Source organism: Pristiophorus japonicus, chromosome 8, assembly GCF_044704955.1.
Source record: "Pristiophorus japonicus isolate sPriJap1 chromosome 8, sPriJap1.hap1, whole genome shotgun sequence".
In the NCBI taxonomy this organism is placed as follows: Eukaryota; Metazoa; Chordata; class Chondrichthyes; family Pristiophoridae; genus Pristiophorus; species Pristiophorus japonicus.
The window spans coordinates 168482311-168626489 of NC_091984.1; the positions used below are offsets into that span (position 1 = coordinate 168482311).

The following is a 144179-nucleotide window of genomic DNA, read 5'->3' on the forward strand; positions in this document are numbered from 1 at the left end:
AGTGGACAAAGGAGAACCAGTTGATGTGGTATATTTGGACTTTCAGAAGGCTTTCGACAAGGTCCCACACAAGAGATTAATGTGCAAAGTTAAAGCACATGGGATTGGGGGTAGTGTGCTGACGTGGATTGAGAACTGGTTGTCAGACAGGAAGCAAAGAGTAGGAGTAAACGGGTACTTTTCAGAATGGCAGGCAGTGACTAGTGGAGTGCCGCAAGGTTCTGTGCTGGGGCCCCAGCTGTTTACATTGTACATTAATGATTTAGACGAGGGGATTAAATGCAGTATCTCCAAATTTGCGGATGATACTAAGTTGGGTGGCAGTGTGAGCTGCGAGGAGGATGCTATTAGGCTGCAGAGTGACTTGGATAGGTTAGGTGAGTGGGCAAATGCATGGCAGATGAAGTATAATGTGGATAAATGTGAGGTTATCCACTTTGGTGGTAAAAACAGAGAGACAGACTATTATCTGAATGGTGACAGATTAGGAAAAGGGAAGGTGCAACGAGACCTGGGTGTCATGGTACATCAGTCATTGAAGGTTGGCATGCAGGTACAGCAGGCGGTTAAGAAAGCAAATGGCATGTTGGCCTTCATAGCGAGGGGATTTGAATACAGGGGCAGGGAGGTGTTGCTACAGTTGTACAGGGCCTTGGTGAGGCCACACCTGGAGTATTGTGTACAGTTTTGGTCTCCTAACTTGAGGAAGGACATTCTTGCTATTGAGGGAGTGCAGCGAAGGTTCACCAGACTGATTCCCGGGATGGCGGGACTGACCTATCAAGAAAGATTGGATCAATTGGGCTTGTATTCACTGGAGTTCAGAAGAATGAGAGGGGACCTCATAGAAACGTTTAAAATTCTGACGGGTTTAGACAGGTTAGATGCAGAAAGAATGTTCCCAATGTTGGGGAAGTCCAGAACCAGGGGTCACAGTCTGAGGATAAGGGGTAAGCCATTTAGGACCGAGATGAGGAGAAACTTCTTCACCCAGAGAGTGGTGAACCTGTGGAATTCTCTACCACAGAAAGTAGTTGAGGCCAATTCACTAAATATATTCAAAAGGGAGTTAGATGAAGTCCTTACTACTCGGGGGATCAAGGGTTATGGCGAGAAAGCAGGTAGGGGGTACTGAAGTTTCATGTTCAGCCATGAACTCATTGAATGGCGGTGCAGGCTAGAAGGGCTGAATGGCCTGCTCCTGCACCTATTTTCTATGTTTCTATGTTTCTATGTCTATTCTTAGGATGTGAGTGTCACTGGCAAGGCTCCAAATTTAAAAGCTCTTTATCTGAACACACGCAGCATTCGTAACAAAATAGATGAGTTGACGGCACATTTAAATACAAATGGGTATGATCTGATAGCCATTACAGAGACGTGGTTACAAGGTGACCAAGACTGGGAACGAAATATTCACATGTATTTGACAATTCGGAATGACAGACAGAAAGGAAAAAGAGGTGGGGTAGCACCGTTACCAAAAGGATGAGATCAGTGGGTTAGAGAGAAATGATAATGGCTCAGAAGATCAAAATATTGAATCAGTTTGGGTGGAGATAAGGAATAATAAGGGGAAAAAGTCGCTGGTGGGCATAGTCTATAGTTTCCTAGCAGTAGCTACACTGTTGGACGGAGTATAAATCAAGAAATAATGGAGGCTTGTAATAAAGGAACGGCAATAATCATGGGTGATTTTAACCTTCATATTGATTGGACAAAGCAAATTGGCCAGGATAGCCTTGAGGAAGTGTTCATTAAGTGTTCATTAAGTGTATCCGGGATAGTTTCCTTGAACAGTACGTTGTGGAACCAACCAGGGAGCAGGCTATCTTAGATCTAGAACTGTGTAAGGAGGCAGGATTAATAAACAATCTCCTAGAAAAGATCCTCTAGGAATGAGTGACCGTAACATGGTTGAATTTCAAATTCAGTTGGGGGGCGAGAAAGTTGGATCTCAAACCAATGTCCTCAGCTTAAATAAAGGAGACTACAAAGGTATGAAGGCAGAGTTGGCTAAAGTGGACTGGGTAAATAGATTAAAGTATGGGATGGTTGATGAGAAGTGGCAGACATTTAAGGAGATATTTCATAACTCGCAACAAAAATATATCCCAATGAGAAGGAAAGACTATAAGAGAAGGGGTAACCACCCGTGGCTAACTAAGTAAATAAGGGATGGTATCAAATTGAAAACAAGGGCATACAATGTGACCAAGACTAGTGGGAGGCCAGAGGATCTGGAAACTTTTAAAAGCCAGCAAAGAACGACTAAAAAAAAAATGACGAGAGGGAAAATAGATGATGAAAGTAAACTAACACAAAATATAAAAACAGATAGTAAGAGTTTCTACAGGTACATAAAAAGGAAAAGAGCGGCTAAAGTAAATGTTGGTCTCCTAGAGGAGACTGGGGAATTAATAATGGGAAACAGGGAAATGGCAGAGACGTTGAACAAATATTTTGTATCGGTCTTCAAGGTAGAAAACACTAAAAACATCCTAATAGTGGATAATCAAGGGGCTATAGGGAGGGAGGAACTTAATACTATCACGAAAGAAGTAGTACTGGGTAAAATAATGGGACTAAAGGCAGACAAGTCCCCTGGACCTGATGGCTTACATCCAGGGTCTTAAAAGTGCCTGTAGAGATAGTGGATGCATTGGTTGTAATCTACCAAAATTCCCTGGATTTTGGAGAGGTCCCAGTGGATTAAAAAACCGCAAATGTAATGCTCCTATTTAAAAAAGGCAGACAAAAAGCAGGAAACTATAGACCAGTTAGCCTAACATCTGTTGTTGGGAAAATACTGGAGTCCATTATTAAGGAAGCAATAGCGGGGCATTTGGAAAAGCATAATTCAATCAAGCAGAGTCAGCATGGTTTTATGAAAGGGAAATCATGTTTGACAAATTTGCTGGAGTTCTTTTGAGGATGTAACGAGTGAGGTGGACAAGGGGGAACCAGTGGATGTGGTGTATTTGGATTTCCAGAAGACATTCGATAAGATTCCACATAAAAGGTTACTGCACAAGATAAAAGTTTACAGGGTTGGGGGTAATATATTAGCATGGATAGAGGATTGGCTAACTAACAGAAAACAGAGATTCGGGATAAAAGGGCCATTTTCCGGTTGGCAAACATTAACTAGTGATGTGCCCCAGACAAAAAGTGTCTTGCCAGAGACGCTAACAGGCCTCTCAAAAAGGAGTAAATTCGCCTCCTTACCTTTTCATTGCCGTTCCTGATCCAGTTTCTTGGCCGTGATCGCTCAGCCTGGTACTCTGCTGGAGTGGTGTGTGATTGCACGGAAATCACGCTCCATGGTGGTCCAGGTAGTTCACTTTTTCTTCTGCAGAGTTGGCTTTTCCCTTTAAGTGAGGGATGGGCCCCTCGGACATGGCAGCGCTGCGCAGTCCAGTGCGTAGCGCTGCTGAGGCGTCCGCCATGCTGCCTTCTGGGGGCGACATCCAAATTTCTCCAGGGGGCAAGACTTCAGCACCTGTCGCAAGGTCTCACGCCTCCCAACTGTTACAGCCCCCCTCATCAGTGAGATACTGAATTTCTCCCCCGAGGGCTTTAATGCTGCCGTGCCACTGCCTCCTCAGGAATTCTCACACTTAACTGACCATCTGAATATTTCCACAAGGAGAGCAAAGATACATCCTGATAATCTACTCATTACTATGGTGCTGTATTTTATCGACTTTTCCAAATTTACAGATTTCCTGGGAAAGTATTTGATTAAAAATGTATTTTCTTCAACAAAATTCTCTGCAGACATGAGTAGTGAAATAACCAAAAACAGCTAATAGTGGACAAGTTAGGTGTGGGGATAGTAAGAACATACGAACATAAGAATTAGGAACAGGAGTAGGCCAACTAGCCCCTCGAGCCTGCTCCGCCATTCAACAAGATCATGGCTGATCTGGCCGTGGACTCAGCTCCACTTACCCGCCCGCTCCCCGTAACCCTTAATTCCCTTATTAATTAAAAATCTATCTATCTGTGACTTGAATACATTCAATGAGCGAGCCTCAACTGCTTCCTTGGGCAGAGAATTCCACAGATTCACAACTCTCTGGGAGAAGAAATTCCTTCTCAACTCGGTTTTAAATTGGCTCCCCCGTATTTTGAGGCTGTGCTCCCTAGTTCTAGTCTCCCCGACCAGTGGAAACAACCTCTCTGCCTCTATCTTGTCTATCCCTTTCATTATTTTAAATGTTTCTATAAGATCACCCCTCATCCTTCTGAACTCCAACGAGTAAAGACCCAGTCTACTCAATCTATCATCATAAGGTAACGCCCTCATCTCCGGAATCAGCCTAGTGAATCGTCTCTGTACCCCCTCCAAAGCCAGTATATCCTTCCTTAAGTAAGGTGACCAAAACTGCACGCAGTACTCCAGGTGCAGCAGGACCTCCCTGCTTTTGTTCTCCATCCCTCTCGCAATGAAGGCCAACATTCCATTCGCCTTCCTAATTACCTGCTGCATCTGCAAACTAACTTTTTGGGATTCATGCACAAGGACCCCCAGGTCCCTCTGCACCGCAGCATGTTGTAATTTCTCCCCATTCAAATAATATTCCCTTTTACTGTTTTTTTTCCCCCAAGGTGGATGACCTCACACTTTCCGACATTGTATTCCATCTGCCAAACCTTAGCCCATTCGCTTAACCTATCTAAATCTCCTTGCAGCCTCTCTGAGTCCTCTACACAACCCGCTTTCCCACTAATCTTTGTGTCATCTGCAAATTTTGTTACACTACACTCTGTCCCCTCTTAAGATATACCTTAGAGCAGTGTGAAAAGTGGTGAAGAAGCCATAAAGAAAGACTTGCATTTATATAGCAGCTTTCACAACCACCAGACGTCCAAAAGTGCTTTACAGCCAATGAAGAACTTTTGGAGTGTAGTCACTTGTAATGTGATAATGACCAGATAATCTGTTTGTGATGTTGGTTGAGGGACAAATGTTGGCTTGACACCGGGGATAGCTCCACTGCTGTTCTTCGAAATAGTGCCATGGAATCTTATGTCCACCTATGGTTAGCAACAGCAACAAGAGAAGCTTCTCGGCCTTTTGGCTAAGATCAAGCGTAGTACCTGTCCTTGTGTTAATTGATCTTGAGTTGCGATACTTGTTTTTTCCAGTTTGGGTGTGTCTCCATAGGTGTTTCGGCCAAATGCCAATCACAGAAGAGGGAAAGGTTTAAACAAAGGCGACCAACACAGCAGCAAGCCAGGGGGTCCGGAATACCGTCCGAGAAACAGTAACAAAGGTGGAAGGACAAGCGTCGATAGACCGCCAGGTCTTCCGAAAAGGATTCTAATTGCGTGCTGGAGATTTAAAGCCACGGACAGCTTCACTCTGCACTTTGATGTAACCTTCAGAAAAATCTTGCAAAACAAATGCAATGTAGCTCAGTGGGTAGCACACTCACCTCGGAATCAGAAGGTCATGGGTTCAAATGCCACTCCAGGAATTGGATCAAAAAAAATCTAGGCTGACATTCCAGTAAGTGCTGGACGAGTGCTGCACTGTCGGACATTAAACTGAGGCCCCGTCTGCCCCCTCAGGTGGACACAAGAGTTCCCATGGCACTATTTCAAAGAAGAGCAGGGGAGTTATCCCTGATGTCCTGGCCAATATTTATCACTAAATCCCATAACAAAAAACAGATTATCTGGTCATTATCACATTGCTGTTTGTGGGAGCTTGCTGTGCACAAATTGGCTGCTGCATTTCCCACATTACAAGTGACTACACTTCAAAAGTACTTAATTAGCTGTAAAGTGCTTTGAGACGTCCGGTGGTCATGAAAGGCACTATATAAATGCAAGTCTTACTTTCTTTCAGGCAGTCAAAGAAATGGGAATGAAGCGCTGCTTTCAGTTGTGACTGCAGAGCAGCTGTTCACCCGCCCATCGCAAAGAAATCGGATTGTCTCTACACATTTACAACACCCTCACCCCGGTCATCGATGCACTGATGTTCCTTAGCAGACACGTTGTTGATCTGCACGAGTAAGTGGCAGATCAAGGTCACAATGAAAGTGAACAGTAAAGGAGCCATCCCACACCAGCCCCCCAGCTTTGCCATCGGAGGAAGTCGGGGCTACATGTATATGCCGGGAAACCCTGGGTATGTCGGGAAATCCAGGCACGTGGCAGCCAACTGCACGGTCATCATCTGCAGCAACTGCAAGAACAGAGGCCACCAGGCAGAGGAGAGTAAGTTCTGCAACCTTTGTGGTGAGGCTGCTCATCTCTACAAGGCCTGCCCCAAGTGCAGCTTCACCTACAAGCATGCGGCAAAGAACAATGTGGTGCACGAGGAAGAGACTGCAAAAGTCGTCTCAAAGGAGACCAACACCAAGCCCCTCAGTGGAAATGCTATATGGACGACACGGGGGAAACAAGGAAAAGGATGTTGCAACAAATAGCCACACCTCAGAAACCAGCCCTCAGCCTCCTCCCCAGCAGAGAGTCTACAGAAGAGGAAACAGCGGAGGAACAACAGGGAGACTGGCAGGTGGTGAGGGAAAAAAACCACCAAGAAAAGACGCCCAACCCCACAAGAAAAGAACAAGATGCCGCAAAGACACAGCATAGTGGATAAAGGTGGCTCATGAAGCAACCAGACAATAGCAGCTGCTTCTCATCTGACGAGGAAGGGCAGGAAAGGAACAGCTGCCACCAACAAAAAAAGTGGTAAAACGCAAAGAACGAAAAGGAAACAGGAAAGACGCCACAGCTCCGGAACACCGGGAGCAGCCAAGCGCCCAACATACCCCAGCTCCACAAGCAGTTAAGTGTCCAGCTCACCCCAGCTCCAGGACACCAGGAACAGCCAAGCACCCAGCGCACTTCAGCTCCGGGACACCGGGAGCGACAAAGCACCCAGCACCGGGAGCAGCAACACGACAGGTGGAGAGAAGAGCCACCACTGACTAAGGACAGCCCAGGCTGCAATGGTGACCCCCACACAACACTGCTGTTGTCACCCTGTTGCAACCCCCCACCACCCTCAAGAAATCGGAACTGGTTTCTCAGCCCCGGGGCAGTACAGCAGTTCTCACATATCATGGGTACGCAAGAACAGGCCCAAGGGCTGAGAACAGCAAAACGGACTGTTTTATGTTGATGGGACTTTGGACTTTATTCACTATTTTCAATGGGCATAAAAGATCACATCAATTAACATGTGATCTCAAAAGCACAACATAATGTGTTACCACCTTGGGATACCTCGCCAAGGTCCAGGGTGACCTGTTGTTCTTGCAGGAGACCCCAGCAACTACCAGGAACGGTGGTCCCAAGGGTCATCGATCTGGTCAGAAGGCAACAATTGTCGTGCTTCCGGCCTGGGTATTCTGCTGCAGGGAGGCAGTTTCACCATCACCGAAATAAACATGGTGGCGGGCAGCCGCCTCCTCGTAATGTATAAAAACGCTGCACTCCAGCTAATCAAATGTGTACCCGGCCTCTCAGCGGCTTGCTGTCTTCCAGCATTTCCCACTGTTGCTAGCGACATCCAGGCCGGTCATTCTGGGTGGCGACTTCAACTGCATCATTGATGCGGCTGGAAGATCCGCCAGAGACAACAAACTGGACACCTCGACCAGACTCCTTATGGAAATTGTTAAAGACGCCAAGCCGTGCAACGTCTTCAGCAACCTTGCAGACGGAGCACCGCGTAGATACATCTGGTCGAGACGAGACGGGTCCGTCCATTCCAGAATAGACCTGTGTCCCAAACACTCACTGTCAGATCCACCAACATTACTTCTCTGACCACTGCCTCCTATTGGCCGACTGTCACCCACAGGAAAACTAGAAAGTTGGCAGGGGGATATGGAAGCTGAACGTGAAACTGTTGACTGCCAGAAAACATTGAAGAACTCAAAAGTTTGGAGAACCATGAAACCCCTCTTTGATTCCCTGACTCACTGGTGGGAAACGATCAAGATGAACATGAAGAGGTTCTTCATGCTCAAAAGGTGTTCAGAAGGTGAAAAACAAAGGGAAATATCCCGACTCAAGAAAAGCATGCAGAATCTGCTCCTGCTTGCTGCAGTCAATGGGGGTCGATGTCGCAGAGGAACTCCAAGGGGTTAAGGACCAGCTCTTTGCCTCAGAGTCCTCCAAGATCATCTTCCACTTTGATGTAGGATGAGACGCGCTTGCGTTTCTTCTTATAAAAAGGTAGAGAGAGAGAGAGCTCTGTCATCAACAGCTGAAGGTAGACAACGGTTCTGTGACACCCTTGCAGCCTGACATACTAAGGATCAGCAAATCCTTTTATGCCAGGCTGTACTACGTGAAGCCCACAGACAATGCGGCCTCCCAGTCCTTCCTGTCTATGTTGGAGGTTTTAGACAAAAGCAAGTGGAAGCGTCTGGATCACCCGTTAATTCTGGACAAGCTGACAAAGGCCGCCCGGTCCTTCGAGACGAGTCAAACTCCCGGAAGCGAGGGCTTACCGGTCGAGTTGTATTGGGCTGTGGGACTGGATTGGCCCAGACCTGCTGGGAATGTACGGGGTTATGCTTCTGGCTGGCAGCATGTCAGAATCCACAAGGAAAGACATTATCACCCTCATCTACAAGCAGAAGGAGGAGAGGGAAGAGATCAGAACTTGACAGCCCATTTCCCTGCGTAATGTGGATTATCAGATTTTGTCCACGCTCACTGCCAACAGGGTCAAGTTTGCTCTGGAGCTGGTGATCCACCCGGATCAGACCTGCGCTGTCCCCAGCAGGAAGATCTCTGATAGCCTCGCGCTGCTCAGGGATACAATCACCTATGTGCAGGACAGGAGGGTGAATACCTACTTAATCAGCTTGGACCAGAAGGCCTTTGACAGAATATCACACACGTACATGATGGACGTGCTCTCCAAAATGGGGTTTGGGGGGAGGGAATCCGCAATTGGATCCAATTGCCCTACACCGACATCAGTAGCGCAGTTCTCCTTAACGGGTGGGAATTGAAAAGCTTTCCGATCAAATCTGGAGTCAGGCAAAGCTGTCCTCTGTCTTGTTCATGTGTTGTACGGAACCCTTTGCCAAGTCCATCAGGAAGGATGCGGGCATAAGAGGGGCGACGATCCCAGGCAGCGAAGGCACTCAGGTCAAGGCCTCCCTGTACATGGACGATCTCGTCATCTTTTGTTCGGATCCGCTGTCAGTTCGCAGATTGCTAAGCATCTGCAACCAGTTCGAACTGGCTTCAGTAGCGAAAGTTAATCGCAGCAAAAGCAAGGCCATGTTCTTTGGGAACTGGGCCGACCGATCCTTTGTCCCCTTCACCATCAGGTCCGATTACCTGAAGGTGCCGGGAATATGGTTCGAAGCGGCCAGGGCACGCACCAAAAACTGGAAGGAGCGTATCGCTAAGGTCAGGCAAAAATTGGGATCGTGGGAGCAGTGCTCACGATCGATTGCGGGCAAGACCCTGGTCATAAGGTGCGAGGTGCTCTCGGTGTTGCTGTACGTGGCGCAGGTCTGGTCCATATCGCGCTCCTGCGCCGCCAGTCACCCGAGCCTTCTTCCACTTTATCTGGAGATAGAAAATGGACCATGTCCGCAGTGACACAATGTACAAATCTCCGGATAAAAGGGAAAGAATTTACCCAACGTCACCCTGATGGCCACCTTTGTGTGCAGCTGCATCAAGCTGTGCATAGACCCTCAGTACGCAAACATCAAGTGTCACTATGTGCTGAGGTTCTATCCGTGTCCGGTGTTGCGAAGGATGGGTCTGGCCGCGCTGACGGGGAACGCTCCATTCAGTTGGACCGTGCCAGACCACCTGTCCTTCGTAGAAAAGTTTCCGCAGGAATACACCTTTGACCACAAGTCCATAAAGCAGTGGTCTGCACATAGCACCCTTGAGGCCCTACGGAAAAAGGAGACGGTGATCCTGTCGGATGGTTCCCCAAGCAGACTGTCATTTGGCAGAATGCCTCATCACCGGAACTTAACAAGCACCAAGAAATAGCTTGGCCTTCCCTGCTAGATCCTTCATGCACAGCAAGCACCACCTCACGCTGTCTTTGAGTAGGCTGCAGTGGGGACGAGACCCTCCTTCTGCAATGTGCCTTTGCAAAGAAGGACTGGAAAGAGGTGCAGTGGTTTCTGTCGAGGTTCATCCCGAGCAGCTCCATAACAGAGGACTCGGTGCTCTATGTCTGTTCCTAGGGTCGCACACCGAGACAGATATCAACTGCTGCTGGAAGACAATCAACTTGGTGAAAGACACCCGTCGATCTGCCCGAAACTTGCTTGTCTTCCAGTGCAAGGAGTTGTCCACGACTGAGCATTGCAGACTGGCACATTCCAAGGTCCAGACTGTGTGCGGAGGGATGCAGTGAAGCTTGGTGCAAAGGCACGGTGGGGAAGGGCAACAGTTTGAGGCCCTCCTGCCACTGTACACCCAGGGGCTGGAATCAGTGTAAACAAAACCTGACTGTATGCATCAGAAAATGTTTCAATGAAAATGCATCAGTAATCTTTTCTGTAGAGTACCGTATACTGCATTTAATTTGCAGTGTTATATGTAATGTGAGTTGTGGATTGTATCGCAATGTATTTAGACAAGTATTGAAATGTATTTTGACAAATGTTATGAATGAAAAATATTTTTGAAATTTAAAAAAAAGAGAAGCGCCAATACGATAAGGATAAGGGATAAAACTGAAGAACTAGAAGTAACAATTGCAGTAAAAAAGTGACATCATTGCTGAAACCCGGCTTCACCCATTGTATGAGATGAGCTAAATATTCCAGGTTTAGAAGATGAAAGCAGAGAGATGAAAGATGGATCAGCCTGGATAAGCTAGAGGGAGAAGTTAATGAGTAGAACAGGTGTAGAGTGCCGTGGTTCTGGGGCCGAACAGAAGGTTGTAAGTTCAAATCCCACATGACAAGTTGTGAAAGTAAATTCAGTATAAAATTTGTATCCAAAAAACCACCTTGAAAGCTGCCAGATTAACATTAATAAAACCTACACACGATGCTTTCTACACTCGCAAGTGGCCAAGCAAACCATTCAGTTGTACAAAGGAGGCGGCCAGTGTTGGCCATGTCCCCAGAACAAGCTTGGGGGCGGAGCAGTCTAGGAATATTCCATTGAGGAAACAAAGGCTAAAAGAAGAAACTGCAGCTTGTGGCAGAAAGGAGCTGAGAGAAATAGCAGAATCTACAAATAGAAACAACACAAGAGGGGTTTGGAGAGTTAGAGTACGTAATAAAGACCCGCGGCCAACAGAAAGGGAAATAGAGGTTTCATAAAGTCATTAGGAAATATTAAAAGAGAGGTGGGACCACTGAATAACAAGCATGGTGCGATCACAGTGGTAGATAAGGAAATGGCAGAGTTGCTTAATGCATATTTTCCTTCAGTATTTGAAAGATGTCTTCAGAAGCTTGGGGATGAAGAACTGGAGGGAAACATTTTATATATCTACTCTAAAAATAAAAACAACTGCAAATGCAGCAGGCCAGTCAACATCTGTAATGAGATTCTATTGTGTGTGTTAAAGGAAGGAGCTAAGGGTGCTAAAAATTGATAAACATTGCGCTTCAGATGATATGCACCCCAGAGTACTGAAGGTTATTGAAGGATTATAATTTTCCAGAATTCATTAGGGAAAAAAGACTTGCATTCACAAAGCATCTTTCATAATCTCAGGACCACTCAAAAGCTTTAACAGCCAATGAAATACGTATCCACTGTTATAATGTGGTAAGCATGGCAGCCAATCTGCACACAGCAAGTCCCACAAACAGCAATTAAATTAATTACCATATCACCTGGTTTAGTGATGTTGGTTGAGGGATAGATATTAGCCAGAACTCCCCTGCTCTTTGAATAGTGCCATGGGATCTTTTAGGTCGACCCAAGAGAGCATACAGGGCCTCGGTTTAACGTTTCATTCAAAAGACGACACCGACAGCGCAGCACTCCCTCAGTAATGCACTGGAGTGTCAGCCTAGATTTTGTGCTCAAGTCTCTGGAATGGGACTTGAACCCATGATCTTCTGACTCAGAGGAACTACCCACTAAGCCACGCTGACAGGGGATACAGATATTCTTCCGCAATTCCACAAGAGCAGCAGAAACAGGAAAATGGGGGTGGTAAGGCCTACCGCTGCTTCCCTGTTCTGACCTTAACCCTGCGATCCCCGAAGGAACAGATGGATGTTCCTTTCCTGAATGCCACGTGTAGCTTACACCATTGAGGTGAGCCCACGCTAGCTGTCCCGTTTCCCGGTCTTCCACTATGCCACTGCGGTCCCAGGTGGTGATCCATGGGGCAGAAGGCACTTCCCCCTTTGGGGGAAAGAGGATGGCAGGGTAGGTACCTCTACCTCTTCAGTTGTGTTCCCTTATCTTATCCATCCCGCTCTCTAGCTGCTGTTGAAGGCTGAACCAGACTGTTCACAACCTCCGCATTTTATATGGCCCAGACCGGAGATTCTGACCACATATCCTCTCCATCACCAAGACTGCTTACTTCCACCTCCTTAATATCACCCGTCTCTGGCTCTGCCACAGCTCATTTGCTGCTGAAACCTTCATCCAAGCTGTTGTTACCTCCAGACTCGATGATTCCAATGCTCTCCTGGTCTGCCTCCCACATTCCGTAAACTTGAGCTCTGCTGCCCGTATCCTAACTTGCACCAAGTCCCGTTCACCCCTCAGCCTTTTGTTCGCTGACCTCCGTTAGCTCCTGACCCAAGATCCAGGTCGGTGATTGGAGCGTGAACAGGAGCAGAGAGGACAGGGCAAAGGAGCAGCGAGGTCGGGACGAAGGAGCGGCGAGAGATTGTAGAGGGATGTGATCGGGGCCCCAGGAGAGGCACGAGTTTGGGGCCAGAAGAGGCGAGGGCCCAGGGGCAGCACGGGCCAGCCCACACTACGATATGTGTGCGCAGTAGGTCTGTGCAGCAGAGCTGGTCTCCAGTCGTCTTGGTTAATCCTTGCCACTGGACCAAGACCTCGCTCCGTCAAGCCCGTATGGTGTGCAACAGCCAGCACACGTTAAAAAAATCCACGCACAAGCATCTTCCACCCTTCAAGATTTTGTTTGGGACCTGGAATATTAGGTCCTTCGTTGAAACATCTGTGAACTTTTTGGCGTGGAAGCAAGTCATCCTCAATTCGAGGGACTGCCTATGATGAATTCCTCAAATTTAAAATTCTCATCCTGGTGTTCAAATCCCTCCATGGCCTTATCCCTCTTGGGTCTGTAACCTCCTCCAGCCCTACAAACCTCCAAGAACTCTGTGTTCCTCCAACTCTAGCCTTGTGCATCCCCCACTTCCTTCGCTCAACCATTGGCAGCTGTACCTTCAGCTGTCTGCCCTGAGCTCTTGAATTCCCTCCCTAAACCTTTCATAGAATGATACAGCACAGTAGGCCATTCGTCCCATGGTGCCTGTGCCAGTTCTTCGAAAGAGCTGTCCAATTAGTCTCTCCCCTGCTCTTTCCCCATAGCCCTGCAAATTTTCTCCCTTCAAATATTATCCAGTTCCCTTTTGCAAGAGCATTCCAGTTCAGAACAGCTAGCTGCGTTAAAAAAGTCCTCACGTTATCCCTGGTTCTTTTGCCAATTGCCTTAAATCTGCTGTGTCCGCCGGTTACCAACCCTTCTGCCACTGGAAAGTTTCTCCTTATTTACTCCATCAAAATCTTTCATGATTTTGAACACCTGTATTAAATCTCCCCTTAAGCTTTTCTGCTCCAAACAGAACAATCCCAGTTGCTCTAGTCTCTCCACGTAATTGAAGTCTTTCGAGTAAATCTCTGCACCCTCTCTAAGACAAACTTCAATATTATGCCTTGTATACCAAAGTCCAGGTCATTAATAAACATCAAAAAGAACAGTGTTCCTAGTACCGGCCCCCAGGGGACTGCATACCACTGAAAAACAGCTCACCACTACTCTGCTTTCTATCCCTTAGCCAATTAGGCATCCACGTAGCCACATCTCTGTGCCTCTGCACCTCTCTTTCCTCCTTTAAGATGCTCCTTCAAACTTACCATTGACCAAACTTTTGGTTACCTGTCCTAATGTCTCCTTTGGCTGTGAATCAATTTTTACAACAACTTGTATTTATATAGCGCCTTTAACATAGTAAAACATCCCAAGGCACTTCATAGGAATGTCATAAAACATATTTTGACACCAAGGCACATAAGGAGGTGACCAAAACCTTGGTCAAAGAGATAGGTTTTAAGGAGAGTCTTAAAGGAGGAAAGATAAGTAGAGAGGCGGAGAGGTTTAGGGAGGGAGTTCCAGAGCTTGGGGCCCAGGCAGCTTAAGGTATGGCCGCCAATGGTTGAGCGTTTAAAATCAGGGATGCTCAAGAGGCCAGAATTAGAGGAGCGCCGATATCTGAGGAAGGTTGTGGGGCTGGAGGAGGTTAGAGATAGGGAGGAGCGAGGCCATGGAGGGATTGGAAAACAATGATAAGAATTTTGTAATTGAGGCATTATTTAACTGGGAGCCAATATAGGTCAGCGAGCACAGGTGAACGGGACTTGGTGCAAATTAAGACACAGGCAGCTGAGTTTTGGAGAACCTCTAGTTTACATAGGGTCGAATGTGAGAGGTCAGCCAGGAGTAGTCAAGTCTAGAAGTAACAACGGCATGATGAGAATTTCAGCAGATGAGCTGAGGCAAGTTGATGTCGACTTACACCCCTGTGATCTGGGGTGAACATAAGGGGTCATTCTTTATTCCAATATCTAGGTAAATGAGTGTAACACCCACGGAACATAGCAGAAAATCCTTACTCTGCACTGGCTACTGCAGTGTGTCAATGATTCTCTTCTCTTTGAATGATGGACTGAATACACACCTTTATGAAATAGAGACAAAAGCTTTGGTCCAACAAGTGGTTTTATTTGCATAAAATAGGTAAGTGAACAGTAAACAATATAATGCAGTGAAATATACATTTCTCTACACGCAGTACAGACCAATTATAAAGATTCTACTCGCTTACTCCTAAGCACTCAAAAACAGTCCCACTTCTTACCCTGTAGAACAGGCTGCTGTTTGAAATCCTGCTGGCTAGCCCTGGAACTTTTATAACTCACAGCCTTGCAGTTACTGGCTGCGAGATTCACACAGACTGTAGGCGGGCTCCCAATATAACAAACTCTGACAAGAAGCTGTGCATTATGAGTCGTCGAGCAGTCAACTAGCCAGTCCCCTTCTCAAAAGGTTTCAGAAACAGTTATCAATAATAGCCACAGGGGCCTATCCTTTGATCTGTGGCCAGGCAGCTTGAAATCTGCAGCCAGCTGAAAACAAAAGTAGTCGACTGCAACCCTCGGAGTTATCCTCCACTGCCTCAGATTTGTCATGCTGCGTGTCCGGCATCCAGTACTGCATGAGCGGAACATTCCTCCAATTAAATATTGGGAAGACCAAAGTTATTGTCTTCGGTCCCCACCACAAACTCCGTTCCCTAACCACTGACTTCATCGCTCTCCCTGGGCACTGTGAGGCTGAATCAGATTGTTCACAACTGTGGCGCCCTATTGGACTCCGAGCTGAGCTTCCAACCACAAATCCTTTCCGTCACCAAAACTGCCAACTTCCACCTCTGTAACAGCATCCATTTCTGCCCCTGCCTCAGCTCATCTGTTGCTGAAGCCCATATCTATGCAGTATTACCTCTAGACTCGAATATTTGAATGCTCTCCTGGCCAGCCTCCCTCCCACCTTACACCCTCCATAAACTTGAGCTGATCTAAAACTCTGTTGCCTGCACTCTTATAACACGCACCTAGTTCCGTTCACCCTTCACCCCTGTGCTCGCTGACCTGCACTATTCCTCAATTTTAAAATTCTCATCCTTGTATTGAAATCCCTCCATGGCTTCGCCCTATCCTATCTGTTACCTGCTCCAGCCCTATAACCCTCCAAGATATCGGCGCTCCTCCAATTCTGGCCTCTTACCAGATCCCTGATATTCTCTACTCCACTATTGACGGCTGCGCCTTCAGCTGCCGAGGCCCTAAGCTCTGAAATTCCGCCCTATACCTCCCTTCCTTTAAGATGCTCCTTAAAATAAACCTCTTTGACCAAGCTTTTGGCCACCTGTCCTAATATCTCCTTCTGTGGCTCAGTCAAATTTTGTTTGTCTTGTGAAGTGCCTTGGGACATTTTACTACGTAAAGGCACCATAAAAATACAAGTTGTTGTTTTTGTTAGAAGAAATAACTATTAAATCAGGCTTTGAATACCAATTTGCACTCCACAGATTTGGTGTCAATACAAAATCGCTTCACACCGCTGCTAAACTTGTGCTGTGAATGCACCATAACTGACACACAGGAAAGGCTGGGCAAGCTGGTGGTAGATGGAATATAAAGGTGGGGAAATTTGAAATTATCCACTTTGTAGGAAGAATAGCAAACCAGAATACTTTTTAAAGAGATACAGTAAATGTTAGTACTCAAAGGGATTTCAGTGTCCTTGTACACAAATTACAGAAAGGGAACATGCAGGTACAGTACTGCAAGCAATTAGGAAGGCAAATGGTATGTTAGCCTTTATTACAAGGGGGTTAGAATACAAGAATAAGGAAGTCTTGCTGCAATTATATAGGGCCTTGGTGAGACCACACCTGAAGTACGGTGTAGTTTTGGTCTCCTAACCCAGGAAGGATATACTTGCCTTAGAGGGGATACAAAAAAGGTTCAGTAGATTGATTCCTAGGATGAAAAGGTTGTCCTACGAGGAGAGATTGAGTAGAATGGGCCTATTTTGTCTGGTATTTAAGATGAAAGAGGGGATCTCATTGAAACATATAAAATTATTAAAGGCTTTGACAGGGTAGATGCTGAGAGAATGTTTCCCTTGGCTGGAGAGTCGAGAACCAGGGGTCATAGCCTCAGAATAAGGGGTCGGACATTTTAGGTCCGAGATAAGGAGAAATCTCTTCAGAGTTGTGATTCTTTGGATAAGCAAAATACTGCAGATGGTGGAAATCTGAAATAACAGAAAATGCTGGAATGCTTCATCGACCGAAAATGTTAACTCTGTTTCTCTCGCCACTGATGCTGCCTGATCTACTGAGTAGGTCCAGCATTTTCTGTTTTTATTTGTGAAGTTTTGGAATTCTCTATCCCAAAGGGCTACAGATGCCGAGTCGTTGAATATATTCAAGGCTGAGATAAGCACATTTTTGGACTCTGAAAATCAAGGGATATGGGGATCGGGCAGGAAAGTGAAGTTGAGGTCGAATGGCAGAGCAGGCTCAAAGACCTGTATGGCCTACTCCTTATGTTCTTAATACATACTTTTCTGTAGTTTCATTTTTTCTCCACAATGCAAATGACTGGTGTAGATTACATTTTGAAGCTTTTGGCTAATTTTCTAGGTTGTTACATAGGCACATCAAATTCTACCACAGGTCAATGCTCCTTCACACTTTCCTTTGTCTTAAATATGCCACTCAGCATAGATTTCCTCCTTTCTACACCTACCCAGCTTCAAGTATCAACACACACATTTCACCACTTTCTATGATCCGCAGGCTTTTAAAAGTCAAGTTTGGTGTCAGTGATTTCTTCTTGAGAACATTGCACCACAAACCACAGCAACTTGTATTTATATAGCACTTTTAACATAGTGAAACGTACCAAGGCTCTGCACAGGAGCGATTAAAATTTGACACCAAGCCACACAAGTAGAAATTAGCACAGGTGACCAAAAGCTTGGTCAAAGAGAACTTCTTGAAGAAAGAGCGAGGTTTAGACAGGAAGTTTCAGAGCTTTAGGGAAGGAAATCTGCCGTCCTTACCTGGTCTGGCCTCTAAGTGACTCCAGACCTACAATGTGGTCGGCTCTTGACTGCTTTAGGCACATGTTTGTCAACAACAAGGTTGAGGATGTCCAAACTCATGAATTCTAAATTACAATCGAACTAAGGAGAAAAAACTGATCGCATTACAAATATTTGCTGGAGCAGGCCTGCAGCACGCCCTCCCGGGCCCGGACGGCCATCAGCTTCCCCGCCGCCCAAGATTTGTTTTTGTACTCTTCCCGCCAAAAGCGCCACGCACCACGTCCCGCTGATGTCATGGCGCCGCCCGACGACGCCAAAGGCGAAGCCGCGCGCGGCCGCCATCTTAGCCAGAGCCCAGCGGGAGGCGGCGGGGCGGGAGCCGGGGCAAGCAGCGAGACACAGAGCGGGGCCGGGCCGGGCGGAGGGGAGAGCAGCGAGAGTCAGAGCGGGGCCGGCCAGGCCGGGCACGGCATTCCGTCATGCGGAGGCGGCTGTGAAGGAGGGAGTCCGCGAGAAGCCGGAAAGCCCCAGCCCAGCGCTACCTGTTCCCCGCCGCGGGCCCCGGGAAGGCGCCGCCGCCGCCGTGTGTTTCCTAACTGTGCCCCGGGGCCTCGGGCTTGGGCCTTGGGCCTGATTTACCTCAGTGGGAGTGGGGGGGGGGGAGGGTAGGGGTAAAGCGATCAGGGTCGCCATGGCGGCCGCCAAGTTCGAGTCGCACGACCGGACGAGCTGGTACTTCGGCCAGCTGAGCCGGCAGGAAGCGCAGGCCAAGCTGCAGGGCCAGCGGCACGGCACTTTCCTGGTGCGGGACAGCACCACCTGCCCGGGGGACTACGTGCTGTCGGTGTCGGAGAACTCCAAGGTGTCGCACTACATCATCAACAGCCTGCCGGGCAAGTTCAAGATCGGAGACCAGGAGTTCGACAACCTGCCGGGCCTGCTCGAGTTCTACAAGATCCACTACCTGGACACCACCACCCTGATTGAGCCGGCACCCCGGGCCGCCGGCCCGCCCGCCTCGCTGGGCAAAGGCCCAGGCCACGTCCTGCTGGGGGGGCCTGGCTCCGGCTCTGGCTCCGGCTTGTCGTCGGGCGGCGGCGGCGGCGAGGAGAGCGCCGAGTACGTGCGGACTCTCTACGACTTCCCCGGCAACGACGTGGAGGACCTGCCGTTCAAGAAGGGCGAGCTGCTGGTGATCGTGGAGAAGCCCGAGGAACAGTGGTGGAGCGCCCGCAACAAGGACGGCCGGCTCGGCATGATCCCCGTGCCTTACGTCGAGGTGGTGGTCAAGTCGTCGCCCCAGCAGCAGCAGCAGGCGCCCGGCTACCGCAACTCCAGCAGCTACGGCATCCCCGAGCCTGCACACGCTTACGCCCAGCCCCAGACCAGCAGCCCCCTGCCCACCGGCGCCAACCCGCTGCCCACCACCCAGAACGGACCCGTCTACGCCCGGGCCATCCAGAAGAGAGTCCCCTGCGCCTACGACAAAACGGCCTTGGCATTGGAGGTAGGTGCACTATTGGGGCGGCCCAAAAAACACCCAACTTAAGTTTATAGATCCTTCCAGGAGACTTTCAGTGAACGTCCTTTCCTAAATTGTATCTGACAATTATTCCACTGTTAAAAGTAAAACTTTGGGATGGGGGACAGTCATGTTGAAGCTAGGATTGTTTTCCTTCAACAGAGAAGGTTAAAGGGAGGTTTAATAGAAGTTCTGAAGGATTTGGGAGTGGACAGGGAGGAGCTATTTCCACTGGTAGGAAAGTTGCTAGCCAGAGGACACAGATTTAAGGTAATTGGCAAAAGAACCACTAAAGAGATGAGAGTTCTTTTTTCTGCAGCAAATTATGATCTGCAAGGCACAGTCTGAATGGGTGATAGCAGCAGATTCTTTCAAAAGAGAATCAGACATATTATTGAAAAGGGAAAAATGCATGGCTACGGGGAAAGTACTGCACCAATTGAATAGTTCTTTCAAAGAGGCGCAGTGCATCTTTGCTTTATGATCCCATGTTTTTTTTAAAAAAAGAACTGCATCTAGGTTAAAATGTGATACTAACTCCCGAATACTAGTGTCCAATAATATCAGTGCTAGAAAGATTGAACACTGGCACAGATCGACCAAACCCTGCATATTACTTGAAATCAGCCAAGCAAGCAGAAACAATGTGAAGATTAGTTTTAAAACTTGTCTTGTTTGGAGTGATCTGCCAGATGTAGTATTGGAGGCACAGATGGGCTGTTCAGAAAGAGCCTGGTTTCTAAGACAGGACAGTTTGGGGATGGCGTCCAACTTTTTTGACAGCATGAGTCTTATTAATTTGTATACACCAAACTGTGGACAGTAAATTGCTTTCATTTAAGATCCACGGATGAGGCAATAGCCCGAAAAATACCTGTTCCAAACTGGCAAAATTCAAACCAAACTAGTAAGAAAAATAAGGCCAAATACGATCAAGATACTGGGATTGGGTGACATGTTAGGGTACTAAGCGATGAAGTTTGATGAGCCAATTCAAGTTTTGTCTTTGACTTCCATTGTGTTCCTATTTGAGGATTATTTAAAAGATGGTTTATGTTGTACTTTGTGTTTCAGAAACATCTCTGAAGTCATTCACGACTGTTCCAAAGTCTATGCAGCAGCTGTTATTTTGTATTTGCAAGCTGGCTGTGTATTAAGGTTGAGTACAAGGTTTGCAGTTGCTAGTACTGGCAACAATCCCATTGAGGTGCATGGCGATCTGGAGTTGGTCTGCTTTATCGTAGTGCGTGGTCATTGGTGGGAGAGCTGTATGTCTGCAATTGACAGCACTCTACTGGTGTAAGTGTCTTAAGGGGTATTGGGTTAACAGCCTCAGATGATTTTTGACTTGCAAGAGTATATGCAGGTTGGGTGTTTAAAACTAATTCAGTGATTTTGGAATGCCATCTTTTGAAGAGCCAGTTGTATCTGAATGGTGACAGATTAGGAAAAGGGGAGGTGCAAAGAGATCTGGGTGTCATGGTACATCAGTCATTGAAGGTTGGCATGCAGGTGCAGCAGGCGGTTAAGAAAGCAAATGGCATGTTGGCCTTCATAGCGAGGGGATTTGAGTACAGGGGCAGGGAGGTGTTGCTACAGTTCTACAGGGCATTGGTGAGGCCACACCTGGAGTATTGTGTACAGTTTTGGTCTCCTAACCTGAGGAAGGACATTCTTGCTATTGAGGGAGTGCAACGAAGGTTCACCAGACTGATTCCCGGGATGGCGGGACTGACCTATCAAGAAAGACTGGATCAACTGGGCTTGTATTCACTGGAGTTCAGAAGAATGAGAGGGGACCTCATAGAAACATTTAAAATTCTGACGGGGTTAGACAGGTTAGATGCAGGAAGAATGTTCCCAATGTTGGGGAAGTCCAGAACCAGGGGTCACAGTCTAAGGATAAGGGGTAAGCCATTTAGGACCGAGATGCGGAGGAACTTCTTCACCCAGAGAGTGGTGAACCTGTGGAATTCTCTTACCACAGAAAGTTGTTGAGGCCAATTCACTAAATATATTCAAAAAGGAGTTAGATGAGGTCCTTACTACTAGGGGAATCAAGGGGTATGGCGAGAAAGCAGGAATGGGGTACTGAAGTTGAATGTTCAGCCATGAACTCATTGAATGGCGGTGCAGGCTCGAAGGGCCGAATGGCCTACTCCTGCACCTATTTTCTATGTTTCTATGTAAGAGAGAATCAAATTCTAAGTGTGTAGCTTTTGCTGTCACCTGTAGAAAAAGTAACACAGGAAAACCACAAAAAGTAGAGCATTAGGATGAGCACTTCAGAGAGACCTGTGGAAATCTATAGTTTCATCCCTGTTAACCTCTGATAAATGGTCTGTTATTTTTGAAGCGTAATGTATGAAATGGTGACCCTTACGAGGCAGGAAAATGAAATATATCTCCGGGGGAGTTGTGTAAAATCTGAGCTGGAGCCTTCCTGAAGCAAGACACAGCAGAATTCTTGAGCAGATATGCTCGAGATAACCAATGAAGGCCTCCCATTTGAAATTGCCGTGTCATTTCCTAAATTTGCAGTGTGTATTTTCTTTGGATTTGTAAGTTGATTTTGCAACAGTGTTTTCACAATTTCATTCAGTGTGTTAACCAGGAGGGATGTGAAAGTAGAGAATGGCTACTGCTGCCGCCAGGCTTTGTATTCTTCCTGGGGTGAACCAGGAGGGATGCATGTACAGTATTGGGATGTGCCATAGTAATTGGCAATTGATAGGACATGTTTTTGTCTTTCATTATGATCTGGTTGTGCACTCTAATTTTGTATTGATGTGCTTTTCAATCTGTATTGTGCTATCTGTGCCTGATTTTGAGCTAGATTGTGGATCTGGCAACTTGCAGGCAACCATCCACTCAATGGCACTTGGGCCATAGCTGAGTTATGGATCTGATGCCATGTTAATGGGAGATCTGTCGTGAATACAGCCAATGGAAGTTAAAGGGTTTCAATTCCAACCAGGCTAATTCAATACATAGAAATTCAACCAAACCAGCTGGTCTGTGCATTCTTGCATTGCACAGTTAACCTGGTAATCAGTTTTTTAAAAAGAGAGATTGAGAATTTAAAAAGCAGTGCTAAGGATTTCTGGTTAGCCTGATTTCTCTTTTTTGTATCTTTGTCAATTATTGTTGAGTTTGATACAGAGGTTGCTGACTTTGTACAGGAGCTGAATCATCAGTTGGAATCATTAACTTGTATTCCTCATGGTACTAAGTTCTGTTTCTTCTTAGGTTTTTTTCCCTCCCTGTGAAGGCCATTGTTCAAACAGAAATAGAAAGAAATTAAAGTTGATCTAAATTGTTCTTAATTGGCTGATCTTTTTTGAATTACTAAGATCTCCCGAGTATTGTGACCTGATCATACAATTATTAATTCTGGAGAAAGAATTTATTTGCGCTTGCAAGAAGTCATTTGGGATATTGAATCTGATTTTATAAAATCACTTAAATTACTTCTATTGGACTGAAACAAGGTGACAAATAGTACTGTTGCAGTGCTGGCTTCTGGTGTACACGTGTATTGAAGCTTGGCCCTTGAAGTGTTTGCCCTATTTGGATTTCCCCTGTGGTAATGTTTGCACTGCTGCACTGGCAGAAGTAAGCAGGATCTCTGGGATTAAGTTGGTTCCAAGGTAGCTTGTTTGACATTGAGAGGTTAGAACCATCCGTGATCTTGGTGGCTGGTATTCTTTTCACTCTGCTCCAATGCTTAATGAATGCCCATTCTGGGTAACCAGCAGGAAGCTTACCAGGGCTGTATGATGAGCTGTGCGGTTTTACTGTGTTAAACTGTTTCAGTATCCCGATATATAGTTGTAGCGGGGGGGAAAGGGAAATACTAATCTCTAGCCTTGTCAACTGCACCCAAGTCTTTAGGCGTGGATAAGTGGAGTCGGTTCCTTTTCAGTTTTAGTGCCCCCGCCAGATCTTTCTGTGGCAGTAGAAGGGGATTGACAAGGTGAATGGAGAGCAAATAACAAATTAGAAGCCAAAGAGATGGACAGGTGAGGCAGGTAGAGAACCAAAGAAGAGGTGTGAGAAGACTGGAAAGAAGAGACCAGAACAAAAAGGGGACCAGAAAAGATGGTGAGGTCATGCACTTTGGCAGAAAAAAAATCAAAGAGCACGTTATTATTTAAATGGAGAAAGATTGCAAAGTGCTGCAGTACAGCGGGAACTTGTGCATGAAACAAAGAAGGATAGTATGCAGGTACAGCAAGTGATCGGGAAGGCCAATGGTATCTTGGCCTTTATTGCAAAGAGGATGGAGTATAAAAGCAGGGAAGTCTTGCTACAGTTATACAGGATATTGGTGAGGCCACACCTGGAATACGACGTGCAGTTTTGGTTTCCATATTTACGAAAGGATATACTTGTTTTGGAGGCAGTTCAGAGAAGGTTCACTAGGTTGATTCTGGGGATGAGGGGGTTGACTTATGAGGAAAAGTTGAGTAGGTTGGGCCTCTACTCATTGAAGTTCAGAAGAATGAGGTGTGATCTTATCGAAATGTATAAGATTATGAGGGGGCTTGACAAGTTGGATGCAGAGAGGATGTTTCCACTGATGGGGAAGACTAGAACTAGAGGGCATGATCTTAGAATAAGGGGCTGCCCATTTAAAACTGAGATGAGGAGAAATTTCTTCAGGGTTGTAAATCTGTGGAATTCGCTGCCTCAGAGAGCTGTGGAAGCTGGGATGTTGAATAAATTTAAGACAGAAATAAATGGGACAAGCGATAAGGGGTTATGGGGAGCGGGCGGGGAAGTAGAGCTGAGTCCATGATCAGATCAGCCATAATCTTATTGAATGGCAGAGCAGGCTCGAAGGGCCGTATGACCTATTCCTGCTCCTATTTCTTATGTTATGTAAAAGATGGTAAGGAGCTGGAAGATGGAGAGCAAAATATTCAGGCTTTGGAAGTGGGGATTGTGGCAAAGAAGGGGGGCGCTGACCACATGAAAGGAGGAGGTTCAATGAGGGCAAAAGGGTCCTCGCATGTTCTTTTGCATTTAAGGGTGGGGTTCTTTTTGTGTAATGATGGCTCTCACGCCATTGTGTAAACGTGTCTGTCCCACTCAAGTTTTGATACATGATGAAAGATTGGACACTGTGACTTTAAACATCCATGGGTAAAGGTTAAGGAGCAAACCCTCGTAGAGTTTTCCGGTAGTTTCTTATACATTTTCTTTGTTAAATATAAAAATAACTTTTCACACCCCTTTGGGTGTGTACCCTACAGTTCTGCAGACCAATAGATGAACAGCTAATGAAGATTGTGGACTTTCTGTATAAGGGGAGTTTGTCAGGGTGAAGCTTCAGTTGAGAGTGTAACTGTTTTCAATGGGGTCACAGGATGACTGTCTTTAAAGAAGCTGCAAGTTGGGACATGGTCTTCCAATGTTAAATACCAAACTGGCATCAATATTCTGACTGTCCGCATTAGCACATTCCAGCTTGGTTCATTGCTTGCACCAGGATACCAGAGAATGAATCTTTCTGAGATCGATTGTTTTAACCTTTGAAAAATACTTTAAAGCTTGTGTAAAAGGTCTACGAGGCTTTCTTATGTCTGAAAATATACATGTGAATGCTAGTCAAGATTATAAATTCATGTTAGTCCTGAGCTTTGCTGTGATAGGAAGAACATAAAAAGCAATATGCACACAGTTCTGAGCAGGATTTCAATGAAATGTAATGTTGGGGCTCTGGACAAAGCTACACTGCAGATTTTTAGTTAAGATTTTAGAATGGTATTATACTGAATAATAACCCCCGGCTACTATTCTCTACTGCTAACAGTCTTAAACCCCTCTCCCCTGTCGCCACCGCACTCGCCTCCAACATCAATTGTGAGGAGCTCATGGACGACTTTGTCTCAAAGATTGAGACCATCCGATCAGCTTCCTCTGGCACTTCCATTCCCTCCCCTATCCCATCGGGCCAAACTTCCTCTGAGGTTCCCCCCTGCCCAAACCCTGAACTTGCATCTCTCCAGTTTCTCTTTGATCTCCCCTCTTGACATCTCAACGCTCACCCTGCCCATGCGATCCACTTCCTGCTCCCTTGACCCTATTCCCACTAGACTGCTGACCACCCAACTTCCTTTTCTGGCTCCCATGTTAGCTGACTGTGAACGGTTCTCATTCCTCAAAAAAAACAACCCTTGTCCCCACTGTGCTTGCTAGCTTATTGCCCCATCTCCAACCTCCCTTTCCTCTCCAAAGTCCTTGAACGTGGTGATGCCTCCCAAATCCGTGCCCATCTTTCCCGGTACTCAGTGTTTGAATTCCTTCAATCCGGTTTCTGCCCCTGCCGCAGTACTGAAACGGCTCTCATCAAAGTCACAAATGACTTCCTTTATGACTGTGACAAAGGTAAACTATCCCTCCTCGTCCTTCTTGACTTGTCTGCAGCCTTTGATGCAGTTGACCACTCCGTTCTCCAACGCCTCTCCACCATCGTTCAGTTGGGTGGGACTGCACTTGCCTGGTTCCATTCTTATCGATCTAATCACAGCCAGAGAATCACCTGCAACGGCTTCTCTTCCCACTCCCGCATCGTTACCTCTGGTGTACAAAAATCTATCCTTGGCCCCCTCCTATTTCTCATCGACATGTTGCCCCTTGGCGACATCATCCGGAAACACAGTGTCCGTTTCCACATGTACGCTGATGACACCCACCTCTACCTCACCACCACTTCTCTCGACCCCGCCACGGTGTCTAAATTGTCAGACTGCTTGTCCGACATCCGGTACAGGATGAGCATAAATTTTTTCCAATTAAATATTGGGAAGACTGAAGCCATTGTCTTTGGTCCCCGCCTCAAACTGCGTTCCCTAGCCACTAACTCCATCCCTCTTCTCAGCATCTGTCTGAGACTGAACCAGATTGTTCGCAACCTAGGTGTCATATTTGACCCTGAAATAAGCTTCTGGCCACATATCCATAGCATAACTAAAACCACCTATTTCAACCTCCGTAACATTGCCCATCTCTGCCCCAGCCTGAGCTCATTTCCTGCTGAAACCCTCATCCATGCCTTTGTTACCTCTAAACTTGACTATTCTAACGCACTCCGGGCTGGCCTCCCACATTCTACCCTATGTAAAGTTGAGGTCATCCAAAACTCGGCAGCCCATGTCCTAATTTCACACCAAGTTCCGCTCACCCATCACCCATGTGCTCGCTGACCTACATTGGCTCCTGGTTCAGCAATGCCTCAATTTCAAAATTCTCATCCTTGTTTACAAATCCCTCCATGGCCTTGTCCCTCCCGATCTCTGTAATCTTTTTCAGCCTCACAACCCCCCCCACCCGAGATGTTTGCACTCCTCAAAATCTGCCCTCTTGTGCATCCCTGATTATAACTGCTCAGCCATTGGTGGTCGTGTCTTCAGTTGCCTGGACCCTAAGCTCTGGAATTCCCTCCCTAAACCTCTCTGCCTCTCTACCTCTCTCTCCTCCTTTAAGATGCTCCTTAAAACCTATCTCTTTGACTAAGCTTTTGGTCTGCCTTAATTTCTTCTTGTATCGCTCTGCGTGAAATTTATTTGTTTTGTTTTCTAACGTTCCTGTGAAGCGCCTTGTGACGTTTCACTCCGTTCAAGGTGCTATTTAAATACAAGTTGTGGTATATAGTTATAAAGTAAAGATACATCCCAAGGCTCTTCAAATCGGGATAGAGAAATGGTCTAGACAGGAAGCAAGACTTTAGGAGGGATGACAAAAAGCTATGCCAAAGAGATGGGTTCAGGGGGTGGGCGAATGGTGGTGGGTGAGATAGGCGAGTGGACCTTCTTGCATGCAACAGCATTTTGGACAATCTTGAGCTTGTTTAGGATGGGAGCCCAGAAGGGAGGGTGTCACAGGTATGGAGGGGACAAAGGTATATAAAGGAGTGAGTGGAATAATCAAGGATTCTCTTTACTAACTGTTAGTTAGACATTTTGTCCTTCCAAACTGGGAGACAACATTCTGAGAACATTAGGGTTAAGTACTCTTGGTTAAAGGACTGTCATTGAAGGTGAAATAAATTTGAAGAGGTGATTAAGAGCGTATCAGAGAACAATGAATGGTCTTGACTGGACTTCAGGAATCCTGCCTGTGTGGTAGATTTTTTGGGGGGCTCCAGTGATTGTGATCCTGATACATGGCTGTGGGAGAAACTTGTTCATTCAGTAAAGTTTTAAAATAAGTTGATTTTGGTCCAGGACTGTGTGGTAATCACTGGAGTATTTGTCCAGATACATAAATCTTTTGTTTAAAATAAAACAACTTTCACAGCAAATGGCTCAAGGTGATCTCTGAGTCCTTGGTCGCGTGGTTTGGTTGAATACTGACTTTGTAGTATTTTCTTCGGTCCTAGAATTTGTACAAACTCTGACAAGTTACTTTGACCAATGCAGGCACTTGATTCAAATTATAGGCTTATTTCTCTTAATTCAAATTATAGGCTGATACTAATTTTTTTAAACGACAAAAAAATGATTGTAAAATGTAAAACCGAATTATAACGTGGAAAATCACTGCTGAAGCATTTAAATTGTATGAAGTGTTCACTTGCCAGTCACCTTCCTAGGAGTAGTGGTGAAGGATTAAAGCTCAGATTTGCAGTAACGGTTGGACCTGTCTGGTCTGGCACCCTTGGGACCAGAGAATTTGCCGAACCACGGGAGGTCATGCCGAGCCCAGGCTTACTGGTACGTCGTGACAGCGCTCGGGCTCCTGAACGCCTCCGCCACACTCCAGCTCAGGCTGCGCAACTCCGGCCTCGCGCTCTGTCTCCGTGCTGGTTTGCTGTTTTATTTCTAAGCTCGTGTCTCACTGCCCCCCCCCCATCCCGCTGCACCCGGACCCCCCCCCCCCGCACTGCCGCACCCACCACTCATGCTCCAGGCACAAAACTGATGCCAAACCATGGGTGGTTCCAGATCTGAGAGGCACAACCTGTAGTAGAACCAACCTATAACTAAGCCATCTAGAATAGAGCATCCTAGGTTCAATCTTGTATTTTATAAAGCACGTTTAGCATGGACGGCATTTTACGGCACTTCTCAGAGGAGAGAAAGGCAAACAAAATATCAGTGATTGAATGCTGATAAAAGATGGATTTAAAAAGGAGTAGAATCATTTGTGCTGGGGTGCGGTAAAGCTAATATTGTTGACTTCAGCATTCTTGGGTAGAGAGTGGGAAATCAGCCCGGGTTCCCGTTTAGCCACTCTCCAGTTATCCTGCTGGAAAGGGCATGTGTAGGGATATTGGGATATGCTTTAATGGTTCCCATCATTGAAAAACTTGTCAGCGTTAACTTTTTAAAATAATATATATACATATACACTCACGCTGTCTGGGTGATGTACTAAAGACTACCTGGTTATTCTGGAACTACAGTAGCATATGTCAGTGCTGCTGCAGTGGGGTTGTTGGAGAGACTACATTTGTGCATAAAGTAGCTATATTCTGCCCCACTCTCCACAAAAAAGAACTTTAGGACAGGCACTTTGGTTAGTTCAGACTTCCAGATGTGTTTAGAATGCTGCAGATGTAGCACGTGCTAAGCAGAATTCTCTTTCCCACCTTGTTGCGATTTGATTGTGTGCTGAAGTGTGCTGGTAAATTAAGCCTAAATCTAACCATTATTCATTCATGTGTTCAAAGCTTGGGCAGGGGGAAGGAATTAAGAATAAGCAACACAACAATGGCCAGCCTGTGAATGCTATTATAGTTCTGCAGCTGTTACAAGGGTTATGTTTGGATTTTGGGGGAGGGGAAAAGTCTTGAATTAAGAAAATCACTGATGAAATACTTCCTCAAGCCATGAATACTTGGCTTGAGTTTCTTAATATCTCCTGTCTTCCAGACAGTGCAACATTTAACTGTGTAATTGAAACATATTAGTTCAAATGGAGTATAGCCAATTTTGTGCTTGGACACAATAGTGCTTTAAAATTGGTTTGGTTTGTAAGGGTAATAAAACGTGTATTTTATGTGATGGTGAGTCTCTGAGGCGAGCCATTGGAATACAGAATTTAGAATTTTTCTCTTCCAATTTACTTCCCCTCTCAAGTTGTTGATATGCTGGGGCAGGGTTCCACAGATCCCAGCAGTCCTCAAGTACTTCATCCACATCCCCCTTTGTGTGCCTGTGATGCATGCTGTAAGGCTATCAGACCAAAGCCAAAAACCAAGGCTCCTGTAATGTTCGCATGCACTGTACAACTTGGGTTGCTCAACAGTGGGTCTGACTTGGGAACCTTGGCCAACTCGTTCTCTTCCGTCATTTCTTCTCTCGTCCCTCTGAGCCTGGAGCCACAGGCTGGGGGGTGGGGGAACGAGACTTGGTGCCACCGTGGGTTATGCATTTGCCTTTTACCATTGGAACCTGTGATTCCATCTAGTTTATTACGATGGGATGAGAATTGTCACCTTAACCGTAAGGGGCCAAAATTGCCCCTCTCTATAAGAGCCGTGACTGCCTCAGAGGTGCCATGGGTTGGTAAAGAGGGGCTGACATTTTGTACGTTGCCCTCCTTTATTTTTAGAGCAGTATACAGGATTGCCATGACTGGCGACGCCCCTCTTTCCGCCCTGTGGGAGTGGATCGACTGCAGGTCTGTACCCCCGACAGCTTTCCCTGGCAGGAAGTTTCTTGTGGCTGGGCAGTGCATCCGCCGTGGCCGCCATTTTAATTTAAATGTCTGCCGACTCCGAATTCGGACCGACACTGGCAGCTGGCCCAGCTGAAACCCTCCCTGGTGGTCCAGTGGGTGCCACTAAAGTGGCTGCAGAGCTCGCAGCAGCCCTCCCCTCTAACTGAAGGGGAGGGACGTTGTGACATGTCAGCACGGCGCTGATGACTTGGAACGGCGGCTGGCCCGACAGAACGGCACATCCGCCCTGCCACAAAAAGAGCTGAATATCACCCGATTCTCCGCCCCATACATTGGGGTGGAGAAAACACTTAAAAAGCGGTAAGTTTGGGGCAGAGGGCAATTTCGGCCCCCAAGAGTCCTATACGAAATACATTTGGGGAATCTCCGTTGCTTCCTGGTTAATGCGGGAAACAACAACTTACAACGTTAAAGGCGCTATATAACTGTAACGTTTCATAAAACTGCTCCCAATTAGGCACTAAATTGGTACATGAGCTGAGAGGCAATGGTGCTGTGGCTATGGGACATAGAAATATCACACTGATCTAGTATAAGTTGAGGCACATTGATCAGAATAGAGCTTTTTGCCTTGGAATGCTCATATTGGGTGTCTTTTCCCATGGCCTCGATTTTGAATAAGACTATGTTATTGGGAGGAGGAATATGTCCCGATTGAGATGAGCTAAATTTGTTGTTGGCCAGAGATCAATCAAACTCAATCTGTGTGACTCAATTGTATACAAATGGATGGATTTAACAAAGTTAATGTCTGAACACTTTAACACATTAATTCCCATATCTACTCAAGAAAGTAGCACCTTCCTAGGAGCTTTAGCTGTGACGGCAGGGGGAGAGTATTTACGAGGTGTTTGTGATCTTCTGGAAGTGCTGATGTTGGACAGATGCCTTCTGGTACATCACCCAAATGGACATTCTTCACCTTTTTAGCCTCAACAACAGTTACAACTGGAATATTGTATTACGCCTTTTTAATGTAGAAAAATATCCCACTGTGCTTGACAGAGGCATAAGGACGGTGGGGGGGAGAAGAAACACAGAAATAAAGCCAAGGAAGGAGAAATTGTTTGGGGGGGGGGGGGGTGATGACCCAAATCCTTGTCAAAGAGGTGGCCTTTAAGAAGGGTTTTAAATGATTGGCGGAAGCAAAAAGGTGGAGGGGTTTGGAAGCGATTTCTGAGAGTGGGATCTAGGCAAATACCAATGGAGAGTATTTAAGTAATTGAGTTTGGAGGTGCTCGTGTCTGCAGACCAGCCAAATGAGGATGGATTGCGGTCAATTCTAAACTGCTGAATGGCTTAATAGATAATGATAGAAATTGGAAAGGGGAAGAGTTTGGGGTAACTTCTCCCTATCAGTCATTAGTACTGAAGCAGTGTCTCAACTGTTGCTACAGATGAGAGTCAGTAAGACATTCCTGTTTGTCTGAACATAAAACAAAATAGCACAGATTCAGGAAGTCTGAGATGAAAACAGAAAATGCTGGAAACACTCAGCAGGTGAGGCAGCATCTGTTGAGACAACAAGAGTTGTTACTGTTCCCGCTAAGCTGCGCAGCGGTCTACAGGTCCTGTGCAGACCACTCACTAGCTTTTACATTGACAAAACCGTGTGTGCACAAACATTTGAATGGGCTGCGCAGCTAGTTAAAGGGACAGTGCAACTAAAATTAAAATTAGACGGAACATTGGTGTGGACCCTTTGTCAACTTGCGTAAACTCCTCTCTTCGCTCTCTGATCTGCTGAGTGTTTGCAGCATTTTCTGTTTGTTGTCTGAACTTTGATGGTTGCGGTTTGTTCCTTGCTGCTGGAATCGCTGGTAGTTCATGGAGTAATGCGGATAGGTTGTAGGTTCCCCATGGTTCTTTGCATACAGTCAAAAGACTTTTGCAGCACAGGAAGAGCTATCTACTTGGTCCTTGTGCTTTATTGTTTCAAATCTTTCCGTCTCCCAACATTTTTCCACTCACCTTTTTAAAAGCTATTGTGAATCTTGTTTCCACCACTCTGGTAAAGCATTCTGCATCCTAACAATCCAGTGTGTAAAAAGAAAAGCACATTTTCTAACCTCTTCATTTATTTTGGTCATAATCTAAAGTTTATGCCCTTTAGTTACTGGCTCACCAAGCAGCTTTACTGAGTCAAAATTTTTGAGCTCCTACCAGAACTCTGATCTGTTGAAATAGTCCCAGTTTCTGTAATCTGTTATCATAAGTGAAGCGTCTCATGCCAAAGATACCCAAACCTGGACATAATATTCTAACCAGTGACTTTCTCATTTTGGCATGAGGTCTTGTGCTTTGTTCTCCATACTCCCATTTATAAGGATGCCATGTCTTTTTATTAGCTTGATCAATTTTTCTGGCCCTTGGACTGACCCTTGAGTTCAAGAGCAGCACTGTCAAAGGTCTTGGAGCAAATTGTTTACCAACCCTCAGCAAAAGAGCTCTGTAACCTGAAGGTCCAGGAACATAAGAAATAGGAGCAGGAGTAGGCCATTTGGCCCCTCGAGTCTGCTCCACCATTCAGTAAGATCATGGCTGATCTGATCTTCTACCTCAACTCCACTTTCCTGCCTGCTCCCCATATCCCTTTACTCCCCTATAGTTCAAAAATCTGTCTATCTCCACCTTAAATATATTCAATGACCCAGCCTCCACAGCTATCTTAGGTAGAGAATTCCAAAGATTCACAGCCCTCAAGAAGAAATTCCTCCTCATCTCTGTTTTAAATGTTCGACCCCTTATTCTGAAACTATGCCCACTAGTTCTAGATTCCCCCATGAGGGGAAACATCTTCTCTACATTTACCTTGTCAAACCCCCTCAGAATCCTATGTCTCAATTAAGATCACCTCTCATTCTTCTAAACTCCAATGAGCATAGGCTCAACCTTTCTTCATAAGACAACCCCTTCATCTCTAGAATTAACCCAGTGAACTTTCTCTGAACTGCCTCCAATGCAAGTATATCCCTCCTTGAATAAGGAGACAAAAACTGTACGCGGTACTCCAGGTGTGGCCTCACCGATACCCTGTACAGTTGTAGCAAGACTTCCCTACTTTTATACGCCATACTCCCTGCCTTCCTAATTACTTGCTTTACTGTACCTGCATGCTAACATTTTGTGTTTCATGTAACAGGACTCCCGATCCATCTACCGCAGCATTTTGTAATCTCTTCATTTAAATAATTAGATTTTTTATTCTTCCGACAAAAATGGATAACCTCACATTTTTCCACATTAAACTCCACCTGCCAAATTTTTGCCCACTCACTTAACCGTTGCAGATTCTTCATGTCTGCCTCACAACTTACTTTCCCACCTACCTTTGTATCATCAGCAAACTTGACAATAGTGCACTCGGTCCCTTTATCCAAGTCGTTAATATCGAATGTAAATAGTTGAGGCTCCAGCACTGATCCCTGTGGCACCCCACTAGTTACTGATTGCCAACCCAAGAATGACCCATTTATCACAACACTCTGTTTTCTGTTAGTTAGCCAATCCTCTATCCATGCTAATATATTACCTCCAACCTCGTGAGTTCTTTTCTTGCGCAGTAACCTTTTATGTGGCACCTTATCGAATGCCTTCTGGAAATCCAAATACCCTACATCTACTGGTTCTCCTTTATCCACCCTGCTCGTTACATTCTCAAAGAATTCCAGCAAATTTGTCAAACATGATTTCCCTTTCATAAAACCATGCTGAATCTGCTTGACTGTATTATGATTTTCTAAATGTCCAACTACTACTTCCTTAATAATGAATTGTAGCATTTTCCCAATGTCATATGTTAGGTTAACTGGTCTAGTTTCCTGCTTTCTGTCTCCCTCCCTTGAATAGGGGCGTTACATTTAGCAGTTTTCCAATTGCTGCGACCTTCCCAGAATCCAGGGAATTTTGGTAGATTACAACCAATGCGTCCACTATCTCTGCAGCCACCTCTTTTAAGACCCTAGGATGCAGGCCATCGGATCCAGGGGACTTGTCCACCTTTAGTCCCATTAGTTTACTGAGTAACTTTTTCTCTAGTGATTGTTTTGGTTTCCTCCCTCTCTATACTCCCTTGATTCTCTATTATTATTGGGAAGTTTTTGGTGTATTCTTCCATGAAGACCGATATAAAATATTTGTTCAAAGTCTTTGACATTTCCCTGTTTCCCATTATTAATTCCCCAGTCTCATCCTCTAAGGGACCAACGTTTAGTTTAGCTACTCTCTTCCTTTTTATATACCTGTCGAAGCTCTTGCTGTCTGTTTTCATATTTTTTGCTAGTTTACTCTCATAATCTATCTTCTCCCTCTTTATTATGTTTTTAGTCATCCTTTGCTGGTTTCTAAAAAATACCCAATCCTCTGGTTCACCACGAATCTTCGCAACATTGTATGCCTTTGTTTTCAATTTGATACCATCCTTAACTTAGTTTGCCATGGATAGTTCAGCCTTCTCTTAGAGATTTCTGACTGGGATAAATCTTTGCTGAGAGTTATGAAATATCTCCTTAAATGACTGCCACTGCTTATCTATCGTCTTATCCTTTAATCTATTTTACCAGTCCATTTTAGCCAACTCTGTCTTCATACCTTTGTAATTGCCTTTATTTAAGTTCGGGACACTGGTTTGAGACCCAAGTTTCTCACCCTCAAACTGAATTTGAAATTCTCACATGCTATGATCACTTTTCCCTAGAGGATCCTTGACTATGCGATCATTTATTAATCCTATCTCATTACATATTACCAGATCTAAAACAGTCTGCTCCCTGGTTGGTTCCACAACATATTGTTCCAAGAAACCATCCCGAATACACTTTATAAACCCTTCCTCAGGGCTACCGTTGCCAATTTGATTTGTCCAATCCAGATGAAGATTAAAATCGCCCATGATTATTACAGTATCTTCCCCATTATTTCTTGATTTATACTCAGTCCTACAGTGTGGCTACTGCTTGGGGGCCTATAGACTACTCCCACCTGTGAATTCTGGCGAAGCATGTGGAATTGGAATCACTTCATCAGAAGTGCTGGGCTAACCAAACTGGCAAGAGCTTTGAGAATGTACCATACCATATCTAATCATTGCATCGTCCTTTCCCGATGACTGAGTTTATAATGAGTAGCTAATCATATAGAATAGAAAGGCGCCAGCTTTCATCTGCTCTAATTGGGAGTGCTGCAATTGGCCACTGTTTCTGGGTTAGAGAAGGGAAAATTTGCCATGGCTCAAGATCATTACCCAGTAACTCTTGCTGAAGGGGTGTGTGGGTTTATATATATAATATATTCATATCTGGTTTGGCTGTGATACCCCTGAGGTCAAATAGTCTCCAGATATTAACTCTCCAGGCTGAAACATGAGTAATAGCACTTGGACAAGATGCAGGCAACCAACTCCCCAAACTGTACCCCAGTAAAGACTCGTGTCTTCAGGAAAGGGAGACATTGGGAAGAGAAGAGGATTTAAAAAAATGAGTTTATATTAGTTTCGGTGATACTGCGGGAAGAGGAGAATTAGTATGTAATGAGCTATCCAAAAGAGTTACTTAGCTGCTTCCTGAGCCCACCCCACACACCACTATGTTGGCTGAGGTCAGCTAACGTAGCACAGATCAGGAGCTGTAATGGTCTGTGTACTTTAGTGTTCCATCACACTGATGATTATTTTACTTTAACTGATTATTTTTGTGGCTCCTTATCCCATCAAGTATCTGAACTGCAATGCATTACTTCTGGATTGAGGTTACTGTAACGTTATGTCTCTCAGTGCCCTGTTGACCTGTGCTTCTGTTCATGACATTGCTTGAGGAAGGGATGTTACTAGGACCCATGATAGTTTTTTGAGCAGTGCCATGGGATCTCTGATCTCACAAACCTTTGGAACAAGCAAATGTCCTCGCTTTAACACCTAATCTGGTGTATGGCACTCCCTCACTAGCGCATGGAATCTGGGCTTCGATTATATGTTCAAGTGCTGCAGTGGCATCTGAATCCGACAGTCTATGGATTCAAGTTGAGAATGATTTTTTTTTTTAAATTCGCTCATCGCTTGTGGGCATTGCTGGCAAGGCCAGCATTTATTGCCCGTCCCTAATTACACTTGAGAAAGTGGTGGTGAGCCACACTGTAGTCTGTGTGGTGAAGGTACTCCCACAGTGCTCTTAGGGAGAGAGTTGCAGGATTTTGACCCAGTGACGATGAAGAGTCCTACTTTTTTTTTTAAAAAGGAGGCAGACAAAAAGCAGGAAACTATAGACCAGTTAGCCTAACATCTGTCGTTGAGAAAATGCTGGAGTCCATCATTAAGGAAGCAGTAGCGGGACATTTGGAAAAGCATAATTCAATCAAGCAAAGTCAGCATGGTTTTATGAAAGGGAAATCATGTTTGACAAATTTGGTGGAGTTCTTTGAGGTGGTAATGAGCAGGGTGGATTAGGGGGAAACCAGTGTATGTGGATTTCCAGAAGGTATTCGATAAGGTGCCACATAAAAGGTTACTGCACATGATAAAAGCTCACTGGGTTGGGGGTAATATATTAGCATGGATAGAGGATTGGCTAACTAACAGAAAACAGAGTCGGGATAAATGGGTCATTTTCCAGTTGGCAAACAGTGACTAGTGGGGTGCCGCAGGGATCGGTGCTGGGTCCTCAACTATTTACAATCTTTATTCATGACTTGGCTGAAGGGACCGAGTGTAATGTAGCCAAGTTTGCTGATACAAAGATGAGTGGGAAAGTGAATTGTGAGGACACACAAAATCTGCAAAGGGATAAAAACCCCAGGCTAAGTGAGTGGGCAAAAAATTGGCAGATGGAGTATAATGTGATGAGGTTATCCACTTTGGCAGAAATAATAGAAAAGCAAATTTTATTTAAATGGAGAAAAATTGCAAAGTACTGCAGTACAATGGGACCTGGGGGCCTTGTGCTTGAAACATAGTTAGTATGCAGGTACAGCAAGTAATCAGGAAGGCAAATAGAATGTTGGCCTTTATTGCAAGGGGGATGGAGTATAAAAGCAGAGAAGTCCTGCTACAACTGTACAGGGTATTGGTGAGGCCACACCTGGAATACTATGTACAGTTTTGGTCTCCGTATTTAAGGAAGGATATACTTGCATTGGAGGCTGTTCAGAGAAGGTTCACTACGTTGATTCTGGAGATGAGGGGGTTGACTTATGAAGATAGGTTGGGCCTATACACAGTGGAGTTCAGAAGAATGAGAGGTGATCTTATTGAAACATATAAGATAATGAGGGGGCTTGGCGAGATGGATGCAGAGATGATATTTCCACTGATAGGGGCAAAGGGTGTTAAAAAGACAAGCCTGAGGGCTCTGTGCCTCAATGCAAGGAGTATTCGGAATAAGGTGGACGAATTAACTGCACAGATAGCAGTTAACGGATATGATGTAATTGGCATCACGGAGACATGGCTCCAGGGTGACCAAGGCCAGGAACTCAACATCCAGAGGTATTCAACATTTAGGAAGGATAGACAGAAAGGAAAAGGAGGTGGGGTGGCGTTACTGGTTAAAGAGGAAATTAATACTACTGTTTGGTGGTCTGTACACAACTCCCACTAGCGCTTTCTGCCCTTTGGTATTCCGTAGCTCCACCCATACAGATTCCACATCATCCAAGCTAATGTCCTTCCTTACTATTGCATTAATTTCCTTTTTAACCAGCAACGCCACCCCACCTCCTTTCCTAGAATGAGAAAGTCCTAATTAACAATCTTGTTGTGCGAGGCCCCTTGGGGAAGAATGACCATAATATGGTAGAATTCTTTATTAAGATGGAGAGTGACAGTTAATTCAGAGTCGAGGGTCCTGAACTTGGGGAAAGGTAACGTTGATGGTATGAGATGTGAATTGGCTAGAATAGACTGGCGAGTGATACTTAAAGGGTTGACGGTGGATAGGCAATGGCAAACATAAAGATCACATGGATGAACTTCAACAATTGTACGTCCCTGTCTGGAGTAAAAATGAAATGGGGAAGGTGGCTCAACCGTGGCTAACAAGGGAAATTAAGGATAGTGTTAAATCCAAGGAAGAGGCATATAAATTGGCCAGAAAAAGCAGCAAACCTGAGTACTGGGAGAATTTTGTAATACAGCAGAGGAGGACAAGGGGTTTAATTAGGAGGGGGAAAATAGAGTATGAGAGGAAGCTTGCTGGGAACATAAAAATTGACTGCAAAAGCTTCAAAAGATATGTGAAGAGAAAAAGATTAGTGAAAACAAACGTAGGTCCCTTGCAGTCAGATTCAGGTGAATTTGTAATGGGGAACAAAGAAATGGCGGACCAGTTAAACAAATATTTTGGTTCTGTTTTCACGAAGGAGGACACAAATAACTTTCCGGAAATACTAGGGTACCGAGGATCTAGTTGAGAAGGAGGAACTGAAGGATATCCTTATAAAGCAGGAAATTGTGTTAGGGAAATTGATGGGATTGAAGGCCGATATATCCCCGGGGCCTGATAGTCTGTATCCCAGAGTACTTAAGGAAGTGGCCCTAGAAATAATGGATGCATTGGTGATCATTTTCCAACAGTCTATCGACTCTGGATCAGTTCCTATGGACTGGAGGGTAGCTAATGTAACACCTCTGTTTAAAAAAGGAGGGAAGAGAGAAAACGGGTAATTATAGACTGGTTAGCCTGACATCAGTAGTGGGAAAAATGTTGGAATCAATTATTAAAAATGAAATAGCAGCGCATTTGGAAAGCAGTGACAGGATCGGTCCAAGTCAGCATGGATTTATGAAAGGGAAATCACACTTGACAAATCTTCTGGAATTTTTTGAGGATGTAACTAGTAGAGTGGACAGGGAGAACCAGTGGATGTGGTGTATTTGGACTTTGAAAAGGCTTTTGACAAGGTCCCACACAAGAGATTGGTGTGCAAAATCAAAGCACATGGTATTGGGGGTAATGTACTGACGTGGATAGAGAACTGGTTGGCAGAGAGTCGGGATATACAGGTCCTTTTCAGAATGGCAGGCAGTGACTAGTGGAGTACCGCAGGGCTCAGTGCTGGGACCCCAACTCTTTACAATATACATTAATGATTTCGATGAAGGAATTGAGTATAATATCTCCAAGTTTGCAGATGACACTAAACAGGGTGGCGGTGTGAGCTGTGAGGAGGACGCTAAAAGGCTGCAGGGTGACTTGGACAGGTTACGTGAGTGGGCAAATGCATGGCAAATGCAGTATAATGTGGATAAATGTGAGGTTATCCACTTTGGTGGCAAAAACACTAAAGTAGAATATTATCTGAATGGCGGCAGATTAGGAAAAGGGGAGGTGCAACGAGACCTGGGTGTCATGGTACATCAGTTGTTGAAAGTTGGCATGCAGGTACAGCAGGCGGTGAAGAAGGCAAATGGCATGTTGGCCTTCATAGCTAGGGGATTTGAGTATAGGAGCAGGGAGGTCTTACTGCAGTTGTACAGGGCCTTGGTGAGGCCTCACCTGGAATATTGTGTTCAGTTTTGGTCTCCGAATCTGAGGAAGGATGTTCTTGCTATTGAGGGAGTGCAGCGAAGGTTCACCAGACTGATTCCCAGGATGGCAGGACTGACATCTGAGGAGAGACTGGATCAACTGGGCCTTTATACACTGGAGTTTAGAAGGATGAGAGGGGATCTCATAGAAACTTACAAGATTCTGACAGGACTGGACAGGTTAGATGCGGGAAGAATCTTCCCTAATGATGGGGAAGTCCAGAACCAGGGGACACAGTCTTAGGTTAAGGGGTAGGCCATTTAGGACTGAAATAAGGAGAAACTTCTTCACTGAGTTGTTAACCTGTGGAATTCCCTGCTGCAGAGAGTTGTTGATGCCAGTTCATTGGATAGATTCAAGAGGGAGTTAGATATGGCCTTTACGGCTAAAGGGATCAAGGTGTATGGAGAGAAAACAGGAAAGGGAATGATCAGCCGTGATATTGAATGGTGGTGCAGGCTCGAAGGGCCGAATGGCCTACTCCTGCACCTATTTTCTATGTTTCTATGATAAACTAAAACTAGGGGACATAGTCTTAGAATAAGGGGTCGCTCATTTAAAACTGAGATGAGGAGAAATTTCTTCTGATGGTTGTAAATCGATGGAATTCTCTGCCCCAAAGAGCTGTGGTGGCTGGGTCATTGAATATATTTAAGACGGAGATAGACAGATTTTTGAGCGATAAACGAGTAAAGGGTAATTGGGAACGGGCAGCGAAGTGGAGCTGAGTCCATGATCAGATCAGCTCTGATATTGAATGGTAGAGCAGGATTGAGGGGCCAAATGGCCTACTCCTGCTCCTATTTCTTATGTTCTTATGAAGGAACGGTGAATTACTTCAAAGTCGGGAACATGGAGGTGGTGGTGTTCCCATGAGCCTCCTGCTCTTGTCCTTTGAGGTGGTAGAGGTTGCAAGTTTGGGAGGTGCTGGCAAAGAAGCCTTGGCGAGTTGCTGCAGTGCATACACACACTGCAGACACAGTGGTGGAGGGGGTGAATGTTTAAGGTGGTGAATGGTAGTCAATCAAGCGTTTGTCCTGGATGGTGTTGAGCTTCTTGAGTGTTGTTGGAGCTGCACTTGTCCAAGCAAGTGAAGAGTATTCCATCATGCTCCTGACTTGTACCTTGTAGATGGTGGAAAGGCTTTGGGGAGTCAGGTGGTGAGACACTCGCCGCAGAATACCCAGCCTCTGACCTGCTCTTGTTCCCACAGTATTTATGTGGCTGGTCCAGTTAAGTTTCTGGTGAATGGTGACCCCCAAGATGTTAATGGTGGGGAATTCGGCGATGGTAATGCTGTTGAATGTCAAGGGGCGGTGGTTTGGAGATAGTCATTGCCTGGCACTTGTGTTACTTGCCACTTATCAGCCCAAGCCTAAATGTCGTCGAGGCCTTGCTGCAAGCGGGCATGGACTGCTTCATTATCTGAGGAGTTGTGAATGGCACTGAACACTGCAGTTATCGGCAAATATCCCCACTTCTGTCTTTATGATGGAGGGAAGGTCATTGATGAAGCAACTGAAGATGATTGGGCCTAGGACACTGCTCTGCAACGATGTCCTGGGGCTGTGAAGATTGACCTCCAACCACCACATCGGTCTTCCTTTGTGCTAGGTATGACTCCAGCCAGTGGAGAGTTGTGATGGGTGCTACGTCTGAAGATCAATAGCTATTTTGAATTAAAGATGAAGCCCGTTTCAATATCTTGAGAAAGCAGAATGGTTCTGCTTAGGAGTCATCTGCCTATGGTAGCATTCTAACTGGGGACTGTGTTTTCCCCTTGGACAAGTGTGCACCTCTTAAAATGTAACCGTTACAAATATATGTCGGTCAACAATTAATGTAAGTACTTTGGGGCTTGGAGATTGTGCATGTGACACAAATATAATTGTATTTCCGTTCTATAGAATCATAGAAATTTACAGCACAGAAGGAGGCCATTTCAACGCGTTGTGTCCGCGCCAGCCCACAGAGCTATCCAGCCTAATCCCACTTTCCAGCTCTTGGTCCATAGTCCTGTAGGTTACAGCACTTCAGGTGCACATGCAAGTACTTTTTAAATGTGTTGAGAGTTTCTGTCCCTCCCACCCTTTCAGCAGTGAGTTCCAGACCCCCACCACCCTCTGGGTGAAAACTTTTCCCCCTCAAATCCCCTCTAAACCTCCATCCAATTACTTTAAATCGATGCCTGCGTGTTGTTGACCCTGCTGTTAAGGGAAATAGGTCCTTCTTATCCACTCTATCTCGGCCCCTCATAATGTTATACACCTCAATAAGGTCTCTCCTCAGCCTCCTCTGTTCCAAAGAACACAAACCCCAGCCTATTCTGCAAAATTCTGTCTAACTACTTGTATCTTTTCCTTATAATGAGGCAGTGCATTGTGGACAATGTTTATTTTGTATAAGTGCTCTCTCTAACTATCAACTTACTCTAGTGTGTGTTCTAGTCATCTTTCTTGTACTTGATTGTACGTAGAATTTGTTAAAGACTATACTATCCTGGTCAGGTGTGTTGAGAAACTTTATTTCTAAGCATCTGGCTATTCAGTGATGTGAAGCAGATTACTGCCTTTTTAACAGCTGCTTCCAGAGAAAATGGTTATATTGGGGCAAAACCCTGGAGAGGGCTTGAATTATTCAAATGTGTAACCAAAACTTTCTGTTGGAGAAAGAACAGAATAGGAAGGAAAAGGGAGAAAACTTTCAGGCCTGGCACAAGACCAGCTTTTTGAGTTCAACAGTATGGCCGCTTAAAAATGTTTGCCTATAAAGAATTATTGCCCTGGGTTATAGACTACTACTGGTGTTGAGCACCAAATCTACAGCTATTTTTACCTGGTCAGTCTATGGCCAGACTCCCAGGTGTCAGTGGGGATGTCGCACTTTATCAGGGAGGCTTTGAGGGTGCAAATGAAGTGCAACTTTCAACAGTAAATTCGAATCCTCTCGTTGCATTTTAAAGACAGAAGGGTTGATCCTGCAAGGCCTTGCTCCTGGCACTGAGACTCTGTCTAGAGCGCACAGATTGAGGAATCGAAGGTGGAGAACAGTTCAGCTGATTTTTGGTGCTTCTGATTCTCTAAATTGGGACGTGCATCAGATTCTCTTATCCGTAATCCTGTAGAGTGCGAGAGACTGCTAGAAATGGGGCTTGCAAAATCACTCCTAAATTCCCTTTCAGAAGGAGGAAAAAATACAATCAGTAAATATGAAACCCTTTTAAAAATAGGATCAAACCACGCACCATGTTAAACCACCAAACCATACAAAAGTGCAAATACAGCAAGGCCAAAGTGTTTTTGCAGAAGCTCCAGCAATAGCAAGCAGTCCCTTGGAGCAGTGTATCATTTCCTGGAGCAACAGAGCAATTCACGTCCAGGAGCGAACCTTCTAGTGGTTTTCCTGCTGCTCTTTGTTAAAATTCGAGCCCAGCCACCTGACTAGCATCACGTGGCATTCTGTAACCAGAAGAGAAACCGTTCTCTCCAGAACAAAGGCCACTTTCAGCAATTTTATTGACTTTAAAAAAAAAAAAACTTTTGGGTAACATTGTGCAGGAACAATTTTTCAACAGGGGTGAAGGGGCGCAGCTTTGCAGATCTGTATATCAAAAACAATTGTGGCTGATCTAGCAGTCGCGGAATCAAGGACTTGAGTAAGTCCAACTAGATTAAATGTCCAATATTGTACACGTGATTGGATCGGCATTCACGTTTACATAGTTAGATTTTCGACAGCTGATGAGGCACGATGACACTTGTGTTATCGGCAGGCTTGGATTAATCTTACTGACGTCTTATGGAATAACATGCACTTCAGCTCAGTATACTGTGCTGTTGTGTGATACATTGTGTGATCTCTCCTCTCACTTTACGCTCTTCACTGTCACAGGTAGTACCTCCTCCTTTCTCCTGTATGGCTCAGAGACATGGACCATGTACAGCAGACACCAAGTTGCTGAAGAAATATCACCAACGATGCCTCCGCAAGATCCTACGAATCCCCTGGGAGGACAGACGCACCAATATCAGTGTCCTCATCCAGGCTATATCCCCAGCATTGAAGTACTGACCACACTCGATCAGCTCCGCTGGGCAGGCCACATAGTTTGAATGCCAGACATGAGACTCCCAAAGCAAGTGCTCTACTCGGAGCTCCTTCACGCCAAACGAGCCAAAGGTGGGCAGTAGAAACGCTACAAGGACATCCTCAAAGCCTCCCTGATAAAGTGCGACATTCCCACTGACACCTGGAAGTCCCTGGCCCAAGACCGCCCTAAGTGGAGGAAGTGCATCCGAGAGGGTGCTGAACACCTCGACTCTCAATGCCAAGCTCAGGCAGCGGAAAGAATGTGTGACAAACTAGTCCCACTCACCCCTTCCTTCAACGACTATCCGACCCACCTGTGACAGAGTCTGTGGCTCTCGTATTGGACTGTTCAGCCACCAAATAACTCACTTCAGGAGTGGAAGCAAGTCTTCCTCGATTCCGAGGGACTGCCTATGATGATAGTACCTGTCCTAGTGCTCTACAGCTCAAAATATTCTTCGTGCATACCAGTCAACATGTATATTGCATCTAACATGCATTTTGTCTGCTGTATGTTCTAATTTGTCATACGCAACAAATCACAACTGAGTGGGTAAGGAGTATACTGTACAAATTAAAAGCAGGAGTGAAAAGTACCAGAGACACACCTTAAAAACAATTAGAAAATCCGAACATTAAGAATGAAGAAGCAATTAGTAAAACTGATTTTGTTTTAGTTGAGCTCTAACAGCGTATTTAAAAAAAAAATGAGGATAAGGAAAAGGAATCCAGCCATTTGTTTCTGGTTTTGTTCTGATATCTCAGACTTCAAGATGTGCCTGAGTAATTAGTCTCTGGTGCTGTCACACTATGATCACCGTGTCAGTGCGATGCGATTCCATTTTTCATCAATACTGCAGTTACAGTATAAATGCAGCCTGAATCCTAAAGCCACAAAGTGACTGTAGCAAGGGGGAGGCAGTCTTTACTCTGCTTCAGAGTCAGTTCAGGCTTTGAATACCAATTTGCACTCCATAGCTTTGGTGTCAATACAAGATTGCTAACCTTATGCTGTGAATGCACTGTAACCGACACAGGAAAGGCTGGGCAAAGGGTTATAGACGGTTAAGTGAGTGGGCAAGAAAGTGGTAGATGGAGTATAATGTGAAGAAATGTGAAATTATTCACTTTGGTAGGAAGAATAGAAAAGCAGAATTTTTTTTAATAAGCTGAGCGACTAGTAAATGTTGGTATTCAGAGGGACCTGGGTGTCCACGTACACGAATCACAGAAAGTTAACATCCAGATACAGCAAGCAATCAACAATGGTATATTGGCCTTTATTACAAGGGGGTTGGAGTATAAGAGTAAGGAAGTCTTTAGTGAGACCACACCTGTAGTATTGTGTACAGTTTTGGATTCCTTACCTAAGGGAGCATATAGTTGCCTTGGAGAGTGTGCAACGAAGGCTCACTAGATTGATTCCTGGGATGTGAAGGTTTTCCTAGGAAGAGAAATTGAGTAGAATGGGCCTATATTCTCTGGAGTTTAGAAGAATGTGAAAGGTGATCTCATTGAAACTTATAAAATTCTTAGTGTTTGACAGGTTAGATGCTGAGAGGCTGTTTCCCCTGGCTGAAGAATCTAGAACTAGGAGTCATAGTCTCAGCTATTTAGGACTGAGATGAGAAATTTCTTCACTCTGAGGGTTGTGAATCTTTGAAAATCTCTACCCCAGAGGGCTGTGGATGCTCAGTCTTTGAGTATATTCAAGGCTGAGATTAATGGATGTTTGGACACTAAGGGAATCAAGTGATATGGTGAAAGTGGAGTTGAGGTCGAAGATCAGCCATGATTTTAAATGGCGGAGCAGGCTCAAGTATGCCCTAATCCTGCTTATGTTCTTATGAAAGCACAGCCTTTAGGCCTGTGGCTTCCAGAGGATACACCAGGTTACACACAGCTGTGCCTTGGCAGCAGAGTAATGCATTGTATAATGTTGATATCTTAAAGTATATCCTTCAACTTACCAAGAGCAAATGAGATCTGAGTAAATCTATAATTGTGTACTTTCCACTTGAACTGTCAAAAACATATTCTGCTAAAGTAAATCTTAATGCCCTCATGGGACTTCATTGCAGTGACAAGCATTTGATTCTTTAAAAGAGTTTCAAACTGAGAAATTGATATGCAAACTAATCTGACAAAAACATTTACAAAAGATGCATAGTCAGTTTGGTCTATGGATTTTTAGAAATGTCACTTTTACTGGAAGTAATATGTGTCTTTTGTTCTCTCTTCACTTGTGAGTAGTGCAAGAAAGAAAGGCTTATTGAGTGTATTGGTACTAATAAGCTTTAGGAAAAGTTGCTAGTATGCTTAAATATTGGGTGATGCTTATTTCAATCTTGCTTCCACCACCAGAGATATACCTGTGACCAGCCGGACTTCACCCAGTATTTGACAGCTTCCTCCAGGCACAAGGTTGGGAGGACAAAATGGCTAATTGAAGTGCTGAGTGGTGTTCAGAATTGAAGTGGATGTAAAATAAAAACTTCACACAATTTCTTCACTCAGAGGTTGTGAATCTTTGGCATTCTTTGCCCCAGAGGTCTGTGGGTGCTAAGTATATTCAAGACTGAGAGAGATTTTTGGAGTCCAGGGAAATCAAGGGATATGGAAATAAGGCAGGAAAGTGGAGTTGAGGTCGATGATCAGCCATGATCTTATTGAATGGCGGAGCAGGCTCGAGGGGCCATATGGCCTACTCCTCCTATTTCTTGTTATGTTGCAATTGGCTGACATCCCAGTGACATTGTAGATTCATGTGGGATAATTGAGGAAATGAAGGGATGTGCAAGGTGTGGTGGATTTGCTCTCTTTTTTGATCTGAATTTAATGATTTTAAAGGACAAGTGAGGATGCTGATCGGACTATCATCATGGAAGTTCTTGCCAGGTACCCCGCAGTGGATGTCAACACTGTTGTGTGTTGTTGAAGTCTCCGGAGAGTGTACTGCTGCTCCTGTCCCTGTTCATACTGTTTTTGTTCTGGTCTCTATATAGCCCCAATATAGACTGCCTACTTAAGGCAGATGTATCCTCATTTGCAAATTGCAGTATTCAACATCCTGTGGAATCCTTGCATGAGGTGTTCAGAGATCATCTACATTTTTGTCGGTCTGCAATGCCATTGGCTTCCAGCGCTCTGCCTTGTTTCAGTTAGGACTACAGCTGCGTGAGAGAGAGCTGCGCATTAGCTGCTCAATGCACTCCTATAGTGTGCATCTATTGGAGCAGTCTGCTGAGAGGGCGACTTGGAGTGGTAAATCCCCACAGAAAGGAAAACAGGCTGCAGATAGGAATATGATCTGTGAAGCACATTTTAAAAGTTGCTGGGAGAATTTCTGTTGACTTTTTGCTGCATTCAATGTTGTTTCCCAAGCTGCTTCAGATGAGCAACTTTTTTGTCTTGTTTTATGTTGAGCTGTCCAGAACCGTACCAACGTGACCATTCTTTATGTACGGGCCCAGACATCGGGTTTTGGCAGGCTCTTTGATCGCAGAACATCACAGCCAAGCCCAAGTTTATCCTTGCCCATTGTCCCCTTCTGCACCGTTCCATCAGAGGTGCATCAGGAACAGGAGCCAAGTGGTATTTGGACCAGTTACCCCCCTCCTGTACCCCTTAAAGTAGTTCTGAATATTGATTGGCGTGCAGTTATCTGGTGAGATTTGTCACCTTTGTTAAATCCAGGTTCTACATTTACTTGCTTCTAGCTATGAAACATCACCAGTGCTCAATGGTTCCTTCGGGATGATAGTTGATGTCCAGTAAACGTCCTCCTTTAATCACCTTTACGGATAATGCCATCAGGCCCAAAGGATTTGTCAATCTCAACTTCAAAATCCTCTCAGATATTAGGTGTACTGTACTACAAATATTGGGTAGCAAGTTAATGTTATCATCTTTGAAGACTTCTTGAAAATATGTTTCGTATTTTAATTTTCATCTTTGGTTTCATTGTCCCCTTTAAGAATTTTTAATACTTCCCCCTGCAACTGAGCTAGTGAAAGATTATTTTTAGATATTGATCCTTTTGCACGTTTGGCCTGTTTGAACTGAAGCCTATGGTCTTGAGTTTTCAGCCTTTTCCCTTGTAATCTTTGTCTTACCCCTGTTTCGCTTACATTTTTATTGCTGTAATGTGCTTGATAAATTTATTTAATTTTTAGGTGTACATATTTTTCTTACATATTCAACGCCGTTCTTTCAATGAATTTCTTCAGTTCATCCTTGTTTTAAAGCCACATGTTCCTCCTGATCCTTCAGCTGGTTGCTGGATCAATGTCATTGTGTTGATCTTAAAGGCTTCACTGATGCTCTATCATGGGTTTTATTCTAATTATTTAAAAACTAGACCGAGATATGAATTTATCCTTGTTAAACACGTGGCTCAGTGGGCAGCACCTTCGCCTCTGAGTCAGAAGGTTGTGTGTTCAAGTCCCACTCCAGAGACTTGAGCACAAAAATCCAGGCTGGCACTCCAGGGGGAATGCTGCACTGTCGGAGGCACCGTGCCGTCTTTTGGGTGAGACGTTCTACCGAGGCCCCGTCTGCGCTCTCGGGTGGAATTAAAAGATCCCATGGCGCTATTTCGAAGAAGAGCCAAAAATTTATCCCTCAATCAGCATCACTAAAACAGATTATCTGGTCATTATCACATTGCTGTTTGTAGGAGCTTGCTGTGTGCAAATTGGCTGCTGCATTTCCTACATTACATTGGGATGTCTGGTGGTCATGAAAGGAGATATAGAACTACAAGTTTTTCTTTCTACCTTTAATTCAAACCAGATGATCTTATTTTGTGTTTTTCCTGGGATAACGTTATATCCAAATCATTGTGAAAAAGGCCAAGTCTCTTCCCCTTTTAACATGCACTCCTGCAAAATGATTTCACTCATCTTTTGATCATCATGACATTATAATATCCTGTCGCTGCCTTTGCCTCAAGTGTTTTTATTCAAAATGCTTTTAGCTGATTTTGCCACCCCCTGTAAAGTTTACGTTCTTTTTTGGACCTGCAGATATATTTTTCTCCCCCTTCTCTTGCCAACCCTCTGCTTATTTCTAATTAAATCTTATCCCTCTCCCTCCATACCTGGTCTGAACCTCAGATTGTGTATCTATATTTTAACAGATAGTCTTCCTTGTTTAAATGCAGCACATCTTTCATGTACGGGCCTGATTTGAAAGAAAAAGGACTGGCATTTATATCGAGCCTTTCATGACCTCCGGACGTCCCAGCGTGCTTTACAGCCAATTTTAAACTGTAATCACTGTTCTAATGTGGAAAACACGGCAGTCAATTTGCAAGCACCAAGGTTGCGCAAATAGCAATTTGATAATGACTAGACAATCTGTTTTAGTTATCATCCTTCAATCAACATCACTAAAACAGTTTGCATCCAAAAGATCCCAGCTATGGTTAAACCAGCACCATTTGACACCATTTGATTGACTTGCCTCTCTCTCTCATTCCCCTGATTCTATTGATCTCTCTTTTCCTTTCCACAGGCTAATGATGCCTGGCTTTGGGCACCCTTCTTTCAGTTTTCTGATAATATGCTTAAACCTACCTTTTTGAGTACTCCTTTGTGCCTATTCCTTGCATAATTTTATTGACACTTGGCCTATGTAAATTTGGCATGCTGTAATGGCACCTCCCATCCCCTCCTTCATGATAGGGCTGAAGTTTTGAAATAGCTTTGATTTAATGAGGTTCTTTCTCTGAGGAGCAGGCAATTCCACCTTCTGTACACTAATGCCAACTCTTTATCTCCTTTTGAAGAGAAAGTAAGGGCACTCAATCCCAATTTTGTAAACATCTTAGAATCCGATTGGATCCGACTTGCAATATGTCGTCTGCTGAGGTTCTCCATCAGATTCTCCATTGCAACCAGACCGTCATGCTCTTCTTCACTGGACTTACTATGGACTACCTGCTCAAAGGGCAAGGGGGCACCAGGCTACCAATGAGAGAGTATTTCTTTTTATTCACTAGCTGCTTTTATTCAGTGAAATGCCATTTCAAGGTTGAATCTTGCTCCTTGCCCTCAGAGATTTTCAGTATAAATAGGCTGCCTTCAACTAAATGATTCAAGTTCACTCATTGGCTCTGCAAGCTTATCAGGTAGCTGGGCTGGAAATGATCCGAAGGTGGATCTATGGCAGCTTGAGTGGTGGTGCAGAACTCGATGCCGCCAGGTTATTGTGGGAAAAGTCACCCAAGGTTACCACTCCTGGTAACATTCTACCAGGATCTTTGATAGTAGTGTGCATTTGTTGAGAGTTAAATGAAGACGAGAGCTGGATTTGCTTGGATGCTTCTCTTGCTCTCCCTGTCTATCCAGTGGTCGGATAGCCCACTGACCCTCACTGTCCAGGTTCACATATGAATAATGGCCACATTGGCAAAGTACCAGAGGGTTACTGATAACGGTGGAACTGTAACCGAGCAAGGAACAGGTGCCTTTAGGAGGGAAAAAACACGGTTGCAGAACAAGAGGAATGGCTTTATTCTGTTGCTCTGGAGAGGCATGGAATATCATTTGTTTCCAGGGACCAAGCCTTCCCTAACTTTGATTCCATTTCTTTGATAACCCGCAATCGATATTGTGCAATGTTGCAGTTGATGGATGAGTGATGTGTGGACTCGCACCTTACAGTTTAAAAATCAAATCTCCTGTAAGCCCTTGTGCTGTGGAAAGCTGACAAGTACTCGAGTCGATGAGAGGCAAACCCTTGACCTCCACTTCTATTCAGGTGCCGCTTGTCAGTACAGCTAATGGGCAGGTACAAAAGCATAATGTGGCGGTAAACAGTTATTTGCCCCTCATTCATCCGAGTCCTATTTTGCCTACCCCGAGCCAAGAACCTGCGGCTCTTTACTGAATCAGGAATTGATACATTTCCCTTCTGAATGCATCCGCATTGTTAGATTGAGATTGATAGATTTTTGCTAGGCAAGGGACATGGGGGTTACAGGACCAAGGGGGGTAAATGGAGTCGAGATACAGATTAGCCATGATCTCATTGAATGGTGGAACAGACTCGGGTCCCAGGCAATGATGAGATCATTTTTAGGCATGATGTCAATGTTTGATTTATATACACGTATAGAGAAATACTTCAAATGTGATAGTGCTTCGGTCCTCCAATGTTGTGGTTAAGTGCAGCTCCACGTACTTGCTTGGCCAGGTAGGTTCCTCATTTCTGCTGTTATGTGGAAGTGCTAAGTGAAGGTTAGATATGGGCCCACCGAAAGGAACATTAGTGCGAGAGTTGTTTGCAGATACCAGTCCACACAGCCCTGAAATGTAGTGCCTTCCCACAAGCTGGTGGAAGGCAGACATTAGCAAAGGGCCGTGAGCGTGCAGTATGTTAGAATGTGCGCAAATGGCAATTGATGCTAGATCAATTAATTTAAAATCTGAGATTCTTAGCTTTTTGTTAACCAAAAGTAGTGAGGGATATGGGAAAGGCCCATGGATATGGAGTTAGATCGCAGATCAGCCATGATCTCATTGAATGACGGAAGATGTTCGAGGGGCTGAATGACCACCTCCTGTACCTGTGCCATGGAGCTTTCAAAGGAGAGAAACTGGCTGATTCAAGAATGATGCAGCGTGGTTTTTAACTAACTAGAGAGTCAAGTATTTTAAGTAACCCCAGTCTACTTGCTCTATTTGTTAAAAATGAATGTCCTATTTAAATTAAATATTAAGTGAAGTCCTAAACTAATTTTGGAAAGAAATTATAGTAATGCAAAGGTTCAGAACTAAGCAATTAATCTATTTTATTATGTCTGTACAAAATATTAAATTGAGATCTTGCTCTCGAGTTTAGACATTCCAGTGGCGTATTCCTGGTCCTTGCGGTATCGCAACTCTCCTTTCTCCGCGACAAAATGTTTGGAAGAAACCACAATTTCCCCAAGTGTTTTTGAGTTTGGGAAGTGTTTAACACACAGGTAGGCATTCTCCTTAATGACTTTGGAGCTGATCTCTCTTGAGCAGTTTGCTGTTGAATAGAGTTTTTTATGTTATTGCAAGATTAGTCCAAGTACTGCTGTCCACTGGGAAGGTTTCTCTGCCTGCTCTTCAAAATCACCAGTTATGCATTGTGGAACATGCACGTTGTGCCCTCTGGGTACTTTTCTCCAGTCTTCAGAAATTAAAATCTCTGATGGAAACTCCCCTGCTGATTGTTGGTTAATGCATTGCCCCCTGTGGAATTGAGCCCTGCAGACCAGGGATGACTCAGGGTTCATCTCTGGGCTGTGCCGGGTGCAATCCTGTAATCCCCGCGCCGAGTGTTATCCCCGCGCTGAGGCGCCACAACAGTTGGCGTTGTTGTCTTTGGGCTGGGGAGGGGGGAAATCAGCCAGGGAGGGGTTCCTGTTCCTAATCATTTCCAGTTCCCTCCCGGCTTAAAAGTCAGCATAGATGGATGTTGAGTAATGATTGGTTTGGCTTGTGCTCTGATTCTCTCTCATGTACTATGTTCAGGACACTTCGACATTGCCTCCCAACTAATCATAGGAAGCTGGAGTAGAGTGGTGGGTGCTTTCCTTGTCTCAAAAGGACGAGTAGTTGATTTATCTGCTTTCATGAGCAGAAGCGTAGAAAATATCAATAAAGCAACCTGGATGATCATTACATCCTCCATGTAGCCATGCTTCATTGAGTATGTAGTTCGAGAGCAGGGGCCTTTCACAGCTGATTCTATTCTCTCCTCCCCCGTCGGCCCCAACTCCCACTGATGTTTCTTCGTGGGGTTGGATGCTATTGGGAATAGACCAGAACGCTTGGTCTCGGACACCAGCCTGGTGCTAATGCGGCCTAGTCCTCCGTGGACTGGGATTATTGGCTGCGCAGTCACCTGAAGTCCAGGGAGAAAATCCACCCCAAGGTCTCAAATACATGTCACAGAAGTGATTGTAAACTCCCAGACTGTGATGCTCTCTGTCTGTGAAACTTGGCAGTGGATTGACACTGGTGTGCTGAACATCACGAAACAGATGTTTGGGGGAACATTTTGAATCCTGTTCAGGATTTTGGATTAGTCATCCTTGTGCAGGAGAGAATGGAAGTAGTTTGGTAAATAAGTTAATTTTCCCCCCTCTCCTTTGCTGGTGTACAGCTCCAAGGGGCTGGCAGGCCCCTGGTACCTTGCCCACGGGGCTATTCTTCGAATCTGGAGTGTGTGACTGAGGGCTATTCAACCAAGGAGGGATCACAGCCAAGCTGAATCCTGCCATCACCCCATATCTACACAAGCAGCCTGCAGATGGATTCTGACTGTGTACCTAGGAGAGATGCAGCATTACAGCTCCTGCTGCCACTGCCGCCTTTCCATGGTTCTCTGTCCCCATCCCCTGCTACAGTAACCAGAGAAAGGGACGCAGCAGTAGTACCATCGTAGTCCAGCATGTATTTCATTTTGGCATAACTTTTATTTCCAGGTTTTCCTTTTGAATTAGCAATGGAATTTCTTTTAATTTCATTGAAGAAAGTTTGTTGTGTATCCCTATTCGGAATTGACTATGTAATCACATCTACTCCCTTGCTAGGTACAGCTCCACGTGCCCATGTTATTGCTTATTGCTCACGAGGCATTGACTGAATTAGCAGAGCTGAGCCCAGTCCAAGTACCAACTCAGCATACACTCCTGGCAGGAGATGCTGGACACTGATCAGGGGAGTGGGAACTCGTGACTTCTTGCTTTTTTATCTTCTCATTCCACCCCTCTCTTCCCCCCCAACCACGACCCAATAAGCTCTGAGGCCAATTATAGGGGTCAAGTTTCGGCCTGCGTCGCTCCTATTTTTTTGGAGCAACTGGTTTAGAATGGAGTATCTTAGAATTTGAAATTCTCGGCATTTAGTTTGCATCAGTTCTAGTCAGTTAGAACAGTTTCATTTTGGAACAGATTTTTTTTCTCAAAAGGGGGCGTGTCCGGCCACTTACGCCTGTTTTGAAAGTTTAGGCAGTGAAAACTTACTCCAAACTAACTTAGAATGGAGTAAGTGTAGATTTTTGTAAGCTCAGAAAAACCTTGCCTATACTTTACAAATCAGGCGTAGGGAACTGGTAGGGGGGGGGGGGCGGGGGGGTAATTAAATTCTACAAGCGTTCAACAGTCTTACTTATACAAATAAAGAGCCATCTTGAATAAAAAAATTATAAACAAAGCAAAGACAAAATATTGAATATTCCTACCTGTGTGAAGCAGCAGCACCCTTCGAGCTGGCGTCAGTGGCTCGACGGCAGCCGAAGACACAGCAAGCAAGCAGCCTTCGAGCTGCGAGGGAAGCTGAGGCCATTCGGCCAGTTTCTGATGGCAGCCGAAGACACAGCAAGCAGCCTTCGAGCTGCGAGGGAAGCTGAGGTCTTTCGGCCATGAGATCGGGGCAGCGGCAATGGCTGACGGCGGCCGAAGACACAGCAAGCAGCCTTCTAGCTGCGAGGGTAACTGAGGCCATTTGGCCAAGGACAGGGAAAGGCAGCCAGATAGCCAGTTTGAAACTTAAATTTGCAGAATGGGTGCTGCATTGTCAGCTCCACGGATTATGCAATGGTTCGCCAGCGATTCACTGCATTGGAAAGAATTGATTAGAGCTCACCGCACCAGAAACATCATAGCCCGTAGGCTGATGGGCAGGAGACCTGACCCACGTCGGCAATATCGAGCCAGGCGCTCGTACCTGGATATGAGCGAGGCTGATTGTGTCAAAAGGCTGCGTTTCCGCAGCGAAGTTGTCGCTGAGATCTGTGATATGCTGAGAGCAGATTTGCAGCCCAGAAGCAGAACGCCAACTGCCTTGTCTGTTGAAGTGAAGGCAACAGCTGCACTTTCCTTCTATGCCTCGGGATCATTTCAGGCTACAACTGGAGATGTGTGCGCCATCTCTCGACATGCAATACATGCCTGCATTTACCAGGTCATGGCTGCACTGTATGCGCGGAGGAATGACTTCATCAAGTTCCCAATGACCGCACAAGCGATTCATGAGAGGGCTGTGGGCTTCTTCAGGATTGCCGGCTTCCCAAAGGTACAGGGCTGCATTGATTGTACCCACATAGCCTTCCAAGCACTTGTGGAGGATTCCGAGCAATACAGGAATAGAAAAGGTTTCCACTTCATCAATGTGCAGCTCGTGTGTGACGACAAGCAGCGCATCATATCAGTTGATGCGAGACACCCTGGCAGCACCCATGATGCGTTCATCCTACGTGACAGCGTTATATCTGACATGTTTGAGCAGCAGCCAGAAGGGCAGAGCTGGCTACTGGCAGACAAAGGGTATGGCCTGACCACCTGGCTCATGATGCCCCCTACGTGTGACACGGACGGAAGCTGACCGTCAATACAACATGGCACACATTACGACGCGCAGCATCATTGAGGGGATCATTGGCATATTGAAATAGCGTTTCCGATGCCTGGACCATTCTGGAAGCCACTTGCAATACTCTCCTCAGATTGTCGGTCAGTTCACTGTTGTGTGCTCCATAACTTAGCCATCATGAGGCAGCAGGAGCTGGTAGTGGAACCAGAAGACCCACGTGAGAGTCCAGTGCATGATGATAGTATCATGGAAGAGCAGAATGTGGATGATGACAACGATCAGGAAAGCATGCAAGTGACTGATGCCGGAGCACCAGGTCGGAGGAGGGCCGTCCATCGTGCTCCTTTAACGATTGCTCGAGCCTGCGCCAGCAGCTCATCCGTGAACGCTTTAATTACTGATGCCTGCGGGCTCTGACCACTGTTGCGCGTGGACATGTTTATTTTTTTGCAGTTGTTCCTACGTTGTGTTGTGTTAATGGAAGATGAATCAGTTTTAATGAAAAACTAATTTATTGAAAAGTAAACGTCACTGTAATAAAATATTTGTATCAAACTTTACTTTTTAATATGACCCTTGAAGATCACTTAAAAACTTTAAGATCACTTATAAACTTGTAAAGTTACAAAAGTTACAAAACAATTTCAATGTGAAAAATCTTACACTCTTAAGATCACTTAAACTTCAAGATCACTTTTTAGATGCAAAATTAAATAAGTTACAAAATGTGAGAGCATTTATACTATAAGATCACTTAAAAACCCTAAGATCACTTATAAGTTGTAAATTTACAAAAGTTAGAAAGCAATTTCAAATTGAAAAACGCTACTACAGCTACATCAAGAACAAGAACAAAAGCAGCAAAGAAAGGCTGCAACCATCTCTCATCCACATCTCAGTGAATGTCAACTTTTTCATGGGGGTGTCATTTGATTGGCGGGGCAGTGTGCCCTTATTGCAGCAGCTACCTCCATGATGGCCTGTGCCGCCACTTGCATGCCCTCCCTGATGGCCTATGCAGTCAATTGCACTCCCTCGGCCATTCCCTCCCTAAGTTCCCGTGTCATTACTGCTATTTCTCCCGTCAGGACCGTCACTTCTTCACCCACTGCACTGACGCTACAGATGAGTGATCGGGTAAGCTCATTGGTCTCCGTACCCAATACCACAACCTGAGCCGCATCTGTTGAACGCTGCATCGCAGGAGAGCGTGTCTCCAATCTCCTTCTCCTCTGCCTGGATCTGCCTCGTGGCACCACTACACTGGGAGGCGCGGGCACGGACGGTGGGGCGCTCGGTGTTCCAGACGGCAGTACTAGAGAGAGAGGCGCGGGCTGGGATGGTGGGGCGCTTGGTGATCCAGACGACAGCACTCGAGTGCGAGCCGTGGGCTGGGATGGTGGGTGAATGGGTGTAAACTGCTCCATTATATCACCAGCACCACTGGGACCTACAATGTTGGAATCAAAACCATGGAAGGTGGAACCAGAACCTATGCAAGGGGTTGAAACTCTGATGCCCCTTAATGGGGGCTCATAAACATTAATTTGGAAGCTCTCCCCTGTAGACATTTCAGTCATCGCCGCCATCATCCAGTCTGGATCGTCCGCATCTGGTTGTACTGGTTCTTGTTCTGTATCTTCAGGATTCTCAGGGTTGGCAGCATCATCATCATCATGTTCTGCAAAATACATCAGAACAGTAAAATGTTTAACAGCAAGGGTGGATGCAGGATGGGTGACATGAGTACTCTCACACATAGCAGGCCAGGCAGCAGGTTGATTTGAAGGACCACAATGCATTTTCAGGACTTGCCCTCTTCCTCGCGTGCGGGCCCAGCTTGTGCTGTACTGATTGCTTTTCTCCATGTATGACTCATCATAGTAGCTACCCTCTGTTCCAAGGGTGTCAGTGGATGCAGATTGGGTGTGCCACCTCCTGTTCGAGTTGCTTCCCTTTTGTTGTGGGCCAATTTTTTCTGCAAAGAGTAAAATATAACTTTTTACAGAGTGTGTCTTTCTGCAGGGTGGGACATACAGATAGTCACATTACAATTACGATTACATTAAAAATTGAAAATATTACTTGCATTAACTACTTGACCAAGGTCGTGCCATTTCTTTTTACACTGGCTTCCAGATCTCCTGGTATGCACCACTGCGCAGTAATCTTCTGCAATTTGGTTCCGGCGTTTCTTCATTTCTTTAGGTGGCACTTTTATGCGACCTCTGTTGCTGGTATCTAGCTCCTGCCATCTCTGCTCAATGACTGACTCATATCTCCACTTCCTCATGCAAGAAATTCTTTGTTCTTGGTGGACGTTGTTCCATTGCTGTATTGAATTGAGACACTTATTTTTCAAAACACACAGTCCTTAATTTGCATGCACCTATGCAGCACCTGTTCTGGAAGTTTAGCAGTGAAAAGCAGCACTCACTGATTTCAGCAGGTGATTTATTCAACAGTGCTGCTAAAAGCACTCCTTCAGACACACAAAAATCATCAAAATTCAATCCCAAGCCTTTCCAGAGGTCCACGAGACAAATCAGCACTTTTCTTTAAGTTCCTTTAAAAATGGCCGAGTGCCAATGTTTCTTGGCTACTGTGCGTGGGCTGCCGGCATGACGTTGCCTCATTTAACTTGGCTCCGCCCCCCTCCACTTGCAGAATCGGTGCGGCTCTGTGGCTCCGCCCCCCCCCCCCGCTGCTGTGTGCTTGCCGCACCGAGCTCCCAAGGACCAGCAAGGTGCCGGAGAATTAAGAGGTATTTTTCTGTCGTGCTTTTAGGCGCGAAAAATGGGCATCCAGGTCGGGGCTGCGCCGTTCTAGGCATAGCCCGAAACTTGACCCCATAGAGTTCAGCTAAGATAGCGGAGGTCAGCTGCTGTCATGATAACTAGCAATCCAATCACTGGCCTGCCTGGTAAGGAACACTCAGCTCCCCACTGCATACATTTGCCAAATAGGACGGTCTCATTGGTTTTTGTGAAATTGTGGATTGGTGTATTGGCCCTGCAGTATCCCTTTGTACTTTATCTTTGAAATGCATTTGCATGTGAATGCAGGGCAGTTACAATGTGGCCATTTCTATAGAATTACCAGACTTTTGTTAGGCCCTTTTGTTTTGTGGTCCTAATACAGCACGAGTATCTAGTCTGGATTTTAAGTGGGATTTCAAGAGTATGTTTAAAATATCTGGTCAGTCAAAGCATGAGCAAAGCAGACTAGCAGGTCCACCCCTCAGCTCTGTTGCAACCATGTTACACCTTGACCCACCTCCTGAACCACACAGCCTCCTGGGAAAGGCCAAAAAACCTGCAACTAATTCTGGAAAAACTAGAAGATTCCTCTCTGATTCCCTAAGGCAATCAAGCAAAATTCCAGGAGATCATGGAAGCCCACAATGCCTCATAATTCACAGCTAACTATCAACGTATCCTCTAAACTTCATGCAGGAATTTCTTGGCTTATCGTATAAGTGGAATCTGTTCCCTCCGCATGTTTAGATAGTCTGTTCGAGAGGATGCTGAGTCTCTTACAGGTGCCAGGAATCAACCATAGACCAATACCATGATCCAGCTCCTCCCTGCTGTCCAGTATGTTCTCTCCATTGCAGTTAATTCCTCTTCTACAACCCCTCCTTTGTGACCAAACGTATCCTTTCTGAATCCTTTAAACTGCATTCCAATTCTTCCCCTATTTTCCAACTCAAGACTGAGATACCTCTATTATCTGAATTCTCAATGGGAGCATACATTTCTACTTCCAGCATTACCATAAACATTCCATGCATGCTTTACATGTTTGCCTCCTAAGTAAACTACCTTGTTCCCTCTAATTGCATTCATTTAATTTTTATTGCCATCAGCTCTGATTTGTGGTTCTAGTGCCTGTCCCAACATGTTTAAATACCTCCCAGTGGTACTTCCTACATCAAGAGCCAACCTTTCAATCCCATGTTGATTCTTATTAAATCCCTTCCCTCCTAAAAAGGTTACTATCTCCAGCAAATGCCTTCTAGACGTCCAACAAACCAAGTCTTCCCTTTACTCAGTGCCACTCGCCAATGATCCTGCTGTTACTGTCTGATTGGCAAAGCAGAGACCACAGTCTTAGCTTTATCTTCAGTTTTACTGACGATTCTTTGATAATTGCCCTTTACTAGGACAGCATTCCTTTCTGTACATCATGAATACCTTTGGTAAAGCAATCACAATTCCTTCCGTTGGCACAACATCTACCCAACTGCAAACATCTTTTAGCTCCTGAAAACACAGAACTGCCCTGTCGGATGTTCTTCCTCTACCTTGCACAAAATGGCAGACCAATTGAACAAATACTTCACGCAGGAAGACACAAAAAATCTTCCGGAAATACTAGGGGACCGAGGGTCTATGGAGAAGGAGGAACTGAAGGAAATCCTTATTAGTCAGGAAATTGTGTTCGGGAAATTGATGAGATTGAAGACCGATGAATCCCCAGGGCCTGATAGTCTGTATCCCAGAGTACTTAAGAAAGTGGCCCTAGAAATAGTGGATGCATTGGTGATCATTTTCCAGCAGTCTATCGACTCTGGATCAGTTCATATGGATAGGAGGGTAGCTAATGTAATACCACTTTTTAAGAAAGGCGGGAGAGAGAAAACGGGGAATTATAGACCGGTTAGGCTGACATCAGTGGTGGGGAAAATGTTGGAATCAATTATTAAAGATGTAATAGCAGCGCATTTGGAAAGCAGTGACAGGATCGGTCCAAGTCAGCATGGATTTATGAAAGGGAAATGATGCTTGATAAATATTCTAGAATTTTTTGAGGATGTAACCAGTAGTGGACAGGGGAGAACCAGTGGATGTGTGGTGTATTTGGACTTTCAAAAGGCTTTTGACAAGGTCCCACATAAGAGATTAGTGTAGCAAAATCAAAGCACATGGTATTGGGAAGAAATGTATTGACGTGGATAGAGAACTGGTTAGCAGACAGGAAGCAAAGAGTGGGAATAAACGGGTCCTTTTAAGAATGCCAGGCAGTGACTAGTGGAGTGCCACAGGACTCAGTGCTGGGACCCCAGCTCTTTACAATATACATCAATGATTTAGATGAAGGAATTGAGTGTAATATCTCCAAGTTTGCAGATGACACTAAGCTGGGTGGCAGTGTGAGCTGCGAAAAGGATGCTAAGAGGCTGCAGGGTGACTTGGACAGGTTGGGTGAGTGGGCAAATGCATGGCAAATGTGAGGTTATCCACTTTGGTGGCAAAAACACTAAGGTAGAATATTATCTGAATGGCGGCAGATTAGGAAAAGGGGAGGTGCAACGAGACCTGGGTGTCATGGCACATCAGTTGTTGAAAGTTGGCATGCAGGTACAGGAGGCGGTGAAGAAGGCAAATAGTATGTTGGCCTTCATAGCTAGGGGATTTGAGTATAGGAGCAGGGAGGTCTTACTGCAGTTGTACAGGGCCTTGGTGAGGCCTCACCTGGAATATTGTGTTCAGTTTTGGTCTCCTAATCTGAGGAAGGATGTTCTTGCTATTGAGGGAGTGCAGCGAAGGTTCACCAGACTGATTCCTGGGATGGCGGGACTGACATATGAGGACTGACAGGAGAGACTGGGTCTGTATTCACTGGAGTTTAGAAGAATGAGAGGGGATCTCATACAAACATATAAAATACTGACAGGACTGGACAGGTTAGATGCAGGAAGAATGTTCCCGATGTTGGGGAAGTCCAGAACCACGGGACACAATCTTAGGATAATGGGTAAGCCATTTCTGACCGAGATGAAGAGAAACTTCTTCACTGAGAGTTGTTAACCTGTGGAATTCCCTGCTGCAGAGAGTTGTTGATGCCAGTTCGTTGGATATATTCAAGAGGGAGTTAGATATGGCCCTTACAGCTAAAGGGATCAAAGGTATGGAGAGAAAGCAGGAAAGGGGTACTGAGGTGAATGATCAGCCATGACCTTATTGAATGGTGGTGCAGGCTCGAAGGGCCGAATGGCCTACTCCACCTATTTTCTATGTTTCTATCAGCATATCTCATAACGGTGTCTCCAACTCATCACATTTGGTTACATAACTCGTTTGGCGATTACCAGCTGTTGACACTGTATGCTTCTCTCCTTAAAATCATAGAAATTGACAGCGCGGAAGATGGCCATCTTTGTGATCGTGCCGGCCGACAAAGAGCTACCCAACCCACTGCCACTTTCCAGCACTAGGTCTGTAGCCCAATAGATTATGGCACTCCCAAGTACACATCCAAGTACTTTTTAAATGTGGTGAGGGTTTCTACCTTTACCACCCATTCAGGCAGTGAGTTCCAGGCCCCCACCACCCTCTGGGTTAAATAAATTCCCCTCAAATCCCCTCTAAGCCTTCTACTGATTACTTTAAATCTATGCCCCCTGATTGTTGACCCCTCTGCTAAGGGGAACACCTTAGAACATAAGGACATAGGAGCAGGAGTAGGTCATATGGCCCCTCGAGCCTGCTCCGCCATTCAATAAGATCATGGCTGATCTGATCGTGGATTTGGCTCCACCTCTCCGCCTGCTCCCCATAACCCCTTATCCCCTTAGCATTTAAGAAACTTGTCTATTTCTGTCTTAAATTTATTCAATATCCCTGCTTCCACAGCTCCCTAAGGCGGCAAATTCCACAGATTTACAACCCTCAGAGAATAAATTTCTCCTCATCTCTGTTTTAAATGGGCGGCCCCTTATTTTAAGATCATGCCCTCTAGTTCCAGTCTCCACCATTAGTGGAAACATCCTCTCTGCATCCACCTTGTCAAGCCCCCTCATAATCTTATACATTTCGATAAGATCACCTCTCATTCTTCTGAACTCCAATGAGTAGAGGCCCAACCTACTCAACCTTTCCTCATAAGTCAACCCCCTCATCCCCGGATGGAGAGTTGGAAAGATCAGTTGAAGTTTTACAAAGCTGAGAGATATCCACCAAATATTTCAAATCTGTTGCCTTTAGGGAAGGGAATCTTATTGGGTCAAGTAAACTGAGCTCAGTGCCCCCCCCCCCCCCCTTTTTCCAAAGGAACTTCAACAGAAAGTATGCATATCGCAGTTCTTGCATTGAGGTTGTTTTCCCATATCTATAGCCTTCCAAGTAGCCATAGGTTTTCATTCCTGTTGGAGGGGTAAAATAAACTAGCACAACTCCCCAGAAAGAGTAACAATAAAGCACGCTAAATCCCTTGGACCAAACTACCGTGGTCACCACTGCCTTTGTGGAGGAAAGAGCTTCCTTACACCATCAAACTCTGCCTGAAGTCTCCCTTAAGTGATCGGTCGTGGCTTAAGAACATAAGAAATAGGAGCAGGAGTAGGCCATTTTGCCCCTCGAGCTCCGCCATTTAATAAAGATCATGGCTGATCTGATCATGGACTCAGCTTCCCTGCCCGCTCCCCATAAACCTTTATTCCCCTATCGCTCAAAAATCTATCTCCGCCTTAAATATATTCAATGACCCAGCCTCCACAGCTCTCTGGGGTAGAGAATTCCACAGATTTACAACCCTCTGAGAGAAGAAATTCCTCCTCATCTCAGTTTTAAATGGGCGGCCCCTGAGACTATGCCACCTAGTTTTAGTTTCCCCTATGAGTGCAGATATCCTCTCTGCATCCACCTCATTATCTTCTGTTTCAATAAGATCACTTCTCATTCTTCTGAACTCCAATGTGTGTAGGCCCAACCTATCTTCATAAGTCAACCCCCCTCATCTCCGGAATCAATCTAGTGAACATTCTCTGAACAGTCTCCAATTCAAGTATATCCTTCCTTAAATATGGAGACCAAAACTGTACTCAGTACTCCAGGTGTGGTCTCACCAATACCCTGTACAGTTGTAGCGGGACTTCTCTGTTTTTATACTCTATCCCCCTTGCAATAAAGGCCAACATTCCATTTACCTTCCTGATTACTTGCTGTACCTGCATACAAACTTTGTGTTTCATGCACAAGGATTCCCAGATCCCTCTACTGCAGCACTTTGCAATATTTCTCCATTTAAATTATAATTTGTTTTTCTATGTTTTCTGCCAAAGTGGATCATCTCACATTTTCCCACATTATACTCGATCTGCCAAATTTTTGCCCACTCACTTAGCCTGTCCATATTCCTTTGCAGATTTTTTGTGTCCTCTTCACAATTTGCTCTCCCATCCATCTTTGTATCATCAGCAAACTTGTCTACATTATACTGGTCCCTTCATCCAAGTCATTAATATCGATTGTAAATAGTTGAGGTCCCAGCACCGATCCCTGCGGCACTCCACTAGTTACTGTTTGCCAACCGGAAAATAACCCATTTATCCCGACTCTCTGTTTTCTGTTAGCCAATCCTCGTATCTATGCTAATATATTACCCCCAACCTCGTGAACTTTTATCTTGTGCAGTAACCTTTTATGTGGCACCTCATCGAATGCCTTTTGGAAATCCAAAAACACCACATCCACTGGTTCCCCCTTATCTAGCCTGCTCGTTATATCCTCAAAGGACTCCAGCAAATTTGTCAAACATGATTTCACTTTCATAAAACCACATTGACTCTGCTTGATTGAATTATGCTTTTCCAAATGTCCTTCTTACTGCTTCCTTAATAATGGACTCCAGCATTTTTGAGATAGCAGCTTTTAAAACATAACCGAAGATTTGTAAATGAATAATGTCCAGATTTGCATGTTGTGGGTTCAAGCCCCATTCCAGGGACTTAACCACGTAAATACTGATTTGTCAGAGGTGCATGTTTCAGGTAAGACATTAAACAGAGACCCTGTGTGCTTTTCAGGTGGATGTAAAAGACCCATTGCACTGTTAGAAGAGCTAGGGAGTTCTCCTGGTGTCTCGGCCAATATTTACCCCCAAACCATCAAAACCAATCAACTAGTAATTTATTTCACTGCTGTTTGTGCGTTCTTTCTGTGTGCAAATTGACGGCCATATTTTCCTGCAACACAAGTGGTTGCACTTTTAAAAAGTAATTCATTGGTTGTCAAGCACTTTAGGATGTCTTGGGGATGTGAAAGGAGCTGTATTTGTTCCTATTAATATTTTTCTCTCACTGTTGCTCCCATTCATGTTTCCTCCCCCCAAAAAATAGATTAAGTTGCAATAATCAGATGGTTTGTGTGTTGTATGCAAACCAGAGGACAGTGCCTGGGTTTGTGAAATTAGTGGTAGGGTTTGTGCTTGAGTTGGTATCAGTTTCTCCTTCCAGGTTCTTGCCATGCCTCTGTTGTACTTCTCCTGCAGCAGTTAAGGGTATCCAGGTTATCCCACAATGGGGAAGTAGCAGAAGCTGATGTGGAAATAACGGCACACATCACCATGTTTGAATTGCTGTAATACACTGGCACGATGTTTGGTCCAGAGTCCGTGCTGTAAAAATGAGTTGCCAATGCAGCAACATTCCTGCTTCATACCTATCCATAGGCACATTTCAGTGTACTTCTCATTTGAATTGGCCAGAAGCAGTATAAACCAAGAGAGCCCCTCTGCCAGCATACCTGTGCTGAGACATCTCTGGCTAGAAGGGAGGAATCCATGCCTGCTGACTATTCCAAATAGATTTGAAATTTGCTGGCTTAATTCCATATAGATCGATTCAGAGATATATCAGGAGCATTTGGATAGCTGAGGAACAAGTCGTGCATTGATTAATTCGTTGCTGACTCTCTGGATTTGCGACCTACCTTCCCACGTTCAAAGGATCAGGGGCAACTGACCTGCTTTTGGCATGTGTTTAGATCGTGCAGAGTGACTGGTGTGCTGCCGTCTTCCTGCATTTACTTGCTAAAACCAGTTCTCTTATCTGATGGAACCGTTTTTGCGGATCTGTGATTCTGTTACTATGACAAGGGAGCCGGTGGATGCCAGACACTAATCGTGTATTCCAAAGAAAGTGCCACGCCAAAGTGGCTAAGAAAGGATCCTAATTGGTATAGTGGGATCCCCTCAGACATTTGAAGCTAGAACTTAGAGGACTTTCATATGTGTGGGAAGCAAAGTATAGGACATTGGTCTCGGCCCGGGCAGCTCTTGTACCCAGATATGTCGTCATGGCCTTTTACATTGGCCAGGGTGAGAGAATCTGCTTTTGGTTTGGGTTTAGTTTTAAAGTGCATAGGCTCCCCATGCAAAAATCAGCTGATGGTAACCCAAAATAAAGCTGATGGATTTGTGAATGCTGATAGCCAGAAAGACTTGGTTTTAAAGCAAGCAACTTGGGCCTTGCCAGCTACTGGCCACAGTTTACTTTGGGGTTTGTGTTGGCAGCGCAGACCCACATGTTGGGAGCTGAGGCACTGGCTCCCTCCAAAACCAATCTCGAAGCAGCAGTGCATCTAAATTCCTTAATGGATCAGGAGGCCTCAGCAATGTCATTGTGTTAACGCGTAGGGAAGATTGGACTCGGCTGATGGTAAACATTGTGAATCAGCACCGATGATGAATCCCCAATTTAGTGGCCAGGTGTAATTGTGTGGCCACCATATATTAAAAAAATCAGGATACTTGCCTTGATGATAAGCAAAAATTCATGGTTCACTATGACGTGAGAGCAGGTAAACAGCAGAGTGTGGGGTTTTGCAAATTCTAATCCCTCCCCCACACATGATCGGTGGCTCCCACAGTTAGCCTGTTGAATGTCCATCCGTCCTGCATTAAACTAATGCCACTCATTATTTGGTCTGGTGTAATGTCAGCTCATTGTGTGATAAGGTTAATGGCAGTAAATACTTGAACAAGTCTCTTATTAGGTATCAGACTAAATAACAGCAACAATAACTAGCATTTATGACCTTCATCGTAGTAAAATGTCCCAAAAGCGTTTCCCAGGAGTGTTACAACACACAATTTGATACCGAGAGAAAGGTGGAGAGGTGTAGGGAGAGAATTCCAGAGCTGAATGCACAGCTGCCAATGGTAGAGTGAAGAAAATCAGGGGATGCGCAGAGATTTCAGAGTTGTAGGTCTGGAGGAGATTGCAGATATATGGAGGAGCGAGGTCATGGAGGGATTTGAAAATAAGGATGAGAATTTTAAAATTGAGGCATTGTCAGACCGGGAATCAATGTAGGTCAGCCAGCACAGGGGTGATGGGCAATGTTTCCTCTCCTTTTTGTTTGCCTCGTGTGGGCCCTTTAATGGGCTGCGTGGGCCATTCAAAATTCAGCCCATGCGTTTTTATCTATTTAAAAGGCAGCTCACTGGCTACACGGAACCTGCACAGCACTACGTGGCCACGTAGCTTAAAGGGAACGTTAGTGTTGGGTGGATGGAACTTGGTGCCAGTTAGGATTTGTCCAGCTGAGTTTTGAATGAGTTCAAGTTTACGGATAAGGCAGAAAGCTGCAGAAGTAGCAGTTGATCTTCGAAAAGGTCCTGAAAGCTGAGTTTAGGGAGCTCGGAGTAAGATTGTGAAAGCCAGGACCTCAAAGGTGGTAATCTCGGGATTACTGCCAGTGCCATGTACTAGTGAGGGTAGAAATAGGAAGGCTAGTCAGATAAATACGTGGCTGGGCTATTGGTGTAGGAGGGAGGGCTTTCGTTTCCTGAACAATTGGGACCGATTCTGGGGTAGGTGGGACCTGTACAAGTCGGACAGGTTACACCTCAACAGAGACGGGACCAATGTTCTCGCGGGTGGTTTTGATAGTGCGGTTGGGAGGGCTTTAAACTAGCTTGGCAGGGGGATGGGAACCCAGGAGAGGGCTCTGAGCTAGTTAGAGTGGGTGAGAGCTCAGATGAACAGTACTCCAAGAAAGAATGCAAAAGGCAGGAGGCAACAGAGCAGAGTAGCACTGGGGTAAGTGTAAACCACAAGGTGATAGGAAGGGACAATATGTATGAATATAAAGGGGCTGCAGGAGGGGTCCAAACTAAAAATCATGGTTTAAAAACTAGTATTAAAACACTTTACCTAAACGCACGCAGCATTCGAAACAAAGTAAATGAGTTGACGGCACAAATCATGACAAATGGGTATGATTTGGTGGCCATTACTGAAACGTGGTTGCAGGGTGGCCAAGACTGGGAATTAAACATACAGGGGTATCTGACAATTAGGAAAGATAGACAAGAAGGGAAAGGAGGTGGGGTAGCTTTGTTAATAAAGGATGATATCAGGGCAGTTGTGAGAGACGATATTGGCTCTAGTGAACAAAATGTTGAATCATTGTGGGTGGAGATTAGAGATAGTAAGGCGAAAAAGTCACTGGTGGGCGTAGTTTATAGGCTCCCAAATAATAACTTCACGGTGGGGGGGACATTAATCAAGGGAATAATGGAGGCATATGAAAAAGTTACGGCAGTAATCATGGGGGATTTTAACCTACATATCGATTGGTCAAATCAAATCGCACAGGGTAGCCTTGAGGAGGAATTCATAGAAACATAGAAACATAGAAAATAGGTGCAGGAGTAGGCCATTCGGCCCTTCTAGCCTGCACCGCCATTCAATGAGTTCATGGCTGAACATTCAACTTCAGTACCCCATTCCTGCTTTCTCGCCATACCCCTTGATCCCCCTAGTAGTAAGGACCTCATCTAACTCCCTTTTGAATATATTTAGTGAATTGGCCTCAACAAATTTCTGTGGTAGAGAATTCCACAGGTTCACCACTCTCTGGGTGAAGAAGTTCCTCCGCATCTCGGTCCTAAATGGCTTACCACTTATCCTTAGACTGTGACCTCTGGTTCTGGACTTCCCCAACATTGGGAACATTCTTCCTGCATCTAACCTGTCTAACCCCGTCAGAATTTTAAATGTTTCTATGAGGTCCCCTCTCATTCTTCTGAACTCCAGTGAATACAAGCCCAGTTGATCCAGTCTTTCTTGATAGGTCAGTCCCGCCATCCCGGGAATCAGTCTGGTGAACCTTCGCTGCACTCCCTCAATAGCAAGAATGTCCTTCCTCAGGTTAGGAGACCAAAACTGTACACAATACTCCAGGTGTGGCCTCACCAATGCCCTGTACAACTGCAGCAACACCTCCCTGCCCCTGTACTCAAATCCCCTTGCTATGACCGCCTGCTGCACCTGCATGCCAACCTTCAATGACTGATGTACCATGACACCCAGGTCTCTTTGCACCTCCCCTTTTCCTAATCTGTCACCATTCAGATAATAGTCTGTCTCTCTGTTTTTACCACCAAAGTGGATAACCTCACATTTATCCACATTATACTTCATCTGCCATGCATTTGCCCACTCACCTAACCTATCCAAGTCGCTCTGCAGCCTCACAGCATCCTCCTCGCAGCTCACACTGCCACCCAACTTAGTGTCATCCGCAAATTTGGAGATACTACATTTAATCCCCTCATCTAAATCATTAATGTACAGTGTAAACAGCTGGGGCCCCAGCACAGAACCTTGCGGTACCCCAGTAGTCACTGCCTGCCATTCTGAAAAGTACCCATTTACTCCTACTCTTTGCTTCCTGTCTGACAACCAGTTCTCAATCCATGTCAGTACACTACCCCCAATCCCATGTGCTCTAACTTTGCACATCAATCTCTTGTGTGGGACCTTGTCGAACGCCTTCTGAAAGTCCAAATATACCACATCAACTGGTTCTCCCTTGTCCACTCTACTGGAAACATCCTCAAAAAATTCCAGAAGATTTGTCAAGCATGATTTCCCTTTCACAAATCCATGCTGACTTGGACCTATCATGTCACCTCTTTCCAAATGCACTGCTATGACATCCTTAATAATTGATTCCATCATTTTACCCACTACCGATGTCAGGGTGACTGGTCTATAATTCCCTGTTTTCTCTCTCCCTCCTTTTTTAAAAAGTGGGGTTACATTGGCTACCCTCCACTCTATAGGAACTGATCCAGAGTCAATGGAATGTTGGAAAATGACTGTCAACGCATCCACTATTTCCAAGGCCACCTCCTTAAGTACTCTGGGATGCAGTCCATCAGGCCCTGGGGATTTATCGGCCTTCAATCCCATCAATTTCCCCAACACAATTTCCCGGCTAATAAGGATTTCCCTCAGTTCCTCCTCCTTACTAGACCCCCGACCCCTTTTATAACCGGAAGGTTGTTTGTGTCCTCCTTCGTGAATACCGAACCAAAATACTTGTTCAGTTGGTCCGCCATTTCTTTGTTCCCCGTTATGACTTCCCCTGATTCTGACTGCAGGGGACCTACGTTTGTCTTTACTAACCTTTTTCTCTTTACATATCTATAGAAACTTTTGCAATCCGTCTTAATGTTCCCTGCAAGCTTCTTCTCATACTCCATTTTCCCTGCCCTAATCAAACCCTTTGTCCTCCTCTGCTGAGTTCTAAATTTCTCCCAGTCCCCAGGTTCGCTGCTATTTCTGGCCAATTTGTATGCCACTTCCTTGGCTTTAATACTATCCCTGATTTCCCTTGATAGCCACGGTTGAGCCACCTTCCCTTTTTTATTTTTATGCCAGACAGGAATGTACAATTGTTGTAGTTCATCCATGCGGTCTCTAAATGTCTGCCATTGCCCATCCACAGTCAACCCCTTAAGTATCATTCGCCAATCCATCCCAGCCAATTCACGCCTCATACCTTCAAAGTTAGCCTTCTTTAAGTTCTGGACCATGGTCTCTGAATTAACTGTTTCATTCTCCATCCCAATGCAGAATTCCACCATATTATGGTCACTCTTCCCCAAGGGGCCTCGCACAACGAGATTGCTAATTAATCCTCTCTCATTACATAACACCCAGTCTAAGATGGCCTCCCCCTAGTTGGTTCCTCGACATATTGGTCTAAAAAACCATCCCTTATGCACTCCAGGAATGCATACGGGATTGTTTCTTGGAATAGTATGTTACTGAACCTATCTTAGATCTGGTCCTGTGTAATGAGATAGGAATAATAAATGATGAGTAAAAGATCCTCTCTGAATGAGTGATCACAGTATGGTTGAATTTGTAATACAGATTGAGGGTGAGGAAGTAGTGTCTCAAACGAGCGTACTATGCTTAAACAAAGCAGAATTGGCTAAAGTAGACTGGGAACACAGACTAAACGGTGGCACAATTGAACAGTGGAGGACTTTTAAGGGGCTCTTTCACAGTGCTCAACAAAAATATATTCCAGTGAAAAAGAAGGGCGGTAAGAGAAAGGATAACCAGCCGTGGATAACCAAGGAAATAAAGGAGAGTATCAAATTAAAAACCAATGCGTATAAGGTGGCCAAGGTTAGTGGGAAACTAGAAGATTGGGAAAATTTTAAACGACAGCAAAGAATTACCTAAGAAAGCAATAAAGAAAGGAAAGAGAGATTATGAAAGTAAACGTGCGCAAAACATAAAAACAGATAGTAAAAGCTTTTACCGATATATAAAACGGAAAAGAGTGACTAAAGTAAATGTTGGTCCCTTCGAAGATGAGAAGGGGGATTTAATAATGGGAAATGTGGAAATGGCTGAGACCTTAAAAAATTAGTTTGCTTTGGTCTTCACAGTGGAAGACACAAAAACCATGCCAAAAATTGCTGGTCACGGGAATGTGGGAAGGGAGGACCTTGAGACAATCACTATCACTAGGGAGGTAGTGCTGGACAGGCTAATGGGACTCAAGGTAGACAAGTCCCCTGGTCCTGATGAAATGCATCCCAGGGTATTAAAAGATTTAGATAGGTTAAGCGAATGGGCTAAGGTTTGGCAGATGGAATACAATGTTGGAAAATGTGAGGTCATCCACCTTGGGGGAAAAAAACAGTAAAAGGGAATATTATTTGAATGGGGAGAAATTACAACATGCTGCGGTGCAGAGGGACTTGGGGGTCCTTGTGCATGAAACTCTTTTAGGAAATGGATCCCAAAAAGTTAGTTTGCAGGTGCAGCAGGTAATCAGGAAGGCGCATGGAATGTTGGCCTTCATTGCGAGAGGGATGGAGTACAAAAGCAGGGAGGTCCTGCTGCAACTGTATAGGGTATTAGTGAGGCTGCACCTGGAGTACTGCGTGCAGTTTTGGTCACCTTACTTAAGGAAGGATATACTAGCTTTGGAGGGGGTACAGAGATGATTCACTAGGCTGATTCTGGAGATGAGGGGGTTAACCTTATATGATGATAGATTGAGTAGACTGGGTCTTTACTTGTTGGAGTTCAGAAGGATGAGGGGTGATCTTCTGGAAACATTTAAAATAATGAAAGGGATAGACAAGATAGAGGCAGAGAGGTTGTTTCCACCGGTCGGGGAGACCAGAATTAGGGGGCACAGCCTCAAAATACGGGGGAGCCAATTTAAAACCGAGTTGAGAAGGAATTTCTTCTTCCAGAGGGTTGTGAATCTGTGGAATTCTCTGCCCAAGGAATCAGTTGAGGCTGGCTCATTGAATGTATTCAAGTCACAGATAGATAGATTTTTAACCAATAGGGGAATTAAGAGTTATGGGGAGCGGGCAGGCGGGTAAATGGAGCTGAGTCCACGGCCAGATCAGCCATGATCTTGTTGAATGGCGGAGCAGGCTAGATGGCCTACTCCTGTTCCTAATTCTTATGTTCTTATGTATGATTTAACCCGATGTACTTTCACAGAGAACTAGATTTGATTTGCTAGCAAAAGCCCCGGAAATCTGTCTGTAACTGGACTAAATCCACCGTTGTCGGTAAACTCAGAGTACCCATGCAAAATGTTGCCCCATCATTGAAACTCGGTTACACTCGGTCAACGCTGAATCCTTCTGGTAATTTGTGTTTACAACATTGAGATTCAGAGAAAGCTGTGCTCAGGGGAGCACTGAGCTGTGGTGCCAGACTCTGAAAAACGCTGGCCCATTACTACTGCATATGGGGTGGCGTGCCTTGAGCAGGAAGTATGTTTTAGATTAATTGCACTGCTTCATTGCCCTGACCAGTCACTGGTTGGTATCATTTTAAACCTTAACCCTTGTCGTGTAATATCCCCGTTTCACTTCAAACTGCTGAAACTGTGGTGTGATATTGGGGAAGGTGAGTTGGAGATTGACGGTGTGACATTGGCAGGTTGCGGTTGTGAATGTGAGCTCCCTCGTGCGCTAACTCAAAGCTAGTGTCCCTGTTTGTGCATTGGGCGCATGATCAATGTCCTCAATAGAACTACTTTAAATGTGGGTCCCATCAGTGTCTCTGCACACACCCTTCATCCTTCTCGCTGTATTACTACTCCTCTTTGACCCCCGGTACCTTCACTGGAGCTGATCTTTGTGACTGTCGCTAGAAGTAAGCTGTGAGGAGGACACACACAACCTGCAAAGAGATCGAGACAGGTTAAGTGAATGGGCAATAAAATAGCAGATGGAGTATAATGTAAGAACATAAGAAATAGGAGCAGGAATAGGCCATTTGGCCCCTCGAGCCTGCTCCACCAGCTTTAATAAGATCATGGCTGATCTGATCATGGACTCAGCTCCACTACCCTGCCTGCTCCCCATAACCCTTTATTCCCTTATCTCTTAAATATCTGTCTAAGAATTAAATATATTCAATGACCCAGCCTCCACAGCTCTCTGGGGCAGAGAATTCCATAGATTTACATAAATTCCTCCTCATCTCAGTTTTAAATGGGCGGCCCCTTATTCTGAGACTATGTCCCCTAGTTTTAGTTTCCCCTATGAGTGGAAATATTCTCTCTGCATCCACCTTGTCGAGCCCCCTCATTATCTTGTATATTTCGATAAGATCACCTCTCATTGTTCTGAACTCCAATGTGTATAGGCCCACCCTACTCTGCCTATCTTCATAAGTCAACCCCCTCATCTCCGGAATTAACCTAGTGAACCTTCTCTGAATAACCTCCAATGCAAGTAAATACGGAGACTAAAACTACGCAGTATTCTAGGTGAGGCCTCACCAATACCCTGTACAGTTGCAGCATGACTTCTCTGCTTTTATACTCTATCCCCCTTGCAATAAAGGCCAACATTCCATTTGCCTTCCTGATCACTTACTGTACCTGCATACTGACTTTTTGTGTTTCATGTACAAGGAGCCCCAGGTCCCTCTCTACTGCAGCACTTTGCAATTTTTCTCCATTTAAATTGTAATTTGCTTTTCTATTTTTTCTGCCAAAGTGGATAATCTCACATTTTCCCACATTTTACTCCATCTGCCAAATTTTTGCCCACTCACTTAGCCTGTCCATATCCCTTTGTAGATTTTTTGTGTCCTCCTCACAATTTGCTTACCCATCCATCTTTGTATCATCAGCAAACTTGTCTACATTACACTCGGTCCCTTCATCCAAGTCATTAATATAGATTGTAAGTAGTTGAGGACCCAGCACCGATCCCTATGGTACACCACTAGGTACAGTTTGCCAACCGGAAAATGACCCATTTATCCCGACTCTTCTGTTTTAAATCCAAATACACCACATCCACTGATTCCCCCTTATCCACCCTGCTCGTTACCACCTCAAAGAACTCCAGCAAATTTGTCAAACATGATTTCCCTTTCATAAAACCATGCTGACTCTGCTTGATTGAATTATGCTTTTCCAAATGTCGTGTTACTGCTTCCTTAATAATGGACTCCAGCATTTTCCCAATGACAGATGTTGGCCTAATTGGTCTATAGTTTCCTGCTTTCTGTCTGCCTCCTTTTATAAAAGGGCGTTACATTTGCGGTTTTCCAATCCGCTGGGACCTCCCCAGAATCCAGGGAATTTTGGTAGATTACAACCAATGCATCCACTATCTCTGCAGCCACTTCTTTTAAGATCCTAGGATGTAAGCCATCAGGTCCAGGGGACTTGTCCACCTTTAGTCCCATTAATTTACCAAGTACTACTATTTTAGTGATAATTGTATTAATTTCCTCCCTCCCTATAGCCCCGTGATTTTCCACTATTTGGATGTTTTTAGTGTCTTCCACCATGAAGACCGATACAAAATATTTGTTCAACGTCTCTTCCATTTCCCTGTTCCCCATTATTAATTTCCCAGTCTCATCCTCTAGGGGATCAACATTTACTTTAGCCACTCTTTTCCTTTTTATGTACCTGTAGAAACTCTTACTATCTGTTTTTATATTTCGTGCTAGTTTACTTTCCTAATCTATCATTCCCCTCTCTCATTTTTTTTAATCGTTCTTTGCTGGCTTTTAAAAGTTTCCCAATCCTCTGGCCTTCTACTAATGAGGTTATTCACTTTGGTAGGAAGAATAGAAAAACAGAATATTTTTTAAATGGTGAGAAACTATTAAATGTTGGGGTTCAGAGAGATTAGGGTGTCCTAGTACACGAAACACAGTTAAATGCAGGTACAGCAAGTACTTAGGAAGGCAAATGGCATGTTGGCCTTTATTGCAAGGGGGTTGGAGTATAAGAATAAGGAAGTGTTATTACAATTGTACAGGGCTTTGGTGACACTGTTAATACGGATTCTTTTTCCCTCAATCTGTTTCAGCGAATACACTGACACGCGAACACCTCTTTGCCTTTTCTGTAAAAGACCTTTATTGAAGATTCTCCGGCCGGGACTTGTCAAGACAAAGGGACACTCTCAATCAGAGCCTGTTTACCTTCCCCTGGACAAGCCCTTTTTCAGCGCGACACAACAACAGTTATACATTTTCAAAACAGAACACATTTGATTAACACTTGGTCTATCCAATCCCTTTCTGCCTCCCCCCGAGTACGTCCAATGGCAGGCAAGAAAGTCTCCCAATTAATGCTGGTGTCGGGGTCAGGTTGGTTATAGCTTTGCTACACTGTATTCCCTTATCAGTAAAGAACCCAATTAGTTTACCTTCCTCCTTATCAGTAAAAGCCATTACTTTTCCCCTCCTATCTAGGATTGCTTGCTTTCTTTGTGCTGCCTTGCGGCTTTCTCATGACCTGTGTCTAACCTCAACTTCAACTTTTGGTAACCCCTTTTTTTTTTCTGTTGATTCTGCAGTTGTCTGCATCTTGACATTTCTTTAGCTATTTTCCCATGATTCCCTATCTCCATCCTTTTGCCACATTCTCTATCCATCTACCACATTCACAACCCTTCTTTACACATTCTCAAGACCACGCCTGGAGTATTGGGCACAGTTTTGGTCTCCTTATCTGAGGAAGAACATACTTGCCTTGGAGGTGGTACAACGAAGGTCCACTAGATTGATCCCTGGGAGGAGAGGTTTGTCCTATGAGGAGAGATTTGAGTAGATTGAACCCATACTCTCTGGAGTTTAGAAGAATAATCTTCGAATAAGGTGCCGCCCATTTAAAACTGAGATGAGGAGAAATTTCTTTGAGTTGTAAATCTATGAAATTCTCTGCCCCAGACAGCTGTAAAGGCTGGGTCATTGAATATATTTAAGGCGGAGATAGACAGATTTTTGAGCGATAAGGGAATAAAGGGTTATGGGGAGTGGGCAGGGAAGTGGAGCTGAGTCCACGATTAGATCAGCCATGATCTTATTGAATGGTGGAGCAGGCTCGAGGGGCCAAACGGCCTACTCCTGCTCCTATTATGTTCTTATGAAACATACAAGATTCTGAGGGGGATTGACAGGATAGGGTAGATGGTGGTGAGCGGTTGTTTCCCCTGGCTGGAGAGTCTAGAATTAGGGGGCATAGACTCAGGATAAGAGGTCGACCATTTAAGACTGAGATGAGGAGGAATTTCTTCACTGAAGGTTGTGAATCTTTGGAATTCTCTACCGCAGAGAGCTGTGGATACCGAGACATTGAGTATATTCAAGGCTGAGATAGATACATTTTTGTACTCTTGGGGTATCAAGGGATATGGGGATCGGGCGGGAAAGTGGAGTTGAAGTAGATGATCAGCCATGATCTTATTGAATGGCGTGGCAGGCTTGAGGGGCCGTGGAGCCTACTGCTCCTAATTCTTATGTTTTTGTGTTCTTATCCTTACCTTCTGCGATTCTTTCTCTTCCAAAACCACACTGCCACGCTATCCCTCTTTCCCTACCTTTAAAAACCTCCTAGAAATATTATTCTGTGTTCAGTGCACCCGATTACTGAATTTTCCCCCTGCTGACCATACACACACACTTCCCAGCAGGATTTACTGAAAATTGATCGGGAGAAGGAATATGGAGTGAAGATGATCAACAGGAAATCTAGAACATACGCAAAAAATAGGAGCAGGAGTAGGCCCTTCGAGCCTGCTCCGCCATTCAGTAAAATCAGGGCTGATCATCTACCTCAGCTCCATATAGGGCACTGCTTATTAATGCACCAGCAGAATTCATACTGAGTTTAAAAAGAGAGGTTACCGATGCACTCACTGTAGAAGTTTACAGCATATAAGGCAGCCTTTTGGCCTATCATGTCTGTGCTGCATCTTTGCTAATAGAGTCCAAAATGAATCCTACTGCACTGCTCTCCCTACAGCTCTGTACATCACCTGCTTCAAATATTCGTCCCCCTTTCCCATAAAAGATGCAATGATCTGTGCATCAACCACACCCTGTGGCAAAGCATTCTATATTCCCAAGGACTCTGCTTAACGACATTTCTCCTAACCTCCCTCCTCATTCTCATTGGTATTTTTAAATTAATGACACCTCGTCACTGACTCCTCAACCAGAGGAAATCGTCTTTCACTGGTCGCGCTGAAAGCCTGTCATAATTTTAAACACCTCTGTTAAATCTTCTCTTCTCTTAGCCTGCTGTGTTCCAGTGGAATGAGTCGCAGTAACTCATTTCCTTAAGAACTATGCATTATGATCATTGCTCAAGTTTCACTGAACTTTAGCTAATTTTTAATTACATAACCCTGGGGTAGTTTTGTTTATCTAGCTAAATAAACACTAATTCAGCAGAGGTTATTGATGGCTAGCAATGATCCCGTGCACCTGGCCCCTTGATCTAGGTACTTGCTGTCAGTTTTTGTACTTCTCTTTTAATAAGAGAAGGTTGTGGATTGCCAGCTTTCTTCTTGTAGGCCACCACTCATTTTGGATCAGCTATGATAGGAAATGATTAACAAATGGGCCTGTTATTTTGTTCTCCACTTTCTTCTTCTCCTTCCCTCCAACTCCTCTTTCTACCCCTCGCCCACAAAAAAACCCCAAACCCTTCATGCTATTCATCAGACAGGCTGCTTCAGTCTGCAGATTTGTAGATCTGGTCACTGCTGCTTGGTTGACTAACCAGAAGGAACCTTCCCCGCTCTCCTGTATCCACACAATGTTATGTCGAATGAAGTAAAGAAAACTGCATTTATATAACACCTCATCAAACACCCCAAAGCACTTGTGCTATGTGGCGCAGTCGTTATAACATGGTTAACCTTGGTGACTATTTTGCGCGTACGAAGGTCCTACAAACAGTAATGATGTGAATGGCCAGTTAACTTGGGCTTGAACTCCCAACCTTCTGACTGAGGTCAGAATGCTACTGCCTGCGACAAGCTAACACTAGATGCAATGATTTGTAGTTTAGGGCAGAGAGCAGAGGAATACATTACTGATTCTCTTGAATGTTTGAAACAATCTTGAAATTGACAGCCATATTAACGTTGCGGTAAAGAAGAAACTTTACTATGGGAACATCACAATACCGTGGCATATGGCACCAAGTTTTTATATTGTATTTAATATGATTCAGCTCTACCTCTAGGATCATAACTGTGCGTAAGTTCGTTGGAGGATTTTTCCATACTAATTCATAAATGTTCTCTTTTGCGCCTCTCGTCATTAGAGGAGAGAGGCAGGCAGACCCTGTTACTCTACAACCAGCCAGGATACCTCCTCTCTCCTCCTCCACTCCTTGGTCCTTGTGGGGAATCTATGATGCACCCCCACAGCTGAAAGTTTAGCCTAGGATTATTGGCATGACTTTATGGCCAGCACTGCTCTAGTACATCCCAAACCAGTACTAGTTTGCAGGACCTTTGGAGAAAATATTTGGGGGAAATTTGCTGTGGGTTACTTCAGATGATTTTTGTATATTGGCAACTTTCTGCCCATTTTTGCCCTTCACCTGAAGGTGAGGTTCTTGCTGGGCTCTCATTCAATGAGCGTCCTCCTTTACTTTGCCCAAGTAGCTACAATTCTTGAGCTGAAGGGAGCCTCACAGCTTGATAGTAAATTTAATGGGGAAAGCCCTCAAAAAGATAGACGTCCTGTGATTGACGAAGTGTTCAAAATGAATGTAAATGATAAGAGTTCTGTTTGGGGCTGGAGAAAGAAAACCAGAGAATTTCACAACCAGAACATTTGCACAATTTTGGGTTGTCAACCATACTTGCGATTATCCTTTCGATCCACAGTCTGGGCTGTCTGGGGCAATGAAGGCCAGAGTTGATGCACTGTTGCCTAGGTCAGGAGGTAAAATCGGAAGGAATGAAACCCATGCCCCCTTCTCCTCCTAAACCCTACAGCTTTGCTACTTCTCATTCTAATTAACCATTGCCTTTAGTTACTTCCCCAATTGCTCTCCTGAACTTGCATGGTGTACACTTCACCCACCACCATGTGTATTTGACATTTTGTTCCTTAAAGACTGACTCTTCATGTAGCGTCTTTCAATTTGGGATGTCCCAGAACGCTTCACCCTCTACCATACCTGAAGTGTTGTCGTTCCTGATTTTTTTTGTTGGCAAACTCAGCAATTTGTGTACAGCAAAGTTCCACATAATGACCAAATAATCGCTGGCATAGACTGGTTGGGCCGAGTGGCCTGTTTCTGTGTTGTATATCCTATGTAATTTTTTTTTGGCTGAGGGATTAATTTTGGCCAGGACACCAGGAGAACGGCCGGTGCTACATGCTTAAATTACTCATGGGTTAGAGTGTTGAGAATGGTACATGTGGTGAGAGCAATGACTTGTCGTTGCTATCGTCTGATTCAACAATTTAAGCTCCACATGCTGCAGTCCTTCTCCCCTTCCTTGCCTAGTGTGAGTTTGAACGCTACGGGCTGTACCAGTGAAGAATGAGTTCAATTTTAAGGTCCAGTGTTGCTGGGCCAATCATTTGTCTCTTCCCATCCTGATTATTTTTAGGTAGTGATACAAATAGAAATTGGAGTCAGCTGTGAGATGCTGTCCTCGTGAGGCTGACCAACCTTATTTGAATTGTTGCATCCGCCTCTTTTATGAGAATATGACTGAGTACACTGAAATGGCTCATTTGGATTTTTTTATGGGGAGAAATTCCGTGCCATGATTTGGAGTTAATGTTCCGACTGTACATCTGAACTTCCCTCATCGATTTGTCCACTTGCACAACCCAATTCGGTGATGCAACAGACTCGGTTATGGTAATGCTTACCACACAGGATTTTCCTACGAAACTGGAAATATGCCAAATATGCAATATCTTTGATGTAATCAACGTTTTGTTCCCCATTGGTTAATGATTGTATATAGATTAAGAAAGCATGATGCATGTAAGCTTTGAGAAACGTGTTGTGAACTTATTGGTTGAATTAAAATGCACTGGCAAATTCTGCCAGGTTAAGTATCTGCGGAAACTGGATTTTAATACAGGGTCCTCTGAATGAAAGGCCTCCCCTATTAATACAATTTGCTGATAAACTATTCTGTTGTACTTGCCTATTTAAAAAATAATCATTTTAATATTGCTTGTTAACTGGATTTTTAATTGGTTAAAAGCTATGTTTTGAGTTATGTCAAAATTTTGCAGTGCATGATTCACCTGCCAGCAATCCCACTTTCCTCCAGTCACCATCAGTACTCTGGGCTTCAGTGTGTCCAGTCAAGTCTTGGGTGAGATATTGAATAGATTAGCGCCGGCAAAGGGCGCTACTGGGCGCTAAAGGCTTATCGCTCGGGCGCCAGGATATTTGCGTCGCTCGCCAACTTGATTGGCGCCAGGGAATGGTGCACCAATAAGACCGTGACATCAATGAGTGCAATGCCCCGCTAGCGCCCCGATCACAATATTGATTGTTTTCGCTGCATTTACCGCTTGGCACTAATCACGGCAGGAAAACCAAATGCTCACATGGTATTGGCGCTACCGTGGCGATACAAAGGCAATGTGCAACCGGGTCATTAGGTCAAAGTGATTGCTACCTTCCCAGGGATCGTTTTGAATGCTTTCAGATTGTGAACATAGATGCTTTGTTTCTGGTGTTAGTTTGTTACAGAAGGAGCGTGCGGCAAACCAGAGTCCCCACCCACCCCTTCCTTCAACCACTGTCTGTCCCACCTGTGACAGAGATTGTAATTCCTATATTGGACTGTTCAGTCACCTGAGAACTCACTTTTAGAGTGGAAACAAGTCTTCCTCGATTCCGATGGACTGCCTGTGATTGTTCATTAGTATTTCTCTCAACTTTTGGACCTGCTGCTTTCACTCAGTCATGGGGCTGTCCTGGCAATGCCCCTTGGCATCCGGCATCTACTTTTAAGGCGGCGGTTCCAGTGACACATCATGCCAAATGGGCCCAGAGGCAGGGGGAGGGCCCGCAGATGTCGCAACAGGAGGCCTTGACCTCCCCGGGTTTTTCGGGAGCAGTTCTCGTACATTCACCCATCAGAAGAGCAGTGCCTTAGAAGGCTATGCTTCAGCAAGCGGGTGGTTACAGAGCTGTGCGACCTGCTGGACCAAGACCTCGAGCCTCATCAGGAGGGCCACTTTGCTATCAGTGGCAGTTAAGGTCACAGTAGTTCTCAATTTCTACGCTGGCAGCTCCTTCCAGGCCAGAGCAGGGGATATCGCAAACATTTTGCAGCTTGCTGTCCATTGCTGTATCCGGGATCTAACAGACGCTCTGTACAGCAGGAGAAGGGACTACATCTCATGGAGCATGTCCAGGGAGAAGCAGCAGGAGTGCACATGTGGATTTGCAAGGACAGTGGGCTTCCCCATGGTTCAGAACGCCATAGATTGCACCCACATGGCATTGCAGGCACCTTGTCACAACACAGAGGTGTTCCGTAACCACACATGCTGCCACTCTGAATGTTCAGTTGGTGTGCGACCGCAGGCAACTCATCCTCGCCGTCAATGCCCGCTATCCTGGCAGAACTCACGATGCATTTATCCTGCAACAGACTAACTCTTGCAGCTACCACACAGAGCTCGCAGATGGCGAAGCGGCAGTGGCAAGCCGGAATGCTGCCGTCCTGAGAGTGCGCAGCACCTTCCATTTCAACTGACACACTGCCATTCCCCCAGGGCAGTGCCTCAGCATCCGGAGCAGTCTCCTGGAGAACAGATTGCTGGCCTGCTGTGGCATAGTGAGATCCTTGTTGGCCTGCGAGGCACCCAGAAACGATGGCAGGGGTCAGTGCTCAATCTGAGTCTGCATGGGACCGGGCCGTGATTGGATGCTACCAACCACTGACTCCATTACAGCAGTAAGCCGTTGCGTGGCTTTGGCCTGTGCTGAAATAGCTGCTGCCACCTCCCCCATGACACGCAGCATGAAGTTCGGGTCCGCACTGTGTCTCTGCGAGTCTACCATCCTTTGGAAGCTGCCACGGATGGGCTCGAAGGTGTGCTGGGAGACACACGCATTGCTGGAGGTAGAATCCTCCAAACCCCCAGCAAGTGCGCCATACTCTCTGGCACCCTTGTCATAGCACCAGAAGCTCACTTGGCCGTCTGGCCATAGCCTCCACATCGAGGTCCTCATCTGAGTCCTGCTGAGCAGAACACGGGCATGAACTCGCCATCTGGGGAGCAGGCCCTCGAACTTCCCTTGTCCCGTAGAGTTGCTGTATGCCGCTAGGTCCCGGAGCATGACCCTCAACAAAACCCATGAACAATGCCTCCTCCACCGATATCGCCTCCCCAGAGTCGGGGGCTGAGGTGACTGTGCCTGAGCTGGGGTCTCCTGTCCTTCGTCCTCGTCTCCCTCGTCGCTCTCATTGGGAGGCTGAGTGACAGGCTGCTGCTGTGCTGGCTCATCATCTGAAAGCATAAAGGCATCAGTGCGGTTAAGTTCAGGGTAGGAGGCAGGAAGGGAGCAAGGAATGAAGACACTGCACTTCAATGCAAAATGGAAAAGGCATGTGTTTTGAGGTGGAAGTGGCATGAGGGAAGAGGGAGAGGTGAGGAACATACCAGTATTTTCCCCACTGGGGGGGGGGGGGGGGGTCAGTGAGGAACATACCAATACTGTCCCTACAGTGGGAGGGGGTCAATGAGGAACATACCAGTACTGTCCCCACAGAGGGGGGGTTAATTAGGAACTTACCAGTACTGTCCTCACGGGGGGGGTCAGTGAGGAACATACCAGTACTGTCCCCACGGGGGGGGTCAGTGAGGAACATACCAGTACTGTCCCCACGGGGGGGGTCAGTGAGGAACATACCAATACTGTCCCCACAGCGGGGCGGGGGGTCAATGAGGAACATACCAGTGCTGTCCCTACAGTGGGGTGGGGGTGGGGGGTTGGGTGGGGGGGAGGGGGGGGGGGTCAATAAGGAACATACCAGTACTGTCCCCACAGAGTGGGGGTTAATGAGGAACTTACCAGTACTGTCCCCACGGGGGATCAGTGAGGAACATACCAGTGCTGTCCCCACTGGGGGGTCAGTGAGGAACATACCAATACTGTCCCCACAGCGGGGCGGGGGGTCAATGAGGAACATACCAGTGCTGTCCCCACGGGGGGTTGGTGAGGAACATACCAGTGCTGTCCCCACAGGGGGTCGGTGAGGAACATACCAGTGCTGTCCCCACGGGGGGGTCGGTGAGGAACATACCAGTGCTGTCCCCACGGGGGGGGGGTCGGTGAGGAACATACCAGTGCTGTCCCCACAGAGGGTCGGCATGACCGTGTGCTGCAGCTCCTACCACTTATGGGCTGATGATCTCCTGGAGTCTTTGTTCCAGATCTATGAGGGGCCTCGGGTGTGACTCCGTCTCCTGCACTTTCTTGCTCGCGCCTATTATGCGCCAGGTTGGCCTGGAAGAGTTTTTAAAAAGCCTTTGTGACTGCAACGATGTGGTTGTCACGTGCATCCTGTAGTTGAATAGCTGTTCATGTGTGCAAGTGCTGGGATTGGATGTGATTTTTAGTAGCTGATACATTGAGTGCGTGTGCTGGGCTGTGGCAGTTTTTACAGTGTCTCAAATAATTGTCTTGACCTTGTGGCGTGCAGAGGTTGTGGAAGAATGTACTCACCCTAACCACCCCAGTGAGGTCATTGAACGCGACATTGCGTCGCCATCCTGTTCACCACGCTCCTGCCAGACACACATTGCGCTACCTCCCTCCATAGGCGCCTGTAGACAGCTGGCATTGGCCTCCTGCCAGTCTCACAAAACATGGAGGCCCGTCATCGCTAAAGCACATGGCACGCAGTCTTTGTCCCCGAGCAGCCACGTTGCTCCTTCCATACCAACAGCAGCGATGGAATGGTGCATTTGAGGTGGTGTGGCATCATAGCTCCTTCCTTTAGGGAGCCTGAATGTCTGCTGAGTACCGCTGAAATTGATTCGTGCTACATGAGTACCGCTGAAATTGATTAGCGCTGCAATCCCCTCCTAAAACCATAAAAAATCTATTTCGCAATCGCTGGTGCTAATTAACGCCCAACGTTAAAAATAGCATCCAAGCGATAACGCCACAAAATAGTCGATAATCATTCCTTCTCCCCCCCCACCCCCACCCTTTAGAAACAGAAAGCTCCTCGCCTTTAGTAGTTTGCATCCCTGGAATGATATTCTGGTCTTTAGTGCTTGAGGCAATACATGGAGAAACAGTGCAAAACCCCATTGTCCGGCTGCAATGAATAGGAAGCGCTTTGAAAAGTTTTTGTAAAGCATTTGTTTCTGAACGTTTGTCTCTTTACTTCAACTTTTCTTTTGCCTTCTCCCGGGGGAAGAAACTGACAGTATAGCACGGTCCAGAGGCAGTGGCCAACCTCCGCTACCTCACCCAAGTGCCATCATGTGAGAGCTGAGGTGAGTGTTGAACGGATGCTTGTTGTGGAAAGCCTTAATCTGTCCTCTGATGCGCTCCTCCAATTCTGGCCTCTTGCGCAACCCCGATTTTCTTTGCTCCACCATCGGTGGCCGTGACTTCAGCTGCCTCGACTCTAATCTCTGGGAATCCCTCCTAAACCTCTCCGCCTCGCTACCTCTTTCTCCTCCTTTTAAGCCGCTCCTTAAAACCTACTTCTTTGGCCAAGCTTTTGGTCACCTGTCCTAATGTTTCCTTATGTGACTGTCAAATTTTGTTAACACTCCTGTGAAGTGGCTTGGGATGTCTTACTAATTAAAGGTGCTATATAAATGCAAATAGTTGTTGCTGTCTTTGTTGTGCTATTGGATGAGATACCTCCAGTACTGGCCCACCAAACACGGGGCCAGGATTTTGCATCGTGGTGCATGAGCAATCACCAGCCCCAAACTGCTGCTTGACTCACCAAGATTTCCCGATAACACTCATCGTATGCTCTGAGACATGTGGATGTGGCACGAACATTACAGATCACCCCTCAACAGAAACTGAAACATGTACCCACTGGAAGGATCGACAGCATAGGGGCCAGTCTTTCACACTTTGCTGGACCAATCTGGTGCCCACAGCTCTGGATTTTTCTCAAATATGAATCCAATGTTCCCTTAAATGATGCAGTAATTTTGCCCCAACCATTCCCGGTGCCAAATCGAGCTGTGTGCAGCGTTTTGGGGATGGGAGAGTGAAAAGAAAAGAGCTGCAGAATCAAGGCAACAAAAGCAAAATACTTGGGATGCTGGGAATCTGAAATAAGATCAGAAAATGCAGGAAATACTCAGCAGGTCAGGCAGCATCTGTGGAGAGAGAAAGAGAGTTAATGTTTCAGGTCGATGACCTTCCATCAGTGCTGAGATGTTAACTCTTTCTTTCTCCATGGACGCAGCCTGACCTGAGTATTCCCAGCATTTTCTATGTTTATTGGAGAACTGTTGGGAGTTGGGGATAATATATTAGCATGGATAGAGGATTGGCTAACTAACAGAAAACAGAGAGTTGGGATGGCAACCAGTAACCAGTGGGGTGCCGCAGGGATAAGTGCTGGGACCCCAACTATTTACAATCTATATTATCAACTTGGAAGAAGGGACTGAGTATAATGTAGCCAAGTTTGCCAACGGTACAAAAATGGGAGGAAAAGCAGTGTGTGAGGAGGACACAAAAAATCTGCAAAAGGACATAGGCTAAGTGAGTGGGCAAAAATGTGTAAGATGGAGTTAAATGGAAAGTGTGAGGTTATGCACTTTGGCAGAAAAAAATCAAACAGCAAATTATTATTTAATGGAGAAAAATTGCAAAGTGCCACAGTACAGCGGGACCTGGGGGTACTTGTGCATGAAACACAAAAGGATAGTATGCAGGTACAGCAAGTGATCAGGAAGGCTAATGGTATCTTGGCCTTTATTGCAAAGGGGATGGAGTATAAAAGCAGGTAAGTCTTGCTACAGCTATTACAAGGTATTGGTGAGGCCACACCTGGAATACTGCGTGCAGTTTTAGTTTCCATATTTACGAAAGGGTATACTTGCTTTGGAGGCAGTTCAGAGAAGGTTCACTCGGTTGATTCCGGGGATGAGGGGGTTGACTTATGAGGAAAGGTGGAGTAGGTTGGGCCTATACTCATTGGAATTCAGAAGAATGAGAGATGATCTTATCGAAACGTATAAGATTATGAGGGGGCTTGACTTGACGAGGTGGATGCAGAGAGGATGTTTCCATTAATGGAGACTAGAACTAGAGGGCATAATCTTAGAATAAGGGGCCGCCCATTTAAATCAGAGATGAGGAAAAATTTCTTCTGAGGGTTGTAAATCTGTGGAATTCGCTGCCTCAGAGAGCTGTGGAAGCTGGGTCATTGAATACATTTAAGACAGAAATAGACAGTTTCTTAAACGATAAAGGATTATGGGAGCGGGCGGGGAAGTGGAGCTGAGTCCATGATCAGATCAGCCATGAATGGCGGAGCAGGCTCGAGGGGCCATATGGCCTACTCCTGTTCCTATCTCTTATGTTCTTATGTTAACTGTCTGAAAAGGTGACCTATCGTAACAGACCAGTGTCTAGGTTAACAAACACACAACACAGCATTTCGTGTTATCGTTGCTAAGATGCAGACAGTGCTACTGGAGAAATGCTCCAAGTAATGAATCAATTTTGAATTTTGAATTTAAACGTCACGTAATGTTAAACCGAGGCCTTTTCTGCACTCTCAGGTGGATATAAAAGATTCCATGATACAATTTCAAAGAAAAGCAGTTTTCCCCAGTGCCCTGGCCAATATTTATCCCTCAACTACACCTATAAACAGATTATCTGGTCATGATCACATTGTTATTTGTGGGAGCTTGCCGTGTTCAAATTGGCTGCCACGCTTCACACTTTATAACAGTGACTACACTTCAAAAATGCTTTGGGGCATCCTGAGAACGTGAAAGGCGCTGTAGAAATGCAAGTATATCCTTTTACCACTTGCATTTTGCTAGTGTACAAACCTATTCATTGTTTCTATCCATAAAAAAATGTAGAGAAAGAATTTAGCATTGGCAGGTGCAGCCACGGAACAAGTGTGCCCAGCTGACAAACAACTGTCTATTCAGTCCTGAATAAGCAAAACTGCCATGTAAAACTTTGGGGTGCATTCTGGACTTCGAGGTCCCTAAAACTTTGCAGAGCACACAGGAAATTCAATTATACAGAGCACCAGCATAGCGGGCCATGCTCAGTTACAGAAATGTAATTGAATTTATAGACTGCAAGAATGACTCATTGAATTTCTGCAGTTTTAACAACATTTTAGTTTATGTTGAAGACAATTGGGAACATGGCTTCATTGATGGCCAAGCAAGGAAAGGCATTGAACAATACAGGTGATATTGTAGGTTTGATGCCCAGCATGGGCTGAATTAACTAACCTCAGCTGGAATAGCAACAGTACAGGGCTATAACTGACCTCAAGACACCTGGCTACAGAAGGAAAGAAACAAAAACCAGCGTTCCTGTTCACAACCACTGATTTACCATCATCATCACCGCCTTTAACGTACTGAAACGTCCCGGGGAACTTCACAGGAGTGTTGTCAAACAAAATTTGATACTGAGTCATTTGAGAGATTAGGGCAGGTGTCCAAAAGCTCAGTCCAAGAGGTAGGTTTTAAGGAGTGTCTTAAGAGGTGGAGAGGTTTTAGGAGGGAATTGCAGCGCTTGTGGGCTAGCAGCTGAAGGCAGGACCGCCAGTGGAGGAGTGAAGAAAATCAGGGATTTGCAAGAGGCCAAAATTGGAGCAACGCAGAGATAAGAACATAAGGAGCAGAAGTAGGCCACCTGGCCCCTCGAGCCTGCTCCGCCATTCAATAAGATCATGGCTGATCTTTTCATGGACTCAGCTCCACATCCCTGCCCGCTCCCCATAACCCTTTACTCCCTTATCGCTCAAAAATCTGTCCATCTCCAACTTAAATATATTCAATGACCCAGCCTCCACAGCTCTCTGGGGCAGAGAATTCCATAGATTTACAACCCTCAGAAGAAATTTCTCCTCATCTTGGTTTTAAATGGGTGGCCCCTTATTCTAAGACAATGGGCCCACGTTTCGAACCGCGCCTAGAACGGCGCAGTCCCGACCTGGACGCCCGTTTTTCGCGCCACAAAGTGCGCCTAAAAAAAACCCTCCGTACCCCTCCGTATTCTCCACCTCCCTGCAGGTCTTCTGGCCCTAGGCGCAGCGCAGCAGGAGCTGTAGAGGGCGGAGCCAGGTCCCTGCGCTGAAAACAGTGCCGGGACCTCTGCACATGTGCTACAGTGGGCACGCAAGTGCAGTAGCTCCAGGCGCCCAAAACTGTGTGGGAGGGGCCAGAAGCACGCAGCCCCTAGCCCTGGCCGAATGGCCTCACTGGGGCTGTGTGAATAAGGCTCCTCCTACGGCCAGCTCCTGCTTCCTCCCGTCCCGACTCGACTCCCGCTTCGCGGACCCGACACCCGCTCTCCCCCCGCCCCCAAACCGGACCCGATTACACCCCCCCCCCCCCCCCCCCGCCCCCGAACCGGACTTGACACCCGCTCTCTCTCCTCCCCCCCTCCCCCCCCCCCCCCCCCCCGGACCGGACCCGGCACCCGCCCCGCCTCCGGACTGGATCTGACCTGACCTCCCTCCCCCCGACCCGAACCAACCTCCCTCCCACCAGCCCCCGACCCGACCCAACGCCACCTACCTGTAAATCTGGTGCTGGGGACAGGCCCTGCCCGAAGTCTCGGGCCCAGCCCGTTCAGCCTCCCCCCCCACCCCACACCCCCCCCCCTCCAATCTCCTTTCCCCCCCTCCAATCTCCTTTCCCCCCCTCCAATCTCCTTTCCCCCCCTCAAATCTCCTTTCCCCCCCCTCCAATCTCCTTTCCCCCCCCCTCCAATCTCCTTTCCCCCCCCCCTCCAATCTCCTTTCCCCCCCCCTCCAATCTCCTTTCCCCCCCCCCTCCAATCTCCTTTCCCCCCCTCCAATCTCCTTTCCCCCCCTCCAATCTCCTTTCCCCCCCCTCCAATCTCCTTTCCCCCCCCTCCAATCTCCTTTCCCCCCCCTCCAATCTCCTTTCCCCCCCCTCCAATCTCCTTTCCCCCCCCTCCAATCTCCTTTCCCCCCCTCCAATCTCCTTTCCCCCCCTCCAATCTCCTTTCCCCCCCTCCAATCTCCTTTCCCCCCCTCCAATCTCCTTTCCCCCCCTCCAATCTCCTTTCCCCCCCTCCAATCTCCTTTCCCCCCCTCCAATCTCCTTTCCCCCCCTCCAATCTCCTTTCCCCCCCTCCAATCTCCTTTCCCCCCCCTCCAATCTCCTTTCCCCCCCTCCAATCTCCTTTCCCCCCCTCCAATCTCCTTTCCCCCCCTCCAATCTCCTTTCCCCCCCTCCAATCTCCTTTCCCCCCCTCCAATCTCCTTCCCCCCCCTCCAATCTCCTTCCCCCCCCTCCAATCTCCTTTTCCCCCCCTCCAATCTCCTTTTCCCCCCCTCCAATCTCCTTTCCCCCCCTCCAATCTCCTTTCCCCCCCTCCAATCTCCTTTCCCCCCTCCCAATCTCCAAGTGTTTAATGTTTGTAAACTTCCCTTTAAACCCCCTCCCCCCCCCCCCATTCCCTACGCCTGATTTGTAACCTACGCCTGAATTTCTAAAGTGTAGACAAGGTTTTTTCGAGCGTACAAAAATCTTCACTTACTCCATTCTAAGTTAGTTTGGAGTAAGTTTTCACTCACGAAACTTTGAAATCAGGCGTAAGTGGCCGGACACGCCCCCTTTTGAAAAAAAAATTCTGTTCCAAAGTGAAACTGTTCTAACTGACTAGAACTGGAGCAGACTAAATGACGAGAATTCAAATTTCTAAGATACTCCGTTCTACACGAGTTGCTCCTAAAAATCAGGAGCAAATCATGTGGAAACTTGGGGCCCATGTCCCTTAGTTTTAGTTTCCCCTATGAGTGGAAATATCCTCCCTGCATCCACCTTGTTGAGCCCCCTCATTATCTTATGTTTCAATAAGATTACCTCTCATTTTTCTGAACTCCAATGTGTATAGGCCCAACCTACTCAACCTATCCTCATAAGTCAACTCCCTCATCTCCAGAATCAACTGAGTGAACCTTCTCTGAACAGCCTCCAATGCAAGTATATCCTCCTTTAAATACGGAGACCAAAACTGTACACAGTACTCCAGGTGTGTCCTCACCAATACCCTATACAGTTGGAGCAGGACTTCTCTGCTTTTATACTCTATCCCCCTTGCAATAAAGACCAACATTCCATTTACCTTCCTGGTTACTTGCTGTACCTGCATACTAACTTTTTGAGTTTTATGCAGAAAGACCCCCAGATCTCTCTCTACTTCAGCACTTTGCAATTTTTCTCCGTTTAACTTATAATTTGCTTTTCTATTATTTCTGCCAAAGTGGATAACCTCCCATTTTCCCACATTTTTGCCCACTCACTTAGCCTGTCTTTATCCCTTTGCAGATTATTTGTGTCCTCCTCACAATTTCCTTTCCCACCCATCTTTTATCACCAGCAAATTTGGCTACATTACACTCGGTCCCTTTATCCACGTCATTAATATAGATTGTAAATTGTTGAGAACCCAGCACTGATCCCTGTGGCACCCCACTAGTCACTGCCAACTGGAAAATGACCTACTTATTCCGACTTTCTGTTAGTTAACTATCCATGCTAATATATTATCCACAACCTCGTGAGCTTTTATCTTGTGCAGTAACCTTTTATGTGGCACCTTATCGAATACCTTCTGGAAATCCAAAAACACCAGTGGATACTGGTTCCCCCTTATCCTCAAAGAACTTCAAATTTGTCAAACGTGATTTCCCTTTCATAAAACCATGCTGACTCTGCTTAATTAAATTATGCTTTTCCAAATGTCCCGTTAATGCTTCCTTAATAATACACTCCAGCATTTTCCCAACCACAGATGTTAGACTAACTGGTCTATAGTTTCCTGCTTTTTGTCTGCCTCCTTTTTTAAATAGGAATGTTAGATTTGCAGTTTTCCAATCTGCTGGGACTGCCCCAGAATGCAGGGAATTTTGATAGATTACGACCAATGCATCTACTATCTCTGCAGCCACTTCTCTTAAGACCCTAGGATGCAAGCCATCACGTCCAGGGGACCTGTCCACCTTTAGTCCCATTATTTTACCTAGTACTTCAGGTGCCGCGTCCAGAATCCGGAATGTTCCAGAATCCGAACTCCGGACCAATCCGGTGGCAGGGTCGTCCGGAATCCGTAAAATGTTCTGGAATCCGAACCCGATGACCTTGCCGATCTCGAAGCCCCGTAGCTGCCCGATCTCGGGCCTCACCTTGCCTCACTGCCATTGTCCTTACCTCGAGGTCTCCTCGCCGGCCTGTCCGATGACCTCCTCGGCGGGGCCCTTGCCTGAACACCACCTCGACGGGCCCCGGCCCGCCCGCCCAACAACATCCTCGGCAGGACCCACCCATCCGACGACCTCCTCGGCAGGTAACCCCCCCCCTTCTGAGGTTCTGAAATCCAGAAATACCCGAACCTGAACCCGGGTGATTCCAGATTCGTGACTTCAGAAAGACATTCCAAAGTACAGAAAAATGCAGAATCCGGAACGGCCTCGGTCCCGGGGTTCCTTATTCGGGACGCTGCACCTGTACTTCATTAGTGATAGTGATTGTATTACGTTCCTCCCTCCCTATAGCCCCTTGATTATCCACTATTGGGATGTTTTTAGTGTCTTCTACCGTGAAGATCGGTACAAAATATTTGTTCAACGTCTCTTCCATTTCCCTGTTCCCCATTATTAATTCCCCAGTCTCATCCTCCAGGGGACCAACATTTACTTTAGCCACTCTCTTCCTTTTTATGTACTTGTGGAAACTCTCACTATCTGTTTAATATTTTGTGCTAGTTTACTTTCATCATCTATCTTCCCCCTCAATCATTTTTTTTAGTCATTCCCTGCTGGTTTTTAAAAATTTCCCAATCCTCTGGCCTCTATCTAGATCTCGGAGGGTTGTAGGGCTGGAGGAGGTTACAGCGATAGGGAGGGTTGTAGGGCTGGAGGGGGTTGCAGCGATAGGGAGGGTTGGAGGAGGTTCCAGCGATAGGGAAGGTTGTAGGGCTGGAGGGGGTTGCAGCGATAGGGAGGGCTGGAGGGGGTTGCAGCGATAGGGAGGGGCGAGGCCATGAAAACCGCTGCCTTATGAATCACCCTTCAATAGAAACTGAAACTTGTAGTTATTTGGGCCTAGTATTTGAGCTATGTTTGTATTTTAACAGCAGCCTGAGAAGGGGAAGCAAAAGCAAGAATAACACGTTCTTTTTATTAAGAATCACAGCTACTCCCGGAGAGGTTCAGATATTAGTTGCATTTGCTTGATTTAACTTCCAACGGATGAGAAGGGGGTGAGAAGGAATGGGGCAAAAGAACAGTCACCAACTCACTATTGCACATTCTGTGGTGGTTTTGCCCACTAATACTAAAATCATTTCACGGTTACTGAAGTCTCGAATTTACAAGTCAACACATTAGTGCAGTCTTACTATAATTTTGTTTCAAATCCTTGCCAGTGTCAATTCCACAATATTCCCATCATAAAGGTCAAATTCACATACTAATCTAATTGCAAATTCTTCTCATAAGCGACCATTGTATTCCACAAGTCTTCTGTTAAAATCAGCCTGATTTATGTGCAACTCTTAACAGGGAGTATAGGGGCTTCTTTTGGCTTTGCAATCTAGTTGTGTGCAGCATTCTTTTTTTTACTGCAAATCTGTTTAAAACTCAAGTTGATAGAGCGACCCTTTCAGCATAATTGTGACCAAGGATGTGTGGTTTGCGCAGGAAAAAATGGACAGATTTGGGATGGCCAGAGCAGCAATTTAGCAACCAATAATTCCATTTAATAAACTGAGTAATTTCAGTCGCGGTTAAACCTTGCCCTGCTTGTGACCCATCCAAGTTTGGTTCATTGTGATGTACCATTTCATGCAGTCTCATTGGGAATTGTGCAGAGTTAGGTCGTTACTGGTTCCTGAATTCCTAGCTTTTCTAATGTGGATCCTTGGGATTTGTCCAGAATCATATGAAATTGCTTCCCAATTTAATTTGGGCTGTAAGTGTTAGCATATTATCCCATCACCACACCTGTCTGATGTGGAGTGTTGTCACTGCACAGATGTGTATAGTGCCTGCAAGTTAGTGTGTCTTGTACAAAACAATTCAGAAGGTGTAGCAGTTACTTGTGATGGAACGGCCTAAAGCAATCTCATGACCAAGCAGCTGATAAACAAAGTGGACGGTTCATTGGCTTCATTGACTGTAAAGCAGTTTGGGATGTCCGGAGGTCGTGAAAGGTGCTATATAAATGCAAGTCTTTCAATGGTTCTGTGCAGCCTGCACTGATATAACCTACTTCGTACAGTAGAAGTCTACGGAGCAGGTTAAATGCTGTTCTGCAGCAGTGGAATGAACACTTGTCAGTTGGGTTCTGATCTGTACAGGAAGCCTGAAAGGCCGTTCAAGATGGCGGATCCAGTGCCAGATACCACTGGTGGGAGCACAGAATTTGTTGCCAGCTTTTTGTTCGGTGGGATTTCTGCTGGAAATTTTGGTGCTTCAGCAAGAACTTGGGGTCATTTACACAACAGGGTCACAGTGAGAGGCAGTCGTATAGATTTCTTTTTAGTTCTCAAAAATGTACATTCCCAAGTTTTATGGAGGCACTGTACACTTTGATTGCATGGAGTATATTGACGAATGCAGATTTTTTAACATGACGGCGCTGGGAGCAGTATGGGGCAGGGGATTGATGCCGTGTTTTCAGGACCCTTTAGGAGAAGCAGTGAGTTGCAACATGCATCAATATTGGAAGACATCTCGGCCCTTGATTACTGACTGGCACAAAATGGCAAATCTGCAGCATTTGAAGCAACTTAACTCGCTGACTAGATCTTTATAGGCTGTGGTGTTGTACCGATGAGACACAACATTGAGGCTGTTGGTAAGTCAGTAAACGCAGCTCTTACCATAGTGCTAGATACACGTGGCCCCCAGCTAGACAAAAATTGAGTGAGTCCACAGGCCCCTGAAATTACCTTATAGGCTCTCTGGATTTACAGACCTGAGTTTGATAACCTGTGTTGGTAGATTTAAAATTCATATTGCTTGCCCCTACTAATCATCATCATCCTCTTCTCCACCCCCACCAAATCACCATTTAAACAAGAAAGCTCGGGAGGTCTCCAGCTCCCTCATGCCATTTTGAAGTGTAATTCCAGCCTTATTGACAGGATGAAGTGAATGTAGCCAACTGCACACTGCTAGCCTCCAGGCGGGAGCAGAGCTTTCCGTATGTGGGAACAGAGCTCCCATGTGGCTGACCGCAGAATAGCTGGTGTATGGGCTGGGCAAGTGCTCCACAGATACCAGCCCGAGACCAGTAGCTGCATCCTACACCCCTCAAGGAAGTAGGTCGAACTGGAGCCAAACAGCAATGGCAAATATATCTTTACAAAGGAAAGGGCTATTGTGTTGATATTCTTGATCCTGGAAATCCCACGATTCAAGGAAGAGACATTTCTATTGAAAGCTCCTTTTTGTGTCAAAAGGAAGTATGAGTGTGAGAGAGAATGAAACATTTCTGCTTTGCACCTGGTGATCAGTTATTTGTGGATCCAGTGCAGCTAGCTGAGTGAGCACTTCAGAGCTACCACAGCATTAATGTACAAATCTAGATTCCGATCCACAAATACATGTCCTGCTGCACTAGGAATTGCTGCCGCATGTCCCCGGAGCAGAATTCTTCCCCAGCATTGCACATGACAATGGAAGTGAGTGCTACCACTGTGTCAATGCTGACACCAGATCAGCTAAAGCGGGGTACAGACTACCCTAATTCGTACTCCAAAGATAAGGTAGATCAGAACAGTTTCTGAATCTGCTGTAGTTTAGTCGCAATCTTAAGGAACCAAGACAATAGAAAGTCATAGGTTCAAATGGTTCTGACACCAGCTCGATCAGGATCAAACTAAAATCCTACATAGAGAACCTCCTGAGGAGGAAATAAGCGCACATCCCAAGTAACCAAAACATAAAGGCATGCTTGCCCACTGCCATGACCAAAGATAGTTTGATGGTACCAGTAGCAACAAGAAATTGTCGAAATCTCGACCTCCGAAAAGAATGACTCCGACACTTACAGCTGCGGCAGAAGTTTATTTAATTTACTTGCTAGCAAGGGGCAGGTCACACTCGGTCAATGGCTAAGTGAACACCTCCAAAATGGTACAGTTTCACAAGATATTTATACAGTAAAACCCAAGTTATGGCCTCTCCCTGTGTATTGGCTCTGTCTCGTAGTCAGTGAATACAGATAAAGAGTTAATTACTACATCCTTGTCCTGACATGGTTTCCAGATATTTCCTTTTGTCAGGGTTATTAGTTGGCCAGCCGGCCATTACTCCATGAGGGTGTGGTAATGAGCTATTACCTGTCTTGCATTGTGCCAGGATTGTTCAGTTTCCTAGTCAGTTATCTGTTTGCATCAAATGGATGAGGTCTCTACAAGAGATAATGGCTGGTGGTTTGAGTACTTCGAAAAGGATGGGGTGGCATGGAACTTGTCGTATAGACAATAGGAGAGCACCATGGGGGGGGGCGGGGGGGTACTTGTCTCAGCATGACTTGTCTCCTAGCTGTCTGATGGCCATCAGCCATCTCAAACCAGGTTTAGCTGTTTATGCAAGGTGACTGCTAAAATGCAGAAAGTTCTGGAAGGACCAGGACTCCATTTTGTTATATATATATTGCAAAGGGCACGCAAATACTGTATGGTATCAGCTTAGATAAAAATACATTTCCACATTCCCCCATTTTGTCCTTTACAAGGACAACTCAATCCATTCTGATCTTGTACAGTCTCTCCATTTCCATTTCCACACAAGAGCCTTCAGCAGTTGTTGCTACCATAACTCTAGCCGTGGTCTCGGTAGATAACATAGTTTTTCCCACCCTGGCACAGGAACACTTAACGACGACAAATAATAGATACAGGGCGAAGACTATCAGCAGGAATATGATCAAACCCTGTACCACAGATTTCCCTAGGGATCCCAACCATCCCGATGCCAAACCCCACAGGGTGATACCGTCCTGGCCAACTGTCTGTTTATACTCTATTACCTTTTTCCTGATGTATTCAGCTAAACTGCTGATATCTTCTGATTTATCTGGGATATACGTACAGCATTCTTCACCTATTAATGCGCATGTCCCTCCCTCCTTGGCTAGGAGATAATCTAAGGCCATACGATTTTGGAGAGCCACTGTTCGAATAGCTACCATTTACCCCTTCAAAGGCGTGGGAAGTTGCGTTGGCTACTGATTTGACTAAGTTAGCCAGTTCCCATTCGGTTGATGCTATTCCATAGGGTGGCACCATTACCTTGAATATTCCGTTTAGCCATTTCAAATCCCGTTTAAATCTATGGCTTCCATAGGCATCCCTTAGAATCTTTATTGATCTGATAAAGGGTACCACATATCCTAAGTAACAGGACCCTGTCCAGTTGGCTGGTAACCATGGGTAGGCTTTATGGCCATAAATAAAGTAGGTGCAATTATAGGACGTCAGCTCCTGGTCCTTTCGCGCCATCCCTACTCGATTGGTCTCACCTTCCCACCCTTCACCTGGGGCTTTGTTATGGACCATTGTCCAGCCAATGGTTGCTATCTTTCTCTCAGTGGGATTAGTTGTGGCTTGCCATTTAGTCATTTGGGAACACTTGCTGCGTCCCATTTCTGGTCCTTTAGTTTCATTACTCACGAGGCATATTATACCTTCGGGATTTTCTATTCTGGGAGTAATGCTTAGGAAGGGAGGCTGATGGTTATTATCATAATTGGGCTGGTACCATCCCTGGAAGTCTAAGTTTATACCCTGCCGACCTCCATTCTGTTTGCTCCTTCGTTTCTGGCCCCTTAGTTAGGTTTGTCCTATTTTGCACTGTCAACCATTCTACCATTTCTGATTCGTTAAAGGGGACAGCTCTCAGGAGAATACCCCCTTCGGAGTGGACAGGTACATGGGAACATATCCAACAACTCGACAAGTTTCTTTCTTGAGCATACTTATGACTCAGTGCCATAAATAAGTTTACTTGCAGTTCCCTTCGGTGTCTGTACCTCTGGTATAATCAATAATGCAAAGTAAAACCCTGTCAAGCCCAGCACCATCAGTCCCCATAGTCCATACAGTTCCTTATTCAGTCTTCCTTTTTCTGTTCCTCTGGTTCCTTCTTCCCTTCCTCCTGGTCGGGTGCCCATTTGCAATGGGATGCATGGATCCATGTTGGTCTTTCCTTTACCTTGATTGCAGTATTGGTCGCCAGCAAGACCTGGTATGGTCCTTCGAATCTTGGCTGTAGACTGCTTTTTCTTTTAAAAATCTTGATGTAAACGAATTCCCCTGGCTCCAGGTTATGACACTTCCCTTCCGCTGGCTTGACTTGAGCTTCCTTTACCTGTGAATGAAAGCTGGAAATACATTTGGTTAGTGCCAAACAATAGTTCAACATATTTTCCTCCATTTTGTGCATGTCCGTTTGTTTTGCAGTAAATGCTGCTGTAAAAGGTAGTCGTTGGGGACGTCCCATAACTATCTCATGCGGTGACAGGCCTGTTGTTCTGTTGGTTGCAGATCGCATTGCCATCAAAGCTAAGGGCAGCAGTTCTGTCCATTTCAGTCCAGTGTCATTGCATAGTTTTGCCAGCTTATTTTTAAGCATTCCATTATATCTTTCAACAAGTCCAGCTGATTGTGGATGATAACTGCAATGAAAACGTTGATTAATCTGCAAAGGTTTACACATTTCTCTTATAACAGTTCCCGTGAAATGTGACCCGTTATCACTAGAAAGCTTAGCAGGGATTCCGAAGCGCGGTACGATTTCCTTTAACAAACATTTAGCAACAGTAGTGGCATCGGCCTTTTTACATGGAAAGGCTTCAATCCATCTAGAGAACACATCTACAATAGCTAATACATACTTGAATCCCATACACATAGGTAATTCAATAAAATCCATTTGTAAATGTACAAAAGGCCCGACTGGATTTGGGTGGGAGGCAGATTCTACTTTTTCCGTCTTACCCGGATTCATTGTCTGACAGGTAACACAATTTTCACAGATTTGTTTTGCAATTGCCGAAATACCTGGTGCATACCAAGTTGCCAAAATATAATCTGCCAATCCCCCTTTGCCTGCATGTGTGAGTGAGTGTATGAACACATCGGGCAATCCATGGAAGTAAGGATCTGGGCGCCACCACGCGGCCGTCGTGGTGAACCCATATTCCTTCTGGATTTTTATAACATTGATCCTTCGTCCAGGTCACCACCACCTCCGTACTGGCCTGTGTCTGAAAAGTCAGCACGTCATTAATAGTGGGTGGCGGGTCTGAGCAATTATAAGGTTCGGATTTGATAACAGTTCAACTTCATATTTAGTGGTTCTTGCGGAGGTTAGGTGTTGGGTGGCACATTTAGTAAGTAAAATCTCGACAGAGTGTGGGATGTATAGAATGGTCTGATGATTTAGAGTTATTGTCTGAGCCTGTTGCATAGCATAATAAGCTGCTGCCAGCGAAGGAAGACATCCTGGTAGTCCGCGTGCCACTGGGTCTAGTTGGGTACTGAAATACGCTACCGGTCGCTGCCTGTCCCCATGTAACTGAGTCAAAACAGATTGTGCAAAACCCGATTTGTGATGCACAAATAAGTTGAATAGCTTAGTGTAATCTGGTAATCCCAAGGCTGGTGCTGAAGTGAGGGACTGCTTAAGACTCTGGAAAGCATTCCGGGATACTTCATTCCAAATCCTTCTTTAAGCATTGTGAGAATATAGTAGATTCATTCACAGCTCGTAGGTCTTGGACACACCTCCATTTGTGTGGGCTTCTGAACTGGACGAATCTGTGTGTTACACAGACTTCTCATTTATGCTTATAGTGATTCACAGATCACAGAATGTAAAGTACTTGTTTTCTAATCTTATTAAAAGGCTTCCAAACCCAAGATTTTTCCAATACACCCAAAATGTTGATCAAGGAGATCACCTGAAATATCTCAAAATCCCAATTCAACTATTGTACTGCCACTCTTTATCCAAAAAAAATCCTCTTACTGAGCTAGAAGCTTTTGTACCAAGATTTTACACCAAGGACAATGAGAGTGTACTCCCCCAGCCTGCACCTCGAGAGACCCACAAATGCTTTTTTTTTAAAAAAAAGGCATTACAACTTCCCAAGGCATTACAACTTTTAACCACCAGGACCATGTCTCAACAAACCTATCCTTTGTGCATTTCCTAGCTCCGTAACTTCTCATCCGAATAAATCCACACCTGCGCTTCTAACTTAGAATGTCTTAAACTTCCCACATACAGGACAACACTATGAAGGGTTAAAAAACTTCAATTTGTTTGAAAAAGTGGGTGGAGCTAAAACAAACAGGCAGCTCCACAACCTTTCCAAACAGGTTTCCAGACACAAGAAAAAAAACACACAAGCACTCTCATTCAAAGACAAGACATTCACAAAAGTCTCTCTCCATTCAATAAAGCTTCTCTTTTTTTTTTTGAATCCATAAGTCACTATCAGGTTCTCTTATGGCATTTAACGAAACGACGGGTAGCTGTTTGTCCGCAGCACTCGGGTCTGGGATTGGGCATCATTGATCATTATACTGGCAATTTGGTTGTTGGCCGAATTGCTTTTGATTCTGTGATCCAAATGGATTTTGAACAGAGAAATTAGTCTGAGGTCTAGCATGTACCTGGACTTGGGTCGCATACGGGTTAGGTCCTGGAGGGGGAGGGAGTGCTCTATTACCTGCCTGTTGAGTCCAATCATAATTTGGTTGTTGCTGTTTTGTCCGGCAATTTCTAGCCCAGTGTCCAATCTGACCACAATTGTAATCATATTGTTCCCGCCCTGCACCTTCTCTCCCTCTTCCCCTGAAATTTCTTCCTCTGCCTCACTCTCTTCCTCTACCCTGGGGGGGCCGTAGGACGGTGTCACCGGGGTGGGTGTTGTTGGAGCTGCTTGTTCCATAAACACGGTGACCTTGCTTTTAGATTCTCTATTTCGCTCTTGTATTAAATGAACCATCGGTTGGAAATAGCCTGTTTTCACCCTTTGTCCATTTTATCCATTCTCTTAGGTGGTCAATTGAAGACTGACCACAATTCTGGAGCATAAAATGGGCCGGGGTCCCTTTTGGTGGTGGTTTACTTGCTCCAGCCCCCATTCTGGATGGTTAAGATTTTCCACAGTTTCTGATCTCACAATCCTTTCGGCCAACCGAGTTCTCTGCGCCAACTTCTCCTGGCCGTTATGTGGCCTGAAAAGGCTCTTAATTCGGGCTCAGTCTGGGTGTGTGAGATATGTTGGCACGAACCAACCGTAGTTGATCAATCAGTTACTGTTTCTTTTCTTAATCAATCCTTGTTTTTTTTTTCCAAATCACAATTTTCCCTAGTGACTCTTCCCGTTTCTCTAATGGCAATGTCGCACAAAGGTATTGCACACAACAGTATAACGAGGACAACAAACAATATTCACGCGAGTACACAAATCATAACCTTACACTCTACCTAAACAAATAATCAATTCTCAGTCTGCGTTGTACGCCACTACAGACCGAGTCCTTAACTTATCCTAATAAAACTTATAAAACTGATAAAACTTATGGTTCCATACCCTAACTCTTATCACATAAGAACCTTTGATCGATTGTGCTTCTCTTTTTTTTTTCCTACTCTTATCACATAAGTACCTTTTCCTAATTAAAAACAATGAAGCTCTTATCACATAAGAACCTTCGATCGATTAGCGCTCCCCTACCTACTGAAACCTTCCCCGGACTGTTTCGAGATTTTTTTCAGAACCCGTTCTCTTCTGCTTGCGAGCTGAGAAAGAAGTGGTTATAAAAAATAACTTTAGCTTTTAAATGTCGAGTCTTGTAGATTGCAGTACCTCCCCTGTGGACAACATATGCGATTCAACAGTGAAGAAACCTCTTGTGAGCAAAAGGCTCACCTTGTTTTGGCCACTGAAGCCTTTCACTGGAGAGGCACTATGCCTGTATCCGTTTTACTCACAGGACAGAGAGTATGCATCTCGGTGGAACCTCCAAGAAGTAACTGTCGAAATCTCGACCTCCGAAAAGAATGACTCCGACACTTACAGCTCCGGCAGAAGTTTCTTTAATTTACCTGCTAGCAAGGGGCAGGTCACACTCGGTCAATGGCTAAGTGAACACCTCCGAAATGGTACAGTTTCACGATATTTATACAGTAAAACCCAAGTTATGGCCTCTCCCTGTGTATTGGCTCTGTCTCGCAGTCAGTGAATACAGATAAAGAGTTAATTACTACATCCTTGTCCTGACATGGTTTCCAGATATTTCCTTTTGTCAGGGTTATTAGTTGGCCAGCCGGTCATTACCCCATGAGAATGAGGTAATGAGCTATTACCTGTCTTGCATTGTGTCAGGATTGTTCAGTTTCCTAGTCAGTTATCTGTTTGCATCAAATGGATGAGGTCTCTACAAGAGATAATGGCTGGTGGTTTGAGTACTTCGAAAAGGATGGGGTGGCATGGAATTTGTTGTATAGACAATAGGAGAGCACCATGGGGGGGGGGGGGGGGGTACTTGTCTCAGCATGACTTGTCTCCTAGCTGTCTGATGGCCATCTCAAACCAGGTTTAGCTGTTTATGCAAGCTGACTGCTAAAATGCAGAAAGTTCTGGAAGGACCAGGACTCCATTTTGTTATATATATATTGCAAAGGGCACGCAAATACCGTATGGTATCAGCTTAGATAAAAAATACATTTCCACAAAATCTCCCAAGAGCTTGGATTCCACCTTCATTCAGCAGTACTTGCATTACATCTCAACTGGTTGAAATGATCACCATAGCAGTGGACAAAATGCCTCCATGCAGTTTTGCAAACGTTCAGAACCAGGGTTTCCCTGGAAGTTAGTGCTGTAACTGATAACTAGTCCTCCAGCTTTCATGAGTCACGCCATCCAAATTGAAAGCCCTGAGAGCTGCTGCTTCACATCCAATAATCTCGATCAACCGGGATGCAGAGCCAGCAAGTCCAAGATGCATCAAGTGACAAAACTTGTTTCCAGCCTATAAATTCTCCTGCAAAAAAAGGTGCCAGCATTTGCTGATACATGGTTCCATGGCAGGCCTCCAAAACACTCAATCCATCTTTCTTTGCAAGTTGTCCTAGATTGTGAGCATCAGCACCCTGTTTCATTAAACTACAAATACATTTGAACAGAGCCTCCTCTTTACCCAACATGCACATCCGAGCAGTGTCTGTCCATCTTTCCAAAATTGACAGTGGGCTGTATGCACTTGGTATTTCCATAGTGAGTCTGGGCGCAACAGGAAAAATTAGAGCTCATTCTATCTGGTGGCCACTTCTGTGTCAAAAAGTGTGTGGTTCCTCAATGCTATGTGCAAACCAGCTACCAGGAGCAGTTTGTACCTTACCAAGCTGCCTTGATTGGCCAGCACATCCGTTAGCCTACTGCTATAGGGCTCTAAAGTAGCGAGTGGTCAGAGAGCCACTGCTAGCTTTTACACACTTTTTTTTGTTGTCAAACTGAATGAGGAAGGATGTCACGTTATTGAGGTTTTAATGGGTGCAGGTTTGCTCAACTTAAAGTTTGCTCTTCACATACAGAGCTTGCTCCCAATTTATAGACTCATTCCTTTTCTGACTTAATGTGGCTTGGAGTTGTGCCTTGTACCTCCTTCACAGTACAGGGCTGCCAAGGGCAGGCCAAACATTGGCAGCCGTGAGACACTAAGGCCCCAGAGCCACCAGAGGAGATGGTTTTGAGGCTTCATTGGTTGGCACTGTACACTGCGAGTTGCCAATTTTTCAGACTACTAGTGGCCCCACCAGTACAGCGCAGCTACTTTGTTTTGCATTACTAGACTATGGATTTTCTCTCTTTCTCTCCCACCTTTAATATTGTTTGGGTGTCGTCACTGACTCATTGTATCAGGTCGCTCCCTCTGGGTAAAGTCCTGAAGATCTGGGGAAAGACCACCTAATTGGTCAGGGCATGAAAAGTCTGAGACAGGGGCCTGAGTGGGGTGAAGGTGACTTGTACATGTGGAGGATGAATGAGGAAGTCTGCCGCCTGCTGCTCACATAGATTGTGTCGGTCACTGCCCCCTGTGCCAAACTGCTCTTCAGCTTCCAGTAGCATCTGGTATCTGCAGAGGAGGAGCATGTTTTTCCCAGTGCCTGATGCCAATAACTGGAGCTGCTTATTGGACAATTAGACTGCCCTGTGAGCAGACCGTCAGCAATTTACACTCCACCCTGACAGCACACTCGTAGGCCCACTTTTATTTCTGGGTCCATAAGTTTATTGTTAGGATAAGGAAGCCAATTTAACAGCATGAACGCTGGAGGCTGTCTCATCTTCCACCTCCCACAATCTGAGCAGCTACAGCACCAGTATAAAAGCAGCTTCCCGCAATTTGCGGATGCTCATAATACTGGAGTATCTTAAGCTTCTGTTGTCTTTGAGCGTGTAGGTGCATGTCATAGAAGTGGTATGCTCCTTTGAAGACTGGATTGGACGTCGCCAAGGTCCAGGATCGTGACCTGGTTATGCTGATTGGATCGTGGGCAGGTGCAGCAGCAGCAGTGAGGTCACGGCACAGAAACACATGTGATTGTAGAGTGATGTGATCAGGGCTCAGGAGAGACATGAGTTCGGGGCCCAGAAGAGGCGAGGGCCCAGGGGCAGCACGGGCCAGTCCACATTGCGATATGTGTGCGCACTAGGTCCGTGCAGCAGAGCTGGTCTCTGGTCGTCTTGGTTAACCCTTGCCACTGGACCAAGACCTAGCTCTGTCAAGCCCGTGTGGTGGCTGATGTGCAACGGCCACCAGACGTTGTTAAAATCCATGCACAGGCATCGTCCACCCTTCAGGATGTAGTTTGGGATCTGGAATATTAGGTCCTTCTTTGAAACACCTATGAACTCATCCCTTTTTGGTGTGGAAGCAAGTCATCCTCGCTTCGAGGAATCGCCTATGATGATGATGCATGTCACAGAGCCTCGAGTGGCTGCCAGTAATGTTGAATTTCAAGTTCCATTTACATTGTATTTATCTTGAGTTTGATGACCCTAACCGATTTTGGTGTATTGATGTAGGATTTATCTGCCAGTGAGCAAGGGGTTTTAAAACCACCTGTTTCATACCTCCATGGCCATTTAATCTGTACAGCTCAAACCAACAAATTTGCATTTGGGGAAGGCTAACAAGGCAAGGGAATACACAATAAATGGTAGGGCACTGAGTGAGAAGTGTAGAGGAACAAAGGGACCTTGGAGCAGGACTGATAGATAAGGTGGTTAAGAAGGCATACGAGATACCTGCCTTTATTAGCTAAGGCATAGATTATAAGAGCAGGGAGGTTATGCTTGAACTGTATCATACACTAGTTAGGCCATAGCTAGAATACTGCCTGCAACTCTTGTGATCACATTACAGGAAAGATGTGATTGCACTGGAGAGGGTACCAAGGAGATTTACGAGGATGTTGCCTGGGCTGGAAAATTTTAGCTATGAGGAAATATTGGATAGGCTGGCGTTTGTTTACTCTGTAGCAGAGGAGGATGAGGGGAGACCTGATTGTGTATAAAATTATGAGGGGCCTAGATAGAGTGGATAGGAAGGTCCTATTTCCCTTAGCAAAGGGGTCAACAACCAGGGGACATAGATTTAAAGTAATTAGTAGGAGATTCCGAGGGGATTTGAGGGGAAATCTTTTCACCGAGGGTTGTGGTGATCTGGAAATTACTGCTCGAAAGAGTGGTAGAGGCAGAAACCCTCACCACATTTAAAAAGTACTTGGATGTGCACCTGAAGTGCCGAACCTGCAGGGCTACGGACCAAGAACTGGAAAGTGGGAATATAAGAAATAGGAGCTGGAGTCGGCCATTTGGCCCTTCGAGCCTGCTCCCCCATTTCATCATCATCATCATCATAGGCAGTCCCTCGGAATCGAGGAAGATTGCTTCCACTACTAAAGTGAATTCTTTGGTGGCTGAACAGTCCAACACGAGCCACAGACCCTGTCACAGGTGGGACAGACATTCGTCGGGGGAAGGGGGTGGTGGGACTGATTTGTCGCATGCTCCTTCCGCTGCCTGAGCCTGACCTCTTCACGCTCGCAGCGTTGAGATTCAAAGAGCTCAACGCCCTCCCGGATGCACTTTTTCCACCTAGGGCGGTCTTCAGCCAGGGTCTCCCAGGTGTCAGTGGTGATGTCGCACTTCACCAGGAAGGCTTTGAGAGTGTCCTTGTAACGTTTCCGCTGCCCACCTTTGGCTCGTTTGCCATGAAGGAGCTCCGCGTAGAGCAATTGCTTAGGGAGTCTCGTGTCTGGCATGTGAACTATGTGGCCTGCCCAGCGAAGCTGATCGAGTGTGGTTAGTGCTTCAATGCTGGGGATGTTGGCCTGAGCGAGGACACTGATGTTGGTGCGTCTGTCCTCCCAGGGGATTTGCAGGATCTTGCGGAGACATCGTTGGTGATATATCTCTAGCAACTTGAGGTGTCTTCTATACATCGTCCTTGCCTCTGATCCATACAGGAGGGCGGGTATTACTACAGCCCTGTAGACCATGAGCTTTGTAGTAGGTTTGAGGGCCTGGTCTTCGAACACACTTTTCCTCAGGCGGCCGAAGGCTGCACTGGCGCACTGGAGGCGATGTTGAATCTCCACATCAATGTCTGCCTTTGTTGACGAGGCTCCCGAGGTATGGGAAGTGATCCACGTTTTCGAGGGCCGCGCCGTGAATCTTGATGTCAGAGGGGCAGTGCTGTGCGATGAGGGCAGGCTGGTGGAGGACCTTTGTCTTACAGATGTTAAGCGTAAGGCCCATGCTTTCATATGGATCGGTGAATACATCGACTATATCCTGGAGTTCGGCCTCAATGTGTGCAGATGCAGGCGTCGTCCGCATACTGCAGTTCAATGACAGAGGTTTGGGTGATCTTGGACCTGGCCTGGAGGCAGCGTAGGTTAATCAGCTTCCCACTGGTTCTGTAGTTTAGTTCCACTCCAGCAGGGAGCTTGTTAACAGTGTGGTAGAGTATGGCAGCGAGGAAGATTGAGAAGAGGGTTGGAGCAATGATGCAGCCCTGTTTGGCCCCGGTGCGGACATGAAATGGGTCTGTAATGGATCCGTTGGTAAGGATCACTGCCTGCATGTTGTCGTGGAGCAGGCGAAGGATGTTGACACACTTTCGGGGCATCCAAAACCGAGGAGGACGCTCCATAAACCCTCACGGTCGACAGTGTCAAAGGTCTTTGTGAGATCGAAAAAGGCCATGTATCAGGGCTGGCGCTGTCCCCTGCATTTTTCCGCCATTTAATAAGATTATGGCTGATCTGATCATGGACTCAGCTCCACTTTCCTGCCCGCTCCCCATAACCCTTTACTCCCTTATCACTCAAAAATCTGTCTATCTCCGCCTTAAATATATTCAATGACCCAGCCTCCACAGCTCTCTGGGGCAGAGAATTCCACAGCTCAGCAGTGCTAGAAGTAAATTTGCCCCCGTGCTCTTTGCAGTAAATGATATCTTTATACACTGTTTTCATTCTCAGTAGGAATTTGTAGCTAAAATGGTTCACTCTGCAAACATGTAACTTTTTATGTTTCACAATGTTTGGAGTCCAAATATGGCCTTGCTATCTCTTCCAATCTACTACAGGAACCATCACACCTAAGTCACAGTGTTAATACTCAGCACACTTGGATCACACCCCTTAGTTTAGGTAGTGTGAAATGTTCCTGTTGAGCTGTGTGGCCACACAGTGGTCCGATCTACAGTACAGTGACAACGCTTGCGTCTGCGCACATTGAGGCCGAACGCCAGGCCATCGTCAACATCTTCACCGAGGCGTGCGAAACATCCGTAAGACAAAGGTCCTCCACCAACCTGATCCCTCCACACAGCACTGCTCCCCGGTCATCAAAATCCACGGCACCGCCTTGGACAACGTGGACCATTTTCCATACCTCGGGAGCTTACTCAGAGCAAGGGCAGACATCGATGACTAAGGCCAACGCAGCCTTCGGTCGCCTGAGGAAGAAACCAGGACCTCAAATCTGGCGCCAAGCTTTATGGTCGACAGGGCAGTAGTGATACCTGCCCTCCTATATGGCTCAAAGACCATATACAGTGGACACCTCAAAGCGCTGGCAAATTACCCCCAGCGCTGCCTCCGCAAGATCCTGCAAATCCACTGGGAGGATAGACGCATCAACGTCAGTGTTTGCGATCAGGCCAACATCCCCAGCATCGAAGCACTGCCCACACTCGACCAGCTCCATTGGGCGGGCCACATTGTTCGCATGCCTGACACAAGCCTCCCAACGCAACACTTTACTCAGAACTCCTACACGGCAAGTCAGCCCCAAGTGGGCCGAGGAAACGTTGCAAGGACATCCTCAAAGCCTCCCTGATAAAGTGCAACATCCCCACTGATACCTGGGAGGCCCTGGACCAAGACCGCCCTAAGTCGAGGAAGAGCATCCGGGAGGGCGCGAAGCACCTAGAGTCTCGTCGCCGAGAGCATGCAGAAAATAAATGCAGGCAGCGGAAGGAGCGTGCGGCAAACCAGGCTCCCCACCCACCCCTTCCTTCAACCACTGTCTGCCCCACCTGTGACAGAGATTGTAGTTCCCTTATTGGACTGTTCAGTCACCTGAGAGCTCACTCTTCGAGTGGAAGCAAGTCTTCCTCGATTTCAAGGGACTGCCTATGATGATGAGTTCCACACAGGCCACTGGCTTTTGCATGGGAAAACTCGGCATGCTCGGAAATTTGAGTGCGCTTCATAGCCTGTTAAAGGTGCCCACACCCAAGAAATTGATGAGAGAAAATAGAATCAGAGTAAACTAGCGAGAGACAAAAACAGATTGTAAGGCTTTAATGGATGTGTAAAAAGGAAGAGATTAGCGAATGTAAACGCAGAGCCAGGAGAAATGAATGGGGAATAAGGAAATGGCAGTGACATTAAACAAATACTTTGTATCTGTCTTCATGGACGCTGGCACAAAAACATTCTGGAAATTGTGGGGAACCAAGGGTCTTGTGAGAATGAGGAACTTAAAAAAAAAAAATTACCATTAGTAAAGAAATAGTACTGGAGAAATTACCGGGACTAAAAGCCGACAAATCCCCTGGACCTGACGCCCTACATCCAAGGGTTTTAAGAGGTGGCTACAGAGATAGCGGATACATTGGTTTTGATCTCCCAGAATTCCGTAGATTCTAGAACAGTCCCCGCAGATTGGAAGGTAGCAAATGTAGCCACGTTATTCAAGAAAGGAGGGAGAGAGAAAACAGGAATCTATAGATCAGTTCGCCTGACTTCAGTAGTGGGGAAAATGCTAGCATCTATAATGAGGGACGTGGTAACAGGGCATTTAGAAAATCGTACGATTGGGCAGAGCCAACACGGATTTATAAAGGGGAAATCGTGTTTGACAAATGTCCATTTTTTGAGGTGGTAACTAGCAGGGTAGATGAGAGGGAACCTGTGGATGTGGTGTATTGGATTTTCATAAGACATTCGATAAGGTGTGTCACAAGGTTATTACACAAAATTAGGGCTCATGGGACTGGGGGTAATATGTTAGCATGGATTGAGGATTGGTTATCGGACAGAAAACTCAATAAATATTTTGTATCAGTCTTTACGGTAGAGGACACTAGCAATATTCTGACAGTGGATAGTCAAGGGGCTATAGGGGCGGAGGAACTTAACTCAATCACAATCACTAAGGAGGTGGTACTCAGTAAGATAATGGGACTAAAGGCAGATAAATCCCCTGGACCCGATGGCCTGCATCCTATGGTCTTAAGAGAAGTAGTGGCAAGGATTGTGGATGCATTGGTTGTAATTTACCAAAATTCCCTGGATTCTGGGGAGGTCCCAGCAGATTGGAAAACTGCAAATGTAACGCCCCTATTTAAAAAAAGGAGGCAGACAAAAAGCAGGAATCTATAGACCAGTTAGCCTAACATCTGTGGTTGGGAAAATGTTGGATTTCATTATTAAAGAAGCAGTAGCAGGACATTTGAAAAAGCAAAGTTCGGTCAGGCAGAGTCAGCATGGATTTATGAAAGGGAAGTCATGTTTGACAAATTTGCTGGAGTTCTTTGAAGATGTAACAAACAGGGTGGATAAAGGGGAACCAGTGGATGTGGTGTATTTGGACTTCCAGAAGGCATTTGACAAGGTGCCACATAAAAGGTTACTGTACAAGATAAAAGTTCATGGGGTTGGGGGTAATATATTAGCATGGAAAGAGGATTGGCTAACTAACAGAAAACAGAGAGTCGGGATCAATGGTTCATTCTCTGGTTGGCAACCAGTAACTAGTGGGGTGCAGCAGGGATCAGTGCTGGGACCCCAACTATTTACAATCTATATAAACGACTTGGAAGAAGGGACTGAGTGTAACGTAGCCAAGTTTGCTGACGATACAAAGATGGGAGGAAAAGCAATGTGTGAGGAGGACACAAAATCTGCAAAAGGACATAGACAGGCTAAGTGAGTGGGCAAAAATTTGGCAGATGGAGTATAATGTTGGAAAGTGTGAGGTCATGTACTTTTGCAGAAAAAATCAAAGAGCAAGTTATTATTTCAATGGAGAAAGATTGCACAGTGCCTCAGTACAGCGGGACCTGGGGGTACTTGTGCATGAAACACAAAAGGATAGTATGCAGGTACCGCAAGTGATCAGGAAGGCCAATGGTATCTTGGCCTTTATTGTAAAGAGGCTGGAGTATAAAAGCAGGGAAGTCTTGCTACAGCTATACAAGTTATTGGTGAGGCCACACCTGGAATACTGCGTGCAGTTTTAGTTTCCATATTTACGAAAGGATATACTTTGGAGACAGTTCAGAGAAGGTTCACTAGGTTGGTTCTGGAGATGAGGGGATTGACTTATGAGGGAAGGTTGAGTAGGTTGGGCCTCTACTCATTGGAATTCAGAAGAATGAGAGGTGATCTTATCGAAACGTATAAGATTATGAGGGGGCTTGACAAGTTGGATGCAGAGAGGATGTTTCCGCTGATGGGGGAGACTAGAACTAGAGGGCATGATCTTAGAATAAGGTGCCGCCCATTTAAAACAGAGATGAGGAGAAATTTCTTCTGAGGGTTGTAAATCTGTGGAATTCGCTGCCTCAGAGAATCTGTGGAAGCTGGGACATTGAACAAATTTAAGACAGAAATAGACAGTTTCTTAAACGATAAGGGGTTATGGCGAGTGGGCAGGTAAGTGGAGCTGAGTCCATGATTAGATCAGCCATGATCTTATTAAATGGCGGAGCAGGCTCGAGAGGGCGTATGGCCTACTCCTGTTCCTATTTCTTATGTTCTTCTTAAAACAGAGAAGGAATAAATGGGTCATTTTCAGATTAGCAATGGCTGTAACCAGTGGGGTGCCGCAAGGACCAGTGCTTAGGCCTCAGCTATTTACAATCTATATCAATAGCTTGGGTGAGGGGGCCTATAATGTATTCAAGTTTGCTGATATAAAGTGAGGTGGGAAAGGAAGTTGTGAAGAGGATGCAAAGGGTTATAGACAGGTTAAGTGAGTCGACAAGAACATAGCAGATGGAATATAATGAAGTGTGAAGCTATCCACTTTGGTTGTGAAAAATAGAAAAGCAGAATATTTTTAAAATAGTGAGCGATTTGGTTGGTAGTAAGAGGGCCCTTAAACACGAATCACTGAAAGTTAATATGCAAGTACAGTAAGCAATTAAGAAAGCAAATGATATGTTGGCCTTTATTATGAAAGAATTGGAATATAAGAATAAAGATGTCTTACTGCAGTTATATAGGGCCTTAGTGAGACTGCACCTGGAGTATTATGTACAGTTTTGGTCCCTTACCTAAGAGGATATAAGATTCACTAGACTGATTCCTGGGATGGGAGAGATTGAGGAGACTGGGCCTATATTCCCTAGAGTTTAGAAGAATGAGAGGTGATTTCATTTAAACATATAAAATTCTTAAAGGGCTTGACAGGGTAGATGCAGGGTGTTGTTTCTCCTGGTTGGGGTGTCTAGAACCAGGGGTCACAGTCTCAGATTAAAGGGTCAGCCATTTAGGACTGAGATGAAAAAAAATTTCACTCGGGGGTTGTGAGTCTTTGGCATTCTCCAAGAACAGCATGGAGGCCCCGACCTGCAGGAGAACACCAGCGGCATGATGATTATAAAGCACCTTTCACGACCACCGGATGTCCCAAAGTACTTTACAGCCAATGAAGAACATTTTGAAGTGTAGTCACTATTGTAATGTAGGATACTAAGGGAATTAAGTGATACGGGGATAGTGCGGGAAGGTGGAATTGAGGTAGAAGATCAGCCATGGTCTTATTAATGGCAGAGCAGGCTGGAAAGGCCGAATGGCCTACTCCTTCCATTTGTTATGTTCTTGTGATGCTCTCACTTTATGAACTTAAATGGCCGCACACTTAGTGACAAGACTTGTATCCACCAATACTTCAGCCTAATGTCACACATCTCTAAATCCTCTCTGTAGACACAGCCTGAGCACGACTCACTGTACAGGATGCTTGTCATGATGAGAACTGCCCCTCATCACCACCACCACTCTGCCAACGTCCACGTGATGACAATCCATGAGTTGGTTGAATTCTGCATTTCCATTCCAAGCTGTAGTCAGTGTGCTTGTGGTCTGAAGTGGAATTTTTATTTCATTCTTCGACATTTTTATTTTCTAATCAGCACAATTGGGGAAACTCCGGGCTTCCTAGGCTGTGTGTTAATTTTCAGCTCACACTCCCTCTCTCGCTCTGTCTCTCAGCTTTAAACGTGTACAACGAAATTTGAAATTAAAGTAAGCGTCTTTTTAAAAATCTTGCCGTGGCTTCCTTTACTCCCTATTCCTATCTTTATTATAGCTCGGTTTTTATATTCTAACAATTGCCTGTGGCTATTCTGGGCTGTTGGTGTCTGAAGTACTTTTTTTCATTCATTCTTGAGGTGTGGGCGTCACAGGTAAGGCCAGCATTTATTGCCCATATCCAATTGTCCTCGAAGGTGGTGGTGAACCACTGCAGTCCGTGTGGTGAAGGTGCTCCCACAGTGCTGTTAGGGATGGAGTTCCAGGATTTTGACCCAGCGACGATGAAGGAACAGCGATCTATTTCCAAGTCAGGATGATGTGACTTGGGGAACGTGGAAGTGATGGTGTTCCCATGCGCCTGCTGCCCTTGTCCTTCTAGGTGATAGAGGTCGCAGATTTGGGAGGTGCTGTCGAAGAAGCCTTGGCGAGTTGCTGCAGTGCATCTTGTAGATGGTACACACTGCAGCCACAGTGCGCCGGTGGTGGAGGAAGTGAATGTTTAAGGTGGTGAATGAGGTGCCAATCGAGCGGGCTGCTTTGTCCTGGATGGTGGCGAGCTTCTTGAGTGTTGTTGGAGCTGCACTCATCCAAGCAAGTGGAGAGTATTCCATCACACTCCTGACTTGTCGATGGTGAAAAGGCTTTGGGGAGTCGGGAGATGAGGCACTCACTGCAGAATACCCAGCTTCAGACTGTGCTATTGTGTCCTGAGGCAACTCAGCAGCATGCCAAGGGTTAATATCCAAGTTGCAGTACCAGAGCGCTCTCCTTTGAACTTTTCTATCAAGGGGTTTCTGTTTTCTTTGTACGTTATCTTTGTTTTTCTCGTTTCCTCCAGTGTTTGCGGTTAGTGAGAAGCAGCAGTTCTAATTTGAGTAAAGTATGGGATGTTGGGTTTGGATGGAGGGGCCAGTACAGAGCTGGCATGGTTCTAGTGCTGCAGCAAGCACCCACCCACTGCAAACTGCTGATGCTTGTCTCGGTTTCGTGTGACCATAATCCATAATACAGTGCTGAACAGGCTGGGGGAGGAGGGGGGTGGTGGGTGGGAAACAGGTTCTGTAAATACAAACCATGTTGAAATTGGTTTGGTATATTTTAGAAAAGGTAGTGCAGCCTGTTGGACAGTCAGTGTGTTACGTCTTTAAAATGTACAAGGTGGAGATAGACAGATTTTTGAGCAATAAGGGAATTATGGGGAGCGGGCAGGGAAGTGGAGCTAAGTTCATGATCAGATCAGCCATGATCTTATTGAATGGCGGAGCAGGCTCAAGGGGCCAAATGGCCGACAGGAAAAATAAACGATCTCCTCGTAAAAGATCCTCTCGGAATGAGTGATCACAATATGGTTGAATTTGTAATACAGATTGAGGATGAGGAAGTTGTGTCAGAAACGAGCGTACTATGCTTAAACAAAGGGGACTACAGTGGGATGAGGGCAGAGTTGGCTAAAGTAGACTGGAAACAAGGACTAAACGGTGGCACAATTGAGGAACAGTGGAGGACTTTTAAGGAGCTCTTTCATAGTGCGCAACAAAAATATATTCCAGTGAAAAAGAAGGGCGGCAAGAGAAGGGATAACCAGCCGTGGATAACCAAGGAAATAAAGGAAAGTATCAAATCAAAGACCAATGCGTATAAGGTGGCCAAGGTTAGTGGGAAACTAGAGGATTGGGAAAATTTTACGCAACAGCAAAGAATGACTAAAAAAGCAATAAAGAATGGGAAGATAGATTACGAAGGTAAACTTGCGCAAAACATAAAAACAGATAGTAAAAGCTTTTACAGATATATAAAACGGAAAAGAGTGACTAAAGTAAATGTTGGTCCCTTAGAAGATGAAAAGGGGGATTTAATAATGGGAAATGTGGAAATGGCTGAGACCTTAAACAATTATTTTGCTTCCGTCTTCACAATGGAAGACATAAAAACCATGCCAAAATTTGCAGGCCACAGGAATGTGGGAAGGGAGGACCTTGAGACAATCACTATCACTAGGGGGGTAGTGCTGGACAGGCTAATGGGACTGAAGGTAGACAAGTCCCCTGGTCCTGATGAAATGCATCTCAGGGTATTAAAAGAGATGGCGGAAGTTATAGCAGATGCATTCGTTATAATCTACCAAAATTCTCTGGACTCTGGGGAGGTACCAGCGGATTGGAAAGCAGCTAATGTAACGCCTCTGTTTAAAAAAAGTGGGCAGGCAAAAGGCAAGTAACTATAGGCCGGTTAGTTTAATATCTGTAGTGGGGAAAATGCTTGAAACTATCATTAAGGAAGAAATAGCGGGACATCTAGATAGGAATAGTGCAATCAAGCAGATGCAGCATGGATTCATGAAAGGGAAATCATGTTTAACTAACTTACTGGAATTCTTTGAGGATATAACGAGCATGGTGGATAGAGGTGTACCGAAGGATGTGGTGTATTTAGATTTCCAAAAGGCATTCGATAAGGTGCCACACAAAAGATTACTGCAGAAGATAAAGGTATGCGGAGTCAGCGGAAATGTATTAGCATGGATAGAGAATTGGCTGGCGAACAGAAAGCAGAGAGTCGGGATAAATGGGTCCTTTTCCGGTTGGAAATCAGTGGTTAGTGGTGTGCCGTAGGGATCAGTGCTGGGACCACAACTGTTTACAATATACATAGATGACCTAGAAGAGGGGACAGGGTGTAGTGCAACAAAATTTGCAGATGACACTAAGATTAGTGGGAAAGCGGGTTGTGTAGAGGACTCAGAGAGGCTGCAAGGAGATTTGGATAGGTTAAGCGAATGGGCTAAGGTTTGGCAGATGGAATACAATGTCGGAAAGTGTGAGGTCATCCACCTTGGGGAAAAAAAACAATAAAAGGGAATATTATTTGAATGGGGAGAAATTACAACATGCTGTGGTGCAGAGGGACCTGGGGGTCCTTGTGCATGAAACTCTTTTTGGCCTACTGCACCTGGTATTCCCAGGCAGTCTCCCATCCAAGTACTAACCAGGCCTGACTCTGCTTAGCTTGAATCCCAAAAGGTTAGTTTGCAGGTGCAGCAAGTAATCAGGAAGGCGAATGGAATGTTGGCCTTCATTGCGAGAGGGATGGAGTACAAAAGCAGGGAGGTCCTTCTGCAACTGTATAAGGTATTGGTGAGGCCGCACCTGGTGTACTGCGTGCAGTTTTGGTCACCTTACTTAAGGAAGGATATACTAGCTTTGAAAAAGGGTACAGAGACGTTTAACTAGGCTGATTCCAAAAATGAGGGGGTTAACTTATGATAGATTGAGTAGACTGGGTCTTTACTCCTTGGAGTTCAGAAGAATGAGGGGTGATCTTATAGAAACATTTAAAATCATGAAAGGGATAGACAAGATCGAGGCAGAGAGGTTGTTTCCATTGGTGGGGGAGACTAGAACTAGGGGGCACAGCCTCAAAATACGGAGGAGCCAATTTAAAACCGAGTTGAGAAAGAATTTCTTCTCCCAGAGGGTTGTGAATCTGTGGAATTCTCTGCCCAAGGAAGCAGTTGAGGCTGGCTCATTGAATGTTTTCAAGTCACAGATAGATAGATTTTTAACCAATAAGGGAATTAAGGGTTACGGGGAGAGGACGGGTAAGTGGAGCTGAGTCCACGACCAGATCAGCCATGATCTTATTGAATGGCGGAGCAGGCTCGAGGGGCTAGATGGCCTACTCCTGTTCCTAATTCTTATGTTCTTATGACTCCTGCTCCTATTTCTTATGTTCTTAAAGCTGTTAGAATTTCATCATCAATGTGAAATGTGCTACTAATTCATCATCGTAGGCAGTCCCTTGGGGTCGAGGATAACTTGCTTCCACACTAAAAATAAGTACTCGGGTGACTGATGAACTCATTTTAAACAGTGGACGATGCCTGTGTGTGAATTCTTTAAACGTGGGGTGGCCGTTGCACACCAGCCACTACACGGGCTTGACGGAGCACAGTCTTGGTCCAGTGGCAAGGGATGAGTGCAGTGTAAAGGGGGGTGGGTACAGATCTGTTAATGGAGAGGTTAAGGTATCAAATTGAGGTCTCATTCATCAAGGAAATGTATTGGCTTGTCTTTAGTTATACAGCCTGCTCCTGAAAGTTCAGTCTTTTTGTGCTAACTTCATCTTCCCCCCACAACCCCTTCTGAATTATCCAATAATTTGAATTGAGCAGCATAAATAACAGCATGGTAGGAATTTGGTGCTGAAATCGGTTTTGAATTGTCAGCTGATTTGAATGAAGTGACTTTGAATTGAGAGTGGACTATACCTGTCAGTGGGTACATACACCCAATGAGAGCTCTGATGTGGAGCGCAGACTCCCGTATAGCCAATAGAAGGTGTCCCCATTGTCATTGTGACTATCCCATACCTGTAAATGGATTAGATTGGGTAACTGACCACTTGTTTTCCATGCAGTGAATTAAACTCTGGCTGTTTGTTTTTCCGACAGGTTGGCGACCTTGTGAAAGTGACCAGGATGAACATCAGCGGCCAGTGGGAGGGTGAGGTGAATGGTCGGCAAGGACTCTTCCCCTTCACTCATGTCCAGATCATCGACCCCCAGAACCCTGAAGAGAATGAGTGACCTGAAGGTCTGGGAACATGTGGTCACCTCCATCTGCCTGTTCATCGCACACGGTGTCAGCATCACATCTGGTGCATCGCTTCCAGACTAATGGGGAAACCATCATTTTGCCATGGAACTGCGATTGGATTTTTGAGTATCTGCTTACCTGCTGGAATTTAACGTTTCTGTCTGAGCTCTTCCCATGTACCATTAAAGCTACATGATTACTAATAATAAATGGAGAAAAGGACAGGAGAGGGACAGTCGATCCCAGTGCCACGATAGACCATGCTTCAGTACGAGTTTGAAGCCAACTGGGATAACTGAGTGTGAACACTTGAGTGGATTTGTTCTTGCCTATGACAGGCATGTAAATGTAGCCATCCCTTGCCAGCTTATTAATTGTGGTATGTAGGGATGCTACTGGGACTAGATTCATATAGCCTCAAATATTATCTTGAGTGCTCACTTAACGTAAAGGAGCTGAGTGAATAACTGAGGCATTGGACTCCTAAGAAATGTTTTTAAATGGTTTGGAGTACAGCCTATATAACGTTAGCCTGTATAACGTTAGCCTGTGGTGCCATATCCAATATGTAGAGGAGTCACAGTTTTTTTGGATACAATCAGTTAGATAGCTGTAGAAAACAATCATGGATAAGTCACTTTTACAGTTCTGTAACACCTGTAAAGAAAAACTGAGCTTTTAAAGAGGAAACACTCTGGGTAAACAGGAACAGAATTGCTCACACTGGCCAATCCAGAAAGATTGCCGGGTGTCAGCTGAGAGGGGCACAAGGATTTTGGGTGTGCCGGTGATTCGCAGCCTAAACAGTGCTGTGCTTGGGAGCAGGTAACCTGCACAAGGACTGGCCCATGGGCTTTCCGCTTCAGTAAGGCAGAACTTTTTCATATCTCTACATATGGGGCCATGGCTTCCATTTTAATCAAGGCCATTCAGAAAATCTACACACCACAAAACATCTGACTAACGGGCAGAAATTCTAATGGAGATATTTGTGCCTTTTCTTTGGAAGTGGTTTCTAAACTAAACAGTTTCTGCAGATCTGCCTTTGAGTGGCGATGCTTGATGGTTAGTCGGCATTCTTGGTAAGCCCATGTTCAGCACGTGCAGTCTGCCTGACTTCGAATGGTGCCCAGTCTGATGCTCTTTCACCTACTCCGGGTGGCCAGAGGGCCAGTTGGGTTTGTGAGGAGTCAGTAGTTGAGTCGGTCTAATGCGGGGGCAGTGTGTTATCAAGTCCTGCTCGGCCTCTGACCTCTGGAATGGACACAGTTTCCCACACGCATTCTCACTCACTTGCTTTCTAGTGAATGCGCACACGTACTTTCACTCGTGCACGCACACGTACTTTCGCTCGTGCGCGCAGACGCGTGCTTTCGCTCGTGCGCGCAGACGTACTTTCTCACACACTGGGAGAAAGAACTTGACACCCTTCAAACAATATTTTTACAAAAAGTATAGTCCAAGGTAATCTCTCTTGAAATGGACTTCCTTTGACTTGCTCCTCGTTTTTAGTCCATTATACTTTTTAATAATTAATTTGAAGAAGTTCAAGCCTTGTATGTTTTAATACCTGTGTACTGACTCTGCTTTATTTAATGACCTGGGTGAAAACATTGTCACCCACAGTGCAACACTAAAATCAGACACTGTCGACAAGCTATCACGCTACCTAGCCAATTACTGGGGGTGTGCTGCACTCATTCCCAGGTATTGGGCCCGACCCTTTGCTGCTGTGAAAGTGTTACTTTCTCAGTAATGTCGACACAGATGACCCGTGCGGAGTAACTGTACATAAACTGTTGTCAGATTGAACAGCAATGCACCATTGACAGGTCCCTAGAGGTTACTATGGCTGTTTGGTCGGCTGCACCTGCCGTGCTCGGTTCCCGGTCAGTTTGTGGAGAAGATCGGCTGGCCATCCAATTCCAATATCTGGTGAATGAATGGGCAGCGGTGCTGCCAGCAGTTTAAAAGGGTGGATGTACAGTAGCTGCCAGTAATGGGCACTTGCAGTTTTTTCCCTATTGGAAAATTTTTATTGACTGGATTTTATCCAGTTGGAGTGTGTATTTAATGAATCCACGAGCTTGCTTTCTTCTCCCACCCAGAGTGGCTTGGAGCGGCCATTCCCCCTCAATAACTTTAGGCAAGTGTGTGCTATTGTAACCGTGGTGAGCAGTGGTTGTTTTGCACTGTTTCACAGTACATTGTTACTGGTTATTAAATTAAAGCCATGGTGGCTCTATAGCAGCTGCCCGAAGCTCACTACATATTCTGAACATTGAGTAAATCATCTGGGGGGAGGGGGTGCGGCTGACTTCCTGAGGTCATTTCACCATTGAACCAAAGTATATACCTAGTGCCTACAAAATGGTGTCCGCTGTATGGGAGGAGCAGGTTGAGGTAGATTAGGTATCACTGTCCTGGTTACTTTTAGGGGGCAACTTTTAGAATTGTTTGACGTGCTTTGGGGCCACCCCATTGTGGCTCCAAAGACGTTTTAGAGCCAATGGTTTTATTTGCCTTCTCCTCCACTTCTCACCTTGCGGAGGTCTTTAGCTAACCAGGTCCTGGATGTAGGTCTAACCGTGACACAGCAGTATTGACCCAACAGGCTTTTCATTGCAGAATCACAGATGTCTTTAGATATGCCTCCATTTCGCTACTCGTACGAATGTGACCAGGTTTGTGCCTTGTTTTATTTTTTGCTTCCTTCATCAAACCACTATAGATCCCTTGGCTTGCCTGCCAAGCTGTTACACTGGACTCACAAAACTCTGTCTAGTTGTCAGAAATGCCTTGTGACAATGGACACTGCCCTACATTTTAATTTTTCCCCCCTTCATCTCTTGATGATTCGGTTCCGGTTTGTGAGTGTTTCCCCTTTCAGGTTCATAGCACCTGGCTAGCCTCTCTTCCTGCTTAGCTTTTATCAGCTTCCATAATATTGTAACTAGGCTTGTGCGCTACAGGAAGGAAAGAAAACATGAGTCTGCCCCTCTTGTAGATGTCGCGCGGTGAGTCAAGCCGAGCAATGAATCGTACTGTGGAGGGCGGGCGTGTACTCTGCCTGCATCACTTGCACTGCCTTCCCACTGCATCTGTCGCCAATAAACATTGTTTACAACACAGCAAATTTACAACAGGTTTTTAATAAGTGCTAATGAGCTTAAAAAACTCCAGAAAATGTATGTCTGTGGCCTCCATGCATGCTAGTCACACTTTTATTTTTGTAGATTGCTTTGTGCTGTCTGTTCCAAGAGAATTATTAATGCATTTTGTTTAACATTCTGGGAATGGGAGCTTTTTGCCTGTGTACAGTACAGATCATGTCTAACCCTTAAATGAATAAATCTAGTGTTTGGAAATGCAAGTGTCTAGAACTGTAAACTCTGCTCGCAAACCTCGGTAATCTCAAATGCCATATGCTTAAACGGGCTTTTTCAGGGTGCTTTTGGTATGTGTGTTTCAGAAGTTGACAGTATTACAGGACTTGGCCTATTTCCAGGGTGCACTGATGGAGGGTGTGTCTTTTTTGTCCTTTACAATGTAATGTCTTATAGTTTTCATCATTTAGGTCAAATATCAAAATGCCGCATTGTTGAAGCCAGTGTTTGTAAAGCCGGTTTGTATATAGTAATAAAATTTACAATAATTCACATTTTTTTCCCCTCTACTATCTTGAAGCAATAGCAATACTGGAAGCTGATGTGGACATTAGGTTGGAGAGACCCAAGAGTGAAGGGAAAAATGCAGCCCATGTGTAATATGCCCAGTGCTACTTCACAGCAGTGTGGACTCGGGAATCAGAGCAGGCGTTCTGGTGGATCCAGTCAAAGTGTTGAGGATTCAGATGGTAGAATGGAAGGCTGCATCCACCAGGAAATGTTAAATGAGAACAGTTTCAGCCAAGCAACCCAACTGGGTTTAGTTTTCTACAGTCAAATTTTACACCCAAATTTTATATCACAGTAACTGAAGCATTTCATTTCTATTGTGGGTTTGGTGATAGCAGGAGTGTTGCTGTTGAATGCTTCTGGAAACCACAGGCTGCTAAACAATTTTCATACGCATTTATTCATGCCATGGCAGATACAGCTTTCAGTTTGCTGTGCGGCAGTTTGACTCATTACTAAAGTGGTGTACCGGTAACACTGGGCTAATTTTAGCTCTGCACCTCTCTGGTGTGTCGTGTGGGTGAACTCGCTTGTGCCTCTCTGAGCTGCAGGTCTCTGTCCCCCTGCAAAACCAGCTACCTTTTTGGAACTAGCTACCATTCAGTAACTGAAGCTGCAATACCCCACTGGTCTGGGAATGGTGGGCCCCACCAGACATGCAAGCATTCCACTCCTCTCGCCCTGGTGAGTGGGAGAACAGTCAAACCTTTTTTTAAAAAAAACACATGTTCTCCCAAATAGCAGAGGCATTGAGTATTTGCACACACCTATAGGGAGAGCTCTATCTGCGTCTCTGGCTGTGTGTGTGGACTGTATAAATATCCCAGTTGAAAGGAGACCACTTTGTTGAACAGGCTGGGAGTTTTTGGTTTTGCCTTCTAGGTGAGCAGGTTTTGCAGTTCTCTGAATGGACAGTACAGAGGGCAAAAGCCTATGGTGGGAAAAGATCTGGTGGTTTATGGTGTGGGCCTCGAGTGGTTTATGCACTCATCTGCCTGGCGGGGTACAACTGTCGCCTCTGGTTAGCTTCTCGTACATTGCTTTTGCGATGAGTTGATCTGATAGTTGGCTACTGTGTCTTGGGGAACAATCCATTGACTGGAGACCTGATACTGATAAATAATATCTCCCAGTTTAACCTCCACATTGTGGTTTGTATCCTGCCCCATTCCTGATATTTTCCATCATTATTGAACATTATTTTTAGCAAATATATTTTTGGGGTGTTTAAAAATTGTCGACACAACCAGAAATTGGTACTAATGGTTTGAAATGACATTTGGGGCTGTTTTTGTCTAAAATGTTGCAATAAAGTGGATGGAATTAACTCTTGTTTTGTAACCGTATAATTGTTTTACTGAGCCATCCAGAATTGTTCCATTTTACAAGTTATTTCACTTACTCCATGAAAATATTTCCAAACGGGAAGCTAGAAATCTAAAGGAGCGTGGGATTGTGATGAGACAGACCTTTTGCAGCAGAAGCTCCCCCCTCCCCCATTGTATGAGGATTTGCCATTCAGTTCAATAAGGAGTCACTAATTTTAATAGAATTTTAGGAGAGAGTCACAGAGACACACTGGGTTGGATTGAGGGGGAGGGGCACAGAGCCATTCTCGGCAGGGGTGGGGGAGTTACTGAGCCACTCTGGGCAGGGGGAGAGGGTGGTCATAGAGCCACTCTGGGGGAGTGGGGGGCGAGAGGGGGGTCACAGAGCCACTCTGGGGGGGGGAGGGGCGAGGGGGGTCACAGGGCCACTCTGGGCAGGGACGCTGTCATTAGATCTGCTTTGGCCTTCCCCGTTGGTTAACCTGAGGATTCTGTGCTCCAATCACTCAGTGGTCACTTGGGCAGGAGCCTGACCAATGCACCTTTATAAATTGCAAGTTTGTTCTTTTCACCAGGAGACAGTTGGAGGGGGTAAAAAGAGTAATGTTTGAAATGGTTATATTTGTAAATGTAAGCTCTCCTGTTCCGGCTGAGACCTCTTCCCCCGCCACCTTCGAATGTCCCGTCCGCTTCCCCCCCCCCCTCCCCCCGACTCTTGCAACTGTCCGGCTCTCGCCCCTCCACCGTGTGCCCGTCTCCATCCTGCCGCCTCTGCACAGTGTGCCTGTGCTGGCCTTTCAGGGACATTGCAGATAAAACCATGTCTGGGCAATATTTAAAAGTTCAGAGCCCGCAGCTGTGGTTGTGGCAGTGGCTGACTTGCTGCTTTGTGTCTGTCCTGCACCGGCCGGATGCTGCTGTCTCCCTGCAGCCCATTCCCACGTTCCTCTTGTATACTTCCTGCTCATGTTGTTGTTGCTATTGGTGCAGGTGTGGACTGAGCCTGCGGTCCTTGTGCAAATACCCGGTCTCACAAAGTGGCGACATGTCACTGTAACATTCACTGGGGAAAGAGCCGCTGTGGTTCTTGCACTTCCCTTGTCCGGCTGGGACACCACATCATGTGAAGCTTCCACACACGAGACACTTCTGCCAACACATGAGCAGCCTGGGACCAGTGAACGACGCACAGAATCATTCAGCGATTCTCCTGTCCGCGGGTTGGGCTTGTGTCAGAATGGAGGGTCGACCTGTCAGCTTGCGAGCAGTACAGTCCCTTTGCAGATCAGTGAGCTGAGCTGTGTTCTCAGCAAGGTGCAATTCACATCATCCTGTTCTATTCCTCTTCACAGTGCTGCCCATCTCTGATGGTTACTTGAGGTTAACTTGCTGGGAAACTCTCTGGTCTGGAACTGCTCACTTGCCAGACTCGCACGGGATGGATTTTGCCCACTGGATTAATCCTAGCCATAGCCTCGCAAAAGAATTACTACTGCTGCTTATCGAAAGCTGCTCCGTGAGAGGGCAGTGCACGTTAAGACTCTGAGCAAGCTGGCTGTGTGGGGCTGGAGCTGTGCTCGGAGGGAGGCATCACTGGTGCTGTGCTGCGGTTTATCCTGTTTTGGCCGGCACGTTACAGCGTTTACAATTCTGAAAACTTTTCAACCACCTCACAGATACTTTAACAGAAAACAAACGCGATTCCTTAATCCTCCCAAATATCTATTAATGATCAGACATTGGCGAAAGGTCATCGACCTGAATCGTTAACTCCGTGTCTCTCACCACAGATGCTGCCTGACCTGAGTGTTTCCAGTATTTTGTTTTTATCCCCAGACACTGTCGCTCTGTTGGCATGCAGGTACAGCAGGCGGTGAAGAAGGCAAATGGTATGTTGGCCTTCATAGCTAGGGGATTTGAGTATAGGAGCAGGGAGGTCTTACTACAGTTGCACAGGGCCTTGGTGAGGCCTCACCTGGAATATTGTGTTCAGTTTTGGTCTCCTAATCTGAAGAAGGACGTTCTTGCTATTGAGGGAGTGCAGTGAAGGTTCACCAGACTGATTCCTGGGATGGCTGGACTGTCATATGAGGAGTGACTGGATCAACTGGGCCTTTATACATTGGAGTTTAGAAGGATGAGAGGGAATCTCATAGAAACATATAAGATCCTGACGGGACGAGACAGGTTAGATGCAGGAAGAATATTCCCGATGTTGGGGAAGTCCAGAACCAGGGGACATAGTCTTAGGATAAGGGGTAGGCCATTTAGGACTGAGATGAGGAGAAACTTCTTCACTCAGAGAGTTGTTAACCTGTGGAATTCCCTGCCACAGAGAGTTGTTGATGCCAGTTCATTGGATATATTCAAGAAAGTTAGATATGGCCCTTACGGCTAAGGGGATCAAGGGGTATGGAGAGAAAGCAGGAAGGGGTACTGAGGGAATGATCAGCCATGATCTTATTGAATGGTGATGCAGGCTCGAAGGGCCGAATGGCCTACTGCACCTATTTTCTATGTTTCTATGTGACAGCAGATTTTTGTAAGCTTATCATTAAATGTTGCTCAGCTTAGTTGATGAAGGCAGTGTGAAGTTGAAGAATACAAACCAGGAGATTACAGGCTCTATAAATAAGCCCACAGCTACCTGGGCTATGCTTCCTCCCACCCTGCTTTCTGCAGCCACCGATCTCAACCACACCCTTTGATGCCCTAGTCCCTATTAAAATCATTATTCTCTCTCACCCAGGGTCGTTTCCCCGGTACGGCTCTCATCTTCGCTCCCTCAAGTCCAAGGGACGCAGATTTGAACGGATGTGGTGGACAACTGGTTTAGCCATTCACTGTCCTGCTCTCGTCTGCAAAAATCGCTCACTATTCCAGGATAATTTTGGAATGTAAAGTTAACCCCCGGCTACTATTCCCTACTGCTAACCGTCTCCTTAAACCCCTCTCCCCTGTCTCCACCACACTCACCTCCAACAACAAGTGTCAGGAGCTCATGGACTTATTTGTCTCTAAGATTGAGACCAGCTGCCTCTGCGAGTTCCCTTCTTTCCCCTCGCCCACCGGGCCAAACTTCCTCTGAGATTCCCCCTGTCCTAGCCCTGAACTCTCATCTCTCTCCAGTTTCTCTATGATCTCTCCTCTTGACCTCTCCAAGCTCATCTTGTCCATGACCCGCTTCCTGCTCCCTTGACCCTATTCCCACTAAACTTCTGACTATCCAACTTCCTTTTCTGGCTCCCATGTTAGCTGACATTGTTAACGGTTCCCTCTCTTCAGGTACTGACCCCTCTCCCTCAAATCTGCCGTCATCAGCCCTCTCCTCAAAAAACCTACCCTTGACCCCACTTGTGCTTGCAAACTACCGCCCCATCTCCAACCTCCCTTTCCTCTCCATTTGAACATGTCGCCTCCCAAATCCGTGCCCATCTTTTCCGGAACTCGATGTTTGAATCCCTCCGATCCGGTTTCTGCCCTGCCCCAGTACTGAAACGGCTCTCATCAAAGTCACAAATGACATCCTTTGTGACCGTGGCAAAGGTAAACTATCCCTCCTCGTTCTGTCTGCAGCCTTTGACAGAGTTGACCACTCTATCCTTCTCCAACGCCTCTCCACCATTGTCCAGCTGGGTGGGACTGCACTCGCCTGGTTCCATTCTTAGCTATCTAATCGTAGCCAGAGAATCACCTGCAACGGCTTCTCTTCCCGCCCCCGCATCGTTACCTCTGGTGTCCCCCAAGGATCTATCCTTGGCCCCCTCCTATTTCTCATCTACATGTTGCCCCTTGGCGATATCATCCGGAAACAGCGTCAGTTTCCACATGTACGCTGATGACACCCAGCTCTACCTCACCACTTCTCTCGACCATTCCACAGTCTCTAAATTGTCATACTGTTTGTCCGACATCCACTACTGGATGAGCAGAAATTTTCTCCAAAAAAAAATATTGGGAAGACCGAAGCCATTGTCTTTGGTCCCCATCACAAACTGCGTTCCCTAGCCACCGATTCCATTCCTCTCCTTAGCATCTGTCTGATTGTTCGCAACCTAGGTGTCATATTTGACCCTAAAATTAGCTTCCAGCCACATAGCGATGGCATAACTAAAACACCTATTTCCACCTCCGTAATATCGCCCGTCTCCGCCCTTGCCTCAGCTCATCTGCTGCTGAAACCCTCATCCATACCTTTGTTACCTCTAGACTTGACTATTCCAACGCACTCCTGGTTGGCCTCCCACATTCTACCCTACGTAAACTTGAGGTCATCCAAAACTCGGCAGCCCTGCTCTCCTATCACCCCTGTGCTCGCCGACCTACATTGGCTCCCAGCTAAGCAATGCCTCAATTTCAAAATGCTCATCCCTCCATGGCCTTGCCCCTCCCAATCTCCTTCAGCCCCACAATCCTCTGAGATATCTGCGCTCCTCTAATTTTGCCCTCTTGAGCATCCCTGATTATAACTATTCAACCATCGGTAGCCGTGACTTCAGCTGTCTGGGCCTCAAGCTCTGAAACGCCCTTCCTAAACCTCTCCGCCTCTCTTTCCTCCTTTAAGACGCTCCTTAAAACCTCTTTGACCAAGCTTTTGGTCATCTGGCCTAAGTTCTTCTTATGTGGCTCGGTGTCAAATTTATGTTTTGTCTTATAACACGGCTGTGAAGCACCTTGGGACATTTTACTACATTAAAGGCGCTATATAAATACAAGTTGTTTGTGTTGTTGTTGATTGCAATACCTTTATCCTCAAGAGTGAGAAGGTGCAGCACTTGGGGATTGAATGACATTAGTATTGGGAGTGGGTTTACATCAGTGCTGAGTTGCCAGGAGATGGAGTCCCACAATTTATGAATGATGCTCTCCCTCCTTCATTTCACCACTGATTGTGGATCCCATTTTCTAAATCTCTGGGAACCCATGAAGAATGAGATGCTGCGTGTTCTCGGAGATGTGATGCCCACCGCCTTTGATTTGTTCAGTGTCAGTGGGGGGGAGGGAGGGAGGGAGGGTGGTCTCCTGCCTATGACAGCAGATTGTTAATATAACATTCTTTAAACCCCCATCCCACTCCAAGGTAAAGGGGTTCAGTCTGTTATACCTGACATTGGCATGGGCCACTAAAACCTTGGCGTGCGAATCAGAAGGAACTAAGTAACATTGCTGAGTAAACATTATACCTAGTCTGGGCTTCCACACCAGATTTCAATGACTGCTTCAGTTACCTACCCCAATGGCAGCTTCAGGCATCAGCATGCGGAGGATCTTACTGGTCAAAGCAACTATTTCATGAGTTGGGGAGAGTCTGAAATTCAGCATTCCAATCACACAGAGCCAAATCTTGCTGGAGCGGGGTATCGCGGAGTGCAGCCTTAAGACTTTTTGTTACACCCTTAGTAATTTGCGCTGTAACTTGCCGGGAGTGCGAGCTGATAATGGCGGGGCATCTGGGACCTCAGTGAGCGACGGGGCCAACACTCTATCTCCTTAACCAATGAGATTTAAGGATTGAGAAATAAACGGGGACAACAGAGAATGAAACCGGGTGAATTTGGAGGCAAATCAGGTACACAAAAGAGAAATAGAGAGAGGGAAAGAAAGATTGGATTAAGAGAGAAAAAGCAACAAAGAAGTAAAAAAAAATTGAAATTGTGAACTTTTTCCAAATCTCGAAGAATTTACTATTCAGAATTGAGACTCAAAACTGCTGAAACTGTTCCCTCTAAGGGCCAGAGAGGTTGACTGGCACATTAACAATTATAACATTAACTGGGTACTTACGCTGTCACATAAGAGCCACTGCGGTGAGTTTAATGGACAATTAATGTGAAAATAAAGCAAGTTCTTAAAAATAACAGGGAGGGTAAGGATGAGATGCTGTTGGTGCAACGGGATTCACAACTTACGGTGTATCTCTTCTTCCCCTGAACATGACGGTCGATTTGCACATTAATAATGGCCTGTGTTGTGAACTCACCGTTACTTTCCCAGGAAGATTTGTTCCATGATGTTTATGGTAAGGGCAAACATCTCCTCCAGTGGCGCACATCTCCCACTGGCATGCAGTGTGAAGGACCATAGGGGTAGGAGGGCAGCTGGAATGGTTTACAGTCCCTCACTCTACACTTTACCTCCCCAGGGCCCGGCTGGCTCTGCCCTCACTGAGTGAGGGAACAACAGGAGTGAACCCTTGTCCCTCTAGTTCATGATACAGCTCACTGGATCAATGCACCGTGTACTGGAAAATACATGATTAAATTTGTCAACAATGTCTGTATAATCATATGCAACCCACTCACTGGTTTTGACTGTGTTTGACTCAGCCACACAGGATAATCCCAGAATCAATTTCTGCTCTGTGCCACAATCGACCCAGGCTGCAGTTCCAGCGATACAATTTTTTAATATTAATTCTTGAGAAGTGTTATAGTTGCCTCAGTTACTAGTGCCCAATGCTATGGTTTCCTGGGTTACTAGTGTCCAGTGCTATGGTTTCCTGGGTTACTAGTGCCCAGTGCTATGGTTTCCTGGGTTACTAGTGCCCAGTGCTATGGTTTCCTCGGTTACTAGTGCCCAGTGCTATGGTTTCCTGGGTTACTAGTGTCCAGTGCTATGGTTTCCTCGGTAACTAGTGTCCAGTGGTGTGGTTTCCTCGGTAACTAGTGCCCAGTGCTATGGTTTCCTGGGTTACTGGTGCCCAGTGCTATGGTTTCCTGGGTTACTGGTGCCCAGTGCTATGGTTTCCTGGATTACTGGTGCCCAGTGCTATGGTTTCCTGGGTTACTAGTGTCCAGTGCTATGGTTTCCTCGGTAACTAGTGCCCAGTGCTATGGTTTCCTGGGTTACTAGTGTCCAGTGCTATGGTTTCCTGGGTTACTAGTGTCCAGTGCTATGGTTTCCTCGGTAACTAGTGTCCAGTGGTATGGTTTCCTCGGTAACTAGTGCCCAGTGGTATGGTTTCCTGGGTTACTAGTGCCCAGTGCTATGGTTTCCTGGGTTACTAGTGTCCAGTGCTATGGTTTCCTCGGTAACTAGTGTCCAGTGCTATGGTTTCCTGGGTTACTAGTGTCCAGTGCAATGGTTTCCTCGGTAACTAGTGTCCAGTCGTGTGGTTTCCTCGGTAACTAGTGCCCAGTGCTATGGTTTCCTGGGTTACTAGTGCCCAGTGCTATGGTTTCCTGGGTGACTCGTGCCCAGTGCTATGGTTTCCTCGGTAACTAGTGCCCAGTGCTATGGTTTCCTGGGTTACTGGTGCCCAGTGCTATGGTTTCCTGGGTTACTAGTGCCCAGTGCTATGGTTTCCTGGGTTACTGGTGTCCAGTGCTATGGTTTCCTGGGTTGCTAGTGTCCAGTGCTATGGTTTCCTCGGTAACTAGTGCCCAGTGCTATGGTTTCCTGGGTTACTGGTGCCCAGTGCTATGGTTTCCTGGGTGACGAGTGTCCAGTGCTATGGTTTCCTCGGTAACTAGTGTCCAGTGGTATGGTTTCCTCGGTAACTAGTGCCCAGTGCTAAGGTTTCCTGGGTTATTAGTGTCCAGTGCTACGGTTTCCTGGGTTACTGGTGCCCAGTGCTATGGTTTCCTGGGTTAATGGTGCCCAGTGCTATGGTTTCCTGGGTTACTAGTGTCCAGTGCTATGGTTTCCTGGATTACTAGTGTCCAGTGCTATGGTTTCCTCGGTAACTAGTGTCCAGTGGTATGGTTTCCTCGGTAACTAGTGCCCAGTGCTATGGTTTCCTGGGTTACTGGTGCCCAGTGCTATGGTTTCCTGGGTTACTAGTGTCCAGTGCTATGGTTTCCTGGGTTACTAGTGTCCAGTGCTATGGTTTCCTCGGTAACTAGTGTCCAGTGGTATGGTTTCCTCGGTAACTAGTGCCCAGTGCTATGGTTTCCTGGGTTACTGGTGCCCAGTGCTATGGTTTCCTGGGTTACTAGTGCCCAGTGCTAGGGTTTCCTGGGTTACTGAGTGTCCAGTGCTATGGTTTCCTGGGTTACTAGTGCCCAGTGCTATGGTTTCCTGGGTTACTAGTGTCCAGTGCTATGGTTTCCTCGGTAACTAGTGTCCAGTGCTATGGTTTCCTGGGTTACTAGTGTCCAGTGCTTTGGTTTCCTGGGTCACTAATGCCCAGTGCTATGGTTTCCTGGGTTACTCGTGCCCAGTGTGGTTTCCTGGTTTACTCGTGCCCAGTGCGATGGTTTCCTGGGTTACTAGTGCCCAGTGCTATGGTTTCCTCGGTTACTAGTGCCCAGTGCTATGGTTTCCTCGGTTACTAGTGTCCAGTTCTATGGTTTCCTGGGTTACTGGTGCCCAGTGCTATGGTTTCCTGGGTTACTAGTGTCCAGTGCTATGGTTTCCTGGGTTACTAGTACCCAGTGCTATGGTTTCCTGGGTTACTAGTGTCCAGTGCTATGGTTTCCTGGGTTACTAGTGCCCAGTGCTATGGTTTCCTCGGTTACTAGTGCCCAGTGCTATGGTTTCCTGGGTTACTGGTGCCCAGTGCTATGGTTTCCTGGGTTACTAGTGCCCAGTGCTATCGTTTCCTGGGTTACTGGTGCCCAGTGCTATGGTTTCCTGGGTTACTAGTGCCCAGTGCTATGGTTTCCTGGGTTACTAGTGTCCAGTGCTATGGTTTCCTCGGAAACTAGTGTCCAGTGCTATGGTTTCCTGGGTTACTAGTGTCCAGTGCAATGGTTTCCTCGGTAACTAGTGTCCAGTCGTGTGGTTTCCTCGGTAACTAGTGCCTAGTGCTATGGTTTCCTGGGTTACTAGTGCCCAGTGCTATGGTTTCCTGGGTGACTCGTGTCCAGTGCTATGGTTTCCTCGGTAACTAGTGCCCAGTGCTAAGGTTTCCTGGGTTATTAGTGTCCAGTGCTACGGTTTCCTGGGTTACTGGTGCCCAGTGCTATGGTTTCCTGGGTTACTAGTGCCCAGTGCTAGGATTTCCTGGGTTACTGAGTGTCCAGTGCTATTGTTTCCTGAGTTACTAGTGCCCAGTGCTATGGTTTCCTGGGTTACTAGTGCCCAGTGCTATGCTTTCCTGGGTTACTGGTGCCCAGTGCTATGGTTTCCTGGGTTACTGGTGCCCAGTGCTATGGTTTCCTGGGTTACTGGTGCCCAGTGCTATGGTTTCCTGGGTTACTAGTGTCCAGTGCTATGGTTTCCTCGGTAACTAGTGCCCAGTGCTATGGTTTCCTCGGTAACTAGTGCCCAGTGCTATGGTTTCCTGGGTTAATGGTGCGCAGTGCTATGGTTTCCTGGGTTACTAGTGTCCAGTGCTATGGTTTCCTGGATTACTAGTGTCCAGTGCTATGGTTTCCTCGGTAACTAGTGTCCAGTGCTATGGTTTCCTCGGTAACTAGTGCCCAGTGCTATGGCTTCCTGGGTTACTAGTGCCCAGTGCTAGGGTTTCCTGGGTTACTGAGTGTCCAGTGCTATGGTTTCCTGGGTTACTCGTGCCCAGTGCTATGGTTTCCTGGGTTACTAGTGCCCAGTGCTATGGTTTCCTGGGTTACTAGTGTCCAGTGCTATGGTTTCCTCGGTAACTAGTGTCCAGTGCTATGGTTTCCTGGGTTACTAGTGTCCAGTGCTATGGTTTCCTCGGTAACTAGTGTCCAGTGGTGTGGTTTCCTCGGTAACTAGTGCCGAGTGCTATGGTTTCCTGGGTTACTAGTGCCCAGTGCTATGGTTTCCTGGGTGGCTCGTGCCCAGTGCTATGGTTTCCTCGGTAACTAGTGCCCAGTGCTATGGTTTCCTCGGTAACTAGTGCCCAGTGCTATGGTTTCCTGGCTTACCAGTGCCCAGTGCTATGGTTTCCTGGGTTACTGGTGCCCAGTGCTATGGTTTCCTGGGTTACTGGTGTCCAGTGCTATGGTTTCCTGGGTTGCTAGTGTCCAGTGCTATGGTTTCCTCGGTAACTAGTGCCCAGTGCTATGGTTTCCTGGGTTACTGGTGCCCAGTGCTATGGTTTCCTGGGTTACTAGTGTCCAGTGCTATGGTTTCCTCGGTAACTAGTGTCCAGTGGTATGGTTTCCTCGGTAACTAGTGCCCAGTGCTAAGGTTTCCTGGGTTATTAGTATCCAGTGCTACGGTTTCCTGGGTTACTGGTGCCCAGTGCTATGGTTTACTGGGTTACTAGTGCCCAGTGCTACGATTTCCTGGGTTACTGAGTGTCCAGTGCTATGGATTCCTGGGTTACTAGTGCCCAGTGCTATGGTTTCCTGGGTTACTAGTGCCCAGTGCTATGGTTTCGTGGGTTACTAGTGTCCAGTGCTATGGTTTCCTCGGTAACTAGTGTCCAGTGCTATGGTTTCCTGGGTTACTAGTGTCCAGTGCTATGGTTTCCTCGGTAACTAGTGCCCAGTGCTATGGTTTCCTCGGTAACTAGTGCCCAGTGCTATGGTTTCCTGGCTTACTAGTGCCCAGTGCTATGTTTTCCTGGGTTACTGGTGCCCAGTGCTATGGTTTCCTGGGTTACTAGTGTCCAGTGCTTTGGTTTCCTGGGTTACTAATGCCCAGTGCTATAGTTTCCTGGGTTACTCGTGCCCAGTGTGGTTTCCTGGTTTACTCGTGCCCAGTGCTATGGTTTCCTGGGTTACTAGTGCCCAGTGCTATGGTTTCCTCGGTTACTAGTGTCCAGTGCTATGGTTTCCTGGGTTACTGGTGCCCAGTGCTATGGTTTCCTGGGTTACTAGTGTCCAGTGCTATGGTTTCCTGGGTTACTAGTGCCCAGTGCTATGGTTTCCTGGGTTACTAGTGTCCAGTGCTATGGTTTCCTGGGTTACTAGTGCCCAGTGCTATGGTTTCCTGGGTTACTGGTGCCCAGTGCTATGGTTTCCTGGGTTACTAGTGCCCAGTGCTATGGTTTCCTGAGTTACTGGTGCCCAGTGCTATGGTTTCCTGGGTTACTGGTGCCCAGTGCTATGGTTTCCTGGGTTACTAGTGCCCAGTGCTATGGTTTCCTGGGTGACTCGTGCCCAGTGCTATGGTTTCCTGGGTTACTAGTGTCCAGTGCTATGGTTTCCTGGGTTACTAGTGCCCATTGCTATGGTTTCCTGGGTTACTAGTGTCCAGTGCTATGGTTTCCTGGGTTACTAGTGCCCAGTGCTATGGTTTCCTGGGTTACTAGTGCCCAGTGCTATGGTTTCCTCGGTTACTGGTGCCCAGTGCTATGGTTTCCTGGGTTACTAGTGCCCAGTGCTATCGTTTCCTGGGTTACTGGTGCCCAGTGCTATGGTTTCCTGGGTTACTAGTGCCCAGTGGTATGGTTTCCTCGGTTACTGGTGCCCAGTGCTATGGTTTCCTGGGTTACTAGTGCCCAGTGCTATGGTTTCCTCAGTTACTGGTGCCCAGTGCTATGGTTTCCTGGGTTACTAGTGCCCAGTGCTATGGTTTCCTGGGTTACTAGTGCCCAGTGCTATGGTTTCCTCGGTTACTAGTGCCCAGTGCTATGGTTTCCTGGGTTACTAGTGTCCAGTGGTATGGTTTCCTCGGAAACTAGTGTCCAGTGGTGTGGTTTCCTAGGTAACTAGTGCCCAGTGCTGTGGTTTCCTGGGTTACTAGTGTCCAGTGCTATGGTTTCCTGGGTTACTAGTGCCCAGTGCTATGGTTTCCTGGGTTACTAGTGCCCAGTGCTATGGTTTCCTGGGTTACTGGTGCCCAGTGCTATGGTTTCCTGGGTTACTAGTACCCAGTGCTATGATTTCCTGGGTTACTGGTGCCCAGTGCTATGGTTTCCTGGGTTACTGGTGTCCAGTGCTATGGTTTCCTGGGTTACTGGTGTCCAGTGCTATGGTTTCCTGGGTTACTGGTGTCCAGTGCTATGGTTTCCTCGGTAACTAGTGCCCAGTGCTATGGTTTCCTGGGTTACTAGTGCCCAGTGCTATGGTTTCCTGGGTTACTAGTGCCCAGTGCTATGGTTTCCTGGGTTACTAGTGTCCAGTGCTATGGTTTCCTGGGTTACTAGTACCCAGTGCTATGGTTTCCTGGGTTACTAGTGTCCAGTGCTATGGTTTCCTGGGTTACTAGTGCCCAGTGCTATGGTTTCCTCGGTTACTAGTGCCCAGTGCTATGGTTTCCTGGGTTACTGGTGCCCAGTGCTATGGTTTCCTGGGTTACTAGTGCCCAGTGCTATCGTTTCCTGGGTTACTGGTGCCCAGTGCTATGGTTTCCTGGGTTACTAGTGCCCAGTGCTATGGTTTCCTGGGTTACTAGTGTCCAGTGCTATGGTTTCCTCGGAAACTAGTGTCCAGTGCTATGGTTTCCTGGGTTACTAGTGTCCAGTGCAATGGTTTCCTCGGTAACTAGTGTCCAGTCGTGTGGTTTCCTCGGTAACTAGTGCCTAGTGCTATGGTTTCCTGGGTTACTAGTGCCCAGTGCTATGGTTTCCTGGGTGACTCGTGTCCAGTGCTATGGTTTCCTCGGTAACTAGTGCCCAGTGCTAAGGTTTCCTGGGTTATTAGTGTCCAGTGCTACGGTTTCCTGGGTTACTGGTGCCCAGTGCTATGGTTTCCTGGGTTACTAGTGCCCAGTGCTAGGATTTCCTGGGTTACTGAGTGTCCAGTGCTATTGTTTCCTGAGTTACTAGTGCCCAGTGCTATGGTTTCCTGGGTTACTAGTGCCCAGTGCTATGCTTTCCTGGGTTACTGGTGCCCAGTGCTATGGTTTCCTGGGTTACTGGTGCCCAGTGCTATGGTTTCCTGGGTTACTGGTGCCCAGTGCTATGGTTTCCTGGGTTACTAGTGTCCAGTGCTATGGTTTCCTCGGTAACTAGTGCCCAGTGCTATGGTTTCCTCGGTAACTAGTGCCCAGTGCTATGGTTTCCTGGGTTAATGGTGCGCAGTGCTATGGTTTCCTGGGTTACTAGTGTCCAGTGCTATGGTTTCCTGGATTACTAGTGTCCAGTGCTATGGTTTCCTCGGTAACTAGTGTCCAGTGCTATGGTTTCCTCGGTAACTAGTGCCCAGTGCTATGGCTTCCTGGGTTACTAGTGCCCAGTGCTAGGGTTTCCTGGGTTACTGAGTGTCCAGTGCTATGGTTTCCTGGGTTACTCGTGCCCAGTGCTATGGTTTCCTGGGTTACTAGTGCCCAGTGCTATGGTTTCCTGGGTTACTAGTGTCCAGTGCTATGGTTTCCTCGGTAACTAGTGTCCAGTGCTATGGTTTCCTGGGTTACTAGTGTCCAGTGCTATGGTTTCCTCGGTAACTAGTGTCCAGTGGTGTGGTTTCCTCGGTAACTAGTGCCGAGTGCTATGGTTTCCTGGGTTACTAGTGCCCAGTGCTATGGTTTCCTGGGTGGCTCGTGCCCAGTGCTATGGTTTCCTCGGTAACTAGTGCCCAGTGCTATGGTTTCCTCGGTAACTAGTGCCCAGTGCTATGGTTTCCTGGCTTACCAGTGCCCAGTGCTATGGTTTCCTGGGTTACTGGTGCCCAGTGCTATGGTTTCCTGGGTTACTGGTGTCCAGTGCTATGGTTTCCTGGGTTGCTAGTGTCCAGTGCTATGGTTTCCTCGGTAACTAGTGCCCAGTGCTATGGTTTCCTGGGTTACTGGTGCCCAGTGCTATGGTTTCCTGGGTTACTAGTGTCCAGTGCTATGGTTTCCTCGGTAACTAGTGTCCAGTGGTATGGTTTCCTCGGTAACTAGTGCCCAGTGCTAAGGTTTCCTGGGTTATTAGTATCCAGTGCTACGGTTTCCTGGGTTACTGGTGCCCAGTGCTATGGTTTACTGGGTTACTAGTGCCCAGTGCTACGATTTCCTGGGTTACTGAGTGTCCAGTGCTATGGATTCCTGGGTTACTAGTGCCCAGTGCTATGGTTTCCTGGGTTACTAGTGCCCAGTGCTATGGTTTCGTGGGTTACTAGTGTCCAGTGCTATGGTTTCCTCGGTAACTAGTGTCCAGTGCTATGGTTTCCTGGGTTACTAGTGTCCAGTGCTATGGTTTCCTCGGTAACTAGTGCCCAGTGCTATGGTTTCCTCGGTAACTAGTGCCCAGTGCTATGGTTTCCTGGCTTACTAGTGCCCAGTGCTATGTTTTCCTGGGTTACTGGTGCCCAGTGCTATGGTTTCCTGGGTTACTAGTGTCCAGTGCTTTGGTTTCCTGGGTTACTAATGCCCAGTGCTATAGTTTCCTGGGTTACTCGTGCCCAGTGTGGTTTCCTGGTTTACTCGTGCCCAGTGCTATGGTTTCCTGGGTTACTAGTGCCCAGTGCTATGGTTTCCTCGGTTACTAGTGTCCAGTGCTATGGTTTCCTGGGTTACTGGTGCCCAGTGCTATGGTTTCCTGGGTTACTAGTGTCCAGTGCTATGGTTTCCTGGGTTACTAGTGCCCAGTGCTATGGTTTCCTGGGTTACTAGTGTCCAGTGCTATGGTTTCCTGGGTTACTAGTGCCCAGTGCTATGGTTTCCTGGGTTACTGGTGCCCAGTGCTATGGTTTCCTGGGTTACTAGTGCCCAGTGCTATGGTTTCCTGAGTTACTGGTGCCCAGTGCTATGGTTTCCTGGGTTACTGGTGCCCAGTGCTATGGTTTCCTGGGTTACTAGTGCCCAGTGCTATGGTTTCCTGGGTGACTCGTGCCCAGTGCTATGGTTTCCTGGGTTACTAGTGTCCAGTGCTATGGTTTCCTGGGTTACTAGTGCCCATTGCTATGGTTTCCTGGGTTACTAGTGTCCAGTGCTATGGTTTCCTGGGTTACTAGTGCCCAGTGCTATGGTTTCCTGGGTTACTAGTGCCCAGTGCTATGGTTTCCTCGGTTACTGGTGCCCAGTGCTATGGTTTCCTGGGTTACTAGTGCCCAGTGCTATCGTTTCCTGGGTTACTGGTGCCCAGTGCTATGGTTTCCTGGGTTACTAGTGCCCAGTGGTATGGTTTCCTCGGTTACTGGTGCCCAGTGCTATGGTTTCCTGGGTTACTAGTGCCCAGTGCTATGGTTTCCTCAGTTACTGGTGCCCAGTGCTATGGTTTCCTGGGTTACTAGTGCCCAGTGCTATGGTTTCCTGGGTTACTAGTGCCCAGTGCTATGGTTTCCTCGGTTACTAGTGCCCAGTGCTATGGTTTCCTGGGTTACTAGTGTCCAGTGGTATGGTTTCCTCGGAAACTAGTGTCCAGTGGTGTGGTTTCCTAGGTAACTAGTGCCCAGTGCTGTGGTTTCCTGGGTTACTAGTGTCCAGTGCTATGGTTTCCTGGGTTACTAGTGCCCAGTGCTATGGTTTCCTGGGTTACTAGTGCCCAGTGCTATGGTTTCCTGGGTTACTGGTGCCCAGTGCTATGGTTTCCTGGGTTACTAGTACCCAGTGCTATGGTTTCCTGGGTTACTGGTGCCCAGTGCTATGGTTTCCTGGGTTACTGGTGTCCAGTGCTATGGTTTCCTGGGTTACTGGTGTCCAGTGCTATGGTTTCCTGGGTTACTGGTGTCCAGTGCTATGGTTTCCTCGGTAACTAGTGCCCAGTGCTATGGTTTCCTGGGTTACTAGTGCCCAGTGCTATGGTTTCCTGGGTTACTAGTGCCCAGTGCTATGGTTTCCTGGGTTACTAGTGCCCAGTGCTATGGTTTCCTGGGTTACTGGTGCCCAGTGCTATGGTTTCCTGGGTTACTGGTGCCCAGTGCTATCGTTTCCTGGGTTACTGGTGCCCAGTGCTATGGTTTCCTGGGTTACTAGTGCCCAGTGCTATGGTTTCCTCGGTAACTAGTGCCCATGGCTATGGTTTCCTGGGTTACTAGTGTCCAGTGCTATGGTTTCCTCGGTAACTAGTGTCCAGTGCTATGGTTTCCTCGGTAACTAGTGTCCAGTGCTATGGTTTCCTGGGTTACTAGTGTCCAGTGCTATGGTTTCCTCGGTAACTAGTGTCCAGTGGTGTGGTTTCCTCGGTAACTAGTGCCTAGTGCTATGGTTTCCTGGGTTACTAGTGCCCAGTGCTATGGTTTCCTGGGTGACTCGTGCCCAGTGCTATGGTTTCCTCGGTAACTAGTGCCCAGTGCTATGGTTTCCTCGGTAACTAGTGCCCAGTGCAACGGTTTCCTGGCTTACTAGTGCCCAGTGCTATGGTTTCCTGGGTTACTGGTGCCCAGTGCTATGGTTTCCTGGGTTACTAGTGTCCAGTGCTTTGGTTTCCTGGGTTACTAGTGCCCAGTGCTATGGTTTCCTGGGTTACTGGTGCCCAGTGCTATGGTTTCCTGGGTTACTGGTGCCCAGTGCTATGGTTTCCTGGGTTACTGGTGTCCAGTGCTATGGTTTCCTGGGTTACTAGTGTCCAGTGCTATGGTTTCCTCGGTAACTAGTGCCCAGTGCTATGGTTTCCTGGGTTACTGGTGCCCAGTGCTATGGTTTCCTGGGTTACTGGTGCCCAGTGCTATGGTTTCCTGGGTTACTGGTGCCCAGTGCTATGGTTTCCTGGGTTACTAGAGTCCAGTGCTATGGTTTCCTCGGTTACTAGTGCCCAGTGCTATGGTTTCCTGGGTTACTGGTGCCCAGTGCTATGGTTTCCTGGGTTACTAGTGCCCAGTGCTATCGTTTCCTGGGTTACTGGTGCCCAGTGCTATGGTTTCCTCGGTTACTGGTGCCCAGTGCTATGGTTTCCTGGGTTACTAGTGCCCAGTGCTATGGTTTCCTCGGTTACTGGTGTCCAGTGCTATGGTTTCCTGGGTTACTAGTGCCCAGTGCTATGGTTTCCTGGGTTACTAGTGCCCAGTGCTATGGTTTCCTCGGTTACTAGTGCCCAGTGCTATGGTTTCCTGGGTTACTAGTGTCCAGTGGTATGGTTTCCTCGGTAACTAGTGTCCAGTGGTGTGGTTTCCTCGGTAACTAGTGCCCAGTGCTATGGTTTCCTGGGTTACTAGTGTCCAGTGCTATGGTTTCCTGGGTTACTAGTGCCCAGTGCTATGGTTTCCTGGGTTACTGGTGCCCAGTGCTATGGTTTCCTGGGTTACTAGTGCCCAGTGCTATGGTTTCCTGGGTTACTAGTGTCCAGTGCTATGGTTTCCTCGGTAACTAGTGTCCAGTGCTATGGTTTCCTGGGTTACTAGTGTCCAGTGCTATGGTTTCCTCGGTAACTAGTGTCCAGTGGTGTGGTTTCCTCGGTAACTAGTGTCCAGTGGTGTGGTTTCCTCGGTAACTAGTGCCCAGTGCTATGGTTTCCTGGGTTACTAGTGTCCAGTGCTATGGTTTCCTGGGTTACTAGTGCCCAGTGCTATGGTTTCCTGGGTGACTCGTGCCCAGTGCTATGGTTTCCTCGGTAACTAGTGCCCAGTGCTATGGTTTCCTCGGTAACTAGTGCCCAGTGCTATGGTTTCCTGGCTTACTAGTGCCCAGTGCTATGGTTTCCTGGGTTACTGGTGCCCAGTGCTATGGTTTCCTGGGTTACTCGTGTCCAGTGCTTTGGTTTCCTGGGTTAGTAGTGCCCAGTGCTATGGTTTCCTGGGTTACTCGTGCCCAGTGTGGTTTCCTGGGTTACTAGTGCCCAGTGCTATGGTTTCCTGGTTTACTAGTGCCCAGTGCTATGGTTTCCTCGGTTACTCGTGCCCAGTGCTATGGTTTCCTCGGTTACTAGTGTCCAGTGCTATGGTTTCCTGGGTTACTGGTGCCCAGTGCTATGGTTTCCTGGGTTACTAGTGTCCAGTGCTATGGTTTCCTGGGTTACTAGTGCCCAGTGCTATGGTTTCCTGGGTTACTAGTGTCCAGTGCTATGGTTTCCTGGGTTACTAGTGCCCAGTGCTATGGTTTCCTGGGTTACTAGTGCCCAGTGCTATGGTTTCCTCGGTTACTGGTGCCCAGTGCTATGGTTTCCTGGGTTACTAGTGCCAGTGCTATCGTTTCCTGGGTTACTGGTGCCCAGTGCTATGGTTTCCTGGGTTACTAGTGCCCAGTGCTATGGTTTCCTCGGTTACTGGTGCCCAGTGCTATGGTTTCCTGGGTTACTAATGCCCAGTGCTATGGTTTCCTCGGTTACTGGTGCCCAGTGCTATGGTTTCCTGGGTTACTAGTGCCCAGTGCTATGGTTTCCTGGGTTACTAGTGCCCAGTGCTATGGTTTCCTCGGTTACTAGTGCCCAGTGCTATGGTTTCCTGGGTTACTAGTGTCCAGTGGTATGGTTTCCTCGGTAACTAGTGTCCAGTGGTGTGGTTTCCTCGGTAACTAGTGCCCAGTGCTATGGTTTCCTGGGTTACTAGTGTCCAGTGCTATGGTTTCCTGGGTTACTAGTGCCCAGTGCTATGGTTTCCTGGGTTACTAGTGCCCAGTGCTATGGTTTCCTGGGTTACTGGTGCCCAGTGCTATGGTTTCCTGGGTTACTAGTGCCCAGTGCTATGGTTTCCTGGGTTACTGGTGCCCAGTGCTATGGTTTCCTGGGTTACTGGTGTCCAGTGCTATGGTTTCCTGGGTTACTAGTGTCCAGTGCTATGGTTTCCTCGGTAACTAGTGCCCAGTGCTATGGTTTCCTGGGTTACTGGTGCCCAGTGCTATGGTTTCCTGGGTTACTAGTGCCCAGTGCTATGGTTTCCTCGGTAACTAGTGTCCAGTGCTATGGTTTCCTCGGTAACTAGTGTCCAGTGCTATGGTTTCCTGGGTTACTAGTGTCCAGTGGTGTGGTTTCCTCGGTAACTAGTGCCTAGTGCTATGGTTTCCTGGGTTACTAGTGCCCAGTGCTATGGTTTCCTGGGTGACTCGTGCCCAGTGCTATGGTTTCCTCGGTAACTAGTGCCCAGTGCTATGGTTTCCTCGGTAACTAGTGCCCAGTGCTATGGTTTCCTGGCTTACTAGTGCCCAGTGCTATGGTTTCCTGGGTTACTGGTGCATAGTGCTATGGTTTCCTGGGTTACTGGTGCCCAGTGCTATGGTTTCCTGGGTTACTAGTGTCCAGTGCTTTGGTTTCCTGGGTTACTAGTGCCCAGTGCTATGGTTTCCTGGGTTACCCGTGCCCAGTGTGGTTTCCTGGGTTACTAGTGCCCAGTGCTATGGTTTCCTGGGTTACTAGTGCCCAGTGCTATGGTTTCCTCGGTTACTAGTGCCCAGTGCTATGGTTTCCTCGGTTACTAGTGTCCAGTGCTATGGTTTCCTGGGTTACTGGTGCCCAGTGCTATGGTTTCCTGGGTTACTAGTATCCAGTGCTATGGTTTCCTGGGTTACTAGTGCCCAGTGCTATGGTTTCCTGGGTTACTAGTGTCCAGTGCTATGGTTTCCTGGGTTACTAGTGCCCAGTGCTATGGTTTCCTGGGTTACTAGTGCCCAGTGCTATGGTTTCCTCGGTTACTAATGCCCAGTGCTATGGTTTCCTGGGTTACTGGTGCCCAGTGCTATGGTTTCCTGGGTTACTAGTGTCCAGTGCTTTGGTTTCCTGGGTTACTCGTGCCCAGTGCTATGGTTTCCTGGGTTACTCGTGCCCAGTGTGGTTTCCTGGGTTACTAGTGCCTAGTGCTATGGTTTCCTCGGTTACTAGTGCCCAGTGCTATGGTTTCCTCGGTTACTAGTGTCCAGTGCTATGGTTTCCTGGGTTACTGGTGCCCAGTGCTATGGTTTCCTGGGTTACTAGTGCCCAGTGCTCTGGTTTCCTGGGTTACTAGTGCCAAGTGCTATGGTTTCCTGGGTTACTAGTGTCCAGTGCTATGGTTTCCTGGGTTACTAGTGCCCAGTGCTATGGTTTCCTGGGTTACTAGTGTCCAGTGCTATGGTTTCCTGGGTTACTAGTGCCCAGTGCTATGGTTTCCTGGGTTACTAGTGCCCAGTGCTATGGTTTCCTCGGTTACTAGTGCCCAGTGCTATGGTTTCCTGGGTTACTGGTGCCCAGTGCTATCGTTTCCTGGGTTACTGGTGCCCAGTGCTATGGTTTCCTGGGTTACTAGTGCCTAGTGCTATGATTTCCTGGGTTACTAGTGCCCAGTGCTATGGTTTCCTCGGTAACTAGTTTCCAGTGCTATGGTTTCCTGGGTTACTAGTGCCCAGTGCTATGGTTTCCTGGGTTACTAGTGCCCAGTGCTATGGTTTCCTCGGTTACTAGTGCCCAGTGCTATGGTTTCCTGAGTTACTCGTGCCCAGTGCTATGATTTCCTCGGTTACTGGTGCCCAGTGCTGTGGTTTCCTCGGTTACTAGTGCCCAGTGCTATGGTTTCCTCGGTTACTCGTGCCCAGTGCTATGGTTTCCTGGGTTACTGGTGCCCAGTGCTATGGTTTCCTCGGTTACTGGTGCCCAGTGCTATGGTTTCCTCGGTTACTGGTGCCCAGTGCTGTGGTTTCCTCGGTTACTAGTGCCCAGTGCTATGGTTTCCTCGGTTACCAATGCTCAGTACTGTGCAACCACCTCCAGACTCAAGTATTCCAATGCTCTCCTGGCCAGCCTCCCATCTACCACTCTCCGTAAACTTGAGCTCATCCAAAACTCTGCTGCCGTATCCTAACTTACACCAAGTCTCGTTCACCCATCACCCCGTGCTCACTGGCAAGGCTGACATTTATTGCCCATCCTTAGTTGCTTTGAGAAAGTGATGGTCAGCCTTCTTCTTGAAGGATCTTAAAGGAGGAGAACGAGGCAGAAAGGTTTAGGGCCTCGGCAGCTGAAGGCACGGCTGCCAATGGTGGGGCGAAGGAAGTCAGGGACGAACAAGGAGCCAGAGATCTCAGAGGGCTGTAGGGCTATAGATTACAGAGCAAGGGAGGGGCGAGGCCACGGAGTGATTTGAACATGAGGTTGAAAATTTAAAATTTGAGGTATTGCCGGACCGGAAGCCAATGTAGGTCAGTGAGCACAGGGTGATGGGTGAGTGAGACTTGGTGCGAGTTAGGGTACAGCAGCAGTTTTGGATGAGCTCAAGTTTACGGAGAGTGGTAGATGGGAAGCCGGCCAGGAGAGCATTGGAATACTTGAGTCTGGAGCTGGTTGTAGAGCACAGGGCACTGCTAACAGTGGAAACTGCAGCACTGGACACTGTGGGATACCCTCTTCTTATGTGTAGGTTAGGACTTGGAGTAATTTCATATGATTAAGGTTTATGTTTACTTTTCACTTAAAAATAGCTTGTGAATTTGTACTGTAGCCAGAAATAATAAAATGGTAAAATTTTCTCATTCGAAGAATGCCTCAAAGTATGGATGGCATTTGGAAAAGAAAAAGCTTTGTTTGCGAGTAATGGTGAATAAGGGTCAATGGTTTCTCAGATAAGCCTTTATCACAAATAAGACAACAATCAACAGATCCGTTAGGAAACTGAAAACAACTCAAATACTGGAAAAACAACTTTTATCGCACCATAATGAATCAAGGTTACAAAGATGGGTGTGCATGACTAGAGCTCTATAAAGATCTTAAGCTTTCCTTCACAATTCAGAGTGAGACAAGAACAAAAGAATCACTGAAGGTTACGTTCACTCTCTTCCCTTCTCTCTCTTGGGCAGTCCCTCGGAGCTGAGGATGACTTGCTTCCACACTAACACGAGTTCTCAGGTGACTGATGAGTCCAATGCGGGACCGACAGACTCTGTCACAGGTGGGGCAGGCGGTGGTTGGAGGGACGGGTGGATGGGGTGCTTGGGTTGTTGTGCGCTCCTTCCGCTGTTTGCACTTGGCTTCCGTGTGCTCCCGGTGAAGAGACTCGAGGTGCTCAGCACCCTCCCAGATGCTTCTCCTCCACTGAGAGCGGCTTGGACCAGAGATTCACAGGTGCCGATGGGGATGTTGCACTTTTTCAAGGCGTCTTTGAGGATGTCCTTGAAGCGTTTCCTCTGCCCACCTGGGACTCGCTTGCCATGTTGGAGCTCCGAGTACAGCGCTTGCTTTGTAAGTCTCGTGTCTCTATCCAGAGCGAAAGCGGGTAATGTTGTTTATTTCTCTGTATGACTAATGCTTAAGGCATTGAGTGTCAAACTCAACAAAGATTATTTGCAGCAAAGTTGATGTCAAGTCCAAGAACCTTATACAGTGGTGACCACGAAGGGACCTGACAAGCAATAATCCGACTTGAAGACGTAAAGGCAGGAAATGGTTCCGGCAGGTGTGAGAGGTTACCCCTCCTGTAGGGTATGTGAGGTTATCCCTCCAGTAGTACGAGTAGCCATGGCGACTGTCAAGGAAGCTAATTGACATAAGCGGTAGTGAGGCGTTGGTCACCGTGATGACCAAAGACGAGTCGTATGTGACGATGATGAACCCCATGGCGTAGAATTTACCAATATCTCGCAAAGATTCCAGGTACCTTTCCCCTGCAGAGGAGAAGAATCCCTTTCTGGACTTTTAAAATGGAAGGAAAACTTTGGGACACAAATGAATTTTAAAGGGGCAGACGAGGCCTGCAGGGGATAAAAGGGGATGCATTCATGGAGACCCCCTCCCTCCCTCCCTCCCCCCCCCCCCTCCCTCCCTCCCCCCCCCCCCCTCCCTCCCCCCCCCCCCAGTGTTTGGACTCATAGGAAAGGGAATTTAATTTGGAACTATCTACCAGAAAGTTTGAAATCCTAAAGTGCGCATGGAAGAAACTACGAACTTTAATCGAATTTGGGATTTTTAAAAGGTGTATGTTGGGTCTGCAAGAAAAGGGGTGGGGTCAATATCTAAAGGGCCAGTTTGGACATTGGAACTACTCAAATTGTCTGGGAACTGTATACCCTCGAAACTTGCCCCTTGAAAACATTAGCATTTAAACAATCAACGATGGAAGAAACATTTATCACCGCACCCGGAGGACCCAAATGTCACATACATATTCCAACATCTTTTCAACAGGCATAGAAATATCTGGCTCAGGCTAGACTAGCACAATGGAGAGCTCACCAACTTCGAAAAGCCTATTAACACCAGATTAAAACCACTTAATCAAGTTTCAGTTAGCTGGCTGAAAAATCGAAACAAAGAACTGAGCTAGATTTGATGGAAGATAAGGAAGCCTGTTTTAGTATAATTGAAGTCTGTTCTGGCAGTTAGGTGTACTTCAAGAGACACTATTAAGTTAGCAGTCTCGTTGCATAAGTTCTACACCAGCCTCGAAAAGTGGGATCCCGAAACATCGGTGAAAGGAATCTCTAAAACCCAGAAGGACAGCACCACAACAGCAAACAGACTGTCAAAACCACTATTGGAAAGTTGCGGGCCATCGCGACCAACCCAACAGTCAACCGGAACCAACCCGACAAAACCGAAGAAAAACCGAAGATTTTTCCACTCTACAAGCTGG

The 144179-nt window shown here is 46.2% G+C and overlaps 1 protein-coding gene across 2 annotated transcripts; it reads left to right on the forward strand.

Moving 5' to 3' along the window:
• The first annotated feature begins 18489 nt into the window (after positions 1 to 18489).
• On the forward strand, positions 18490 to 119395 carry crkl (v-crk avian sarcoma virus CT10 oncogene homolog-like). Of its 2 annotated transcripts, none has more exons than XM_070887520.1 (2): positions 18490 to 19322; positions 115883 to 119395. In XM_070887520.1, the coding sequence occupies exons 1-2, from the start codon at positions 18507 to 18509 to the stop codon at positions 116015 to 116017; spliced, it is 951 nt and encodes a 316-aa protein (XP_070743621.1). In that variant the 5' UTR covers positions 18490 to 18506; the 3' UTR covers positions 116018 to 119395. The 2 variants fall into 2 exon arrangements, with proteins under 2 accessions (XP_070743621.1, XP_070743622.1); XM_070887521.1 differs by lacking the exon at positions 115883 to 119395 and adding an exon at positions 51485 to 51632.
• The last annotated feature ends 24784 nt before the right edge of the window (positions 119396 to 144179 follow it).

What these genes read in the sequence shown, in the direction of transcription:
- crkl (XM_070887520.1), top strand. Translation starts at nt 18,507, where the DNA reads ATGGCGGCCGCCAAGTTCGAGTCGCACGACCGGACGAGCTGGTACTTC. An exon ending in AAACGGCCTTGGCATTGGAG is followed by an intron (nt 19,323 to 115,882) that starts GTAGGTGCACTA and finishes TTTTTCCGACAG; the next exon opens with GTTGGCGACCTTGTGAAAGT.